Source organism: Fringilla coelebs, assembly GCF_963513975.1.
Source record: "Fringilla coelebs genome assembly, chromosome: 9".
Classification (NCBI taxonomy): Eukaryota; Metazoa; Chordata; class Aves; order Passeriformes; family Fringillidae; genus Fringilla; species Fringilla coelebs.
In genome coordinates this window covers 29,881,635-30,014,108 of record NC_140067.1, presented here as the reverse complement: position 1 = coordinate 30,014,108, position 132,474 = coordinate 29,881,635, and the positions used below count along the sequence as shown (strand labels likewise).

Below are 132,474 nucleotides of genomic sequence, written 5' to 3'. Positions count from 1 at the left end.
ACAGCGCCCGGTACCGGCCGGGATCCTCCCGACACACAGCGCCCGGTACAAGCCGGGATCCTCCCGGGACACAGCGCCCGGTACCGGCCGGGATCCGCCCGGGACACGATGTCCGGTACAAGCCCGGACGGAGCCGGTGTCAGCCGGGCCCCTCCCGGGACGCGGTGCCGGGCTCCCAGGGTGACGCTGCCCTGCCGTGCCGTGCCGGGGGTCCCAGCCAAGAGCCATCCCAAAGGCGGTTTATATTTATCCCGGGATCTGTGCGGGCGGAAAGTTTCGCTCCGCCGGGCACAGCTGTCGAGTCCCGTCTCCCTCCTTCCTCCACCCCCGGGCGCGGCCAATGGCAGCCCCGAGTGCCCCCGGCCCGCTCCGTGCTCCGGGGCTCTCGGTTTTGGGGTCCCCGTGTCACCCAGAGTGATGGGTGAGGGTGAAGGTGCATCCCGCACATGCCGTGGTCCCTCCGTGTAGCGTCTCCCAGCCACACCCGACTCACGCCCAGGATAGAAAATATCCTGGATCGGAGGGACACACAAGGATCATCGAGCGCCCCTCCCGGCCCTGCGCAGCCCCAGGAGTCACACCGTGTGCCTGAGAGTGCTGTGCAAATGTTTCTTGAGCTCTGTCAGCTTTGATGCTGTGGCCGCTTCCCTGGGGAGCCTGTTCAGTGCACGACCACCCTCTGGGGGAAAAACCTTCCTCTAAAATCCAGCCTCATCCTCCCCTGACGGAGCTCCGTGCCATTCCCCCAGGGCTGTCGCTGCGATCCTCCAGCTTGCTGCCTCGGCTCTGCCGGGGCTTTTTCCACCTCTAAGAAAAGCCTCTGGCACCCAGTGAGGCTGTGAAGAGGCTCAGAGGAAAAAAAGCCAACCTTTTCCATTCAGCAGCCTGTGAGCTATGCAGGCACCCACTTTTCCATCCATTTTCCAGAGGAAAATGCACGAGCTGTAGGAAAAAAACCCCCAACATTCCATGAGCGTCAGGAATTGTCTGGCTTTTATGCTCTTGCTGTCTTAACAACCTCAGTATATCTATAATAAATAGTATATTAATATAAAATATATACAATGTATATACATATCTAATATAGCGAATATATCTAATAAATATAGTATATATTAGATATTAGGTATGTTATTTAATATAATATATATTATTTAATATAAAATATATATTATTTAATAGAAATATATTATATTAAAATATAAGAACGTTATAATAGATCGTATAAATATATATCTATGATAAAAGCAATTATTTATAATAAAAAATAATATATTTTTATTATAATAAAATTATTATAAGATATTAAATATTTTAAAAGTTAAGATATTATAAAATAGAAAAAATATTGTTAAATATTACTATATTATTATAGAAATTTTAATTTTAATTTTTTTTTTTTTTTTTTTTTTTATTTCTCGTCCTCCCACGGCTCCCTAGCAGCCCCGTTCGGCTCCGTGCAGCGGTGCCGGCCCCGCTCCGGGCTGGCAGCGCGGAATCCGCTTCGAGCAGCCTGAAAAGTACAAAGCCCCGGCAGGAGCTAAAGCGGAGCGCACAGCCTCCGCCCGCTCTCCGCAGCGTCTGCACGGTGAGATTGGCCTCCCTGCCTCGCCGGTTCCTTCTCTAGAGCACTGACAGCTCCTCTCTCTTTCACTTTTTCCTTGCCTTATTATTATTTTTTTTTTTTTTTAAGCGGGACTGCACAGAGGGTCTGATGCTTCCTCCCACCCCCTCGCTCTGGCAGGCGTGGGAGCAGCTTCGGTGCGAGGCACCCGTGGAGAGCCTGGTGTGGAAATGCTGATTTTGGGGATGCTGGGCTCAGACTGCTGCTGCTGCTCTGCTGGATGATGTCGGTGTCACTGCTGGTTCCCAGCAGCCCGGGACAGAGCAGGATGGGAGCCCAGCCCTTCTGCTGGATGCACCAAGTCCCCCTCCAAACTTGAGGTGGTGCAGGGCTGGCAGAGCCCCCAGTCACCCCAGTATGGGACTGGTGAAATTCAGCCCACTCCCCCAGCCCTGGCTGCAGAGCACACAAAACCAGAAGCATCACAAACACGAAGTAGTAAAAAAAATTCCTGCAGGGCCCTTGCACAGGCTGTGTGTGTGTGGGTCTGCCCCAGGTCCCACGCTGGGATGGCAAAAGCACAATAACAGGCTGTGACCAGCAGTGCCAAGCAGGGAAAAAATATCCCTGCATAATTATCATATCCATCCTGCTGGTCAGCCTGGGGACCTGTCATTGTCCCTGTGCAGAGGGCAGAGGCCACCACACACACCAAGCCTGAAAGCAACATCTGAAAGGATCCCTGTGAGCTAAGCTATGATTACTTTTTTTTTTTTCCACAACAAAAGGAGAATGAGGCAATTAGGAGCTGGTTCGTTTGTAGACATGCCTTTTACTGCGGGAGACACCTGCCTTGGGAGGAGGAGCAGGCTGGGCACGTGTGTGGCTCCCCAGGGTGAGTGGCACGGGGAGCCAGTGGCACTCCCCTCCTGTGGCACAGCCCCCAGCACATGTCTGATGCCTTGAGAAGGCTGAGCCAGAGCAGAGGCTGGACAGAGCTAAAGAACAAAGTAGGGATTTATTAAAAGGCCTCAATGGATCCACCTTGGGCAGCACCAGAGCCCAGACAGGGCTGCACCCAAGATGGACCAAAATGGTCACAAAATGCACAACAGGTCACAGGGTCTGACACTTTGATCAGTTCTGCTCCATTTGCATCTTGCAGTTCATTGTCCCATCCCAGCTTTAGCCCCTGCAGTCCCATCCTTGTTTTTCTCTCTCCAGCCCACGCTGTTTGTGCTCTTGGGCTGAGATTTGGATCATTTGTCCCTGGTGCCCAGCTGGAGCAGGAATTGTTTTGTCTCCCTGCTCTGTGCACAGAGCTCACCATCCCGTCATGTGAAGCTCAGACCCACACGCTAAGGCAGCACAGAACCTGAAAAACACAAAAGCTCAAACCTGAGGCATCATGTCAGCTTGGCAGAGCTGCTCCTCTGCTTAATAAATGTCCCCTCCTGTCCCCGGGCTCCTCCAGGCTGCCCATTGCACATGTTCTCATCCTGCCGCTCTCCTTTTCTTTCTCCCTCATCACTTTTTGGGTGATTTGGTCCCTGCACCATTGTCCTGGGAGGAGAATCCTCCTCTCCATCATGCCTCCCACCATCCTCCTGCCAGGGCACGGGAGGGACTCACTCCTGACTGAGCCTTTGCCAAGCATCCCTCTGGGGCACCACCAAGCCCTGCCACAGCCGAGCAGCCCCACGCCCTGCCTGCGTACGGAGCCCAGAGCTGCGTGGGTGGCAGCTGCCTGCCAAAGCCATTTCTTGGCAGAACACGAGGTTAGTGGCTGAGAACTTTTTCCCTGGCCCCCAAGCTGGCAAAGCCCTGACTGTGAAAACCCAAGCTGTGCCAGTTTTGGGCAGGCAGGGCTCGGGTGTGATGCTGGGGGCTCCGTGCTTTACCCCACCTTCTGTTCCATGCTGCTACCACCTCGTGTTCCTGCTCCATGTCCTGCACACAGAAGGTCCTTTTCCTGCCCTGGGGGCTCCCCAAATCCCACATGTCTCATGCAGAAAGCAGACCCCAGAGCACAGAGCTCTGCACTGAGCCGAGCCACCCTCCTTTGCTGGTTGGAACACTGGTGTGGAGCTCAGGCTGACAGGGCACCGTGCCTGTGATTTCCTTTAGGAATATTGATTTTTTACATGTGTTGCTACACAAATCACAGCACCTGGCTCACCTTCACCCCTGCAGGGGGAGAGGGAGGAGGGGAGACAACCACTGCTCCTCTCCTCTGCATGCAGAGAGATAAAAAACCCCGCTCCTTCTTCCCCCTGTGCATCCCCTCTCAGCAAGGCACAGCAAATGCACGCCCTGATCAGTGTTTTTGGGAACCAACACCTGCTGGAGCAGCCAGGACCCCACAGCATGGCCCTGATTTCCATGAAATGGAAATGGAGTCGCAGGAAACCAAAATTCAATGCTGGCTAGGGAAGGGGTTAAACAAAGAGCTGAGGTCTCTGCCCTGGCATGAGCCAGGCCCCCCTCTCACACATCACCTCAGTGGGGTCTGGCTCCGTTGCACATTTTCCCTGCATTTGTTAAAGCAGCAGGGCCATTTGTTTGTGTATAATAAGGGGAGTCTGGGAGAAAAAATGTGCAATTAGCACATCCATCATATGGGTTTTTTTAGATATCAATAAAACATCGATCCCCTCCTTCCATAAATTCCTGCGCCGTGCTGAATACAAATCAGGAGCAATGCATAACCCCCCTCAGAGGTGCATAAATCTGCCTTCTTCTGGCATATCATTAAACCTCTGAAACACTGATGGAAAAACTCCTCTGGCAGGTGCTGAGCACTGATCCCCAAGCATGCCCCAAGCCCTGCTGGGCTGACATCAGCACCGGTGTGGTTGCAACACAGGAACAGGCCAGAGGTTCAAAGGTTGCAGCTGGAGCTGTGCAAATAGTGAGTCTTTCTGTGGAGAGAGATATCTCAGCACTGAGTCTTTTTGGCTGGGGGCAGCCAGGTGAAATGTTGTGTGTATTCTGTTTTCTAAATGGAAATGAAAAGGAGAAATTTTGGTTTGGTTGACCTAGAGTGTTTTGTTTTGTGTGAAGCAAACACAAAAACATTTCTTTTTTTTTTCATTTTATTCAACCTCGTGCTTCTTCTATCCTATTTCCCATCTTTTTTTCTTTTTCTTTTTTTTTTTTTTTCAGCAGGAAAGTCTGGCTGTTTGACCCAAAGAAAAGGAGGGTCAGAGAGAACTTATTGCTCTCTATAACTCCCTAAGAGGAGGTTGTGGCCAGGTGGAGATCAATCTCTACTCCGAAGTTGCAAGAGACAGGACGAGAGGAAATGGCCTCAAGCTGCACTAGGAGAGGTTCAGGTTGGATATTAGGAAAAATTTCTTCAGGAAAAGGGTTGTCAAATGCTGGAACAGGCTGCTCAGGGATGTGGTGGGGTCACCACACAACAACCACAGCCGAGCCCTTAGCTGGGGAACCAACACCATGGTGTTATTCACTGAAAAGAGCAAAAGAAAAAGTCACTTCTTATGTGTGGGGCTTTTTACCAGGATAATGATGAAATTTAGCTCAATTTGGAGGTTTCAGTTGCCCAGAAACTGCGTGGAGAAGACAGAGCTGAGGCGTTCAGCAGGAAAGCCCAGCTGAGTTTGGGCTGTCGCTTCCACACTGCTCTGCCTCTTGCCCGCTCCCCCTTGGCTCACATTGTCAATTTGTCACTGCCCTGTCACTGCAAGACCATGGATGTCCCTCATTTCCCTCTCCATCTCCCCAGGCAGGGTTCTGTGCATCCCTCTGCTCCCAGATTCCCTGGCAGCTCTCTGCCCAGCGTGGCTGCTGGCACTGCAGGGCTGACCTGCCTGGAGCACACCAAACACCAAACACTCCCCAGGCAGGAGATCTGCCCTGTGCTGTTGGAAAGAAGTGCCCAGCAGCGATCCTGCCCTCTCCTACATCCCACCTGGGGCTCATCTGGGGGCACCAGGAGGGTTTCTCTCCAGTGAGGGCTTGGACATGCTGTTCATCCCTGCAGAGCCCCTGGGTAATCCCTACTGTAAATGTAGGCATCCCAAACGAGGGGAGAGAATGATGTATTTGACTTTATTAGAAGGTTAATTTATAAGTCTATTATACTTTATTATGTTAAAGAATACTATACTATATTATACTAAAGAATACAGAAAAGATACTTATTGAATGTTAAAAAGATAATAATGAAAACTTGAGACTCTTTCCAGAGTCCTGACACAGCTTGGCCCCAGTTGGCCAATGAGTTAAAACAACTCACACTGGAGTTTACTTAAGCAATCACCTGTGGGTAAAACAACCTTTAAACACATTCCACACGAGCACAGCACAGGAGAAGCAAATGAGATAAGAATTGTTTTCCTTTTCTCTGAAGCTTCTCACTGCCGTTCAGCTTCCCAGGAGAAAAACCCTGGGCGAAGAAATTATGTTCAGGGAATGTGAATGCCACAAATCCCCTGCCCTCTGTCTTCTCCATGGAGATGAACACCACCTGGTGAGCTCTCCTTACCCCCTGCATCCCTCCTCAAACCCTCCTTGCTGGGGGTTACTCCCATCCTACGTTCTTCCCTGGAGCCCTCCCTGAGTCAGCGCTGCCTGGGGCTGACAAGGTCCCCTGGGGCAGGGATGCAGCTCTGGAAAAGCTGCTTCTGCTGCTTGCTCTGCTCTCCCCCAGCGTGCAGAGATGGAAGGGAGTGCCTGTAATTGCAGCTGTCAGGAGTAACAATCACAGTGCTGCTGTTATAAATGGCTCCAGCCTGACTTTTACTTACAGATTTCCCTCACGTGATGCCACGAGTCACACAAGATAAAACCTGCACCACAGAAAAACAATTGCACCTTCCAGCTCTGTGGAGGGGGATTTATGGCTTGTTTTGGCTGTAAAATAGAGCAGGCATAGTGTGTTGGGGAGTTTTCCCTTCATGAACAGGATGGGACTGCTGGGGTATGTTCTTTGAGTTTTTATTTGCAGCATCAGCCTCATTACATGGTTGAGACAATAGAAACATGGCAAAAGCTCATGTGCAGCCAGCAGCAGCTAAAGATTTCTTTCTTACAGAGCATTTTAAAAACATTCTAGCCAACAGCATATTGCTAAAGCTTTCAGACAATTGTTTTAGCCAATTACTAAAAGCACACCTACACCTGCTTCACACAATGCTTGCTTGTCTGCTCTCTCTGAACAATACACAATACCCCAGTTCTGAGTTTTCTATTCTTTCTATTTCTAAAGCCCACTTTTCCCAACTTTCTCAAAATCTCCTTGCCTTTACTATTTCCCACAGCATGGCTCGGGCTGCAGGTCAGCATGCCCTGGTGGAGCGGGCTGGGGTGGCTCAGGGGGACACCCAGTGTCCCCTCCATGTCACCCTGCAGGCTGAGCCCAGCTGTCAGAGCTCCTGCCCATTCAGTGGTCCCTGTTAGCCAGGGAAGGGTTTTAGGCTAATTCCTGCCTAAAATTGTGATGATGTCTGGAGACAGAGAGGATCTGCAGGGCATGGGGGTCTCAGGCTGTGAGGATGACCCTTGCCAAACCTGCTGGCATTGCTTGGAGGCCCTGAGGAATGCCAGGGTGTTCCACATACATGTGGTTGGTTCCAGGGCTAATTCCTATAGTGAGGACAAAGCCAGGCTGCCATCAGAGCTCAGAGATCCCAGCAGAGCACAGAGCTCCCAGCATGGACTCATCCAGAGCTGGGATGGGAGCCCAGCTGATGTGCTGCCTTCTCTCTCTGCCCTGGTGGCACAAGGACCTCTGGGACATGTCCCCACTTGCTTCAAATGATTCTTTCTGATCTGACATCTGTCCTGAGGCTGCAGGACCTGGAGCTGCATGTTTTGGCACCTGTGGATAGTTCACACTCAGCCCTGGTGCGTAAGGGAATGATCCTGAGACATGGGATTCCTTCTCTGGGCCAAAGGAGACCCTCCAGGGAGGAACAGCCAACCTAATGCTGTCCCAGGAGATGTCCCAGCAGACTGGAGCACAATGTCTGGCACCTGCAACCCCCTGGGGACACCAGCAGGAACTGAGACCCTAAGGATGCTCACAACTCAAGCTAGGCAGGGTCCAGCCAGGTTTGGCAGGAGCAGCTGTGCTTTCACTAAAACCACAGGGTCACTAAGGATGGAAAAACCTCTAGGACCGCTGAGTCCAGCCATTAACTCAGGACTGCCTTGTTCACCACTGAATATGTTCCTAAGCATCACATCCACACTTTTTTGGAACAGTTCTAGGGACCATGATTCTACCACTGCCCTGGTTGGCCTGTTTCAGTGCTTGGCCACTGTTCCAGTGAAGAATTGTTTCCTAATATCCAATCTAAACCTCCTCTGGAGCAACCTGAGGCCATATCCTCCAGTCCTGTCACAGGGGAGAAGGGATTTACTCCCACCTGGCTATAACCTCTGATCACAGCCCTTGCAAATAGGAAGCCTTTCACGCACTTTGATAAAGCCCAGAGGTTGTTTAAAAACCCACAAAGCTATGTTGGGACTTCTAAAAACTCCTGGGAAGTCCAGCCAGCTTCAGGAGGCTCTGCCACAGCTATTACCACACACCTCAAGCTCACTGGCACTCAACTTTTTGTTGCCATGAGTGGCACGCTGGATGAAGGACCCAAGTTTAGTGCAGAAAATTGCAGTGACCCTGCAGCAGGTACCAGCTCCTGGTGTCACACATGGCCACGGGCTGCTCCTCCCAGCAGGACCCAGTCCTTGTCTGTGTCACAGGGGTGGCACAGCAAAGAGGGGCTCCCCCAGCTTTTAATTGAGCTTGTGGCAGCTGGGTGCCTGCAGCAGTGCTGCACCAAGTGCCAATATCTCCTGTTTCTAACACAGCCTGCTGTGACTCTGCTGTGACAGTGGCGTTGGCTGTGTCACCCAGCAGCAGCTCCACGGGTGCTGTTTCTTGTCCCAGGTCACCTCCTTTCCTGCTGCTTGGTGGCTTTTCCTTCACTCCCCTCGTGTGGTGTATTCCCCTGGGAAAGGGCCAGCAGTCAGGATGGCGAGGCAGGGTGAGGTTGGTGCAAACAGGACAGGAACGGTCCCAAGGCCACCTGGCACTTTACCAGCCCCTGTCCCCTGGAAAACATCCCAAAGGGATAAGGGTCTGTGCTGTCCCAGAGCACGGTGGGGCAATCTGTGGACACGGTGAGGTGCAGCAGGCGCAGGCTCCCTTCAGCTTCAGCAGGGGGATTTGGTACTGCAGCACTCCCAGGGCTGCATCAGGGAGGTTGGAGGCACTTCCCAGGCTCTCCTGGAAGCAGCCCAGGCAGCCCTGGGGCTTGGAGCAAGCAGCTCTTACTCCTTCTCTAATTTTAGACCTTTTCAGCGCGTTCAGTTTTCTTAACCGCTGGTCAGCTGCTGTCTTCTCACACAAAGCAAGCGTGCATCAATTAAAGCAGGCACGTATATGTGGGTTGGAAACCATCCAGGAGCAATCACTTCCACACCAGGGAAGGGCGTGAAACCCCCCATCTGCTCCGGGGCTGAGGAGCGCCCAGCCCAGGCAGCGCTGGCGCGGCTCCCGGGGCTCATCCCTCCGCGGCTCCGGGGCACGCTGCCCTGCTGGAAACGTCCGGCTAGGGGCACTGATCCGCGGGGCAGATGGGTGATTTCACATTCCCCGGCCGGGTTTCCAGGCAGGATGCTGCTGTGACCTCAGCAAAGAGGAGGGGACACGTGTGAGCCACCAGGAGCTGCTGCCTGCCCGTGAGTCAGCCCGGCAAAGGTCACCCAGGGCAGGGGTAGCTCAGCTCCCAGCACAGGGCACGCTCCTGGGAAAGGCAGCTGCTGCTTTCCCCCTCTAGCTGCATCCCCAGCCAAACCCACAGATGGGCTTCCAGTCGGGGTGATGTCGTTGGGATTTTAACATCAGGTGTGTGGATGCTGGATGAGCCACGCATGGGACAAATCCTGCCTTGAGGAGAGCAGGGTGGGTGATATGCAAGCTCAGCAGGGCGTGGTTACTGCCCACAGACCCACATCTGCAAAAGCTGCCCCATCTGTGTTGGGAATTTCGAGTCCATATCCACCTCTGGGATGGACTCAAGTTAAAGCAGGAAGTTGTAACGGGGTGGGAAATGTTTAATTTGCACATATGCCTGCAAAGGGGTCACTATCTGAACATGAAGAGATGGTATTTTTCACAGCATCAGATTTATGGTAAAAAGCCATAAATAGTAGTTTTTATATTATGCTTTCCCCACCCTGGCAGAGAATAACTTGTAGTTAGTAGATAGCACAGTAGAAGTGAAAAACAAAGAGAAGAGATAGAAAGCAGCAGAGAAAGACAGAAAAGGTGAATACAGAGCTACAGAAGTGTTAATGTGTCAAATTCAGCCAGTGGGTAAATTTACCCTTGTGAAAAATGCATATTTTATGGTTGGCTTTTCGCAAATATTCAAATGAATATTACATGTGTTGTGTTAGAAAGTAATGCTGTATTAATTGTCCTAAGTAGTGTGTTAAATATAGTTTTGGGTTATAACAAAATGTTAAAATAGAAACTATGCTATGTAAGATTTTTTTTTAAAGAAAGGACTTGCAGCAAGCTAGCAGCCACAGGACACCTGAATCTTCCAGAGAAAAAGAATTTATTGCCCTCTTATCAGAAGAAACAACTTCTTCCCGCCTCGAAGCCGCTGTTAGGATTAGGAGGAAGAAGTTGAGGATGACCAGACAGAATTCTTTGTTTGAATGGAATTTATGCATCATGTATGAGGTGTATGAATATGCAACAGGCTGTTGTTTTTAAGGGTTAATCCTCTGTTAACGTGTGTCCTTTTTCAGGATTGTGCTGCCCAGAAAAAGGTACCCTTACCTCCCTAACTCTTTGTTTTTGTTGTCTCATATTGTCCTAATTCAAGTTGTCCAAATTATTATTACTCTAACTGTATTGCTATTTCTATAACCATTTTATTACTATTAAACCTTTAAAATTTTAAAAATAATTGATTGCCGTTTTTCACACCCTGCTGCATCCAAAGTGGAGAAGGCACAGCCCCTCCCAGCAGGTCTCATCCTGAAACAGGGATGAAAGCATCATCCTGCCCACCATGGAAAATCTGCAGGAGCTGCCAGGGAAGTGTGTGGAAGAGGATGGATGGATACCAACATCTCTGCCACTGGAATCAGATCAATCCACTGCATTATTATGTCCTGGAAGCCACTGTTCCTCCTGGCTTTAAAGATCTTCATACAGCTAACCTGGCTGTGTGAACACCTGACATGTCCCAATGGATTGGGCTGCTCCCAGTCTGACCTTGTGCACTGGGGTCTGGGACCCCCCAGCTCCTGGTGCTCATCATCACACCCTCATCCTCCTCCAGCAGGGAGAGGAAATGTGAGAAAAATCAATAGCTCCAGCTCAGGCTGCCGGGGGATTTGTGCATTTTTGCACTGGGAAATCTGATATATCGACCCCGTTCCTCAAGAGTGCCACTGATGGAGCTGATGATGGGAGGGCTCGGGGCTGGGGGTGTCCAGCCCAGGGCTGCTGCTCCATTGATCCTGGAAGTCAGGGCAGCCTCTCTTGCTGTGATTTACTCAATTCCCTTGTTGTTCCACATCAAGCTCGCTCCCAACCTGCTTTTACTTCTTTATTTATTTACTCCCTGCCTTCCTTGCCAGTCAGTGGCAGTGAAGGCTCTGGGTTGTCCCTCTGGAGCAGGAATCACCGCATGGGTAGGGCAGTGAAGGATGCAAAGAGCAGCCTTTGCCCCTGCTGATGCCTCCCCACCAAGGCTGGGACATGCTGCTGCTCCCAACACCCTGGGATCTGGCATCATTTCTCCTGTTTTTAGTGGAGACTTGACTTTATCTTCCAAAATCCCACTGATGTTGAACGACAAGGGAATTTAGGAAATCACACCAGTGCCCCTGACCCCACGGTCCAAGCTCAGCAAACCCTGCTCTGCTCATGGGGCCAGGCTCCTAAAGCATTTCCTCCCATGCCAAACTGAGCCCCTAAATATCCAGGCATATTAAAATTCTTTTGCCTGAGGAGAAGGTGGGAGGAGGTCCATGGGTTTCCTGCATTGTCTCCTGCAATGGAAAACCCTCCTCTTTGTGATTTTATGAATGCCAGTAAAGCAAATTTTCCCTCGGCAAGACTCTTTTTTCTAAAGCCTTTTTTGAAGACTCCTTTTCCCCAGCGATGCAGAAGCTTTAAAAGTATAATTATATATTTTAAAAAAATCCCACCATGCTATTTATAAATTATTCTATATGCTCCCAACAAAGCAAGTGCCAGACTGCACTGGCGGAAAGCCCACTCTGGCTTCTCCTTGCTTGGTTTCAAAATGCAAATAACATTGCTTCTATGGTTTTTTTTCCCCCTAACTACAACAGCACGGGGGAAATCACAATGCAAACTCTTTCCTAGAAAAAAGAGAGAGAGAAATGAGGAAAATGTGGCAGCCTTGTGCAAGGGAGGTATGGGGAGTGAGATCCAGACCTAAGGTACAGAGACTGGGATCCAAACTTGAGCTGTGGGGACAGAGATCCAGACCCAAGACTAGGATTTTTTGGGACCAGCCTCCCTCCTCAGTGTTGCCTGGATTCCCCCTGCCTGCCCTCCACCCAGCTGTAGGCAGCAGGCAGTAGAGGGAATGAATAGTGGTGGCCTTTCCTCTTTCATTTAAGGCTTCTCCTTGCCCTCTCTCCTTTCCTGCATTCCTCCCCCAAGCCTGGATATGCTGAGCTGAGAGTTTTGAAACCTTTAGAGGAGTTGGAAAGCCCCAGGTCCCAGCAGAGCAGTGAAACATGAGGATGCTCAGTGTAGTCCCAAGGGGTGTCTGATAACGGGAGGCAGGGATTTGCCAATCAGATATTTGAATGGAGCTGCTTCTACGGGGCAATGGTGAGCAAAGAACCCAGCCTCTGCTCTGCCTCCCCTGTTACCATCTGTCTTCGTTTAATGACAAAAAAATAGCATTTATTGATATAAAATAAATAAAGAGAAGCGGGTGGGTGGGGGGGGAATCAACTGTTATTTTCCATTACAAAATTTGCCAGCTGTCGTATCAGAAGACATTAATTTATTATACACCCCAGCACGTATTCCAGGCAATGCCTCCCGCAAATAACAAAGAGAATATTTATCTCTTAATCCCTTTTTCTGCCCCCCTGCTGCAAGTTATCTCCGGGAGCCCGCCAGCATCCAAAGGCTCGGGGCTGTAACACCGCAGCTCTCCTCCGGGCTGGAGCAGGCTCAGCGCCGGGGCGATGCTATCGGGCACGGCGATAACAATGTCAAGGTGAGGCATTGAAAAGCCGCTGACCCGAGAGATGTAAAGTCAAGTTGCGGCACCGCGGCGGGCCCGTGGCGGGGCCAGCGCCGGGCAGGCTCGCTGCGAAGTGTCGCAGCAAGGGCACGAAAGCTCTGCTCGTTAAAGGCTCGGCTGCAAACGTAATTAAGAGATGGTATCGGCGAGAGCCAGGCGAATCTCAGCCCTCGCAAATCACGGGTTCCCGGGATCCTGCGACAGGAGCCCCGTAAATCTCCGCAGCAAACGAGCTCTGCGGGGCTCAGGGGAGGGATGCTCCGGCGGCTGCTGCCGAGGAGGGACCTTGTGGGGCCGAGGGGAGGGTGGGAAAAAGCTGAAAACTGTCACACCAAAGGTTGGGAGGCTTCAAGGAAACCAAAATTGATCCCAAACCCCAAAACCAAGGAACTGGGGAGGGCTACTGAGAAACCTTGGGATAACCAAGCAGCCCCGTTCAGAGCGGCTCCAGTTTGGTCCCTCGGGCCATGATCCAGTGGGTACCAAATCCCCAGCCCCAGGGGTGTCTCTAAGGGGCAGACACGGCCCTGGGCAGGTGGGTTTGCTCCAAGAGCTGCCCTGAAGTCCCTGCTCCCCCTGTCCCAGCCCAGCATTGGTGGGCAGCACAAGGGCAAAGGCTGTGGAGCTCATTAAACTTTTGGAAAATTTTCCTGTTCTCCTTCTCCCCCTTTAATTTCCCCTCTTATCTTTCTTTCCCTTTTCTCCTTGTGTTTTGAGGCCTGTCAGACCAGCTTTCCTCCTCCCTCAATCCTGCACTTTCTCCTACTCTTTCCCCCATCTTCACCCCTGTTCTCTCCTTGATCTTTCCTTTCCTTGATCCCTCCCCATCCTGCCACTTCTTTTCCCCCATGTGCACCACTCTCCCTGCTACACTTCTCCCCTTCCCATTTCACCTCATCTTTCAATCACATCCCTTCCACATCCCATGATATGCTAATCTCATCCCATCCTACTCCTTTCCCAATCCCATTCCCTTCCCATCCCATTCCCATCCCATCTCATCCCCATCTCATCACCATCCCCTTCCCATCCCATCCCACTGCCATCCTATTCCCATCCCATCTCATCTCATCCCCATCACATTCCTGTCTCACCTGCATTCCCATTCCCACTCCCATTCCCGTCCCTGTTCCTGTTCCCATTCCCGTTCTCATTCCCAACCCGACCCCATCCCCATTTTCATTCCCTTCCCATTTCATCCCCATCCCATTCCTGTCTCATCCCCATTCCTCATTCCTATTCCCATCCCCATCCCCATCCCTATCCGTGTTCCCATCCCTATCCCTGTTCCCATCCCCATCCCCGTTCCCATTCCCATTTTTGTTCCCGTTCTCATTCCCATCCCCACCCCATCCCCATTCTCATTCCCTTCCCATTCCCATCCCCATCCCATTCCCATCCCCATCCCATTCCCATCCCCATCCCCATTCCATTCCTGTCTCATCCCCATTCCTCATTCCTATTCCCATCCCCGTCCCCATCCCTATCCCTGTTCCCATCCCCATCCCCGTTCCCATCCCCATCCCCATCCCCGTTCCCATTCCCATTTTTGTTCCCGTTCTCATTCCCATCCCCACCCCATCCCCATTCTCATCCCCATCCCATTCCCATCCCCATCCCATTCCCATCCCCATCCCCATCCCATTCCCATTCCCATTCCCATTCCCATCCCCATCCCTATCCCTGTTCCCATCCCCATCCCCGTTCCCATTCCCATTCCCATCCCCATCCCCATTCTTATTCCATTCCCATCCCCATCCCCGTTCCCATTCCCATTCCCATCCCCATTCTCATTCCATTCCCATCCCCATCCCCGTTCCCATTCCCATCCACATCCCCATCCCCATCCCCATCCCCATCCCCATCCCCGTCCCCATTCCCATCCCTGTTCCCATCCCCATCCCCGTTCCCATCCCCATCCCCGTTCCCATCCCCATCCCCATCCCCCTTCCCATCCCCATCCCCGTTCCCATCCCCATCCACATCCCCATCCCTGTTCCCATCCCCATCCCCGTTCCCATTCCCATTCCCATCCCCATTCTCATTCCATTCCCATCCCCATCCCCGTTCCCATTCCCATCCACATCCCCATCCCCATCCCCATCCCCATCCCCATCCCCATCCCCATCCCCGTTCCCATTCCCATCCCCGTTCCCATTCCCATCCCTGTTCCCGTCCGTATCCCTGTTCCCATCCCTATCCCTGTTCCCCTCCCCGTCCCCATCCCCGTCCCCATCCCCGTTCCCATCCCCATTCCCATTCCCATTCCCATTCCCATCCCCATCCCCATCCCCATCCCCATCCCCATCCCCGTTCCCATCCCCATCCCCATCCCCGTTCCCATCCCTCCCCCGCATTCCCGGGGCTGTCCCGCCCATCCCGGGGGTCTCGGGTGCCGCTCCCGCGCCCCAAACCCGCGCGAGCCGCGGCGCCCCCCGGCGGCGAGCTCGGGAACGGCGCCTTCCCGCGGGGCGGTCCCGGGGCGGTCCCGGGGCGGTGCCGGGAGGGAACCCCTCCCCGGGGCGGCCGTGCGGCGGTGCCGAGGGCGGGCGGGCCCGGGGCGGTGCCGGGCGCAGGCCCCGCCCCGCGGCGGTGGGCGGGCGGCGGTGCCGGGGACGCGCGGTGCCGGTGCCGGTTGGCTGCGGGCGGTGACGGCGGGAGGCGGTGGCGAACATGGCGGCGGCGGCGGCCGAGGAGGCGGCGGCAGCGGCGGGGCGGCGCTGAGGAGGCCCGAGGCGGGCTGAGGAGTGGCGGGGCGGGCGGGCGGGGGCCCATGTGCGGTGGCGGCGGACCCCCCCCGCCCCCCACTACCGACGCCCGTTCGCAGCCAGGCGCCGCCGAGGCGGCTCTGCGGGCGCGGAGCGAGCGCGGCCCCGGCCCGCCGGCGGCGGCGGCGGCAGGATGAAGTTCGCCGAGCACCTCGCGGCGCACATCACCCCCGAGTGGCGGAAGCAGTACATCCAGTATGAGGTACGGCCCCGGGCAGCGCTGCGGGCACCGGCCCCGGCCCCCGCGCCTCCCGGTGCCCGCCGTGCCGCGGGGCGGTGCTGATGGAGAGGCGGCGTGTGTGCGTGTCCGCCGCGGCGGGGAGGCTGCGGCGCCGGGCACCCCTCGGCCGTCCGGCTCGTTAATTAGTGCATTAATTACCGCCTGTAACCTCTTGCCGGCGGACAGAGGTCGGGGCACACGCTCGGCGCCGCGCACCCGCAGCCCCGGCGGGGGCTCAGCACCAGCGCCGGTTCCCGGAGGAGCGGTGACTTTGAGAGCTCCCGGCCTCCCAAGGGCGATCCCGCCGCGCTGGGCAGCTCCCGGCGCCCTCCCTGCCCTGCCGGGGGCCGCCGGCACCGCTCTGGGCTCCCCCGAGCCCCCCAAACCAGGGCTCCAAACCCCCATCAACTCCCCCGAGCCCCCCAAACCAGGGCTCCAAACCCCCATCAACTCCCCCGAGCCCCCCAAACCGGGGCTCCAAACCCCCATCAACTCCCCCGAGCCCCCCAAACCGGGGCTCCAAACCCCCATCAACTCCCCCGAGCCCCCCAAAACAAGGCAGCAAATCCCCATCAAGTCCCGTTTTATGATGGTTTTTAAGTAAGGCTCTGCAGCTCGCGGTTTCACACTCCAGTCGGGGCGTTTATGAGCACTGTTTGCAGCAAGTTCTGCTGCGTTAATCGTGAATTATCTGCAGAACACAGCTTTTTTTGGGCTTTATCGCGCCAGCCTGCTAAAGGTCATGCTGATTGCTTCGTTTCAGATTTATCACACCGATTCTGGGCTTGGTTGGAACTGGACGGAGCTGGGGGCGGTAATTTGTAGTAAAACCATTTCCTATTTCAGTGTCAGCAGTAAAAGTGGCAGGTGCCAGCGATGCCTTTTCCACAAGTAATAATTAAATCTAGACAACGGAAAGCTGATTATAGGACGGCCGTGATCAGCAAAACTTCTTGACTGATTGACTCAGTTAAAACCACGCAACATTTGTTATTGTTTGAGGGTCTGTATTTTCTCCCTAGGACTGTAACAGCAATTTATTTATGCTATCCATATTAATCTGTCTGCATTTGCAAGGAAAACCACATTTATCTTAGCTTGCTTTGTTATAATGTCGAGCTTGAGAAGTTTATATCTACCCTTTTCACTCTTCCTTTGTTCCCCTTTACCTGACTGCAGAGGAACGGATGTTTAAATAAAAACCGCGCTTGGGTTTGGCTTTACAACAATATTGTGATCTCCTTGAATTATGTGGAGAGCTAGAGGGCCAAATAATGCCATCAGTCTTTGAGAAGGAGGAAAACCATTGTCTTGATAAAATAAAGGGCCAGCTTCGTTCTGCATCGTGTCTCTAATGGGTTATCCCTGTGAGAGTTGTCTTCTGCTCCTGAAAAAAGAAAACTTGGATATCTTCCTAAGAGCAGCTTTGGAGGTGTGTTGGAGGGGAAGGCAAGGGGGAAATAAAAGGGTGAAAGATCTGGCTGCGTGCTGAGCAAACAGCTGTGGAGAGAGGGGAAGGAGACCCAGTGAACTACGACACCTTGATTAATGTGTGAAGAGCTCTGCTGCTCCTCAGCCGCTGTTTTCATTATGGCAGGTTAATTTTCAGCTGTTTTAACTAGGGCACTATCATTATGTCATTCTCCCTTCCTGCAGCCCAGTTTAAAATGTATATTTCAGTAAAAGCAATTCCTTCAAGTTGTTACTCTTCTAATCACAAGTAAGCTCCTCCTTGGATAGACAGCTTAACGTGGAGTGAGGGAAAACACAAACCTCACCTTCCCTTTCAGTAATAACTTTCAAACTCTTTGTTTGCCTTGTTGCAGCTGGCTGGATGTGAGTCAGCCTCCTGCTCATGCATATTACAGTGGTGGAATAGCCTGGCATTTATTATTCAGTGACTGGTGGTCGTGTGGGTGCAGTGCACAAAAGCCCAGCGCTACCTCCATTTACTTGTTGATTATACCTGAGGCAAAAAGCACCCAGCCTTCCTTTGTCCAGAAAAATTCCCGTTGTTGATTAGCAAATGTGAGGTTAAACTTTGACTTGTGTGCAGTGTTTGTATATTTAATAGTGTTATATTGTGTCTTCACCTCACAGTTTATATCTTTTTAATTAATGCAGGAAACACCCTCTCCGAGTGAGAGATCTTCTGGGGTAGATTTTTAATCTCTGGAAAGATTCTTCCTGTTTCCAGGATGTCACGTTCGAGATCACAGAATTCTGGAGTGGTTTGGGTTGGAAGGGACCTTAAAAATCATCTTGTCCTGTCCCCTGCCACGGGAAGGGACAGCTTCCACTGTTCCAGGTGGCTCCAAGCCCCAACCAGCCTGGCCTTGGACACTCCCAGGGATGGGGCAGCCACAGCTTCTCTGGGCAACCTTTGCCAGGGCCTCCCTACCCTCAGGGAAGATTTTTTGCCCAACATCTGATCTAACCCTGCTCTCTTTCAGTTTGAAGCTGTTCCCCATGAAAGGACTGAAAGATGATACAGAAATTGCTTTCTCTAAGTTGCTCTGTATCGTAAAGCTTACATGTCCTCATCTTAATTTCCTGCTGTGATATTTGTAGTTATTTCCACCAGAGAGCAGGTGATTCCTGCAGCACCCAGGTAACCTGTGAGATCCTTTGAAGGGATTTTGAGCCAGCTTTGCCTGTCAGACCAGGTGTAATCTGTTGGTGATAACCTCAGAAATGGGAATGGGATTGTTGTGTTTTCAGTACCTAGAAATGTAGTTTCACTTTCAGGTGGTCTTGAACAATTGATAGTCCTCAAAACTTCTTACCATCCACATGCTCTTTCCTTCCAAAAATAATCAGTTTAAGTATTCTATGTGTGCTTGTAGGAAGTATGGCAGTTGCCTGGGCTTAGGGCTGGTAGGCAGGGTGAGAGCTTTAGGGAGAGAAAAAAACATTCATTTTCTTTAAACAGGCAAAAGTAAGATATATTTTGATAGGTGTGACTTAGATTTATATTTTCTTTCAGCAAAACCTCTGCAGTGACCATTACATCTAAACTTTTGGAGAAGGAGCACTTGGCTTACAGAAGAGAGGGGAAATGGCAGTGAATGCTCTTCTGTTTCATTCAGCTTTTCCCAAAGACATTTACCATGAGTGAGCCAACAGTAATGTGGAGCTTTCAACCGTGATGGCCCTGATTTGGCTTTCCATTCCACATTTCCATTCTAAAGATTGCATGAAATGATGTGGATGTGCCTCACTGCAGCAGCAGCAGTGCAAGGCTTTGCTCACCTTGTTTTAGGGGCTCTGGCAGTGCATTTTATTCTGTAAAGTGAGTCACATTTTCCTAGCCTGTTAAACTACAGCACTGCTTCAGTGTTCATTTTGCCTTAAAAGTTTTGGGCCATTCATTTACCCTTCAGTTCCTTTGGAAAAATATGAAAATGGCAAAAATGGAAAACAGGAAAAACATGAAAGCAAACACAATCCCAACTTTTTGTGTCAGACTGAATTCTCCTTTCCACACAGTACTGAACAAATTCAGGTAACTTGCATGAATTTCAACTGATGCTTTTTTTTTTTTTTTTTTTTGGCTGAGAGTGTGCTCTGCTGCATATAACGCTCATTTTTGATGCAGGGAAATATTTGGGTTGTTAGTCCTCTGTTTATCCACAAACCCTCCTGGGTTCCTTTGCTTTCATGTCCCTCTCTGGATTTCTTTCAGGAGGGGAGCATTGCTCAGACTTCTAAATGTAAATGTGGATCTGCACATCCAGCTGATGGAACTGTGCAAGCCACTTGTACAGTTGCCAGATGGCTGTTTGGTTGCAGTTAATCTGGCCTGAATTTGTTTCTCTGCAGAAACCTGGTGGTATTTTTATAGAAAAAGTACATAATACCTTTGACATCTCAACAACTGGGGAGGGAGGAGGAGCAGAACAGCAATTACAGGTGCAAAGTTCATGGGAGAGGTGGGTAAAGGTGTGTGCAGGTGACCTCCCTTCACCTTTTTTAAGATTTTAAGTCCTTAAAACCCCAGGTTTTAAGTCCTTTTGCTGTTGCAGAAGAGAAACAGGTTGCTAAGTTTTAGGCATCATTTCTCCCAGACACCACCTGCAGCAGGAAGTGGATGGGGGGAGAGGATAGCTGAGGTTGCCTGCTTGCCTTCAGAGTGTCTCTTGCAGAAACAGGCTTTCAGTTTTTGGGAGGTGGCCAATTCTGCTGTCAAACCCAGCTTCATGATAGGCAGTTCACACCCAGGCTTGCCACCTCCTGACACAAATCTGTTGTGCTATTTCACTATTTGTCCTTCGGGCTGTTAGCAGAGGAGCTTAGAGGAGCTTAAGTGGTTTGAAAGACTCCTTTAAAACAGTGGGTTGGGGTTTTTTTTTTTTTTGAGTGTGTTAAGGTTTTTGTCCTTAATTTTGTTCACTATTAAGGTCTGATAGTTGCATTTTCAATTGTTTTCTTTTTTTTTTTTCTTGTTCTCACATATGTATTTACACAAGTTGACTGATGGTGCAAGGTGTAGCACTGGCACAGCCTAAAGCAGGGAAATAACCCACTTTGTTTAGTTCGAGGGCAGAAAGAGTAATTCTCAAGTGTTTCACATTGACAGTGATGGATAACTTTTGTAAACGATTGGTTCTAAAATTCTGTAATCTAGAGGACTAAATAGTTTAGGTGTGAAGGAGCACTGAGTCTTTCACTTTGAGGTTATTGGTTTACTTATTTAGGTCAGGAAAGCAGTAACAAAATCTGCTGCCCTGCAGCTGCCAGATTGCACTATGTCAGTCTGCATGGGGAGAGGTCTGTGGGACGACTGACACCTTCAGCTTTCAAGATTGTTTAGTGCAGGACTGTCAATGTTGTCCTTTTTGTTTTTTTTTTTTTTTTTTAATGACTGATAAAACCAGAGATAGGAATCACACTGGGTTTACCTCTGGGTGGGTTAAGAGATGAGTTGTTACTACAGTGACTTTCAATGTGCTGTCTCCTCTGGTTTGTTTATCCTGTGTCACATGTTGGTTGTGGTTCATGGAAAAAGTTACAGGTAGGTGAGGATGATGACTGGGATGGAAAAGGAGGAAGATTTTTTGACTGCTTGGTGTGCAGAAGCAGATCATGTGCTGCTGAGCAGTGAGTCATGGGGGGAAAGGACTGAAGTGGCCCGTGCTCCTGAGGAATTTTAGAGAAGCACCAAGAGCAGAGGAGAGCTGTGCTGTTGGCATGAGGATCATCCAGCAGTGGCTCAGTTGGGAAAACAATTATGCAAGTGACCTTTGCTGAGACCTCTGACTCAGGAGCCAGACCTTTGAGAGATGCCAGAGCTGCTGGTGCAGGCAGCCACCTTGGGTATCTTGTGATAAACAGACTTGTCCTTTAGACCTTGTATTTACCCAGTGTGTTACAACAGCACTCAGCTCCCAGCTGCTGAGCTGATGGTTTTTACCTCCAGGCTGTTGGGGGATTTCTCATTTAACCTGGGAGGTTTTCTCCTGGGGCACTGTGACACGCACCTCTGCTTGTGCTGCCTTTCAGGATCATGGAAATATGGGATATGTTGAGAATCATGCAGAATAGATGGGAACTAAGAAGACCTGAATTAGTTCTTTATGTTAGATTTCTGTGGGCTCAAGAATGAGGGAATAAGGTCAGTTTTTTGTGGTGGTGGTGGAGGAGGGTACTCACGTTCAGTATCAGCATTAAGATGTGAGGTGTGTATAAGCAAATCACTGTGCAGTAGGAATGGGTCCCTCCCTGTGGCTTTCAGTTCCAAAATTATAGCTCAGGTTATTCATAAAGTCCTAGAATGTTTTAGGTTGGAAGGAACATTTTAAGATCATCTCGTTCCCACTCCTTGCCATGGGCAGGGACACTTTCCACTAGACCAGGCTGTTCCAAGCTGTGTCCAACCTGGCCTTGAACCCTTCCAGGGATGGGCCAACCACAGCTTCTCTGGACAACCTGTAAAGATTTTTTCCCTGCCCTCTGTGAGTTTGAATCCATTCCCTCTTGTCCTGTCACTCCTGGCCACTGTCCCAAGTTCCTCCCCAGTTCTCTTGGAGCCCCTTTAGGCACTGGAAGGGGCTCTAAAGTCTCCCTGGTGCTTTCTCTTCTCCAGCTGAACACCCCCAGCTCTCTCAGCCTCTGATCCTCACTGTGACCCTCCTCTGAGCTCCCTCATTCCTTCAGTCATTGATCTGAATTCAGTTCATGTGGATGTGAGTGAGCAAATCTTTAAGCTGTGCCTGGAGTAATACCAGCAGCTCAACAACTGCCTGGGAAGAGCCTTCCAGAGAGGAGCTGCAGGGCAGCTCATGGTGCCTCCAGCACCTGAAACCTGATTGCTGCATCAATTCTGGCTGCTGTTAATATTGCCCTTCAGTTCCCACTTGTAGAGAAGGCCATCACCCTTGGTTCCCTAATCTCCTTTAGCATGTATGTGAATTTTTGTGATCCTGTATAACAGTCATGAGAAATCCCTGAGGCCGCTTCTCCTCCATTTGCCTTGACAAACTCCTCTGTGTCACGCAACACTTCAGGTTTTGTTGTTTCTTCATTTTTTTTAATGTAAAGCCTTTAGCATCCTACCAACTGGGAAACATTTTTCTGAAGGAAGATGTTGAAATGTACAGTTGGAATAAATTTTATAGATTATTAAGATAACAGGCTTGAGATAAAGCAGTCAGTAAACATGAACCTGTTTCACTTGTGAACAGAAATATGTGTGATAGCCTTGACATCACGTACCACAGCTTTCTGTGCCAGTCTGCAGGATAAAAGGGCTTTAATTGCTTTTGTTTTCAAACAGGCATATCAAAACAGTGTAATTTTTTTTTTCCTCTTTTAATACTAACTGTGTTCCTTGTTCTCTGCCTCTCCCTTGCAGGCTTTGAAAGAGATGCTATATGCAGCTGTGGACCAGGCCCCTTCTATAGAAGGTAAGCAAATTGTAACCCACAGTTGTGTTTTTCTTGGCACTGCGTGCTGGACACGTAGTCCTGCTACTTTTCTGTCCTTAGTCCTCCTAAATTGGTAAACTTAATATCCTGATGGGCAAATGCCTGGCATTTCCCAGCCTGCATGCTATATTTGATTGTTAGAACTCTCTGTCCTCTTTTGTTGGGACAATAAATGTCTTTGTATAGTTTGAGACAGCAACAGCTGGATTCCTCTTGCTTATAAGGTCATTCAGTGGTGGAAGTGTTTTCTTCATTGCTTGAGAATAGAGCTTTGTTTTCCTGTGAGAGCCTGCCACTCTGGGAGATAGCTGTGCTGGAGAGACACCGGTTCCTGGTTTGTCACTGGGGATTTGAGCTGGAAGAGTCTCATCCTTTTGTTCTGTGTCCTCCCTGAAGGCTGTGCTGCCTCTCCCATGTGGACATGAGTATATCTTCTTCTTTGCATGTGTTTATTGCCTTCTGACTGCTCTAGATTACTGAAGGAAGGTGTTTGGTTTTAAGCTGGCTGAATTTTAAATGGTTTGTTTAATTAAGTGATGATCTGTGTAAAATTTGTTAATAGAGCCTTTCACTCTCTGTATCTTCCTTTTGTTGTCTTTAAAGTACTGAAGCCTCTGTGTTGCTTCACTCCTTGCTTTCTTGCCCTTCATGTGGATTTCTGACTGCTTTATAACCTCCTTACCTTTATTATTTTTGCTTTCATTGCAGAGTTAATTTTACTAATTTCTGAACATGGCTCTGGGCTTCTTGAATATTTATAGAGCAGGAGAACAAGTGCTGCTCCCGGTGTAGGCAGTTGTCTAACATCAGTAATGCTGTTCACTCTAAATGTTAGGCCATTAATTACTTTCCTTTTGTTGATTAGAACTGGGAAATGAGGTGTGATGTAGTTCATATATTGTGATTTTTTTTTCTTTAAATTCAACTCAACTCCACGTGTTCTTTGATTAGAATTTTAAAGCCACAGCTGCAATAATTAATAGTTGAAGAGAGTGTGTGTGGGATGGGGCAGTCTGTCCTTAAACTCTTCAGAGGTGCATTCCAAGCTGAAAACTTTGTGAAGGCAATGCTCAGGCAGGTTAAATTTTTAAATTTAACCTGACACTTAGTAGCTCACTCAACTCATCGTGCTGATTTTGTTAAAAGAATCACACTTTTCTCTACATACAGGTCCTTGAACTAGGTTTCTAAAAGTTATGGTCCTAGAATTCAAAAATCTATGGGTTATCTTTGGAAAACTCGACATACATTGGCAAAGAGGAAAGTCTTGCTTTATTATTTTAAAGTAGCAAAATTCCATAAAACCCAGCCACAAACCTCTCTCCCCAACAGCATAAAACTAAGAGTTTTCTGTGTAGGCCAAACTGACTATAATAAGTTTCAAAGACAACTTACTAATTTATTGAAAATCAACTTACTAATGTTTATTAGGAAACTGAAGCTATTATAAGACTTTTTCTTTTTTCCTCTCTTCTGTCTACTGGTTTATTATTGACAGTGTGAGCAAATGGTGTCTGTGCTAATGAAACTTTTTAGTCTGATGTTGGAATGTGACTTCCTGGGCTTGGCCAGGGTTATCTGGAATTTCAAGGTGGGCTTGAGTTGCTCGTTGTAAGATGTTATAATTCAGCATTTGGATTCCTTTCTTTTCGGTGCTTGTGGTACAGTGGTGTTCTGTAATGTGCTGTGATGTTTGTGTGTAAACATATTTGGCAAAGCAGGAGGTGGTGAAGAATGAAATGATATTGTATTTGTGCTCTTTTAAACACTGTTAGAGTTTTAATCTGTGCTTCTGCCTCCTTTGATGCTTTAAAAACCTCAACAAAAGGGAAGCAATGACTTACGACAGTTTCCATCAGTAGAACAATGTTCTGTTCATTTTTGGAGGGGCTGAGTCTTTTCCTCTGTACTGTAGAGAATATAATCCAAACAGTTTTGAACCACTCCTATTTAAATCTGTCTGCCTGACCTGCCCTTAAGTGCAGAGCAGTTCCACTAATTCCTTCACCTTTTGTGCTGGAAATAAATCAACACCATTTTCCCATCCCTGTTGCTTGCATCCTTCTCTTTTTTAAGCCCTTCTGCCTTTGTTCATAGAAACTTTAGGCCAGGTTTAGTACTTGACTGCACACAAAGCATGCCCAGAACACTGCTCTAGTCCCTGTCCCAGGATTTGGAGCAAGTTCCTTGCATTTTGGGAGGGAATGGAGTAGCTATTGTCAGGGGCTGGCTGTTGGCCTGCATGTTTCCAGTTTAATATGGATTTTGCAATGGATACTTCTGTGTTGTTTTGAGCTCAGCACAGAGACTACAGGGCTGTGCTGCTGAAACCCAGCCTCCCAGTATGAGCCTAATGTAATCTCATTTTAGACTGGTCTAACTAAAATCCATTTGCTAATTGATCTCCTTGATCACAGACACGCTGCAGAGCTCCAGAGCTGGCTTTGATTTACCTTGCAAGAATTGTAAGCTAATCTTTGGATAATATATTGGATTGTGAAGACAAGGGAGTTTTGTACAGCAAAGCTGAGGCTGTTCCTGGTTCTTATTCTGCTTGGCTGGATGTGTGATCTGGCATTTGTGAATGAATTTCTTAGATTTCTGCTGCAGGCTGCTTACTATGTCAGTCAGTAAAATTTGTGTAGAGGCAGAAATGCTTCCTGTTGCTCAGTAGAATGCTGAAAGCGCTTTGGGAATTCTTTAAAACAACAAAAAAAGGTGCTACCCAACCAAGGCATGTTGTAAATAATAAGCAAGGCAGGTAAAAGGTGAGCCATCCATCATGAGCAGCTTTCTTTGGGTTTGTATTTAGGCATTTTCTGTGTGTGGATTAGTAAACCAATGTAACTTCAGGATGACTCTTAAGGTTTTGCAAGGGATAGTTGCTTGTGCTGCTTTAGTGGACAAAGTGCTGCTGGGAAGAGGGTCTTGGCTCTAAATTGTGCAGTTTATTCTGTGATTATTTATTATGGTGACCCTTCTCCCTGTGCTACATGGAATCCACACCTATGTCTACCTGCTTTTTCCTATTTTTGGGTAATAAATGGACTGTGATTTTAACAAAAAACCTCGTAGAGGTGGATAAGTAAAACCTGTCAGGGCTGTGTGGTAGGAGGAGGTTGTTTATAGCTGTCCCCACACACAATTGCAAGGTGCTGTGGCTCCCTGTGTTTCATGAGAGTTATTCCAGACTGCAGCATGTCTTTTCTGGCAGTTCCTCGCTGTACACATAGATTTCTTTAATCTGTTCAAAGATTTTTTTCATCCATCTGTCTCCTTTGTAATGACAGTTTTTTATACAAGTGTTACTCCTCCAGATGCTCCTCATCTTTTTACAAGGCAATCCCCTGATGAAACCTGCACCATCCTTCCACCTGAGCAACATCTGTACTAAATTAGTGTTCAGTCTGTTAATTCAATCCCAGCACATCACTGGGAGAGGTATCAAATGATGCTGGCTTCCCAGCTGTACCATGAGCCTTGCTTGGCTTTCTGGAGAGTTCTTTGGAGCGTGTTTGCTTCGTTAGCTGTTTGTTGCCTTCTGCTCACTGTTAGCAGAACAAGGGGGATGAGTGGATGCTGCTCCCAGGATGTCATTCCCGGCTCCCTGTGGCACAGCAGGAAGGCCTGAATGCAAGTGTGCCAAACCAGGCATCCTTTTTTGACCCTGAGATACCTTTAGCAAGAATTAGTGATGATTTAGAGGCTAAACCTGAGCATAGCTCTGCTCTCCTCTGAGGCAGAATGTGCAAGATGGCAAAAGTACAAAATACTGATCTCACTGGGAGCACGCTGGGTTTTTAGGTGTTTTTTTTTTTTTTTGTTGTTGATTCCTTGTCCTCCCACTGCTTCCTGTTCCATTTGTCACCTAAGTAAAGCAGGTTAGTGGACCACTCTTGCTGGGAGTGCTGCTGATTATTCCACTCGGTGAGCAGCTGTGTCGGCATCTCCCCGAGCTCCTGGCGGTGCTGCAGCGGCCACCAAAGTGCAGCTGTAAATTATTCATCCTCATTTTCTGCTCCAGTGGACAGGGGCCACTCTAAATGTTGTTTCCTAGAATATTTGCCTTTCAGATATTTAAATTTATCCTCTCTTTGATACTTGTGTAGACAAATATCGTTGTTGTAATATCAGATGGTGCAGGAGCATCCTCCTGTTATGGAAATTACTTCACCCCGATCCTGAATTCCAGTGGCACCTTTCAGACAAGGGTTCTGTGGGGATGGAAGGGTGTATCAGGGTAGGGCTGGGGAGTACAGGTGCTCTAGGGTAGAATTCAAACCCAAAAACAAGAGGTGGTGTTAAAGCAAGATGAATGGGTAGGAGAAAAGCTTTAGTGGTGACAGATATCCTCTGCTGGTGCCTGTAATCTTTGTGGTCTCCTGTTTGCTCATGATTAGAGATGCAAGTTTGGGAGATTCTGAGAGTGGCATATGCCATGTTATCCCACCCTTGTTTCTGCTTTCATTTGTAAAGCACTTGCCCTGTTAACTGACAGCTACAGATCTTTGGTTTGGATTTATTTCTGTTGCTGAATAAACAAAACATAGGGACATAAATAATCTTGGTGAATAAGTAGGGTGTAGGACATCACATTCTTTCCAGAGAAAGTTATGAGCCTGGCAGTTTTTGTTATATGCAGATATGCTTTGTAGGGTTGATCAAAGACTTATGATTTGTCTGTATATATGCAGATGCCTTCTTTTTATTTCAAAATAAACATTTATTTCCAGTTGCACAAGCTTACTTTGTAGCAGCTTGAGGTTTTGTTTACATGGGAATGCTTAAGGCTTTAAAAGAGTCTTCAACACGAGTGCTGCACATCAGAAGCAATCACAAAGAGATTAATGCTTTGTCTTTATTTCAGCATGTTGTCACACACCCATGAGGACATGGGGGTTGGTGTCCCACACCCCAGATGCAGGTCCTTGATTTTGTCTAGGCTGTAATTCAGCCTCTGTATTTATAATTAGTATGTAAACTAACAAAAAAAAAAATATAATCCCATGACAATCCTCTTCTCAGTTGGAGACCTGATGCCAGGTATTGGATTAGCTGTAAAAAAATAGGTTATTGGGCTTGTGGAAAATGTTATCTGCCAGAGTGTGCAAACGGTGGACAGGAGGAGAGCTTGGCAGCACACCAGCATTTGGAGAAGGAGATGATGTCTGGTTCCTCTTCCCCTGGAGCAATAAAATTTGAAAGGTAAACAGTGCATATGGTTGGAGTAGGGTCCAGAGAGAACAGCTGGATGCTCACTAAAATATTTGGAGCACAGATGCCTGTGTGGAAATGTGGAGTACCGTGTGTTCATGTCAAAGTCGTTTTGCTGTCAGCAGCGGTTCAGTGCTCACAGCACGTCAGCTCAGAGACTGCTTTGTACCCAGCCCTGCCACTTTCTGTGCCTTCAGGGCAGCCCACGCTGCTGTACTGTGCTGTACACCTCTGAGGTGATGAGCACCAAGAGGCTGAATTGTGCTCAGCCAGTCGGGAGTGAGGGGATGTGGAGGAAAGATCAGGTGAGGCACAGAGCTGGAGTCACAGAACGGCATCAGAGAGGGGTTTGGGCTGGAAGGGACCTACTAAGGTCATCTGGTCCAGCCCTGTGCCATGGGCAGGGACACCTTCCACTATTCCAGATTGCTCCAAGCTGTGTCCAGCCTGGCCTTGAACACTTTCAGGGATGGAGCAGCCACAGCTCACTGGGCACCGTGTGCCACCCTCACTGTGAAAACAGCCATCTTCCTTGTGTGTGATCTAAACTGACTCTTTCAGATTGAAACCATTACCTCTGTCCTAACACAACAGGCTCTGCTAGAAGTCTGTCCCCAGGCTAACTGGGTGATTGAAAGGGATTTGTTGATTGTGGAGACCAGCAGCCAATACAAGGTTTGATGTCATTTCTGTCCCACAGACCTTCAAGGTGTGATCTGAGAGTACATTCAGGACCTGTTGGTGTGCTCAGGGTCCTGTCCTGCCTCCTTAAAAACCAGAGAGTCTCCAGGAGGCAGTAGGAACCTCCCTGGGGCACTTGGGGTGGTGTGGGACCACACAGGGTAACCAAGAAGCTCACGGGGGTAGTGCTTTAGCAGGTTGATCACCATTTCTTTATGAAGGAAGCTTGTGATTGCAGTCACTGGAAATGCTGGACTTCCTCACCCTTTCCATTTGTCCCGTGGCCAGCTCATGGCTGATTCTCTGCTTCATCTGTGTGGACAATCCTGGAAAATTGTGTTGCTGCTGAGCGAGCCTTCAGCCTCTTGCTGTGCTCTGTGGTGAGCTGTGTGCAGCTGCAGCAGCAGCTCAGGTTGCTCTGACACCTTCATGTGGCATGAAGGACTCGAGTCCTGGGTGTACCAAAGAACAGGCTCCAGGCTTAGGAAGAGGCACTTAATTCAGTCCTGGAAGGTTCTTGTGGGGGTTCCAGTTGTGGGTGTCTCTGGGTCTGGGTTGAAGGCACTTGAGATGGTATTTCATGTTCTGACTCAGGTGTTTATTATTTCTTATCAGTAAAACATCTCACTGCTGGGAGTTGGGCAGCTTTTCATCAGAAGGCACAAAATGGCCAACAGTCTCTTGGTACAAGGGCTTTTAAGACTGAACTGTCCAATTAAGAGCTGACACCTGGATTATTTTCCCTTTTAACCCAACAACTGATCCCAATGGGGACTTTTCTGCCCAATTACAAAATGCCACCCAAACCCATGGAGAAGGAGGAAGAAGCAGCATGAAGAAGAAGCCCAGGATGACACCCTTGCCCTCCATCCTGCTCCCATCCACAGCACACTAAAAACCCCAAACCCTCAATTTCTCACCCAGTGACACACCTGCACTGCTCTCTATAATCTATTTCACACTTTTGTGGGTTCCAGTCTATCTTGAAGTCTGGGAAACTTTCTCCATGAGTGAGGGTCAGAGTCAGTGCTGCCCTGGGGGTCAGGGCACCCCAGAGCAGACAGGGAAATATTCCCAGTGCCCTGGCTTCCCAGAGGTTCTGGGTTGGAAGGGTTCTGGAGTCCTAACTCTTGTTATCCCTGCACAGGACCATCCCCAAAAGTCACACCATGTGCCTGAGAGCTCTGTCCAAATGCTCCTTGGGCTCTGTCAGGCTGAGTGCTGTGACCACTTCTCTGGGGAGCCTGTTCAGTGTCCAGCCACCCTCTGGATGAGGAACCTTTTCCTAATTTCCAACCTAACCCTCCCCTACCACAGCTCCAGGCCGTTCCCTCCCTGTCACTGGGCACAGGAGGGCAGAGATCAGTGCCTGCCCCTCTCCTTCCCCTCCTGAGCAAGCTGAACACTCTGCTGAGTCTCCTTTTCTCCAGGCTGAACAAACCCTCAGCCTCTCCTCAGATGGTTTCCCCTTTATACCATTCCCCATTTGGCTCTGTAATTTTGTCCTGTGTCCTTTTTTCCTTTCCTTCAGCATCCTTTGGTGCTGAGTGCTCAGAGGTGTTAAAGCCAGGATAATCCAGGAGCTGGGGAGGTGCAGGAGGTCACGGGGGGAGCTGGACCTGGCAGTCCAGGCTGGACCTAGAGCCAGGTTTCCCTGGCAGGTCTGCAAACCTGCTGCTGCAGAAGGGGTGTAGGTGATTCCTTAATAATGTAGAATAACAGCAACATCAGAAATGCTCAGCTCTGCCTTTTTCTTTTTCTTTTTTTTTTTTTTCCCCCTTCCTGCATTTGCTTTCCCATACACTAAGATGCCAGTCTGTGCTTAGAGGAATTAACAGTGCTTGTAATTTAGCTGGAACGTGCCAGGTTTCACGTTAATGGTCAGAACTCAAGGGCTGGAAAGCAGATTTGCAATGCTGCAAGACTGACAGGCAGCACTCCTGAGACAGCAGTGAGATATCAGGCAGCACAGTGGCTGTACACATGAGAGCACTGCACATGTTTATGCAAGAGGCCAGTATTTATTGCTTTGTTTCAAGGAAAAAAGCTTCTCTAGACATCTTAACAGCAAGATTTAGTGTGTGTGTGAGGCAGCTTCTGGCTTTCTTGTCATTCCTTTGGCGCTGTGTTTGATATAGGTGACTTGAATTATTAGACAATTAGGATTTTTGGATGAGGCTGTAGCTACTCAGTGAATAATGCAACGTGAATTAAGGTTGATTGGATTCCCTCTCTTTAAAAATGCATGCTGTGGGCAAGGGAATGAGCAGAGTGTCCCTGGAAGGAGGGAGAGCTCATTCTTCTCCATCATAGCTGCCTGTGAGATGCTTCAGAAAAATGGCCCATGTGCCAGTGGCCATGGAGTGGGGACATCCCTGTGGGATGTGGTGGAGGACCAAAGGCTGTCCCTCCTCCTGGAGTGGTCCTTTGTGTTCTCTTCATCTGCCCTAAGGCCACAGCAGGCAGAGAGTGTTGCACAATTGGTCTCTCAACATGAGAAGGTCAGACTCTTGGATTTGGCAATTTTACAACTAGCAACACGTGGCAAAAAGTCAACCCAGTCCTGGTGACTTCTCATTTCTGAAGTGAAAATGAAAGCTGGTTGCATATTTCACCTGTGCTGGGTTTTTTTAAAAACAATGTATCTGTAGCCTTACAGCTTGCCATCAAGCAGAAAAAGAATTCATTTAAAATGTGCTTTTTGTAAATACATAATCTTTACCTTTAGTTACAGCTTAAAACTGCAGAACTACAGCATCTTGATTTTTACAAAGCCACTGTTAAAAAAATCACTCAAAAATGTATATATGATTCTATTTATTACACGACCATGTAGTTAAGATATTTGAGATTGTTTTATGCTGCCTTTGTTGAGTGGGGAAACCTTTTTTCCCAGATTTAGTACAGCCTAAGTGTGAAAGCCTGATCCTATAGTCCAGTTCTTTTGGGAACTGAGAAGGGGAAACCATGGAGAGGTATAAAGCATATTTTACTAACCTCTGGTATGACAAGAGTACATAAAATTCCTTAGTTGTAAGGCAGCAGCACCATGAGTCAGAGTTGTCTATGTTTAACTAAAAATCACAAAGAAAACTGCCTGAAAAGACATAAATTTACTTTTTAAAGTGGTTTTTCTCTGTCCAGGGTGGTGACTGGGATCACAGAGGGCACAGACATCCCTGGGATGGTGCAAAGCCTTTCTGGGCACTGACTGTTCTCAAATTGTGCACTCAGCAGCTCGGCTTCCCCTCTGCAAGGGGGAAACCTTGTTTATCTCCTAGGAGATGGAAAACCAATTTCTACTTCTTGATGAGAAGCTGGCAGGCTATTTGACTAAACAAGAGAGGCAAGGCAGTGTGGCCAAGAAGAGGGGAATATAAATACCAATATAAATGCAATTTATTTTGCATGTGCTATATAGCCCCAAGCACACGTTTTAGAGGGGGAGTGAGAATTTTCTGCATGCTGAAATGCCAGCTCTAAATAGAAAAAAGGCAAATTTGACATCCAGACTGTGTTTATAACCTTGGTTTTATTTTTACTGTAATTGCTTTTGCATTCTTTTCTAAATGCTCCTAATGTCTTTGTGGGGCAAAGTGCAGAGGAGCTGCAGAGATCAGTGTGGGTGAGCTGATAACTTGGGATCTGTCTTGTCCCAGGGTTGCAGGCTTGTTCTGACATGTGGCCAAGGCTGCTATTCTGGAACCTCCTTGCTGGGATCCCATCCCTGCAGGCTCTGAGAGTCACAGGCTTCAGTGGCAGCCTCTCTGCCAAGGGTCAGCTGTAGAGGAAAAATGGGCACTGCTGGTCTAAGCACCCATTTTTAATTTTCATCCTCTCCTGTTCCAGCTGATTGATCATTTGTATGAGTTTGTTATGAATTTCTTTGGTTGGAATGCTGTGTGTCAGGGCATTGGTGTGGTTGCTGAGAGTGAACCCAGGTCCTTTATGGGCTCAGCTGCAGGAGTGAGTCGCAGGAGAGGCAGTAAAATGGGGTAATAATGAGCAGAATTGGCTGATGGACCTATAAAGTGAATTCTATAAAGAGCTTAATGGGATTTGGCTTTTGCTTCACTATTTTGGTGTGGCTTTGTCTTCCTTAATCAGAAGTAGCAATCAGAAAGCAAGGAGAGAAATAATCTGAGAGCCTGATGTGGCATTCCATGTTATTTCATGGTCCTTGAGCTCTGCAGCAGTCCAAGGCAAAAGTGTCCCAGCCACAGGAGAACACATTTCTCCATTAGAAGCCTTGGTTCTGCCTGCACCTTGGTGAACAAAAGTGCAGGAAAACAACTTTTGGAAGTTTCATGTGCTTCTGAAGCCTTTGGGAGGCTGCAGTTCACTATCAGCCAGAGACAAGAAAGCTTCCCAGGGAGGTTGAAGGAAAGGAAAAATCACAATACCTTTTGCTTTTCTGTGATCAAACTAGATTAAAACATGCTCACAGGTGGTATTTGTGTATATAGAGATTGCATTTTAGATGCTGGAGGTGATGATTTTGACAGTCATTTATGGTGTGGATTTAATTATTACTACATCAATAAGATTAGTTTATTAAAGCTTCATGTTTCAAAGGACAAGCCAGTAAAATACAGATTGTAAATGGGATTTTGAGCAGTTGGAGGCAGAGAGGATAGAGACAGGATTCTGAGCTCGAAGGGCTGGCCACACCTGATCAGCCCCATCTGCCATCCTGATCCTGCTGAAAAGTGTCTGCTGGTTCTGGTCAGCTCTGCAGATCCTGCACAAATCCCCCTGGGCACGTGTGAGTTTTGGCAATATCTCGGCAGCAGGGAGCCTGACACAGCTTTATTGCTGTTCCCTTCAGCAGATGTCCTGTCCTTTTTGTGGGGAGGCCTTGGGAAGGGAAGGAGTGAGGAGGGAGATGGTTCATGTGTGCTGCTCAGGGCTGCAGTCCTGCTGCCAGCCTCACATTTCCATGGGCTGAGGGCTCTGTCTCTGCCTTTGCTGCATTCAAGGTCTCAAATCAAATCCTGTATTTAAATCTAAGCTTTGGCTTACAGGCCCAAAGTTCTGAGGGTTCCCTGCATTTTGGATTGCACCACTTTTGGTGGGTTTGTCAGTCATCTTTCTTATGCATTACAGCAGGCAAGGCACAGCTAGAAATCCTAAAATCTTTCCACCACGGTGCAAGGCTCGATTTATCAAGTAGATCATCCAACTCTGGTGGATCATTTTGCCTCTGGTGTCATCTGCACCCGTGTCCTCTTGGAGGGGAAAATCAGTTTGCTACCAGTGGTGTTAAATAGGACTTTAAACTCAAGCCTCAAAGGCTCCAAAAGTCCTGACAAAAGAGTTTTCAAACCTTCCCCTCCTGTTTTAGAGCTTCACATGCAGCTCAGCTAGAATTGATCTGTGCCAGTTTCACTTTCAGTTTCTTCTGCTTTCAGGCAGCTCCTCCAGGTTCAGTCCCAGGCGCTGTTCTCAGGGTGGGTGCGGTGGTAGCACCTGAGATGGAGCAGATGTTCATCCAGCTCAGGAGGAATCCAGCCTTGGAAGGAGCCTGATCCGGGCTTGGACTTGCCTAAGCACAAATAATGGAATGAATTAATCATCAGGCAGAGAATTCACTTCCCTGGGGACACGGAGAGGGAGCTGGTGCAGCCCAGCTGTCAGTCAGGAATTGCTGAGGCAGGAACTCTCCTCCAGCTGAGAAGGTTCCCCCCACTGCTGGTAATATAACCCATGGAGGCTCAGTTGCCAAATCTTTTGGTTTGGTATTTCAGGAGCAACACGAGGCCTTTCTGGCAAGTTTAAGGTCTTTTTACCTAACCTGCAGAGATAATTAACTGCAAACCTTAATTGGAGCAACTCTGCTGTCTCCTCCCCGTGAGGCAATTTTATTGGGTCCTTTTTGTGTGGTCAGCCAGAGGGTTTTTCCATCTCCATCTGTTTTGGGAGTGATTTCATGGTTACTGAGGTATATGGGTCACAATGGGCTGAGTCTGGGATGAGGTGTTTCTGCTCTGTCACCCTCATACCACCTTGGCCACAATTCTCATTTTGTTTTGGTTTATTTTTCCTCTCTTGTTTTGCATTCAGCAGTAGCACGTGGCTCACGGTGGCTGTTCTCATGTGTGATAATTATTTTCTGAGATGTTTGGAAGCTTTATCAAGTGAGGAAGGGGAATTACAGCTGTAATTGTGTGCTGTTCTCGACATAATTAGCTCAATGTCTTTTGGAGATTTTCACTTACACTCACTGTTTCTGTCTTTAGAGTGGTTAAAAAGGCTTCTGTCATTATTCTTTTCTTGCCTTCTGAATTTCCCCAGCATTACTCCCAGCTATGCCAGTCCTTAGGGGAGTTGCCATTGTGGCTCTTGGCCAAACTCTCAATTTTTCTGTTACCTTTGCTGGACAAGCACCACATGCAGTAGCAGATAAATGAGGGATTCTCTGCTGTAGCAAGGGGAAGTGGCACAAGAACTTCAAGATAATGGTTGTTACTGTGGGCTTTCAAATTTTATTTTTTTTTTAATAGTGAATAGTACCTTCCAAATTTTAGCTTCAAGTTTGCCTTAACTTTCTGGTACCTAAAGGGCTTTATTTTTTTTAAGACCTATACTGAACTGTGTTGGAAGTGAAAAATAAAAATATTGCAGGGGGATTTATTCCATGCACCACAGAGGAGATTTCTGTGCAACTTTTTACTTGCACTCTTTGCTCTGAATATTTTGCTGTTACTTCAGCCAAGATCATGTTGGAGTTTGAAAATGGTCTTGTGTGAGCACAATCTAGAGAATGAAGTGTTCAGTTTCTGTCATGTTGCTGTAATGTTACTTTATAGTAATTGCAGGAGATCCACTTGAAATAATCTAGATTAAAAAAAAAAGAGGGGGAAGAAGTTTAGACATAGTGCTAAATTCACAACTTCCTTAAGTTCTTTTGCAAATGTCTATCAGACCTTGCAGTCCTCGTGTGATTCTGCTGTTGGGAGATTTTTAAAAAGAGGAAGTAAAACCAAACCTGTCAGAATAGTATGTGAGGTCAGTGCAGGTTTTTGTCTTTTAAGAGTTCCTTGTAACTGTAACTCAAAGAGGTGGCATTATTTTAATTAATGATTTTTTGTCAGATGAAAATAGTTAGCTGTAACAGAATGGAGAAAACTGCCACTGTGACTTCTCTTCCCATTCCTATCTTTACATTTTCCAGTCCATAGGCTAAGCTAAGGCAATACATCTCGGGCTGCTTGGGAACTGGTGTTTTGTCATTCTTCATTTTTCAATTTGAAGTTTATTTACAGAAATCAGCAAAAATAAGGAAGTGCTTCATGTGCAATGCTCAGTCGCTGGAGTGTTATGTATGGTCAGAGTTGACAACTTCTCTTTTTAAGGGGCTGGATACAGATTTGTGTTGAGTCATCATTCAGTTTTTAACCTTTCAAGACTTTCATTATTGATATTTTTTTAATACTGGGTCCTATTTCTGGATTTTGAGTTTGACTCCAGTTCTGCTGTGTTGGGAGTGAGTGCAGCTGCCTCGCACTGGGCTCGTGCAGCACTGATTCTTTCTGCTCTGCACAGCATTGCCATGAACCTCCTTGGAAAGCTGATGGATCTAGACCTTCAGTTTCCCCCGTTGGAGGGTGACAGGAGGTTATTTGAACTAAAAACAAAGGCTCAAAGAGCTATTTGAAATCTAAACAGAGCAGGGAGTGTGCCATCTGAGAGCCAGTTCTCTCTGCTTTATCCAGTGCTGCTCTTGCACACCACACTTGGGGGAATTTTTTGTTGGTGGGGAGGAAAGTTCCCAGCTGGGTTGCAAAGCCTGTGGCTGTTTCTGAGGAGAGGAAAAGAGGAGGCAGAATCCACCCACCTCTGCCCAATGCCCTTAAATTCATCTCCTGGGCTTCCCTTCAGTGCGTGGGAGAAGAACTATCTGCTCAGATCCTACCAAGAAATGGCCTATTTAATAAGCATTCTGTGGATTTATTTATTTACAAATATTCCTGGTCTGTAATTAAGGAAGGCAGCTCTTTTCTGTGCTGCCTGGTGCTCACTTCCAGGCTGGGAGCTGCACGGGATGAGTGACTGCATCCGTCTGTTGCAGACAGGCAGCTCTGCAGCTGATCAAAGCAGCAGGACCAGGAATGTGGAATTCAGCTGGTGAGGAGGGGATAAATCAATAGCAGCTCTGAAGCAGACCTACCTGAACTGACAGGCTTGGTTGTCAGCAGGATAATGGGAATAATTTGGTGTTTTGGTTTGGTTTGGTTTGGTTTGAAGAGAGGTGCTGTTCTTGCTGGTGGAATATTTGCTCTTCAAAGCCCAAACAGCTGGGTTACTCCTGATGGAAAGCTGCACTGCACACAGTTCCATGTGCAGGGCAAAATTTATCTTCACCAAGCTGTAAGAAATGCAGGGCATCCTTTCTGTGTCCGGGTTTTCCACACTTTTTTTTTTTATAAAGAGGGTTTTTGCTTCACACACATGTATTATATTAAAACCTGCATGGATACTCTTACGTCTGTCTTAAAAAGCAGCATATTTATCTCAGACGTGGAGAAGAACAGAAAACCAGCAATATGTCATGGATTACACTTGCCTTCTGTGCCCTAGATGATGAGTCAGGTTCTCTTTCCCCCCACCACATTTCTGCTTTTATAATTCACCAGACAGTCTCACCTAAACTGCATTTATTTAGTAGCTGTGTTCAAAGGCAGTCCTTTTGTTTTCTCTTTAATACTGCTTTTTATTCATCCAAAGTGCACCTCTGTGCATAGTAAGTACTTGATATGAGCCCATATAATCATCTTCATGTAAAAAGAAATAGCTTTTAGAACACATAAATTTGTTCACGTTCTGCACTTAAGCATTAAAAATTATTTCCAAAAATCTAGATTTCATAGGTTGAATTGAAGTTTATGCACATTTTAGTGACCCATTAAATAATAAAATAAACAAATGAACAGCACAAACTTTGATCTAGTGTTTTTGGAACTGTGGAAATGCCACTGTCCCTGTCTAGAAAGAGCCAGTGGGAGAACTAAACCAGCTGCTATCAGCTGTGGACTCTTTTTGGTACACAGTGAGGTTCTTGTCTCTTCTCTTTCATTGTTGCTTTATTTCAGGTTAGAAACCAGTAAAAAGTCAGAGTTCCCTGTTAAATGAAGAGTAGAAATACGTCAGTGTGTCTACTACAATCTGTTTCCACTTACTGCTCCTGTCAAATTGGTTACATTCACAAAGCACAAGTAGCATTTGTGGTACAGGATCATTTTAAAAGGCAGATTTTTGTGTAATAGCTTTTCCTTGTCATTTCATTTTTATTACAGCTTTCTTCTTACTGTATGGTGAGGAATTTTCAGTCTGGAATAGGGCTCAGTGTCTGATTCTTTGACAAGCTCATTTTGAGTCTGGCTGTGTCTTATTTTTATCGATTACAGGATTTCTTTTATATTTTTTGGGGACCTAATTTAGTAGCTGGTAACTGAAGACACTTGTGTATTCTGTGAAATTTCAGTGTGAGCATTTGAACTTGGATTATATGCTGCTGTTGGGGAGTGGAGGAGGAAGAAGAAGCAGCAGAAAAGTGTGGTTTGCTTTCTGGGCAAGGAGTGAATTCCTGCAGAAGGCAAGGGGGAAAACCTACACTCTGATGGTCCTGAGCTGTTTGCACTCCTTGTGTTGGCTAAATCTTGTAAAATTGTTGGAGCTGTGACTCACCTTCTTACAGAGGAGAGTAAGATAATGTGAGTAAGCTCAGAGCCTTTTCTCCACTACATTTGTTGATGCAGGACATTTTTTCCTTGTTATTGTTAAAACAGGCATGCCAGACTGCCTTAAATGTAGCTTGCTTATCTCCTGTGGAAAACTCTCAGTTCTGGAGGTCAGGTCTGTCCTGCCTTGCCCCTGAACTTAAATGAGCTGATTTGGTTTATGGGCTATTGCTTGTAACATTTTTTGTGGAATTTTATGGAAGTGTTGCTGTAGGGTTCTCAAGGCAGGCTTTGATGTGAGCCCTGTTAGACATCATCATCCTTATTGCCTGGAAATGGAGGCCACTGAAAGAGCCCAGGAACATTCTCCTGGAAACCATGGACCAGTGTAGAAAAATGCCTTGTGCTGTTTGTCACCACTGAGTAGCACAAAGAGATTTGGTGATGGGTCCTGAGCAACTTGGAGCTTGTTCCCCAATGATTTTTGCTTCCAAATCACCTTCTCTGGCATTTGTTCAGTTAAGCCCCTGGGTGTTTTCTGTTTTCCACGAGCTTTCCCCTTTGTGTCTCTTCCCTCAAAATGATCCTTTCAGTGTAGTGATCGGACTAATTTAGTTTTGTGGGCATCTTATGCCAGTTATTCCTGTTCTGGCTGTGAGCAGGAGCTCTTCCATAACAGCACCTCATCCCATGACCCACTGCTGTGGCTGGTTCTGGTGTCAAAATCTGCTTAAAATGAACTTATTTTAATTTCCCCTAGCAGTTGGTGCTGGCAGAGAGCAAGGATCTGATGTTCTGATTAGAGAGAGCAGGAGGGAATTTGTTCTCTGCTGCTTTATGCCCCTCACCAGAGGTGTGAGACCTGCAGGTTTTGCATCTCCTGCTCTGCCATGGGTCTGGTGGAATTTCAGCCCTTGTGCTGTGCATTAGCATTTTAATTTTTTATATTTAACCCATTTAACATTCTACTTTACATCTTTCAAGCATTTCCTGTTGGAGGAGAAGTGGCATTTGTTTGATTTGGAATCAGTGTTTAGCTTTAATCAGCAGTGTGGCATTAAGAACTTTATCACAGTAGAAGCCTGAGGGTTTAAAAAAAAAAAATCTGTGACTTCTCTCTGTTCTTGCTGTTTGTGTATGGAAGTGTGTTGGAACATTCCCTGGTGATGCTGGTACTTCATTTGAATAACTTGGAAGCTTGGAAGTGTGGTTTTTTATAATGAGTAAATTTATCCTGTGGAAGGAACTTTAATAATCTAGAATTTTTTTTTTTTTGCATTACTTCCTCACACCTAGTTGGAAATTGATGAAACCTGGTGGAGTTTCCAGGACCCTTAAGGACTTGCAATGTTGAAATCATTCATTAACTGTTCTAATTATATGACTTCTAAGGCATGCCTGTGTGCTTCAGGGCAAGCAGATATCATGACAAATACATGACACCTGGCCTAAACTGCAGAAACACAGAATCATTAAGGTTGGAAAAGACCTCTGAGATCCCTGAGTCCAGCTGTGAATCGTGTTCACCGCTAAACCACGTCCCCAGGTGCCACATCCACACATTTTTTGAACACTTCCAATGATGGTGGTTCCAGCACTTCCTTGGGCAGCCTGTTCCAAAGCCTGACCAGCCTTTCAGTACAGAAGTATTTTGTAATATCCAATGTAAACCTCCTCTGGCTGAGCCTTTTTCCTCTGTCCTGTCATGTCTTACCTGGGAGAAGAGGCTGACTGAGAAAAGAAATGAAGGCTTCTCCTTAAATGCATCTGGACAGATGATGTGACTGTTAAAAAACTTTATGGAAAGAATGAAAGGAACAAAATATAGGGGTAGGTAAGATGTGATAGATGAACAGTGTACATGGATATTTTTATTTGTCAGATATTTATTTGCAGGACCAAAAAACTTGGCCTCAGGATTTTCTCCCAAGTGTTAATGAAGGATTTGGTTTGTTTGTGTTCTGTTTTTAAAATCGATAGAGACAGTTTTTAAGACATTTTCTTTTACACCTACAAAGGCAAAAATCTTTTCCCAGTCACGCAAACAGATCTATATTTTCCTGTGATTGATGTAGGCTGATATGGGTGGCATTTGAAATTCAAACTGCAGGCAGCTTCTGACATCTCTGCTGCAGGTGGCTTCTCTGAGGTAAACCTGTAGATAAAGCTGCTGTGTAGGCCTCTTCCAACATTTAATGTCAGAAAGGTGAGCTAAAAGGAGTTAATTTTATTAACAGGGGCAAGTTTGGGAAATGATAAAAGGAGGTGGTAATTTGTTAAAGTGTTTTTTAAAGAGCAGAGTCTTTGCATTCAGGAGGGGTAAAATATCAACCTGAGTCTTTGCATTCAGGAGGGGTAAAATATCAACCTGAGTCTTTGCATTCAGGAGGGGTAAAATATCAGTAGCTGGAAACAAGAATAACAAAAGTTTAAGGTTTTCAAGGTAGAAGAGAAGCAGTTCATCTAACAAAAGCCATAATGTCAGGAGCAGAGAAAAACCAGCTTCTTGAGAGAAGTTGTATCTGCTGATTTTCTTGTAATCCTGCAGGAGTTTGGCTGCTTGTGGATTTTCACTGAGCAGTGGAGTAAATTCCCTTGGACTTGGCTGGTAATTGGCTTCACCTGTGCTTTATCACTGGCTGCTGAAAGGAAGGCGTGCTGGCACCACGGAGTTTGTTTAGATTTGCCCAAATGGAGTTCCAGTGTCTGTTATAAATGAATTGTAGCACCGAGCTTGTCTCTTGAAAGTGCTTTTTGGAAGGTTGCCCTTTGTGCCAGAACGAGGAGTTATCTTGTCGATACAGCTGTAAACTGAAAATAAACCTCAAATTGAACCCAAAAGTAATTTTCTGTTCCTGTTGTCTGGAAGGGATCATTTGGAGCCTGGAATGCTCCACGGGGAGTAACAGAAGCAGTCCCAGTGGAGTTAGTAGGAAATGAGAGCTGTGCAGGCAGATCAGATCTGAGAACCAAACACTGAGCCACCAGCACCAGCACTCGTGCCTTTCTTTCTGCTGCTTTCTTTCCTCTTGTCATGCTGGGATGGGAAGTCCCCAGTGCCATTTCTCACAAAGGCAGAGTGTTCCTAGGAAAAACAGGGCTGCAGGATTCTGGAGCCAGCCATGGCTTGTGGTGGCTCAGTAACCACGGGATACTTGAACAATACAGAGAGCTATGTGGAGGACAGCACACATTGTCCAGCTGTAGGCAAGAACTGGTTTTCTTGCATTTCCTTTAGAGAAACAATCAGGCTTGTTAAGATTATTAATTAACGGAGTTTTCAGCCATTAATCACTCCAAAGACCAATATGGGTAGCCTGCAGTAAAATCCATTAACATGCCATGACCCTGTGCTAATTGTTTAACTCTTGCTCTGTGAGCAGCTCAGTGCTGAGATGTGGATGGCAATGGGGTAAAAAAGGCTCTCTGACCTAAAAAAATACTGAATTATTGATAAAACTTGTAATAATGCTGGCTCTCTTGTTGTTGGCTGACTTAAGTAGAGTGTGTCATTAATGCTATTAAAGTTATTAAGTAGGAGGGAGGAAGACATGATATGGAAAGGGGAAAATGGGTGCATCATCATCTGGTATAACCTTGGCTTTGTGTCAGGTTGATCCATATGAGAACTCATTTAAAACTTGTTTATTTAAACTATTTGACATATGGCTCACTGGGTTTGGAAAATAAAGATGAGGGAAAAACGAGCACAGTCAATGTTTCAGATGAACCATGGGTTTCATGTGACTGTGACTGGAGTGACTCCAGTCCAGTGGAAATAAGTGCCCAAGGGGACTTGCTAACTGAAGGCAGTCTTTCAAAACCTGGGCAAAATGTCAGTGACAGCTACAGACAAACTTTGCAGAACTTCTTTTCCACCACTCTTTTACAGGAGTAACGTGAATTCGTACTTAAAGTAAAAATATAATGGGCTTAAAAGGATAGACAGTGCTTGAACTTAATTGAGAATAATACTGAAGGTTAAGATGACTGCAGTGACCAAACAATTGATGTAAGGCAATGGTGATGTCCAAAATGATGGATAAGATCCCATGCATTTTGGTTAGAGAGGTATGTGATTATCTTCGTGTTCCTAATTGTATCGAAAGTGCTTGTTTACATCTTGTAAATTGATGTTTCAGGTTTGAGTCTGCAGGGTATTCTTGATGCTGTTCAGTTGATTGTGGAAACTAATCAGGGGAGAAAGACTTCTGGCGACATTTACTCTCAGTCTCAGTAGGTTTTCATTTGAGTCAATTGAGAGCAAGACATTGACCTTCTTTTATAAAAAATACACCTGAACTCAAGATTGAGCTTAAAAAAAACAAACAACAAAACAACCAACAGACCAAACAAAAAACCCCCACCAAACACAAACCCTCACTGTTAGAACATGTCAGGCTTAGACAAAAAGATTTGTAAATGAACTTTTTAAAATCCTTTACAGCAGGAGGACTTGGTTTTATAGGAGATGTTACTTAGCAGTGGTGGTGAATTCTTAGCAGTAGTGGTGAATTCTCTTTAGGGTAATGGCAAAGCTCTGATTTACTTCAGGACCCAGTAAATCTCTCCTGGAAGTGCTGCTGGTGCTGTCAGTAAATGCTTGGACACCCACGAGGACACAGGTCTGCTCTTGCCATGGCAGCAAGCCTGATGCTGCTTTGCAATCCTCTGCTTGAAACTCTCTGATGTTCCTGGGCTGCTTTTGGTCTCTCAACTCCCAGGAAACTTTTTGAAACTTCCTTATAGAGCTCCAGCTTCAATGGATATTAAATATCACTTGTCCAATGCAAGCCATCTGTTATCTGTTCCAGCAGCCTTCAGATAGCAGCATTCAAAGACAGAAAAATGCTTCCCTCAGTCCTGTGGTTTTTTGCTTTACTGTCTTCAAACAAGTTAATTTTGTGATGTTCATCCATTTGCCCAAGTTTCTTATCTCTGCAATCCAGGCTTGAGGATTCACTTGCAGACCTGATGTTTTGGGATGTGGAGGGGAGAGGTTTGAGGGTTCGAAGTTCTGTTATCTCAATTATTGGTTACTTTTGCATTTCTTCTGTTAATCTTTGTTACTACTATAGAACTGCTTAAAACTATGCATTTTAAGGGACTGAATGGTGAGAAATGGAGCTTTGTGCTGTCACAGATGCTGGCATTCCTGTGCCACTTGAATCTAGCTGAAGAGTGGGGCTGTGGTTTTGTGACACAGCCCATGAGCAAGTCTGGAGGTTCAGTTCTCTCTCTACAACTGCAGCTTGGCTCATCTGGTCCCAGTTTCACCCTGTGCTGGTATTTCTCCACTCCTAGAATGTGTGCACACAGAATTCTGAGATTACTCCTAGGAGAATAAATTCCTGTTTGTGCCCCCAGAACACGTTACTCAGTCGCAGGAGGGAACTGCATGTTCATGAAATATATTTAATCATATAAATATCATAATTCCACAGTTTCCTTTCCTCAAAGCACTGATTTCCCATGGCTTTTAGGCAAGCTGGTGATAAACTGGGGCTGGTGGAAAGGAAGCTGATCTCTCCAGGGTTCCACCAGCTTCATATGGGTGAGGTGGGCCAGCAAATGGTGAGATTTTTGTCTTATGACCACTCTTGCAGCCAAATGGAGATTTTTGGAGCTCATGTTACCATTGAGAAGAGGATGTCAGGACTTTTAAGATGCTTTCAGATTGACATGGAACAATTGAGGTTTCTGTTAGAGTTGTGGGCAGTTTTTTGGCAAAAGCCCTCCAAGGTACTTCTGTACTACATTTGCAGAACTCCTTGCTTGTCATGTAAGTCAGGAAAGTGGAGTGGATGGCAGCCTGAAAGGTTTTGTGTGGCATTAAAAAAAATTGTTTGGCTTCCATAAAAATGTCATTTGAGGAATGCATAGACTCCTTCCCAGCCCAGAAAAATATGGGATTTTTTTCTGTACTCTGCACAATTACAACTGAAGGGACTTTGTTCTTGCTTCAAAAACATGACTTGTACTGGCAACAGAGCCCAGGAGTCTCTAACTTTCTGAAAGTTGGGATCATGTGAGAATTCTCTGTGATAAAACAGTAAAACTGTTAATTTTCTACTAGCAATTAGGTCATCTTTCACTGAAAGATGAGTTTAAAATAACCAAAAACCTTGCTCAAAGAGGAATGTTTGGTAATAGGTCTGGTGCAGGCAGATCCACAGGCTTTTCATCACATGAGAGTTTGGGACTTATTATTTAGTGCAGTTTCAAACACAAGGAACTTTAAATCTAAATTTGATTCCTACATAGAAATTAGACATCTTTAGAAGCTGGAATGTATTCTCACAACAACTTTCATCTTATTTTAGATGAACATCTCCTGAGGTCACTCCTCTTTCTGTTTTGAAGCTCACACTGCCACAACATCATAATTAAATGGGATGCTTTTTCTAACTTTAACATGTATTGTTTGATGGGTTTTTTTTGAGACATCAGAAACTGGAATAGCTTAAATTAGAATGGTGAGAGAAAAACAGCTTGCTATTCATTGAAAAATAGATGGAATCGAGCCAGTATTTATTTTGCATTTATAGCTGGTGATTTATTTCAGGTCCATGGCAGTGAGCAATCAGCTGTTTTATCTATCTGTAGTCAAGTTAAGGAAAGCTGCTGACATGATCTCCAGTTAATCTCTGTGCTCATCTGAGACTTAAGAGCTGCTGAAATAATGAGAACATATCTTCTCTCTTATAGCATTTGAATTGATGGCTTTTTAGCATCCATACAATACTGCACAAGCTGGTGAAACCTCATAATTCTTTTTAAACAAAACCTCTCCACTTGGTTGATCATTTGGATTGGGTGGGTAATGCAAGATAGCTTGAAATGGATTTCTGTCAGAAAGCATGATTTGAAAAATGGTCTTTTCTAGCCTACAATTCTGGTGCTTGAAGTGTCTTCTCTGGTGATCAGCAAAGCACATTTTTTCAGTAACTTCCAGAGAATGAAGAAATAATTGTGCCAAATACTTTTCAAGTGTCTTTGCCTTAGCTATCCTTCTTGGAGAGAAAATTCCTATTCTAGGTAGGAAATACTGATGTTAACTGGAGTGAAAGGGAAGAGGGGAAGACCTGTGCTGTGGTGTGAAGATCCACCCTAAATTTCACCTCTGTTGCCATTTTAGAGATGATTTGATAGCACTAAGACCCCATGTATATGGAAGGAAATAGACAAGAATTTCTCTCTTGGCACTCCTTTGTTCAGATATCCTAAAAAGCTTTGGATTGTTTTGCTGGAGGTTCAGCACTTCATATTTCTCAGGTGCTAAGAGGTAAGGAGCTGAAATCTGTTTTGGATTGGTGTCTTATTTTAGTGTAGTGGCTTGGTCACCACCCCTGCTATGTGCTAGCCTTAATCCATCATGGAAACCTTCCTGGCTCATGGCTTTCAGCTCTGCTGTCTTGTCATGAATGATTATTTCCACTTGCTTATGCCTTTGGATGTGGTGCCTTGTGCTGCCTTTCCTGAGCTGGAGTCACTCTGGGTGTCTCATTAGCAAAACCCAGTAGCTGCCTAGGCTGGTGATGCTGAATTGGTGATGGAGTTGAGACTCAGCTGTTGCTGTCTCAGTGGGGTTTGGGTGGCCTTCATATTGATGGATTACTACATAACTCATAAATAAAATTAAAAAAAAAAAAACCAAAAACCTCCCTGTTTTGGGAGTGAGCTGCTTCCTGAGCTCTGGAACTGATTTTTTTTTTTTCCCCCCCTCACATTTTTCTCAAGTGGTGATTTTGGTGTCTGACACCAGTACAAGCTCACACCCAAGTTTTTTCTTTACAAGTGCCTTTAAGGCAGAAACATGTCTGAACAGGCTTCCAGGGAGTTTCATTCTCTCCTGTTTACCTACTTCCTTGTCTGACTTGGGGAAGGTGCTGATAAAACTAAGGGGTGGGAGAGGTATCACTGGAAGGCAGATGTGCAGAAACTGGGCTGAGATGGTCACACATTCTGGGCCTAAACTGATGGAGATTGATGAAGAGATGGGGTCTCCATGATTTACATGCATGAAGCTGTTTATTGATACACATTTATTGATACACACAGCTGAGTTTATGCACCTTTTCAGCTATAGCTCAAAATAGCACAACCATAACATTTATGTGACTTGATGCCTTGTGCAGGCTGAGCTAGAGCAGAGGCTGGACAGAGCTGAAGAATAAAGCAGGGATTTATTAAAAGGCCTCCATGGATCCACTTTGGGCAGCACAAGAGCCCAACCAGGGCTGCACCAAGGATGGACCAAAATGGTCACAAAATGCACAACAGGTCACAGGGTCTGACACTTTGATCAGTTCTGCTCCATTTGCACCTTGGAGTTCATTGTCCCATCCCAGCTTTAGCCCCTGCAGTCCCATCCTTGTTTTTCTCTCTCCAGCCCACGCTGTTTGTGCTCCTGGGCTGAGATTTGGATCCTTTGTCCCTGGTCCCCAGCTGGAGCAGGAATTGTTTTGTCTCCCTGCTCTGTGAAAGAGCTCACTGTCCCCTCATGTGAAGCTCAGAACTACACACTAAGGCAGCCCAGAACCTGAAAAATAGAAAAGCTCAAACCTGAGACATCAAACCAAATAACATTTCTTAATCAAAGCTTTGTACAGACCTGCCCAGGCAGGTTCAGCCTTGCAGAGTTTCTGCCTTCCAAGCACAGCCAGGTGCACCCAGGCACCCCGTTATCTTCCTCAGGGTTCTGCTCTCTGCTACCAGGGCTTGCAGCCCCCTAAAGCCACCACATCCACTTCTGTCATGAGCTGAGCAGTGCTCCCAGCTCTGCTCTCTGCCTGAATTCCCACCCCAAACCCTGCCTCCTTACGACCCCTGAACAACTGATCTGTTCAGCATCCACACAGTGCCTTATCCTCAGGTGTGTCTGCCTGCCTGCTGCCCACGCCCGACTTGCTAATTGCTGCACTGATTGATTTCCAGCAGCACAGATAGCTGCAGCAGCTTCATTAGCAAGGAAATGGGTTATTGAAATTGAGACTTGCTGAAGGGTTAAGCATTGCTACGTGCTCACCACTTGTAGATTCCTACATTTCCCTAAGGAGATGTCACTGCTGTGTTGTAACTTGGTGACAATTGCTCCTTAGTCAAAAAGAGACCTCATTTGGAGAAATCTACTCAGTGAGGATTTTTTCAGGAAGATCCCATTTTTTTTTTTAACACAGCAGATAATTCTCTAACATTTTTGCAAGCATTTCTTTATCAGGTCTAGCACAAGTAACATAATAAACAACTTTAAGCTTAATGAAGTGGAGGATGGATTATTCTGCAAAGTTGATTTTCTTGTGGTTAAGAGGAAGTAGAGAATCAAACATTTTGTGGGAGGCCTGTTAGGGTCATCTGAAGTTTTCCATCTTCCCCCATTTATTTCCTCTTCAGGGTTTTTCTTTATTCTTTATTTTTCTTGTACCCACCTGGCAAATGCTCTCACAGAATAAAAGTAGCTGTGTTTTACAAGGGGAATTCTTTCTTTAAAGGACTGACACAGATGAGTGAGCCTCACCCAGATTTGTCTCCTGCTTTCATGTGCTTTCCTGATGGGTCACTGGAGCCTGACCTCACTTATGCTGGCCACACGTGCTTTGAAAACACCAGACAGGGGAATCTGAGGCAGCAGAGCATTCTGCAGGAAACTGCTGGGACTTGGAGGATGAACTGGGATTTATTTGGGTACCAGGCTGGGGCTTACCTTCAAAACTACATCTAGGCATAAAATAGTGCTAGCAGTCAGGATTTAACAACAATTCACTCTGGAGAAGAGTACAAATAACTTGTAGAGACTTGGCTTCAGCAGGTTAGTCAAACATTTTGTAGACATTCCTCCCTTTTTCAAGCGCTGGCTGTTAATTCTGCCATGACTCCTTTATGTATCTCCCCAAGCCAGACCTGTATCTGATGCATCTGCCTCAGATGATGGTGAGAAAACATTCCCACTTACTCAGATGTGCATTTTCAAGGTGATGGCCCTGACCCATGCAATGAAAGGTCAGTGGATGCTACATGCACTAAAGCAACAAAGTGACGTTCATGTGATGGACATCCATGATGAAAACTCAAAAATTTTTTATTAAGTTGTGGTTTTGTGTATAGTACAGCACAATGCTGAATTATTGTGCAGCATATTAAGAAAATTTAAAGCTTTTTTCCCCAATTTTGCTGAGGTTTCTGACACGGCATTTCTGAACCGTGAGACCAGATGCTGTCAGAAAGTTGGTGATGTGGAGCAGCCTCTCCTGGCTTAGTGAAGTTTTTGTTCTTACTGCCTGAGGACATCTGGCTGGTGCTGCAAAACTCTGTGGGGTATTTTGTAATTGTTGCCCCTTAGAAGTTGGTGCCCTTCAAGATCCACGCACACACTTCTGTTTTTTTCTTAAGATCCTCTAGGAACCAGGTTACCATGAATAATAATAAATGCAATATTCCAACCAGGAACTCTTTGTTGGTCAGTATTTCACTGTCTTGTCTTGATAGTCTCCTTATAAATGTTAGAGGATTTTTCTTAAATAGTTGTGAAATAAAAGGGGAAAAGAAGGTAATTTTCCTTTTGCTTATGATGATGTAGTGTGAGCTGAGCTACTTTAGGAAATCTGTGTTCATCTTTCTGAGAAGCAGCTGGTAGAATTCCAGGCTGAGTGAGTGAATAGAGAGCAGAGATCCCTGCTAGTGTATTTATTGCAAAGTTGTTTCCCTGGACTGATGTGGTCTTTAACTTCTGAACATCTCTGGCCCTGTAATGTTGTCTTGTCTCTGGTGCCAGCTTCAAAACTGTAACTGCCCAGTTTGTCCACCTAAGCCTCCCACCTAGTAATTTGGCTTCTCTTAATTGATGGAACAGAGTAAAAGTTCTCTATATTTGACTCCTATTTACTTTAATTATAGTAAATTTTGTCAGCAATAAAATATCACTGTGCTTTATTCGTTACAAAGCTCATCTCAAGGAGCTTTGTGTTCTCCCATGGATGGAAGTTGTTGTTCTCCCTATCAGCTGTCAAGCTAGATGGAAACTGCACCTGTGTTCATGCTGGAGCCAGGAACCAAGGTGTTGCCTTGAGACTTGGCAGCACAGTGTGTTTTTCAGCCACAAAAACCTGCATGCAGCAAGTGTGAAAGCTGTTGGTGAGATTTGGTTCTGAATCACCATCACCCAGATCTGTTCCCTTTAACCAAGCAGTGCTGTACTTTGAGTTTACCTGCTCTGTTTTTATCTTTGTGTCTTGAGCCCTTGGTGTTTATGACACAGGAATTTCTTTAGGGCATCCTTAACCATCAGGTGTTGTGGGCATGGGTAAAAACATTTGTGGAAATGTAAAATACACGTTGGTAGAGGATGGGTGCTGCTGCCTTAATTTCTGTTGTTTAATGTTTCTTTGCTCACAGCTACAATGGGTTAGTTGCTCTACTTGTACTTTTCATGGTAGATTCAGTAATGAATGCCATTTGCAGCCTTGTTTTGGGGTGTTTTTTATCATCCTCGTGCTTTTGGTCTCCAGAAGTGCTGGCACAGCCAGCCAGGGAGGCACTGCTTCTCCAGAATACCATTACCCTGAGTTACTCTTTCATGTAGTAACTGGAGGGATAATATTCCCAAGTTCCACACACAATAATAGGAGTGTGCAGCAGGTATAAGCATGCCTTTTATGAGCCACTAAATGTGAAGAGCTCCAGGCAGGCTGTTTGTCTTGTAGCCCTCAGCTCTGACACAGCTATTAGTGAGACTGGCTTTGGCTAGTTGTGTAATTCTGTAATGCTGTTGTGGCTGCCTGGCTCACCTCCATAACCAAAATGAAGGTAAATTACAACATTCAGCACAGAAATGGATCAGAAGTTAACAATGCTTGTGTTTATGAAGCAGTTGGAAATTGATATTTGAGATGTCCTGGTAATGGTGTGTGTCTTATTGTTCTAGCTTGCTGGTGCCTATCCTGTGATCTTGGATTCAGGAATACCTGAGCCCATCTTTGGTACTGTGCTAGAAGAAAAGAGAGGCAGGAGGCTTTGAAAGTAAAGATATTTAAGTCATTGGGTCTTAGAAAGAATTCTTCCCTGTGAGGTTGCTGAGGCCCTAGCACAGGTTGCCCAAAGAAGCTGTGGCTGCCCCTGGATCCCTGGAAGTGTCCAAGGCCAGGTTGGACAGGGCTTGGAGCAGCCTGGGACCGTGGAAGGTGTCCCTACCTTGGAACAAGATGATCTTTAAGGTCCCTTCCATTCCCAAACCATTCTTGGATTCTCTGATTAACTGCTGGAGCGGGGATGGGCTGTGGCTGTAGTGGGAATGCTGTTGGTTCTTTTGTACATCATTACCCTGATCATGGGTACAGCTCCTTGGGGAGACAGCAGTTTTTTAAAATTTCTATAATTTTTGTCCTCCATGGCGAGTTAGGAATAGCTGTGTCCTTGAAGCACATCTTGACTCTTTGTGGCTGTGGAAAAAGATTTCCCTAAAAGCCTTTACTTTAGCAACCAGAGAAAATAGCTGCTAAAAGGAACTCCCTGAGTTTGAGTTTATTATATCTGTGAGACTGGAGGGATGGAGATGATGAGATTTGTCTGTAATGAGGCCCTGGCAGCAGATTTTGCTGTCCTTCAGCTGTCCTTTGTGGACAGATGAGGGGCATGGATGGAAAAGCCATGTCTCACTTCTTGTTCCATTCCCCCATGACTGCTGAACCAAGCGCTGCTCAGCCTTGAGTCACCGCGTGTTATTCACGGGGGAATTTCCCCAGGCCAGCAGAGCTGTTGCTTACATCATCTCAGGGTCCCTGGGCTGCATGAAGCCATTGGTGGTGTGAGGACTGGAAGGTGTAGGGAGACCCTGCAGAGTGTGCAGTGTTTCAAAACTTGGTGTTTATTCTTCCAGAATAACATCAGGCCCAGTTGCCTTGCACATCGTGCCTGGCACACAGGTTGGATGGGTGGGCAGTGAGGAAGTGACTTGGAGGATCTTCAAGTGATTTTTGTCAAGGCTGAGATACCAATATCTTGACATAAAAAGACTTTTTACTCTCAAAACTGGGGAGGAAAGGTTAAGGGGATGTCCGGAAACAATGTTAGATTGTGACCTTTGGAGGCAGACCTTCACCAGGCATTTCTGCATAAATATCTTTTAGTAAAGTGTAAGGTGGAGGGGCTCAGGTGTAGCTCACAGTACCAAGCTCCTGAGGGCTTCCCCAGGGCATAGAAGAGGATCCTCAAAATTTCCTAGTCTTTTTTCCTTTGAAATCACCTTTGGGAGTATCATGATGGACTTCCATCATTTAAAAATGTCCCCAGAGACCCAGGATGGAGTGATGTTGGAGATGGGATCTGCACAGATACTGTCAGATGAATCCCGAGAACAAGCGTGTGTTTTCCCTCTTGCTTTAGGACTTCATTTAGATAAGAGCTTCTTCCAGCTTCCCCTCCCTCTGCTCTGGCTGATGTAATTCAAGCCAGAAATGAGTATCCACACTTATGTCCAGAACTTCAGGCTTTGCTTGTTCAAGATGCATCAGATTTTCTGTGTTTCATCAGTGGGCAGCAAAACAAGTGTTGTGTTCAGCATTTGTGGGAAGCATCCTACACGTTTGGCCGCAAATGAACAATGCACAAATGAATCTTCACTCTACTTGGACAGGTTTTCTGGGGTAGAGGGGAGAATGCTCTGGGAAACATGTTTGTTGTGGAGAGTTCCTGAAACATCCTACTGGTGATTGATGGCCTTTGGAATAACTTCTTTTCAGGCAGCCTGAACTCGACACAAGGAATTTTTAAGTAAAAACTGTCAGCCCTCCTCTCAACCTGGGAAAGTGAAGTTCTCAGAAAAATGTGTTAGATGTAATTGTAAATATGTGCATGGCCAGGATATCCCATCACTGTTGATACAGCTGCTACCCAAAGCTCCTGTAGAAGCAGATGTGAAATCAATACCTACACGATGCCTCCCAGTCATGAGCAAACAAAGCTTATTTCTGGAGCACATTCTTTTAGCTCCAGAATTCCGGAAGGGGCTGGGAGTGGGGAATTCCCAAAGGAGTGACTAACTTTCACTGGGAAAAGAAACAGAGGAAATACCTTAAGAAACCAGTCTGCCCAATGCTAGCAAGCATCTCCATTAATTTTTATTTCAGGGTGATAGTGTTTTCCTAATATTTGTCCAAAAAAAGCCCCAGTTACAATGGAAGAGCTTTTGTGGAAGGAACAAACACCTTTCTAAGAACTATTGGGAAACAGTGAAAGAACATATCCTTCTGTTTGGCTGTGTTCCTAGAAAATGCAGGCTTTGTTGGTTGACCTTAGCAGTGGGTTTACATGTTTAAATATTTAACCCACTGCATTCTTTGTAAGAAAGTGTGTTCATGTCTGTATGGATGGATGTGATCTATGTTCTTGGTGTATAAACCCTCTGAGACTGTCAGAGAGCAGAAGGATAGCCAAGGATAAACCCAAATAACAGGAAAACCTGGATTTGTAAGGAAATAGTCCCTTTCTTTCAGTAAGATGCCTGGCATGGGAATTTGAGACCCTTAATTAACAACAACAATAATAATAATAATAATGATAATGATGTTGCATTCCTCCATGCTTTGTGGGTGTGCTAGCTGAAAGGTTCAGAATAGCTGGAGAAGGAGGTGTTTAAAAGAAATAAAATGGATCTAATATTGTTGTTGCTTTCCTGTCACTTCATAGTTTTCATGTTTTTCTGTTTGGAAGCTGGGAATGCTGAATGCCTTATTCTGAGTCTTTCTCCCAGCTGGGAGGTAGGAAGCCAGATCACATTTGATGACTGCTCAGGGCCACAGAGATTCCTATTTATTTTATTACTGGTTGTAGAAGAGAGTTACTGCATCTAACTGCTCCAGCAATCAAAAGCAGTTAATGCTGTAAAGTGAAGAGACTTCCACTCTGACTTCAGATGTTGTAAAATTTCACAGCTGATAACCCAAGAGAGGGAATGAGGGAAATAAATAAATAAATCCGTGGTGTTACAGACTGGCATGTGAGCCCTGTGTCATTGACAGGGAAAGCACATCTGGGGGCAGGCTGGGAGAGCTGGGGGTGTTCAGCTGGAGAGGAGAAGGCTCAGGGAGACCTCAGAGCCTCTTCCAGTGCCTGAAGTCCCAAGAGGAACATGGGACAAGGGCCTGGAGTGACAGGACAAGGGGGAATGGTTTCACACTGACACATGCCAGGGTTACATGGTGTCTTGGTTTGGAAAGACAGGTGCCTGCTAAAGGAGACAGGAGCCTCCCCTGAAATGGAGGATGCAAACCCTCCCCACCCTTCTGAACTGCTATAAATTTTAAATTAAGGGGCTCTCAGGCAAAAAATATGGGAGCAGGAAATAACAGTTCTTTAATAGGGAAGAAAATAAAAGGATAAAATAAAACAATGCAATACACTAGAACAACACTGACAGAGTCAGAACTCAGCCTGACACCCTGTGGGTCAGGGTGTTGGTAGCAGTCCAGTTGGAAAAGGGGCTGCAGCCCTCCTGGAGTGTCAGGCGTGGTTCTGTTGGAGCAGGGCAGTCCTGTAGGAAAGGGGTGAATTCTTCCTCCACAGATCCAGTGGAAGAAGAGGCAGCTGCTGTTCCTCTGGGGAATCCAGTGGGAAGCCATGCTGGTGTGTCAGAATCTCCAGATTATATCTGGGTAGGAATGCTTGGCTCCTCCCTCTGGGCTCACATCTCACAGTGGGATGCTGTGGTTCTTATCAGCCCTGCAGTGACATCCAATAGCCTCTTATCAGCAGATGTTCCCTGCCAAGGGGGGGATTATGATCACTCAGGGAGAGAGATGAGGAGAAATTGCCCACTTGACACCAGACACTGCCATACAGATGGTGACAGAAAACATCTTGCCTTGCAGTCTGGAACACATGGGATGTTGGGAAGAAATTCTTCCCTGTGAGGGTGCTGAGGCCCTGGCTGAGGTGTCCCTGCCCATGGCAGGAGGTTGAAACCCAATGGTCTTGACCAACCCAAACCACTCTAGGATTCTTTGGTATTGGCAGACACAAGACAGATGATGGACTTTGGACCTGGCTAGAGATTTGATTACAGGATCCCTTGGCAAGAGCAAGCAGAACTTTGAGGATTAAATCAAGATTGCAAGAAGATTCAATCAGACGAGCTCACAGGGAAAAAAGTTACATCAAGACTTCTGCAAGCAAGAGAAGTTTAAAATGTATAAGTTTGTTTATGTGATGATTAACCCAATCATTGTAGTAAAATATTGTTAGTCTTCCTAAAACAGTATATAAACATATGTAGCCCACAGTAAAATCGGATTCTTTGACCACCTCAAAGTCTTCCCTGTCTCTCCAATCACCAATACTTTGGTTCTGTGAGTCTCATAATTCCAAGAACTGGTCATAATACTGAGATAATTTTATTAAATGAATTAGGCAGTGGTGTGAGTAGTCTTGTCCTTTGCAGCCACAAATGCCTTTCAGAGAGTCTTTCCACATGAATGCTTGCAGGAAAATGATCTGCAAGGACAGCAGTCTTGTAAGAATTGACATAGGAGCAAAAATCTCTTTACCATTAAGTGTGCTAAGTGTTTGGATTTCCTGTTTTGCAGCAAAGAATTGACTTAGTGTCTTGGCTTTCTCCATTCAGTTTTGTTCTTGCAAGCAAAATGTGAGAGGAATTCACTGCACTCTTCTTGTTATCAATCCTTAAGAAAGAGGAGCTAGGGAATCTTTTCATGGCAGCTGGATTCCAGGCACAGGTAGATGGTGAGGATGACGTTTGTGTGGGCTGAAATTGGAGTTTATTTTTCTTTTTGATGTGTCTTTTGTTATAGATCTGCTCTCATCTCCCTGGAAACTGAGGAATTGGAACAGCAGTCACAGAAGTAACAGAGGAGCAGGTTTTAGGAAAAGGAAAAGCTTTTTAGAGACTGGGAGATTTACCTGACTGCACAGCTAGTAAACACCTGAAAAGGAATATACTTTCCTTATACTAACCATGCATTCAATGAAGCAGTTGTTGCTGCATTTTTTTGGTCTTTGAGATTATTGTGTTTTTATATATATTTTTTTTTTCCCTATTCCTTGAGCTTTACCTTGAGCTGACTGCAGACTTCTGCATTGCCTCCCACCCTGAGCCTGCCTCTGTCCTTGAATTCTCCTTGCTTTCTGAATGCACCAGCAGCCCTTCATGGAAAGATCCAGGCTTTTTGCACTTGAGGCGTGGAGATTTCAGTGGAGTCACTTCATGTTGTGCTGTGCCAGTTACTTGAATACATATTTTCTTTAATAATTCTGAATGTTGTTCATTTTATATGCCAGACTAAACTGTTTCAGGAAAGACAAGAATTCCACTTGGAAGTGTAATGGTAGATTTGGGAGGGTGCTGCAGCTTTGTAATGCCTTAGTGCTTTGTGCTGAATGTTAAAGGTGCGTGTATGGGGAGTCTGTGAATAATTAACAAAATGTCTGTGCTTCATTTTCTTTTGATTGACTGAACAGGAGGACCCAAAGTGGGTTCAGCATTCTGTCTTCTTGCTCAGTGTTGATTTATCACTTGGATTATTAATCTTCCTGAGCTGAATTTTATGCAAGTTGTCTCTCGCATCCCCATGAAGGGACAAAATGTTGCTATAATAGTTGCCCAACTGTGGAAATGAAGATCAAGAAACTATAGCAACTTTTTTGCATATTATTTTCACAGTTTTGGCTGATGTTTTATCGAGGACAGCACGCTCAAGTGATTGAGACCCCTAGAGATTCATAACATGACAAGAATGGGTACCTAATAAGTCCTTCCTGGTTTTATCTATAGTTGGTCTTATTTTTTTGTCTGTCAGCATTTTGTGTCATTGTCAAGATTTCTGGAAAACTCCCTTTGCCAGGATTTCTTCTCTTGGGAAGCTGAGAAGCCTCAGAGAAAAATGAAAACAATAATTATCTGATTTGCTTCTCCTGTGTTTTGCTGCTTTGGAGATTGTTTATCCAACAGCTGCATCTTTGATTGGTTTCATGTGAATTGTTTTTACTTAATGACCAATCACCATCAGCTGTGTCAGACTCTGGAAGAGAGAGTCACAAGTTTTCATCATCATTTTTGTTAAGCTTTCAGTCTGTATCCTTTCTCTATTCTTTAGTATGTTTTTAGTATAGCATTCTTTAATATAATATAATATCATAATATAATAAATTAGCCTTCTAAGAACATGGAGTCAGATTCATCAACTCTCCCCTCACTGGGGTTGCCTGCAAATTCAACATTTTTGTGTTGAATGTGTTTGTGTTTCTTCTTGGGCATGCAGGGTTGCAGTGCAGTGTGTAAATGCACTGTGGTGGGTGAAGGTGTGTGTAAATGCACCTGAACTCTTGAGCAGGAGCTGGCCTTGATGCACAATCCTTTACTTTGGACCTGAGAGAGACACAGCTGGTTGAGGGGCTGGAAAAATGAAAATGTGCTGGGAAAAGAGGGTCTTTTTTTAGCAGATCAGTTTTGTGTAGTTCTGGTGTTGCTCTTCTTTCCTCACCTGCATATCTCACTTGGAGAGGTTTGGACAAAGCTGGGAGAGGTGCAAAGGGGGGCAGAAAGGATGAATGAAGAGTGGCTTTGGTGTGATTGTGTTCATTAGCACTATTCAGCCTTGAGTAACAGAGGTCTGTGTGATTAAAAACATGAGAGGTTTGCTCTTTCTGCTGGAACAAGAACTAGGGGGACATCAAAGGGAAGGAGCAGCTGCCAGATGCAGAGCAAAAGGAGTAACTCATTCTGCAGGTGTAGAGGATGTTAGGAGGAGTCTGTGATATCAAAAAGGGATTCAGCAAATTCTATTGGACACAAATATATTTAAGCTCTGGAAGGCCCTTGACCATAAATAGCTACTTCTGCAAAGGTTATTTAGAGGGAACTTCATTTACACAGGTTTTTTTTTGTCTTTCTCAAGTCAATGCATAAAGGTTGCAAGAAGACTTTATTAATTATTGTGAGATAACTTGCAGCAATCTTTGAGCATTTATTCTGGTGTTTTGGTTACTTCATTAGTGCTCCTGTTGCTGTATGAGAGCACGTAGGATCTGTAAAATTTGCTTTTTCCTGGAGTGTCCTGGCAATGCAGGCCTCTGAATGTGTCCCTTTTTGCACATTTTAATGGGTGTGCAGGCTTCCTTTCTCATCTCTAAAAGGGGTTTAACTGCATCTGTTTGTATAAAACAGGAGAAATAAATAACTGTGCAGGCAGATGTCTGTTGGAGCTGCTGGAAGTTATTAATGAAAAGGGTGGGACTGTTACACCCCTCTGCTTGCTCTGAATTGCAGAGGGATGTGGTGGGGCAGATGTCAGTGCCTGTGGCTGGGAATGGTGCATCCATTTTACTCTGGCTCTTGCAAAGCAGCCAAGTGCTATAAAGGAATGGGATTTATCTGCAGGCACTCTGGGCCTTGCATTTATCGTGTCTTCTGCAATCAGAAACAAGAAATGACATCTTTAAAAAGGTGTGTTAAACACTGTAAAAACTCTGTCACTTGACATGGCAAGCTTTCCTGCCTGTGGACACAGGGAATTTGGCAGCCATGTCCTCAAATAAATCCCAGTATTTTAGGAGTTTAATAAGTGCTGTCGGAAGTTCTTTCTTTCTGGAGAAAGGTGAATTATTATATTAGTACAATAGATTATTTTATATTTGTATATACAGATATGTGGGTGTGTGTATAAAATAGATACAAATATAAAATAATCTATTGTACTATATAAATATATAAAAGTTATATAAATATATATACAAATAGAAAATAATATAGTAATATAAAATATATGTAAATAAATATATAAAGATATATAAATATACAAATATATAAATATACAAATATATTTAAATATAAATATAATAGATTTATATATAAATAAATATATAAAAATAGAATAATAATATATGAAACGTGCTGTTTTGTAATATTGACTCCATGTGGCAGTTCTGATCAAAATAAACACAGCTCACCCTGGGAACTGGATGCTTGCCTTGAAAATCTGTAAAAATAAATATATTAAATATATAAAAATAAATAGATAGAAATTTATAAAGTAATGAATGTATTTATGTATATTATATATAAAATATATATTATAGAATAATAAAATATAATATAGTAAATGGTGATGATGATAATAATAATAATAATAGTAATAATAGTAATGTTGTAATGAGGCATTGTCCATCACTGATGTTATCACTGTTATCCCCAGGGGCTCTCCAGCTCCATCCCATGCCCAAAGCAGCTTTTACCAGCCAGTTGCTCCTCTGGGTGAGGTGCTGAACACCCAAGGGCTGCCCACAGTCCTTGTCTGCTCTGATTACAGCCATCTGATGATACAAAAGCTCTCTCTTAATGTGTTGGGCATAATGCAGGTGAGATGGGATGCCTGGTTTAAATATTCAGCTTTGTCCTGAAGAGCCTGCTGATTGTTTTAATGCTGCCTTGTCTGATCAGGCCCTTGTTCAGGGGCTGGCAGCAATCAGGGGATGCTGCTGCCTTTGGGGAGAGCCTGTTGTGCTGCAGACTGATAGAAATGAGGTGTTTCTGATTCAGCAGGGGGACGGATGGCAGCTGTGCTCGGAGGGGATGCAGCGCACCTGTGTGTCCGTGGGGATCGCCACGCTGTCTTGCTGTTTAAAAGCTCATTAAAGTTGCATCTCCCATTCCCAGCTCCCTCCTTGCCCCCTCTGGCTAGCTGTCCAGGCTTTTGTGAGCAAACTAGAATTGATCATAGCAATTAGCTAAGCCCAGGGGACATTTTGAAATGTTAATGTATATGGTTTTTTCCTCGCACTCAGATAGCTCTTTGCTACTGCCAGTGATTTGTGCTTTCTGGCTTTGATGCGTTTGCTCTTCTTCCCTTTTAGAGTTCTCAGTAGATTGGTATTTAGGTAACATGGTGCCCTCAAGATGTTTGTTTAGCCTTAAATTTCCAAGTCAGTATTAAACTGGTGATATTTCCAGCAGCTGTTAAAATTCTGCTTGTGTTTTTCCCCCTGAAATGTGTGCTCCTACACGGAAGATGCAGAGCAAGTGACATTTAATTCATCTAAAAGATGAATGGCACAAGTCAAGATTTTGTATACTCAGAAATAACCCAAGATCCAAGCTGCTGTATGCTTTTAGAGGAGCTGGGTTGTTGGAGCTGTTTCTTGCTTGTAACTTCCTTACCTTGAAACAAATCCAGTAAAAAAGAAAAATGTGTAAATATTTGGTTAAGAGGTGATGGAGAGCTACTGTCTGAACCTTAAAGCTATGAGTGTTGTGTGTGCCCTGACAAGCATGTAGCTTGCCTCTTCTTGGAAAATATTTGTCTTTTTCCTACAGAAGCAGCATTCAGTGTCCTTTTCTGCCTGGTCTCCTTCTTTTTTTTTGGCCCAAGTTCAGCATTAGCTTTGGTTCTGAAGTGGAAACTCATCAGAAAGTTGTGGCTTGCCAATTGAGAATCTCAACTGAGGTGGTGGTTTTGTAGTATTGACTCCATGTGGCAGTTCTGATCAAAATAAACCCAGCTCACCCTGGATGCTTGCCTTGGAAAATAGGATTGAAGAAATCAAAGCTGTAGTATTTTAGTCTTTAGGATGTAATTGTAAACACTTAAACAGCAATGTTGTGTATTCAGTTTCCTCTCCTTAGTATCACAAGTAAGCCCATCTTCTTTTAGGCTAATCTAAATTTTTCCTTCAAGATTATTAGTTATTAAAGCTCTTATCCATTTCTGGGGCTGGTAGAAGTCCCCACGTGGGAACATCTTGTAGCAATACCCTTCTTAAACTCTTTTTGTTTGTTTTAGAAAAATGCCAGACTAGCTTGGTATATTTCCCATTTCACACCATTATGGTGCTCTGTTAGTTTGCTCAATTATTATAAGTGTTTGTAATGTTTGTTGACACTGAGTGTTTAATTATTTCTGCCTTGATAACCAGGCCCAGTTTTACATTCTATACTTTTATAACAAAGTGTGAAGTGAGGTGTTTCTGCTCACTCTCAGTATAGCATTAATTCTGGAATAACCTCTGTACCCAGCCATTTGATGCTCTTTTTCTTGGGTTGCACCTTTTTGATGTGAGAGCAGGGATTTTAGCTGGTGAAGTTGTCTCTTATCACTCAGGTGATGGCTTGTATAACTTCAATTTTCAAGGCTCTCCCAGTCTTGTACTCTCTTCTCAGTATTAGGGAGAATTCTTGGAGATTAACAGGGTGCCCAGAGGAGCTGTGGCTGTCCCTGGATCCCTGGAAGTGCCCAAGGCCAGGCTGGACAGGGCTTGGAGCAGCCTGGGAGGGTGGAAGGCGTCCCTGCCCATGGCAGGGGGTGGAATGAGATGAGCTTTAAGGTCCCTCCCAACCCAAACCAGTCTGATTCTGTAATTAACAGAGCAGCAGTGCTAAGTGAAATTATTGCAGGTGTGAGTCCAAGGCCAGACCAGTGGCAGGTGAGGAGCTGGTGTCACACTCCTAGGAGGATCCCAGCCTTCCTCTTGCTTCTTGTGTCTATGTGGGGATTTTTTTTTCTCTCTTTGAATTCCTTCTCCTGTTTTGACTCCTAACTAGGGTCATCCTGTAGTTCTAACTCACACACTGAATTTGTAATATCACAAAAAGTCACTTCCTGTCTTGTCAGCAGCATTAGGACTATAAAAAGTGCTCTGGAAACCTCAGAAACATCCTCCATTAATATATTTCATTAAACCCATAGTTTCCAGTATGCCTCAAACACATATATTGTTCCAACTCATGACATAGTGATAATAAGATGACAGCTTTAAAATGTGCTGCTTTGGCTAAGGCCTCTCCTTCCCATCTTCCTTTGTGGTTTTTAGAGGCTATTGATGGTGCAGCCTTCCTATGGCACATGAATTCTTTGGCAGAGTTCCCTCTGCTTGCAGTCCAGACCTTTACTGCTGCTCTTCTCACACATTAAAATGTTGGGGGGTTTATATTCCGTTTTTGTAGCCTTGTTGTGCCTTGCTAACCACAAAGGATAAAAAGTTCTTGCTTTAGGAATTCACAAGAAATGCAATTCTTGCATTTCTACTTGCCTGGTCATGGGTTTTTTTTCCTCCTTCAGCAATCTGTGGAGATGTCTTCACCATGAGAGAGGCCCTCAACTCAACTCTGCTTCTTTCCTTCTACCTCACCTTTCTGTAAAGGTGCAATTTTTTTTCCTGCAATTTTTTTTCCCCCTGCAATTTTCCCCCTGCAATTTTCCCCTGCAATTTTTCCCCTGCAATTTTTCCCCTGCAATTTTTTCCCCCTGCAATTTTTTCCCCCTGCAATTTTTTCCCCCTGCAATTTTTTCCCCCTGCCATTTTTTTCCCCCTGCCATTTTTTTCCCCCTGCCATTTTTTTCCCCCTGCCATTTTTTTCCCCCTGCCATTTTTTTCCCCCTGCCATTTTTTTCCCCCTGCCATTTTTTTCCCCCTGCCATTTTTTTCCCCCTGCCATTTTTTTCCCCCTGCAATTTTTTTCCCCCTGCAATTTTTTTCCCCCTGCAATTTTTTCCCCTGCAAATTTTTTTTTGGTGCCTTGCTGCACTCTGCAGTGTGGAAATGCCACCAGCAGAGCAGTTCATCACCAGGGAGTAACAAATCCATTGAATTGCCCAACATATGGATTGCTTTGGGAATGGGAAATGTCAAGGAACTTGCAGAAGACTCATCAGGTTTGGGACCAATAAATGTGAAGTTGATTTATAGGTTTTTAATCAAACATGCTGCTACTCAGATTTGCTTTTGCCAAAAGGAGAAGCGAGGTCAGAGACTAGATTTCCTGCTTTTCCTGGCTTTCAGCAATGACTCTGTAGCTTGAAAAAAAGGAGTTTTCATTGCCCTCAGTGGCAGCAGCTCCAGGGCTGTTCTCGTGCCACCCACACTGCTGGAACAGTGCTGACACCCAGCTTCAAATCCTGCCAGGCAGGTGGCTCTGCCTGCTCCCAAAATGTGGAGTCACCTGCTGCTCTCAGCTGTAGGTGGATGTGGTGAGGTTTTTTGGAGACACCCCTCACCTTTGGGAGCCCCAAGGTAAAGGGAGGGAGAGATACTCCTCACACTCTCCCCTGTCCATGGGACTTCATGCAGCACTTCAATTCATAAATCAGATTATTCCTAGTCACCCTCATTTTCTAATGGAAAAAATCACTTGGAGAAGGAGGTTTGGGATGGAGATGGGTGTGATGTGCTGAGCTGCATCAGAGCTCTCTCTGCAGCTGTGGGTTCACATTTATCCAAGCACTCACTCTGGATTGTGTGCTGCAGCCCTGGGCAAAGACAGGGCTCTAATTTTGGGGTTTGAGAGATGGGCTTAGCCAGGACTGCCACACATACTGTCTTAGGAGGTACTATAAATGCTGGCCTGAGGAAAATAATGTGTTTCATGATCATTTCCCTAGGTAATTATTTTAAAATACACAGGGGGAGTTTATTTCTGCAAATTAAAGCAATTAGATTGTGACTCTCTGCACAGCCTTGCAAGGAGGCTGGTGAAGTGTCCAGTTCCACACACACTCATCTCAGCACATTTCAGTGTCATGGCAAAGCTTTTCTGGCCTGGAGATCCCTGGGCTGGGAATTCAGGGGCAATTTCTCTGCTCTCAGCTCTGGCTAACATTGGCTTTTTTCTTGATGATGTAGATCAACATCTTCATCATTCTGATTGTCATTTTAAACCTTCAGCTTAGATTTCGGAGCTACAATTTCTGATCCTAAATGAATGGATTTTTCATCCCCTGCACTATTCCCATAAAGCATTTTTGAAGTCAAGGAAAGGCAATTTAGCTTTGAAAAGAACAAGATATTGTTTATGAGTCCAGCAGTATTCCAGATCCTTTTCTGGATAAGCAGAAGGGCATTTGGAAGGTGGTTTCCTGCTTTTCTTCCTGCAGGTTCTACAGGATGTAGAGACTCTACCATGGAGGGGAGACTGGGGAAAAGAGAAGTAGATGGTTTTCCTTTTTGCTTTAAGTGTCTTTGAGACCTCTCCAATGACGCCTTTCCTTCTTGCTCTGGAGGTCTTTGGTCCAAGATGATGCTCAAGCTGGATGAGGTGGGTGAGGGTCTCATCTAACAGAGCCTTGGTGAGTCTGGCTCCATCTTCTCTGTGCTCTCTGATTACAAAGCTGCTTGCTCATTGATCATCTCAGTGCTGTAAACCTGGTCTTCTTAGGTTGTCTCAGTGTGGCTATATTGGATGTTTCTGTAAGAGATAACCTAGAGGTCTTTGGGCCTTTCAGCTGCTTCCTTGCTTTTTGAGATGAAAGGAAACATTCACTGGAAAAGCACCAATTATTTGTGAAAGACTGCTGGGACTTCCCTTTCTTATTCCACATTGCAAATCTCAACAGCTTTTATCTGCAGACATTAGTTACCTTGGCTTGTTTCATTTCTGAATAAATCCAACTCAAGAGGAACTCAGTGACCTCCCAGACAGGTTGTTTGTGTCCAAAATAACTGAGTATTGCCACTGCATTCAGTCTGTACAGTTAGAAATAAAGCTCTGCTGTTCTTTGTATGTTCAGGAAGATTTTTTAAAGACTTTTAAGACACTTTTTCTTTTAGACCTGTATGGTTTTGAGTGTATATTAATGTGTCTTTCAGATGCAGAGTCACAATAAGGAAAGGTGTAGAACGTCCAAAATACCTTCTCTATTTTCTCCTGGCCTGGCACATGCAGTATAGTTAGTTAGTTAGTTAGTTAGTTAGTTAGTTAGTTAGTTAGTTAGTTAGTTAGTTAGTTTGTTAGTTCTTAGGGAACAGGGCAAAACTTCTCCTATTCAGAGCTCAGCCTTGCAAATAGTGGGGCTGAAATAACACAGGCAGATGTTGGACTGGAAGGAGTAGGACTGGGGCAAAGAGCTGGGGCACAGAGGCAGGAAGGTCAAAAAGGTGGTTTGAACAGGTTCCTTGTAGTGGTTGTACTCTCAGAACTAACCCAGAGCTCCTTGCCAGTTCTGCTGTTAATTATATTTGCCTAGACTTTTTATAGCACAAGTTTATTTGCAAACAAGGTGTGGGAATTCTGATATTTGCTCGTGGTATGTTTAAGAGCTGAGAGCGCTTGATCTTTTTTTGTTCTTTTTCATTTTTAAGCTAGATTTTAATTTCTTTGAGCACCTCACCTTAAATAATATTGGTTTAAGAAAACAAAAACAACCCCCCCAGGCCAAATCTCATTAAATTTCATAACTGAATCAATTGGATGCTGGTTCTTCATAATTTTTTCCATTTATAGTGCTGCCATGGAAAAGACCTGCTCTAACATAAATGCCTTCCTAAACAAGCTTTTCTGTGCCTATGCCCATTTTTCTCCATTGCTTAATATTCAAGAAACTGCTGTTGCTTCCTAGGGGGTCCTGGTTTTGCTTCAGCCTGCCTTGCAGCATGCTTTGTTCTTGTTGCAAAAGCATCATAATTGGTTAATCCTGCCCTTACACTCCTGTAGTTTAATGTCTTGGTTTTTTACTGTTTAATGTGCTTAGTAATGTCAACTTAGCCTTGAACCTATTAAAAGATTGTGTTGCTTTGTTTTTAACCTTTTCTCCCCTCACTGTGATGTCAGTATATGCTCAGGATCCACAATGATGTTTCACAGCCCTGTTGCCTCTCCCTCTCCTATAGATTGGCCTTAAGGGTTTTCAGAGTTTTTAATTTAAAAAAAAAAAGTTTGATGTCTGTGTGTGTATCTGTCTGTCTTCAGGGATTTATTCAAAGTGGTCTTTTACTCCTTGTAAGTTTTCCTGTTTGGGATACCAAAAGGATTTTGAAGGGTATTGAGAAGATTATTTGGCTTATTTTGAAAGAAAACCATTTAACTGGAGAACTGCCTGTTTCCTCTGGGACCCTTGCTCTTGCATCTGTAATTTAGGAGTACAAGTGTCAAAGATAGAGGCAACTGGCTTAAGTACTTATCTAGGAACATGGATAACAAGACTGTTGTAGAGTTTTCCTTATGTTTTCTGGCAGGAGAAATTCTGTATGTACTTACTGGAGATAAACCAGGCTTTTTAGTCATAGCTGTAGGTTTGGTTTGTCAGTTTGGATGGCTGAACTACATTGCACTATCATCAGTCTGCTTTCTTCCCAGCTTTGAGAACGCATGGGATAAATGCTCCTTATAGCAGAGGAGGCTGTCACTTCCATTTTTGAGGTGCTCTGGTATCCTGTGATATGCAGCAAAACATGATCAGGATGTCAGAGGGGATTTTCACCTTTCCAACCCTTTTCCAATCCCCATTTTTTTCTCCTCTCGCTGCTTTGTTTCCAGCTTGTGGTGGAATCGAACAGCTTCTCTTCCAGCTTTCTGCAGGCAGCTTGAAATCTGAAATTCAAAGTGAAAAGGGGTCTCTGGAGTTAGTACAGAATGTTGCTTCTTTTCTCATCCCCCTAGGTTTAAATTTCTGCCATGAAGTGTTTTGCAGAATAAACAAGCAGTACCGGCCTCATCTGCTGTCGTTGGTTTTGCAAAGCTTTGTTGGAACGACTCTTTGAAGAAAGAACAATTCTGCAATTAGTAGGATTTTGCTTGGTGTTAAAGGTTAAAAATCTTGCTGGCAAGGAAACTGGGCCTGTGCCAGAACATGCTTTTAAATATCTGTATTCTGATCCCGTTTCCAAAGGCAATAGTAAGAAAGCCCAACCCCTTTACTTGGCTGCTGGGGAGAAAACGCCGCGCTGGAAGGAATCCATCTTATCAGCTTGTGCCCTTTTCCTTTGAAGAGGAGCTCTTTGTCCTTTGCCTTTCTGAGAGCCTCCTACGAGCACAGCCAGCTTCCTTGGTATTGTGTCCCTCCCTGAGCTGCCTCATTAGTGCTGGGCTGGGGTGGCCTTTCCCCAGGGGTGACACCTGGCCCAGGACAGCGTCCCCTGCTCCTGCCTGCTCTCCATCCCTGCTGTTCAGGGTCCAGAGCTTCCTCATCCACAGGCTGGGGCATCTTGGCCGTCATCACCATGTCCCTGAATTTCTTTTGTCAGCCCTGACTCTCACCAGTGATTTTGGGTGTGATCACCAGGTTGGGACCCTTATGACAAGAAGGGCTTTGAGGGGCTGGAGTGTGTCCAGAGAAGGGTCTGGAGCACAAGACTGAGCATTTTCTCAGCCTTGAGAAAATGAGGCTGGGGGGAGAGCTTTTTGCTCTCTAGACAGATGAGGGAAGGCCTCTTCTCCCAGCTAGTAAGTGACAAGATGAGAGGAAACTACCTCAGGTTGATCCTTTGTGTGGATATTAGGAAAAAACCCACTGGAAGGGTTGTCAAGTACTGGAAGAGAGTGCCCAGAGAAGTGAAGAATCACCAGCCCTGAAGGGATTTAAAAGCCACATAGATGTGGCACTTGGGAACGTGCTTTAGTAGTGGCCTTGGCACTGCTGGGCTGGGCTCAATGGTTTTGCAGGGCTTTTCCAACCTAAAAAAATCTAGGATTCCATGAGAAACAGCCCTGTGAATTCCCAGCCTCCCCCAGTAGATACTGACGGTTCATGTGAGCATGTCCAGCCATCTCCAGCTCCTCAGAAACAGATGGGCACAAAATGGCATCATGGGACTGGAATTTCATTAGTTATCATTGTTCTTGTGCTTTGGAAAATTAATTTAATTTCAGATAACTAATGAAAAAGTCGTAGGGGAGCCTTTCCCGCGGCGGCTTTGCTGCCACCGCGCCTCTGCCATTTGCTGGGCAGGTTGCTCTTAATACATCCATTAACTCCTCTTGGATGGGGTGAGCTGCTGGCTGCTCTGCCTGCTGCTGTCAGTTCCCAACGTGGAGCATGAATCTGTGAGCCATTATGCCACTAATAACCAAAAAGGCCTCTTTGAGTGCTTTTTGCTGGTGTGCAGCTACTGTTTCTGCAGGCTTGGAGGATGGAAGGGATGGGTGAGCCAGGTGGGTCGTGCTTGCAGGAGGTGTTTTTCCCTGCTCTGTAGGACAAATGTGGGAATATGTAGTCTGGGCATGTTTATTTTCAAGCACACAGCAGCAATTCTTGCCGTGTTTTAAAAACTGACTCACTCCTGAGTTGCTATATATGACAATATTGATGTCTTTCAAAGAAAGCTACCAGAGAGAGAGCTGATCAAAGCAGAGCAAAGACAAAACACAAGCTCAGAGCATTCGAGTTTACTGACCTCATTACCTTGTCTCCAGCACTTTAAATTAAGCTGTTTAGATGACAAAATTCCATCTTCCTGCAACTGAGAATTGGCTTTGACAGCACACTGAAATTGTAGTGTCTGCTACCTCTGGCCCCAACTGCATCATTCATAACATCTTCTTTACCTAAGCCTTAATTAAGCCTCCAGATAAGTTGGGTTTTAGTGCTATTTACACATTCTGACCAGAAGAGCCTTACTTTTGTGCCAATGTCACCGTTTCCCAGGGATTTTTGAGCAGGGAGCAAAGGGATCAGCTCGTGTCCTTTCATGTCTCTATTTGCCGTATGATTTTTTCGTTGTTACCAAGGCAACCCTTCTACCCACCCACCCCCCCGACAGGCAAGCACTCAATACAATGTAAGTTATTGTCTGGAGCAATTATTAGGCTATTATTAAAGCCCTGTTGAGATATGTCAGTATCCCATAGGAATTTTAAACAAGTGGGAGCAGAGACAATAGCGAGCATCGGAGGATTGCGAACTCGTGCCGCTGGTAGCGCGGGGAGGGTGCCCGTAGCCCTCCTAACAACATCTCATAAAAACTCTGAGCGGTCTCCCCGAACTGACAGAAGTCAGGATGTGCCAGTGTGGATTAAGATGGAAAGGGGAAAGAGGGGAAAGAGCTCTGCCAGGGCTTTTGGGCTGCCGTGCGTGCCGAGCGTCTTCGCGTGAGTTGGGTGCAGCCCACGGGGACGTGCTGTAGCACTGAGCGTGTTGTTGTGATGGAGATGATAGTGAAATACCCCCATGGCACGTGGATGGCAGAGTGTTCTTTGTTAGAAAGTCTTCTGCAGTCGTGAGCCCTGTTTGTGTGCCCTGGTTTTAAAAGGGAATTCTTCATCAGCAGCGGCAGGATGTGTGGGAGCTGGGCAGCGAGCAGCTAAAATAGGAGAGGAAAGTGGCTCTTGACATGGTATGTTTATTTGTTTATAGATTACAGCGTGATGTTTCTTTTCCAAAGGAAGGTTTTCCAGTTTCCCAGCAGTAGATATTCAAGAGACCCAGGAGCAGAACTTGCCTTGCAGTCTCCTCTTGCCATACCTTCCCTGCTGGTGCCACTGGGGTTGTATTCCTGAAGCCACCACAGCTCATGCAGCCATAAGAGCCCAGCCTTTTCCATCCCACCCCCTATCCTGGGACTGCATTTTCTGTCGCCTTTGTCTTGCTGATGCAGTCCTTCTGTTGAGCAATAGCAGAACTGACAGGGTTTTATAGCACTGTATCGATTTCTTCCAGGAATTTCCTTCCAAGAAGCTGCAGTGTTGTCATGGGTCAAAGATGTCACCAGACTGATTTGGCGTTTCATTTGTGACAGTTGTCAGAAGAGGCTGTGGCTTGCCCAGAACATCTTTGTCTTGGGCTGTGCAAATGTTAAGAGCAGTTGTGAGTGCAGATGGAGAGCCCATTAATGAGCTGCATATGCAAAGGAAGGAAAAAAAACAAACTAGGAGAGTTTGCAAGAACCTTTTTTCTGGCTGTTGGAAAGTGAGCTTCTTTCTGGTTATTTAAAAGCTCATTTCTCTGGGAAGCTTACTTTTAACTCCTGTAAGTAAAAGATCCACCTCCACAACTTCTCCTTCCCACTGCTTGGGAAAGGTGTCCCAAGGTCTCTCAATCCTCCACTTAGCACAGAAGTGATGGGGTTTGCCTCATCCCTCTGCACAGCAGTTTTATTTATTTATTGTCAATAATATTGTGACAATATTTTTTCTCACAATAAATACTTGGGGACGTGTCTGTATGTCTCTTGTTTGCTGTTCCTCTCAGACTAGGGCACAGCATTGTGAGGTGTAATGCTCAGTCTGATGCAGAACACATTTCTTGGTTCTCATTTCTGGTTTTTCTGTGGTTTAGTGCTCACATAGATTTTGTGGAGAGCAGCAGTGAGGACTTCCCAGCTAGCAGAGAGATCCAAGTGCATCTGAATCCGTCTGCTGCCGGCATCTGGCAGCTGTCTGTCAGGTGAAGCCAGCAGTGGGCTCCTTTTTCCGGCTCCTGCATCATTTCAGTGCCTGCTCTGCTCCTCTGGCTGTTGTCCTGACCTCTGCTGAAATGAGGGCTGGGGGTTGTGTGAGCTCTGTGGTTACCCATAGGTTTGTGGGCAGCAGCACAAACGGATGCAAACGCTCCCAGCACAGCTGCTCAGAGCTTTTTGTGTTTCAGCATCGGAGGCAGCTCAGCCCAGCTCATTAATGAGCACTGCAGCCAGGCAGGAGTTGCTTCATAGAGACTTTGGTAAAGGAAATCAGGTTTCATTGCTAATGGCACTGGAATATCTATCAGCATATGGCTTTTGACAGCATTACCATTTCAGGCTCTGAAAATGATGTAACTATTTTACTATAATAAAATAATTACAATTTTCAGAGAGGAATCTAGGGCAGTAGGCTATGGTTCATAAAAACACTTGCTTTGGCAAACATTTTACCACTCAAAATAAAAAGCAATTATTTAAAACTATAAAATCTCTTTTGCACAATGTTGCAAACCTTATTTTAAGTACTGGCATCGTTCCTGAACGTGTCTGAGCACACCATCACCTCTATGGAACACAGTTTAAGTCTTGTCAGATTTGCCCACTCAAAACTTTGCTGTGAATATTTTAAACATAGGCTGTTGCTGTTGAGCCTTTGCTGCTAGTTGTAGAGGTGGCATGTATTTATACTACATTTGCAGGGAAAGAGTTTGATTTTCCTCTTTCAGTGCCAATGAGGCTGCTGATGAGGAGAGATACACAGTTTGAGGATACCCAAAGAACAATTCAAAGGTCATTTCTTAAGTAGTATTAAACAACATGCTAATAAGTCATGCTAGGTGGTTGTGCTGGTGGCTCATTAATTGCAAACAGCAGAAGCAAACCCAAAATAATAAAATTCTTTGCTGTTAGCTGCAAAAATGCTTTTGCATAAAATGTCACTTGCTATAAATTCCCTAAATTTGCTCTTTTACAATAAGCACAAATGATACCCGTTAGCTCAGCAGCAGCCACTTGCTCAGCTCGGTCTTTTCAAGCTTGTTCTCAAGAAGCAAGGCTGATTTAATATTCAGTGACTTTTGTTTGGAGGCTGCCTGTGTGCCGTAGTGTTCTGTGCCTTGTGGGTGTCCTCGTGTCCCTCCCAAAAATCCCCTGTAACTGATAGCTGAGCCCAATGTGCTGGGGCTGCTCCAGGTATCTACACATCCCTGAGAGAGGGAGACCTGCTTTTCTCCCAAGAAATGATGACACTTCCTTCAAATGTGTTTGCCTTTCATTGTGTACCAGTTTTCCTTGGTGCCTCGTGTTGATGTGTCCTCTTGTGCTATACAAACCCCCTAGGTTGGGCATGCTAACCCCAAATGGACCTTTCAGACCTCAGGGTGATTATAACAAATGCTCAGCTCAGTCCTACTTACAAATTTCTGATGTTATTTAGACTCCCTGTCTGTATGAAGGATGAGAGAGGTTTTTTTCAGGCTTGCTCCTGCTGTGCCCATTCTTACCTGTGTGTGTGTGACAGCCTGCCAGTGCTTGTCAGGGGAGCTCCAAAGTTCAAAACTCTTTCCCCAGAATGAGCTGTGTGTTCATTCTGCCCGAGTCTGTCCCTTACAGAAAACACTCTGTCTTGGCCTCTGGTGCAGGTAACTTGCTTTGTGCCAGCAGTTCTTCTTGGAATGGTCTCTAAATTCAGGATGACTTCTTGCAGTGTCTCAGAGTTTAATGCAGACACATCAACAGATACTTGGTTAAGTTTACATCCTAATCCCAGGGATCTCCTTTGGTGTTAAATGCAATTTTCCTTCATCCAGCTGAATTTGAGATGACAATAGTGGAAGTTCTCACCTCTGAGAGCAGAGATGTGACAAAGCTTTTGGTAGAGCACCTATCAGTATGGTTTGGGGCTTGCTTTTTTTTTTTTTTTTGACAAAGAGTGGTTGGAATCCTTCTGGCAACCCCATCTTGTATTTCTGCTGAATTCTGACTGTTTTGTCATCTGCATGCTACCTGCCATGTGGCACATTTCATATCCTTGTTTGGCAAAGGAGAGGAAAATACATCCATGTTCTGCTTTAAAAATAGTGCTGCCGTCTGTAAGACCACTTGTGTTGTGTGGGGGGGACTGCCGTGCTAACACTGTCTCTGGAGGCACACTGATAGCTACACAATTGCAGTTTTGGGCTCTGTGTGTGTGAATCGAGTGATAAAACAGCCAGGAAACCTGAAAATTAATTCATATGTTCTGTGTAAGTTTGCTGGGTGGGGGGTGCTTTAATCTTTTGGACTACTTTTTGGTTAAAATTACTATTTTTGCAGAGGAAGGGCAAGAAGCTTCATGAGAAGTTGACTCCAGTGGGTCAAAAGAGGTGGCTGGGACCTTGTTTAGCAGGAGCAGAGGCTGTGGAGACCAAACCAGAAGCAAGAAACTCTTGTTGGCAGCATCAGCAGCTTCCCTCCAGAGAGCCTCAGAGGGCAGGCACATGAGTAGCATTACTATCAGGAATATAAATAAATATACATTTGTCTGTGTATTGGAACCAGGGTGGTTTAGTGTTGGTAAACATGAAGGTTTTTCAGTTTGAGACGTTTCTTTGAGCTCAGTTGTGAGCTTTGTCCTTCAGGAGGCTCTGTGGACATTTTGCTCGTGTCTCTGGCTCATATTTCCACTTCATTCATTCCATCCCATCCCTCCTAATCCATCCCTGTGTTCTTTCATGACTGTAATGAATTAATGATTTTATGTAAATGTGGTGTTTGATGGACTGAGGAGGTGTGCCTTGGGACTTGTTTAAGCTATCACATAGGAAATGCATCATCTGCTTCATGTTTTCTGCAATTGCACTCGGTTTCATTTTTCCTTTATTGCTTTTTCTTCTTCTCTAATTCTTTTCCCCCCTCAAAGCAGTTCTTCAAGCGTGTTTAGACCTCTTGCCTGGATTGGAGGATTTAATTCTATTTTTCCACCCCCTTCTTTTCCACCCTAAATGTGAAGGGGGGAAAGCAACCCTCCCTGCATTACATACCTGATTGCTATTCAGTTCCCAGGGGAGAGGCACTGAGAGCTAAATGCAAGGGCTGGAGCTCTGGGCTCTCTGCTTGGAGTCACTGAATGTCACTAATTAGAGCAGAGTGGTCACTTACATATTTATTCATGTTTCAGAACAGTTAGTGAATCAATTGAGTGAATGAACTGGGGCAGCTTCAGTTCTTCTTGTGTTGAATTTGCTGAAGGACCAACCCCCAAACCTTACATGCTTAACCTCCAAATCTGTTGAGGTGGGTTCTTTGTGCTTTGCTGGTGCAGACCAGTATGGATGTAACAAAACTTCATTTCTGGGTGACTTTTACACGAGGCTTTTCCCCCTCCCTCATGGAAAAGGAGCTGATTCCCACCTCTGAAATACTTGCCAAAAATAAAAATAATTTATTCCGGTGAGAAGAAAATAACATCACCTTTAAGGCCATCCTCGCTGTTCTTGATGGATTAATTTGCCTAAAGCTTAAATTAAAATCCTGGCAGGACTTGAAACCAGGACAACAACCACTTGTGCTGGTGCACGAACAAACCACCCAGAACAACCTTGGTCGATTTTTTTAGCCGGTGCAGATGGATTTTCCCCCGTAAACACCTTGAAGTGTTGCCTTTCACCAAAATCCTGTCTGAATTTAGCTCCTAACTGATAATAGCTCATTTCCAGGGTGGGAGCAGGCTGGTGACAGCCTCCTGGTCCCCCCTCCCTGGGAGATTTGCATTCCATCTGCTCTGGCTGTTGATTAGCAGCATGCCGGCTACATGAGCAGTGCTTCTGGATGCTGCGGTCATCTGTTGTGATAAAATTCTTCTGTGAGGACACAACCACAGAGCTCAGAGCATGGCCTGGCCAGTGAGGATATCCATTTTGGGCCTTGCTGCTCTGGGGAGTTTGGCTGCAACGTGCATGGCTGGCTCCAGGTTTCCCAGAACATGGCAAAAGCTTTGGTGGACAAAACTCTGAGCTGCTCCTCCTGCTTCTTGCAGCTGCACTTTGGGATGTTTGTCTCTCCCATTCCAGTTGTATCCCCCCTGCTTCAAATAAAGATCAGCCTTTAATTTTACAGGTTTTGCAAAGAAGAAGGTTTCAAGTAAACCAGAGCTTCAAAGAGGGCAGTGTCTCGTTAAGTGCTGCCTGGCAAAGTTGCTGTGTACAGCACACAGGTTTCTTTGGGGAGATATCCCATGTTTTTGCAGTTGTTTTTTTGTTCAAGTTTATTGAAACTCCTGTTATTCTGTTCTTTTGCACAGCTGATGCTGCAACTGGGACTTTAAATTTAGGCTTTTTGCCACTGTCAGGAATAGGGGTAAAATAGAATTAAATGTGGTGGCTCTGTAACACGTCCTTTGAAATGTAAATAAAAAGTGACTTAGGAAGTTGGGCCATTGAGTTTTTTACCCTCAGGATACTTTGAGTTTGTGTTTGGATGCAAAACCTTTCTGCTGGCAGTTACTTCTGCAGTTAGTGTATTCCCTTCCCACCAGGTTTTGTTTGGGAAGTAATAGAAATTACTGAATGGTTCCTTTTGCCTTTTTATTTAGCAAGTGCCAGCAGTGCTGTGCATTGAGCCTGGGAGGGGGTGGAAATCGCATGCCTCTCAATCTTTCTTCTCATTTGGGGTATAAAAATCCTTTTCAGAAGGATTCATTCCAGTTCCAGTTTGGCAGGGATGCTCCAAGAGGAGATACCCAGCCCGTGTGGTTTCTGGCTAGGGACTTGTGCTGAGCAAAATGAAAGAGATTAACTTGGAAAACAGACAAACAAACAAGTCCTGATCTCTGCTGCATTTTAATCTTAAACTAAAATTACCCCTGGAACACAGTAGCTCTGTTGGGGAGTTGAAGTGGGCATTTCAAATCAATCCCTTGGAAAGACTATTTTTTCTCCCCTTGAAGGAAGGACATTTGAACTGGAGCTTATTCCTTCCATGTACTTAAATCATAGCAAAGTGGCATCTGAGGAATGCTGCTTTTGCTTGAATTGGATTGAAACAAACCCTTTAAGTGCAGGGTTGAGAAGAAGGGAAGGCAAGGGATGCTACCTGAGCATAGGAAGAAAACAACTCCAAACTTGTGGGGACCTGCACTGGAGAGCTTCTGCTTATCTTGAATTTACCACAGTGTCTGCAGGCATGCTTCAATCCATGTGGTTTAATTAATCCAGCAGGGTAGGGCTCAGCTGGGTGGCTGTGCACTGCATGAACAAGGGGGAATATAACCTTGGGTAGGCTTTGTAGTGTTGTGGAGAGGATCCTCCAACATCTGTTGCTGTAATAATGGAAGAATTAAAGCAGAAGAATTGCTGCCCTGAGTGGAGAAGCAGCTACCTTAATGTTAATTTGCTGGTGTTTTAGCTAGAATGATATAATTTTAAAAGAAAAAATATTGGTTTAAATTGTGCAAAATGCTTAGGAGGATGTTGTTGTAAACATTTATGAGAACTAACAATCTGTTCTGTTCCTGAACATGAACTGACTGTAAGGCCCTCTGGTAAAATCTTGCACAGAGTCAGTCTCAAGCCCTGTGTCATTGCTCCGAGATACCTCAAAAATATATTTTTTTTTCATCTGATAACTGCTTGCTTATTATCTTCTTGCCAACTGTTTGCCTTTACTAGCTAGTAAAATAAAAAAGGAAAAATGAATTTGAGTAGTGTTGACTTCCTGGGGGGAAATGAAGCCATTGAGAGCACGTTTGAAGTAGGTTTGTCTTTGTACCATGTGCTCACCATACAGGGAGCCTGTTGTTGTTTCTGCATCATTTGTTTTGTCTTTCTGGTTGTTCTTTATATTAATTGAAGTCTTTCCCAAGACAGTTCTGTTAATCTTCCTTTTGTCATTTCTCTCCTACTCCTGCCCTCAGTATCTCCAGTGAACATGTTCTCCTGTGTCTGAAAAGCTCTAAAAGCAGCATTGTTGTTGCTTTTTAAATGGTGATGGTTCATTTATTCACCTGTTTGTTTTTTTCCCCACCAATGCTAATGTTTCTAATTGTTTGCTTAGCATCTGAATTTTATATGTGCTGTAATTGTTATAAGGATGCAAACAGTTTCCTGGAGTGATGGGTATATGTCTCTTATCAGCTCCAATTATGCAAAATGTTTTCAATTAGCTGTAATTCCCTTCCCTGCCTCCCCTCCAACACGGGGAGCTGAGCAGGGTCTCTCCAGGGACACCAGTGTGCTTTTCTGGAGCAGCCTTTCCCCTTCCACATCCCATCCTGTCCTGGCAGCCTGAGGATCAGCAAACACGCTCTGCTACTCCTTGTGTTTTACAAAAGTTAAAATACTCTTAACCACAGCATTTCCCTGAAAGTTTCCAGTGTTTTAAAGGAGGAGATATCCACTCCATCTTTATACTCCCACAATTCAGCCATCAGCAATGGAAACACCCTGAAATATGAAGCTCTTCCTTGAGCTTATCCCTTGCTGTGCAGAGCCATAGCAGGTGCTAAAATGCTTTTTACAGTTCTGCTACCCACCAAAGGGGGATGCTTTGGTGGATGGACTGATGGCCAAATGTGGAAGGGCAATTTCTGTGGTGTCTTGGCACAGATCAGTTGCTGAGCACTCACCAAAATGTTCCTGTAAGCCTTGAGGTGGTTCTGGCTCTGAGGTGACCACCTCTGTGTCTGGTGGAAGGTGTCCCTGCCCATGGCAACGGGGCTGGAACCAGAGGCTCTTTAAGGTCCTTTCCAACCCAAAAACCATTCCATGATGATCCTGTACAGTGGCAGAGGACAGCAAGGACAAAGCAGAGGAGTTTCCTGACAGAAAGAGTTGTTGTTTGGAGGCTTTATGGCAAAAGAATTGTGGATGTGGATGGTGTTTGCTTCGGTAAGGCAGAGAAGAGGTCCATGCCTTCTGCCTAGAGTGGAAAAGATTGCTGTGTTCAAAACAGGATGAAGTAACTGTGCTTAAATAGCTTCATCTCTCAAAAGAAATATTTTGAAGCCCTCTAAACACTTCCTCTGTATTTGGAACATACTTTCTTCCTATTCTGCCTCCAAGTGACCTTGCTGCTTGTTTTAGGCTTTATCTTGGCCCCTAATTCATTGCTCCCTGCCTGACAGAATCCAGCAGGGAACTGAGCAGGTTGAGGCTCACCTTTTCCAGCACGTGTGTTTGCTGGGTGCCAGGACTCAAAGAAGTGCTGGAGGCCAGAGCAGGGTTTTGTAAAGCCTAATTTGATGCCTCTCCTTCTGTGTTACTCATCAATCAGGAAGGGTGGGTCCAGTGTGTGCAGCTGTTGCCAAGAAAAGTGAGCAGGGCTTGGTCCTCCAGCGTGCACACAGGGCTTGGACAGGCCATATTTAATGCTGAAATATGGCATTTCTTAAAAGTGGGTACCACACACTCTCAGAGTGTGTATGCTGCTGGTGATTGTGGAAAATGTGTACTTTATGCTTGGCTTTTTGCAAATATTAAAATGAATATTATATGTGTCATGTTAGAAAGTGATGCTGTATTAATTCTCTTAAGTAGTGTGTTAAATGCAGTTTTAGGTTATAACATAATGTTAAAATAGAAACTATGCTATGTAAGATACTTTTTTTAAAGAGAGGACTCTCACTGAGATAGAAGGACACCTCAATCTTTCAGAGAAAGAGAATTTATTGCTCCATTATCAGAAATGAACTTCTTCCCACCTTGCTCAGCCATAGAGACACAGGATTCAGAGGAAGAAGCTGACACTGCCCAGACAGAATCCTGTGTGTGAATGGAACTGAAGCATCATGTTTGAGGTGTATGAATATGCAACAGGCTGTTGTTTTTAAGGGTTAATCCTCTGTTCATGTGGGTCCTTTTTTTTGGGCTTATTTTGCCCAGAAAAAGGCACCCAGACTGTCTGTAACTCTTTGTTTTTATTGCCTCATATTGTTCTAATCCAAATTGTCCAAATTATTATTACTCTAATTATATTACTATTTTCATAACCATTTTATTACTATTAAACTTTTAAAATTTTAAAAACAAGTGACTGGCGTCTTTCACACTGATGAAGAGCAGAGCTCCTGGAATTCCCAGTCTCAGTTTGGATGAGTGTGGTCAGGGGCAGTGGCTGGTGGTGCAGCACAGGTGATCTGCTTGTCAGGCTGCATTTGCAGGGATGCCTTTATCACTGGGAAAGTGCTGATAGGATCTGGGCCTCTTGGTTGGGCATAAATTACCACTTTTCCTGTTGCATTCGCTTGTGCACAACCTGATTTTTGCCGGCAATTTAAAAAGAAAAATCAAATGTGCATGTACTCTGCAGAGTATATTTAGCAGAAGGAGAGAGGGAAAGAAAGTGGGGAGAAAGCACTGAAAGAACAAGACTAAAACTCTGATTTCAAGATGATTCTGCCCTGCATTTACCTTGTTCATCAGATGTGTGGGTGACAGTTCAAGTCTGTCATCAGACACAGCAGAAGACACACCTGAAGGATATCTGTGGAGGGGACAGTGGCCATCCTGTCCAAGAGTACTTTGATCAAGGCATTGCCCATTTCAAACATCCAGCTTGCATAACAAAATGTTGCTGCAATTACTTGTGCAATGCCACATCACAGCAAATTCTCAGTTTATTTCATTTTCCAGCTTATTTCTTCTTTTCAGTATTTTACATTTTTGCACCACAAGTGTTTGAAGGGGCTCTGAGCAGCCTGGTCTGGTTGAAGGTGCCACTGTTTCATTGCAGGGGTTGGCCTTTAAAGGTCCTCTCCAACCCAAATCGTTCTGCAATTCTGTGATTTTTATTTCTATGCAAAATAGCTTAAAGCAGACTGAAATATCTCCAAAATATCAGTTGTGCTGGAGGGCACAGAAGCAGCCAGTTTGCATCCAAGACAGGGATGGCTTTTCCCCATGAAGGTGTCATGGGAGAGTTGGAGAAGGCAGGGCTGGAGGCACATGGAGTGTTGGCAGGAGGGGAGATGCTGCTGAGACAGAGACACCAAAGCTTGGATGAGTTCACCCTGTTTTAATTCAATAACCCAGACATTTCCTGTGCTTGTATCAAGGGAATGGGCATGTGAATCCAACTCCTGTGAGTTTTGTTGGCTTCTCCAACATCTCCTTGTCAGCTGAGCTGTGGGGTGGTGCCTGGAGTCATCTCCCATCTCAGGAGTCCAGGCAGGTGATGTGATATTCCATTTAAATCAGTCCAACTCTGCTGCCAGAGGAGGAATCTCCCTCCCTGCATGCAGGGAGTTCTTTCAGAGGGCTAAACCACAGGAAAGGATTTTATTGATCAGTTTGGTTTTGAATGCCTTTCAGTTTTAATGCTGGCTAGTTCTTTAAATACCAGATTAACTTCCTGAACTGGTTCACTGTGGATAAGCAGCAGCACCAGGGCAAGGAAAAGGGCATCATGTGTGTGTGGAAGGGAGGGCATAAAGGACAGCCATAACTGCTGCTAAAATTCCTCATAATTCCTTCTCCATGTGGTTTTCCTAGGAAAAACTCAATACATACATACATAAAAAGTACACTGTATCAGCTGGCTGTAATCTGAGTTTTGTTTCAATTCTTTTCTTCTTTTTGGTTATGTCAGATGCTCTGATGGTTTTTTTGTGCAGTTTTAATGAGAAGGAAATTGTTACTGCTCAGTAAAATTCTGGAAGTAAAACTAGGAAAGCTGGAGGCATAAATAGCCATTTTATTATGAAGCTTTATTTCCTGACAGAAACATTTTTGGCTTGATTAAAATATTCACAATATCAAACTAAACTTTCTTGATAAATAAGAACACACATTAAAGATTAGAAAGTTTCCTTTTATATTTCTTTCCATGCCACCTTCCACCTTCATTCAGGAGATGGGGCAGAGAAAGAATATTTGTGGATTTTAGGGTGATGGATCTCTGCTGTAATCAGCACTGTTTGATTTTCCTTTGATTTCCTTTTGCTCTGCTGCGTTTCCAGTCCCCAAGGTCTTCTCCCCATGCAAGTCCCCAGTGTTCCATCACTGTTTTGGAGGCTGGCCCAGAATTCTACAGCTTGGGGTGATCTTGCCTTGCCTTTCCTACATTTATATTTATTTAATTGTTACTTGCCTGAAAGGTTGGGACATTTGTCCTGATAATCAGCAGAGGGTTTGCTGAATGCACTGAGTTTTGCCAGGCTGAAGGGAGGGGTGGGGAAGGTGACTGTATAGAAAAATTCAAGTTTGAACTCTGAGCTGACTTTTGGTATCAACAATTCTGGTCTTGGTTTTCCATGCTGCTGTGTGCTTTTCTTCTATATTTATCTTCTTGATTTAAGGAACAAACTGGGCAACTTAGGGAAGTGTCCTTATTTCCATCCTTCTTTCCATCCATGTGTTTTAGCAGAAGGAAAGTTTTCCAGACAGGTTTGTAGTTTCATAGAACACAGCTGTGCTATTTACTCGAGGTGCATTCAGTGGACCTTAAAAGCATGAACAAGTGCTGCTAAGATTTTCATTTGGTGGCCCTGTCACTCATGAAAAGGGGAAAAATATCACCTTGGATGCAACATTGCAGATGAAAGGCTGATTAAGGGGGAATGTAATAGTTTTTTTTTTTCTTTTTTTTCTTGTTTTTTTTTTTCTTCTTTCCTCCCTGGGGGTTTTTCTAGCTTCTAGTTCCTTCTTTAACTCTGTTTCCTTTCATAGGTGTCCCCCTCATGCAGGACACCACTAAATGTTGAGTTTTATCTTTTTTTTTTGTTGTTGTTAAGGTTGAGATTAAATGTGTGAGATGGTATTTTTTGTTTGGACTTAGATGTTTATTAATTCTTATCTATATTACAGTCTCACAAGTCCTGAGTTTTATAGCATTTCATTCTAATAAGCTAAAAATGGATATGTATTTCTCTTTCTACAAGGTTTTTTAAGGATAAACTGTCTAATTGAGAAATGATACTTAAATTATTTTTAACTTAATAACTAACTACTCGTGGCTTAAATAATTTTTTATTTAATTACACAATACTGCTTGAACTCATGAAGGAGAAGGTGAAGACGAAGGTAAAGATGGTTTCTGCCCTTAAACTTCTATCTTGCTGTGTTATTACTACATTCTAAAACCTTCAACTAAGCTTTCCACCATGTGATATTGCACACTTCTATTGTACCCATAATCCCAGTTCTGTTATTCAGTTTTGGAAGCCTTCTCCATGGCCTCAGGTCAATGCAGTGTTCTCTTGGGAGTCAGAGCCTGTCAGCACAGAAAGTCTGAAATTCTCAAGATGTAGCATGGACCAGAGATGCAGGGACCAGTTCAGATCTCGTCCAGAAGAGGCTGGAATGCCTCTGCTTTCCTTCACCTCTGGTGTGCAAGCTGTGCTGTGGGCTTTTTGTGCAACCACAATTGCTGCTCTCTTGTCTTGCTTGAATAAAAGCAGAGCTGGAGGCAGCAGGTGAGCCCCTGGAGGAAGGTGTAGGTGTGTTATGCAAGCTGGGAATGTCCCAGTGTGACCCTGGGAATGCCACAAAGCTGTGGGATCTCTGTTTGCATCTCTGGCTGCTTGGCACCACCCAGAGCTGGGCAGGTTCTAGTGTGTACCAGCTGAGTAACTCAACCCTGGTGTTCTCCATTCTTTGTCCTGGAGTAAAGGTCAGTGTGAAATTGGACTCTCAGTTCCTGTTGACTGTCTTTCCTTCACCCTGGGGTGTGTGGCAGTGCTTCTGGTCTGGTTTATTGGGAGGCTTCTGCAAAAACACGTGGGAATCTTCACTTTTTTTCTTGAAAAGAGAGAAATTTCAGGGTGGCTATTAGCCAGGGAAAGTGGGGATTAATTTCCTGGCATCCAGGTCTGTCATCCTTTATTATTGGTATTTTTATGGTAGGTTTTGAAATATTGCTGGGCATTTGTGCTGCTTTTCTTTAATTATTTTTTTAAAACACAAGTTTCTGCCTAGCTGCCCTTCAAATCTGAGCTCTACCACACAGGCTCAGTTTTATAATTCTCCTGGGAGTAGTGAATCTCTTAATGGTACAGAAGTGAAGCCTGAGTGACTCTCCTGGAGTAGCTGACAAAGACTGGCACTGCCCTCCTTGCTTGCAGAAGGAGTTATGAGAGCTGGGTGCTTCTTTAAAGAGCACCTGGAAACTGCAAAAAACCCTGGAATTGTCTTCTCACACGTGGCTGCTTTGTGGCCTGGTTTTTCTGCACCTGAAGTTCATACCAGGGCGCATTCCCAAGTGGAATTTGTGTTTACAGAGTCACTACTATAATTTCTAGTAGACACTTGGTTGGATTGTTTAGCTTGTAGGCATGTTGTGGAGCTTGCTTTTTCTTTCCAGCTAAACAAACCAGCTATAAGAATCTGGTTGGTTTCCTTGTAAGATTTCAGTGATAGAGTCTAAAAACTAAGAAAGCAAGATTTTTATCAATCTGAAAATTGTCCTTTCTCAAGGTATTTTGGAATAGGTTTTGTTCACTCTGGGATAATTGGGAAAAACAACAAAATGGTGAAACAAAACCTTGGAGAGCTTGTGTTGGTGACTGGCAGCAGTTCTTGTCCCCTCCTTCCCCTGCATGTGCAGGCAATGCCAGCCTCATTTGCTACCTGAGTGGTCACTTTTTATTGCTAGGTTTAAGGCAATCATTTAATAACCAGATCTAATTTGGGCTAAAGGATTTGTTCAGTGGGGAGCTGAGCAGCTCATCTGTGCTGGCTCACAAAAGCAGGTATAGCCTGCTTTGAATTTTCTTGACATTATTTTTAATATCAACTAGCTCAAGAAGCTTCTTCCATGATGATTTGGCAGTATTTTAATTCGAGGTCCACTTTTGGTAGATGGAATAAAGAGGTGCACACCATTACCTGTGCAGCTTGCAGCTCAGATGTTAGGGTGGAATAACATGAACACAAATTGTCCTTTATTTGCAAGCAGAATTTTTTTTCTTTATTTATTTGGCTTCCTTCTTCTTCCTACAGCAAGAATAAGTCCTAGGAAGAAATTTTTACAGCTGTACTTAAGGCATGTAAAAGTCTGTACAAGCAAACTTTTGTTTGCCCTAAAATGAGACATAAAAGTTCACGGTGAGTAATTAATTTACTGAATGTTTCAGTAAATCATCCAATTTGCAGCTGACCCAAGTGAGAAAGGGAGTTGCCTTATGGAAAAACTTTTCCTTTGGAAAAATACCCCGCTAAACACCAGAGTTTAAGAACCCTGTAAAGGGTTTTGTAAATATAATATTCTCAGTCTTTGCATTAAGGGCCTTCACAGTCTGATTTTTTTTACCTGCAGAATTTCACTGTGCTGTGTAAAAAGGTTGGGGAAATGAGAATTTTGGTGCTGCAGATCTGCCAAGGGTATGAGAGAATTGTGATGGTTGAGTAGACAGACAAAGCTGATGGGATTTTGGAGACAGATACATGTTTTCATTATAGTGACCCACTTTTTAGCATTTTCAGTACCAATAAAAGTGGCTTTTTCTTCTTTTTTTCCCTAGTGTGTCACTGGGCCTAGAAGTATAAGCAGTTCCAGTCTTTACAGAAACAAGAAAACTGCCTTTTAAATACTGTTAATTTTTCATAACACAGATCTGTTGCTGTACTCCTAGTTCTAGGAGTGCTGGGTACAGGGTAGGAAAAATTTAAAAAATTAGTGCATTCAAAGTGGTGCTGTTGTTAAACTTGTGATCACCTGTTCAGTATTATTTGATGTGTTTAATGCCAATATTGAGCTTGATTTTTATTTTTATTTCACTGATAGATTTCAGATCCCCCCTCATAAATCAAATTGCCTCCTCTGTAGCTAAAGTGTTGAAATAATATTACTCAGATAGAGCTCTTTTTTGGCAAACAGGTGATTCAGAGAACTACACCTGTGCTGATCTCATAACAAAGCTAATTAATCTTTTTAAATTAAATGCTCTTTAAAATTCAGCATGATAAAGAGTAGAGGGCTTATCAAAAATGATTATTTTAAAGGGCACTGCTCTAACAAAGAAAACTTTTACTGGTGTGTTCTTGCAAGGGAGTGAGTGAGCAGAGCTCCCTGGGATGCTGATCATTTGTTTATAGACTACAGCTGCAGAAAATGAGAAATTAAATGAAAGGTTGAGAGGAGCACTGAGAAAGGAGTGCTTGGGACAACTTAGGGATGTAATTTGGATGTTATTTTTTCAACTTCAGGTTCTATTTTAGGCGTGCCAACATCTGAGCTCTCTGCAAACCTGAAAATGTGGTGGGGGGGACTACATCCAGATTGCTGCTGCTTTGGGCTTTGCAAGTAAAAGCAAGAGATTTGCAGGCTTCCTGTGGGTTTTTATTTAATTCAGGACAGGGAGGATGAGGTCTGGAAGGTGCAGTATTGATCAGACAGTCTGCTTGGAGCTGAGGGTAAATGGAGTATGAATGCTATAGAAAAAGAACAAAAGGAAGGTTAGGCCAGCCCTCCTTGGCAGCTAGAGCTGGATGCCTTTTAGAAACAGCCCCTGTTGTCATGGAGCTCCTGAAGCCAAGGCCAGGGGTCTGGCACTGTGATTTTCTCATGGCAAAACAGCCTTGTCCTGTCCTAGCCTTGGGGGGAAATAAATAAATGAATAAATAAATAAATAAATAAATAAATAAAGGCAGTAGCCTTGGCAGCACTTGTCTGTCATTGTAGCTCAATGACTGAACTGCAGTGGGACCAGCACCAAAGAGAAACCTTTTTTCACAGAGATTCCTGACATTTATTTATTTATTTATTTATCTATTTATTTATTTTAAAGTCTGGCATCTGCCCCGGTCTGCAAAATATCTTTTGTAAGGCAGCATTTGACATTTGGAGAAGGATTTTCAATAGTTTATGTAGATCTTGGTTTTCTCTGAGTCAGCAGTGTTTTGAGGTTGAGATAGAGGCCTGAATTCCTAATCTCAAGGGTTTTGGGAGGGCTTCCAGTAGGAGTTGGTTTGTGTTGAAAGCCCACTTTCCTGTTCTAAACTTTAGATTATGGTCAAACTGTTCAAAATACTTATTTGTAAGTTCTTGAACTGGTCAATAATGTACAAGACAAGACATTGATTGTGTTATTTGGCATTAATTATGTTAGTTTGCCTTTTTGTTGTTTTACTAAACCTTTTGGCCACTTAGAAAGTGCTGTTTTGTTTGCACAGAAATATTCATGCTTGACTTTATGGACAAAAAGCATATTCCATTAAAGGCATTTTCCTTTTTTTTTAAATCCTTTGGTAGTTACAGTCACAGAAGTTTACAAACTTGCTTGGTCTTACTATTATTTTGTGAATGTACTGAAACATAAAAGCAAGCTATGGTGGAAGAGGTTTGGAAGAGGAAAGCAGTGAGCCTGTGTGCTTTTATTTCTTTATGACTTATTTTTTAGGTGCAGGAAATGATGGTTCCCCCATGTCAGAAAGCACTTGGGTAAACTCTTTGTGCTGAAGAATTTGCCTTTCAGGTCCATCCTTCAAGAGTCAGCTCTGGTTTGGTACCTCCTGATTAGGATTATTTGCAAAGTTTCAGGCATCTAGTGAATAAAATCTCTGCATTTTTAGTATTGCATAGTAACTTCTGCTGCTTCACCCCCTCCCCTGTTTGTGCTTTGCTGTCAGGTCAAAGATTTGGAAGTCTTGGAGGCAAGTTCAGATCAGCTTTACTGGGAGGGCCCCAGGTTGGGATGTTGTAACTGCTGTGACTCTGCTGTTAGGAAAAAAAGTTATTTTCTTCTTTTCTGTGCCTGTGGTGCTCAGGCTGCCCACGAGGAGGGATCCATGTGGGAGCTCCCTGTGGAATGGGATTGCTCATCCTTGGTCCAGAGCCCAAGTGACGCTCCAGTGGTTCTCCTGCAGCAAAGAGGAGCCCAAGCCCTGTCATCCCAGGGTTTGTTTGCTCCAGGGAGGGAGTCCTCATCCTCAGGAGTAGCCACAGAGCTGCAAGTATAATGACTGGATAAGAAAATAACCCTGGGAGCCAAAGCTTGGAGTTTGGAACAGGCTTCAGAGAATTCTTGAGAATTCTTCTCTACAAGCCCTTGGGTGGTGGAGTTGTAAACACCAGGCAGAACTGGTTATTTTCTCTCTGTTTACTCTTTAAAGCATCATCAGACTCCAAAAGAAAACAGACTTCTTCCACAGTTGCCCCAGCACTGCAGTTTTGTGTCGTTCTCTTTGCTCTTTCCATACCATCCCTTAAAAATGGCACTGATGTGTGTGGAGGTTTGTGGGGCTTAACATCAGAGCCAAACCAGAAGAATCTAAATGTTGAAATTTTGTATTTAAATATTCTCTTGAGGTTGGTTTTACCTAGAAATTAATGCTAAAAGAAAGAGATTTCTTGGTTATGACAGTCCAATATGTGTGTGTGCTAGTGAATGAAACTTCAATGTAGTCATTTGTCTTCTCAATTTAATAACATTTATTTCAACATCTGTTTGAATCTGGGAGAATCAGCATCCCTGGAAGTGTTCCAAAAACATGTGGATGTGTCACTTGGAGACATGGTTTAGTGGTGGGCTTGGCAATGATCGGATTCACTCATCTTAATCCAACCTGAAGCAATTCTGTGGTTCTTTGGTCCGTTTCTCAACATTGTTGAGACCATAATAAAATCTTAATTTTCCTGTTTGTGTTAACACTAACCCTTGCAATCTGTGAAGATTCAGGGCCTGTAGCTATGGGAGGGTATGAAGAGTCTGCTCTGCTTCAGCATTAGAACATTTGGTTTTTGACTGTACTGAAATTGGTAATTATAGCCTGTCTTGATTTTTTTTTTTAACTCATTAAACTAATTTCTTAATTACTAGAAAACGCATTCTGTCTTTGAGATTCTGCACTGTATTTTTTATTACAACAAAGTGACTGAATAGCTGCTTTAATTTCAAGTTTTGATTTTAATTATGGAATTGTATGTAGTTCTTGCAAAAGAATTAAAGCTGCTCCAGAGCAGTGGGGTGAAGGAGAGCTGTGGATCTGATCCCAATCACCATAATTTATGCCTTTCCCTTTCAACTTTGCTTATGAGAAAAGCTTTTATTTTCCAGGAGGGAAGCTTCCACACAGTTTTCTGTATGGATTTCTCTATGGATTTTAGTTTGCTGTGGTGCTATGTTTGTATTTGAGGGATTACCCTGATGAGAAGGTGGGAATGGTGGCTGAAGTCAGTGAGTCCTCCTGGAAGATCAGGTGAAGGTTTCAGTTAAAAACTTGGTGTTTCCCTTCTGAACACAAATGTTTGCCAAGCTGGAGTGAACACTTAGGGTCAGCTTCAGTCTTTGAAGCAAAAATGGAGTTGTGAGGTCTGAAATAGCGCTTGGAGGATCAAAAAAGGTGATGAGAACTTTGGTCAGGGTGCTGTTATAAGCGTGTCCCTCTCTGTCTTGGATTTTACAAGATTCCTTTTACAAGCAAATATGTGTTCCCTCCAGCCCTTTGGACTTGGTTGTTCTTCTTCCTCTGCATGACAAAGATGGTGGATTTGCTCTGCAGAACTATTTCCAAAGGACTTGTAAAATTGTCCCTATGTCCTTCTGTTACAAATTCTTTGTTTTTCTGTTTTGTTTTGTAGACACAGATGAGGACACAGTGAAAAGATGTTTTGCCACGTTTGAAGAGAAATTCTTCCAAACCTGTGAGAAAGAACTTGCCAAAATCAACATTTTCTATTCAGGTAAGGTGCTTATTTTGCGTGTATTTGTGGAAAATCCAACAACAGAAAAAGGGCCAGAAGGTCCCAAACTTTCAGGATAACCACAGTGGTGATGCAGGTCTACCATCAGGTAATTAGAGGATGAGTTTGTGTGGAAAACTGCTCTGGTTTAATCACAGATCTGGAGCTCAACCCTGGTATTAACCTGGCTAACCCTGCCTGGAGGGAGAATGAATGGCAGGTGATTTCATTTCTTTGAACTTTCAAGGTATCCTGCTGAACTTTATGGAGATGCTCTTCAAACTAAAGGGCACAGTCTTTCAGTTTTTGGGGTTTTATTTTTTTTTTGACAATCTCCTGGTGTGCTGAGCCTCCTAGCTGGTGTTTCCTGAGCTTCTGCAGAAGCAGCTCTCGTGGGCTTGCTTGTGTATGGTAGCTTGATCATCTTGATGGGTCCAACAAGTTTTTAAACACTGAACTCTCACTGAAACCCTTGCAGCTTCCTGGAGTGCAAGATCCAGCTGCAATTGGGTTGTGCCAATTGGGCTGTGTATTTTGAGTAAAAAAGTTGTGTAGATAAGAGTGGGGATTTTTAGGTGTCATATACCAAGTGCTGGTTTTTGTTTCCTCTGAAAAAGTTGCCTTCCCATCCTGTGTTTTGAAATCAACTTTAGAACAGGTTAATTGGAAATTCACCCTGTAAAATTGCTACAAAAGGCTTGGTGTGCTCTGGCTCCTCCTGCCATTACACTTCAGATGATTTTCAGCCTCTTTTGGTGAGGTTTAAAATGGGGTTTCAACTAGAAAAGCATTTAAATGTAGATACAGCAGTGCATTGGCTTCCTCTTAACATGTTGATTTATTAACTTAGTGCTATAAACAGGATTTGCACCACAATATGGTAGCCTTTTATAGTTCTGATTTTAATTTGATAACAAAGGCACAGCTGAATTGTGCAAAAATATTTTCATAACCATTGGGTGCTGACTTTATTGCTGGCTCTTTTACTGCCAGCCAGGATCTGGGTTGTGAACTTGAGGAGAGCTGAAAGCATGATGGATGCAGTGGCTGAGCACTGCAGCTTCCCTCTGTTCAGCTTCCATCTAGGGAAGTAAATCTCCTTGGGGCTGTCTGTGCCTGCTCTCCCAGCTCCCTGGAGCACAGTGGGTGTCAGGACAAGAGGCAGTTTTTAGGTAAAACTGATAGTTTTTATTAGGTCAGCTGGGTTTTAGACTTTGTAGGCATTTTTTTGCACGCAGTTCATACGTACCTAACTCAGAGCGCTGCTCTGTGTTGTTTCCCTGGGAGATCTTGTGCTTCTATCCCAGATCTGAGCTTTTTATGCTCAGAAACTTCCTTTCTGAGCCATATCAGATCCTGTGCACTGGGAGCTAGACTCTGTGCAGGAAGTTCTGTCAATTTAGATGCACAATACAGATTATAATTTCCCCTAATGAGGACCTGCTGCCACACGTGCACCCACATATCCACACCCATTCCAGTATTGTTTAAAATGGCATTAATAACATAGGGTAGGGTTGTTTTTTGGTTTTTTTTTTCCCAGCTAGCTGTCATTTCAAAAAGTTCCAGGAGAGAATACATGTAATTTGAAAATCTCCTGTGATAAGATTAAAATAAGTCTTTTACTTGCAGAAGAGCGACGTGACTTTCATAGAATGGAAACCCTGTTATTAGGGTTATTAGCATGGAGCTGCAGCAAGAAATGTTCCATCAGTGCTTCCTACCCTTGATCCTGTCAGAAATGTGTCATGTTGGACCCTATTGTAACTCCAGGCATGTGTTGGCTTGGATTATGACCTGGCACATCCTATTTATTATAGGTTTGTTACACAGCTTATTACACCCCTGTCTTTACTACAGTAAATATTGTTCATTTTTCAAGAAAATCAAATTTTCTGTTGATCTCTGCTTCATTTTCTCATCATCTTTCCCTAGGCTGAAGGCTCCTCAGTGAGCATCACCCACAGCACAAATAACTTCATCCCCTTGGGGTGGCCTGGTCCTGAACCCAAATTCCTCCATGGAACACTCAGAGGCTGCTGCAAAAGCCTTTCTTTGCCCTTCCTTGTGTGCTCCCCCCAAACATTCTCTTAATTCCCCAGGCCATCATCCCAGCTCAGTGGAAAGGAAAACTGCCATTAAATAAATCAGATTTGATAAACGTTTTGCAAGTTTTTTACTGTCCTTAAGAAGATTCATCCCCAGCTGAAAGACAGAAGAATTGCAGTAAAATTTGCAGATGGTTCTAGCAGAGGAATGCCTATAAATGCCTGCACTCTTTTTACTAATAGTTCTAATTCATTAGAATTATTTTACTAATAGAAATAAAACAAAAGTAGAAAAAAACTGGATAAAACCCTACACAACAATTTACAAAAGGTTCAGAGCTGGCCTGAGCCACATTTACAGCACTGAAGAGACTGATAAGAGACTAAATAAGCCAAACTACAACCCACAAAAAAAAGACTTTCTAAGTTCATTATCTCTTTTAGAACAACAAGAGGTTTTATTGTTTAATATTATTATTTTTTTTAGACTGGTAAATACTTCACCTATAAAATAAACAATTTTTCTCCAAAGAAGTATTTTTCCTGAACCAATTAAGAAAAAACCTGATTAAATCTACTTTTGAAAAAAACCCCTTCAGAGGTTCTCTCCCAGATTTACCCTAGACCAAAACACTATCCAAAGTGCTAAAGTTTTATCTGTGGCTGTTTTGGTTTGTGTTTGGGATTTTCTAGATGACAGGTTTGTTATATTTTAAATCTCCATCATCAGGACTTGGCTAAACAGTAGCCAGCAACATTTCAGTGGTTAATTTAGGAATTGTTATTTGTAGGAAACCCTGGCTTTAAATTGGAAAGCAAAATATTGAACATGAAATGTACAAGTAGGGAAGGGGAGGAATACTAAAACTAAAATGTGTAGCTGGCAGAAGGTTCAGGCTGCTGATTCCCTCCTGTCTGGTGGAGCAGGCTTCAATCACACCCATGCCCATGTAAATGGAATCTGGGGGAAATTTTTCTGGTTCTTTGGTGCAACAGTCTTTTTTCCATCATCCTCATGTGTGAACTTTCATTTAAACTTGGAAAATGAAGTCAAAAACCAGCTTGGAGCTGCGTAGTTGAGGTGATAACACTTTAGGCTCTTTTAGTCAGGATTTTAGCAGCATTTTTTGGGCCAAGCTGCTGCTTTATGGCAAGCACTTTTGTTGAAGTCTGCCACTATTGGTTTTGGATTTCTTGTTAGTCTTGGCCATGAAATTACACTTGAGCTGAGGGCTCTGTGGGCATCAGGTCATGCAAAATGCTGCAACACAAGACTGGTTCCCGTTTCTAAGCTTTTTTTTAGCTCTCTTGTGTGACATTTTTTTAAAGTCGCTTTTCAGAATGTTAAATTAGTGATAGACAGTGCTAAATTAGTGGCAGGGGTATATGACACTTCAGTGATTTTGGAGTACACTGCAAACTGAGAAATTAATTTCTACTCTGCTTTGCTGTTTCCCTGGGCAATTCCCTAGGAGGTTTTCAGAACAGCAGCACACTTTGTTTTGTTTTGTTCTGCTTCTGCATTGAGTCTCGATGGTAAAAAAAATCATACTTTAATAAGAAGAAATGATTTATGGATGGGATAACTAGAGTCAATGCAGGAGAGAGAAGGTGGTGACAGGATGGCTGTTTCTCAGGAGGGGCATTTTTTATGGATAGCTGCAGTCATATATATTTCAAGGCATCGTATTTTCTTTAAATGTTGTGTTATTAGGCTGATGGATGTTAGGATTTTTCTGGACATAGAGACAATGGAACATGCTTTCAATTGAAAATATTAATTTAAACTCTTCCATATCTACTGATTTGATTTAAAGGAAATTTCAGTGTATCACAGCTGGTTTAATAAATGTTTTCAATATAGAGAGTGAACTTCTGAGCTTTATTTATATGAAGGCTTTTGATTTGAAGAGATATCTGTTCCTTCTTCCCGAGGGAGTTCCCAAAGTGGGGAGGGATTATTGTTTTGGCAGTCTGATCTTGTTGTGATAAATATTATGTGGTTGTAGGCTGTGGGCAGGCAATTCTCACTGTGGGCTGCATTGCCTCTGTTTGCTGGAGTCCTTGCAGCTGTGGAAGTTGTCAGAGAGGAGTTGCCCTTTCCTGCTTTTTAAATCTTCTTCCTTTATTGAAGTTCATAAGCAAAAAGTTTAGAGTTTCAGGCTGCTCTGTACTTGATTTCCTATATTGATCCCCATTTTCTGTTTGGAAAGGCGTTCTCCTTCGGGCAAATACCTTATGCACAAATGTAAAATTATTTACAGAATAGTTTTGCTGTAAAAAAAAAAAAAGCAGAATTGAGTTAGACAAAGGAGAAGGGAGAGTAAATCTGAGTGGGGAGCAATTGAGAATCATCATTGAGTTATGTAAGATACTAATGAAGAGAATTCTATTGACATCCAGGAGGCTGTTGGGGCAGAGCTTTGTGTAGTAGAGGGGCCTCGTGGTCTCTTGTGCAGTCTTGGGTGCCCTGCTGGGTGGAGGTGGCTCCAACACTGTGAACCTGGTCAGAATCTTCTGGCCAGCACCAACACCCCTGGTCTGTGACCCTGCTGATCAACAGAGATGCCAAAGCTGTGGCTGAAGCTCAGCAGGGGAAAAAAAGCCTGGAAGGAACCAGTTGTACAGAACAAAGGGAACGATAATGGTCTTAACTGTGCTGGTTTTAGCTTTAAAAGATTGTTATTTAGCAAAAAATATTGTTTTCTGAGAGTACATAAAAAGCAGCATGTTTAAAGGAGCACCTTCTTCATACTTGAGGTGTGAGGAAGAGAGACAGACTGGTTCTGAAAACACATCAAAATGGCATTTAAGTGCAGGCTGATGGCCTCTTTAATCAGTAAATAACGAGGCAGTGCTTCTAAAGTGAGGAAAAGAGGGATAAATGATTGCAGTGGATCATGTTCAGCAGCCAGCAGTGTTGTAACTCCTGATCAAAGCAGAGCTGTGTTTGTCTGTCACTGGGAGCTTGGCAGAGGGGCCGTGCTGCTCTCTGAGCAACAAAATTCAGTGTCACATTTGAAGTGTGGGGTTTGTCTTCTTTGATTTCCCTACTGTCACATGAAAAGATAGTAAACACAAAGTCAGTAGTGGGTGCACAGATCTGAAAAACGCTTTGCTTACTCACTGTCATGTTTCATAATATTGTCTAACAGGATTTTTCTCTAATGCTCCTGGTGCACTTGATTTATGTGGGAAAGAGGAACAGCTTTTCTGTTGTGCTCAGAGTAGCTGTGTGGTCAGTGCTTTGGTATTTGGATGAGACCCTAAATGAAGCAGAATTAATTTAGGGTCCAGCCAGTGTGGGGAAGCCTGCCCCACTGTCCTTGTGCTGGTTTGCAGTCCCCAGGTTTAGGCTGGGCCTCTTCCATCCCTGACAGGTATTTGTGTGGTGCTGGACTGGGCATCCTCTAGAAATCAAAGCTGGGATGGAAGTTGAGACGTCTCAGTTCCTGGTTAATACTGCTTTAGTCTGTGCTGAAGGGACAGCCCCTTGGTTTTGACCCTATTAATTTTTTTTTTTTTTTCTTGGGAACTTAGGTGTTTTATGTAGGTGCAATGAGGAAAGCTTCCTCTTTTTCTCTGCCCCTGTGAGACCACATCTGGAGTTCTGCATCCAGGTCTGGGGCTCACAGCACAGGAAGGACATGGACCCAAGGAGAACACAGACCCATTAGAGTGGGTCCAGAGGACTGGAGCACCTCTGCTCAGCCAGGCTGGGAGAGCTGGGGCTGTTCAGCTGGAGAAGAGAAGGCTCCAGAGATCCCTTACAGCCCCCTCCTCTGCCTAAAGGGTCCAAGAGAGCTGGAGAGGGACTTGTCACAAGGGCTTGGAGTGCCAGGATGGGGGTGAATGGCTTCACACTGACAGAGGGCAGGTTGGAATTAGACATCAGGAAGAAATTCTTCCCTCTGAGGGTGCTGAGACCCTGGCACAGATTTGCCCAGAGAAACCGTGGCTGCACAATCCCTCCAGGGATTAAATGGCATCTTTTTGCACCTCCACTCTCCTCATATGTACATAGATATGATCTCTGGTAATATATTGATTATTCCCAGGGCTGGGCATTCAAGCTGCAGCCTTCTGGTATCTTGGCATCTCTGTGTTTATGGGTCTCACCCTTTTTCCTTGGCCCCCAACAGCAATAAAGTCAGCCAAGAGCATTGCCACTCTCCTAAAAAGAGGCAGGGAAGGATGAGAGCAGCTCCAGCACAGAAAATACCCTGGGTGCTCCTCTGAATGATTTTTTGGAGAAATATGAATCCTGAACTGACACATGGCAGCAGCCCAGGGCTTGAGGTGTTCAAGGCCAGGTTGGACAAGGAACACATGGGAGGTGTCCCTGCTGATGGCAGGGGGTGGGATGAGATGGTCTTTAACCCCAGGCAGTCTGTGATTCCATCCTGTGACAAGAGAAATACGCAGAGCAGGGACAGAGGGCAAGTTTGAATTAAACATTAGGAAGAAATTCTTCCCTCTGAGGGTGCTGAGACCCTGGCACAGATTTGCCTAGAGAATCCATGGCTGCACAATCCCTGGAGGTGTTCAAGGCCAGGTTGGACAAGGAACACATGGGAGGTGTCCCTGCCGATGGCAGGGGGTGGGATGAGATGGCCTTTAACCCAGGGCAGTCTGTGATTCCATCCTGTAACGAGAGAAATAGAGCGCTTGAGTTACCTCACGACGGAGGAAGGCCGTGCCGCACGGCCCGTTTCACCCGCAGGCACCTGGGGGATTTTTGGGGCGTTTTTGATTTTTTGGGGTTGTTTTTGGGGCTGGCAGGTGACGTTTCCCCTCTCGCTGCCCACAGAGAAGCTGGCGGAAGCGCAGCGCAGGTTCACCACGCTCCGCACCGAGCTGCAATCCACGCTGGACGCGCAGAAGGAGGCCAGCGGGGCCTCCACGCTGCAGCGGCGCCGCAAACCCGTCTTCCACCTGTCCCACGAGGAGCGGGTCCAGCACAGGAACATCCGAGACCTGAAATTGGCCTTCAGCGAGCTCTACCTCAGCCTCATCCTGCTGCAGAACTATCAGGTACCCGCCGAGGGCCGCGCTTCCGCGGGGCCTTGCGCGTAAATGACTCCGGGCCTTGTGCGTCCTTCGGCGCCTCAGGTTGGAGCTTTTGTGTTTTTCAGGTTCTGGGCTGCTTTAGTGTGTGGGTCTGAGCTTCACATGAGGGGATGGTGAGCTCTGTGCACAGAGCAGGGAGACAAAACAATTCCTGCTCCAGCTGGGGACCAGGGACAAATGATCCAAATCTCAGGCCAGGAGCACAAACACCGTGGGCTGGAGAGAGAAAAACAAGGATGGGACTGCAGGGGCTAAAGCTGGAATGGGACAATGAACTCCAGTGGAGTTAACTGGACCAGAACTTATAAAAGTGTCAGACCCCGTGACTGATCATCCATTTTGGTCCATCCTGGGTGCAGCCCTGGCTGGGCTCTTGTGCTGCCCAGGGTGGATCTAATTAATACCTCCTAATAAATCTCTATTTATTCTTTAGCTCTGTCCAGCCCCTGCTCTAGCTCAGCCTTCAGAGTTGCCTCACTCAGTTTTTCATTTATTTCTTCCTTTCTGGGGGGGCCCTAAGCACCTCTAAAGAAAAGGCAGGTAGCAGTGTACAGCTGGTTGCTTTTAACTGAGCTAGAAATGCTGAGCTGACCTGCTGAAGGACTTTTCCTTCTTCCTTTTCTGGGCTGGCTGACCCCAGCACCTTTGTCCAGGCAGGACCTCTTCCTTCTCTAGTGTGTTGTTCTATGCAGGGCAGGTTGGGGAAGAAGCTCTTTTATCTTGTATTTGTCCTGAAACTTGAAATCCCAATGTTCTGTTTGCTCTTGGCGTTACCATGGTAGTGGCTGTGACCTTGCTGTATCAGAATTTCTTGCTAAAACATCAATTTAAAAAAACATATATTTTGATTTCTGCAGGGTACAGGCTCATTTGCCTTGAGGTATGAAAACAAACCAATCTTTAGTTGTACTTGGATTTTTGGCTTGGTTGCAGATGCTGATCTTGTTCCAAAAATCTTGAAATAAAAATCTGAAACTGTTAATATATTTTTGGCTGGGCTACCTCTTCTGGAGTTAAATGCTCTGAAATGCTTTTAAGTGTTTTACTGTGAGGGACTCTAGCTTGTTAATTAAGAATGTTGGAGCTTAAATTGACTACATGTTTATTTTCAGATCTTTGACAGATCTTTACTGCAGAATTTTACTAAACAAAATTCAGTCAGAATGAATTGAATACCAATCTGCTCTATGGACAGAACTTAGTCTCCCAAAATTTTGAGTATTTGTACCTCTCCTACAGTGATGTTATCTTTGAGCATGTGTCTGGAAACTCTTGAGTTTCTTAATAAAATGTTTTAACTATTAGTGGTAGTTCCTAGTTCAAATTCCTGGGAAAGGTGGAGTATCTGTATCTTCTTAGGAATGGAGTGAAGCAGCATCACCTGCTGTGATTTCTTCCCTTACATTTATTTTCTCTTTTAACGGAAGGCAGCTATACTTTTAATTACAAAAAATCAATTCTGAGGCTTTATGAAGAATTTAAATAGGGGCTGACATTGATCATTCTCTTGGGAAATTTTTTCCTACTATTCCTCAGTGTAGAAAGGCAGGTTGCACACTGATGCTTTTGCTTTTTGCTGCCATGAGTCCAGACCCACTGTAAGTCTACTAAATATTGGTCTAAACCCCATCTGGTTTTTCACACTTTGCAGAGGCAGCAGAGCTGCTTTCTACAACATAACTCCAGAGAGAGAATAAGAAAAATTCCCTCAAATTGGTATTGAAGTTGAGGACAAGGAATGCAAACACAAAAACAGACATGGAACTAAATCCCAGAGTACTACTGTTGTTAATCACTCTTGAGCTTAGAGTGTGACAATGAGGAATAGTCAAGCTCTTGCAGTTTTGGAGAGAAGAAAAAACAATAACTTGATGGGAGGATGATGTACCTGAGCCCTTCATGTAGAGATAAAAAATGAAATCAACAGCAGCATTATAAATATCAAACTGGCTTTGATGAAATGCTGATGCCTTGATTTGGGTTACAGAGGCAGGAAAATCCACCTGAAGCAAATTCCTCAGTCTCTTAGGGGTGAACAAATGCATTCATTCCTGAGGTACATAAACCAACTGTCAAATGCAGCTACAAGCAGTCTCCAGGGCAGCTCTTGCATGTTTAAATGATTAAACTTCTGATAAAATGAATTTATACTTGCCAGCAATATATTCTTCTAGACTGTGTATATACATAAAGAAACCTATCTATTTAAAATGCTCTGTTTTAGGACAAACAAATTAAGCATATAAGATTTAGTTAATTATTCTGTATATAATATAATGCATTTATTGGGTGAATAATAGAGGCTGAACCAGTTTTATTAAATTACCTTGCTGGTGCATTTCCTGATATATATGAGCAAAGATTTTTTGAGCCCTCTGTTTGATTCTACTTGATGTTGCATTATGTTATTGCCTAAGTTGCACTGTTTGTTGTTTGTGGAGGGTTTTTTTGGTTGCTTTTTGTTTGTTTGTGGTTGCTTTTTGGGTTTTTTCTCCACAAAATGCAGCAGAAATGGAGGTCAGGCTTGGAGAAGGCTCCTTGCCAAATAAAAGCAGCAAGAATAGCAAAATATCAGACTGCATAAATGATGTTTGTTCTGTTCCACTGTCCCATCACTGTGTGTTCCTTGTCAGAAGCATCACTGTGACCAGCAATGCTTTTATCATGCACTTTGAGGTTGCAGAATTTTTGCAGCCAGAGGATGAAATGCCGCTGGAGAGGTTTTAGGGTGTCTGGTATAAACATATCCCAGCCAGCCAGGGCACCCCAGATTTAGGGATTGTAACCATGGCAGATGAAGGGATGTTACTTCAAGCTCCAGAAAGGTCCCTGACCAAAAATCATCCTTTTGTTGCAGTTTTTCATGTGGAACTTCTGCTCTCCTTGGGGTGGAATGCTGTTTTTTCCAATAGAAAGTAATTAAAGTCTCTTGTCTGCAATGAGGCAGGTCATTATTGCTTTGGCTTCCTGCTCCTGTCTCCCCAGCCTCATTTCCCACCTAGATGGGAGGGTCTGGCATTAAATCACTTTAAGCATAATTACATTGAAAATAATTTCACTGAGAAGTTGGTGCCTCTCCCTAGGGCATTAGATTTTGCTGTTTTCTCTGGTTTTCTTTCCAAGCTGCTCTCTGAGCTTTTTTCAGAAGCGAGTCTTGCCATGGTCTCTCTGTGTTTCTACTGTTCTTTGAGTGAAACACAGAGTTTTTTAGGCAGCACTTCCTGCACAATGAAATGCAGGATTGCAAATACATCATGCCACAGAAATTGCTGCTGTGTGATGAGCTTTCCCTGTCTTAGGTACTGTGCATGGGTGTTGTCATCTATAACTTGGAAATCAACAGTTGCTTCTTGTTTTAAGCGTTGTGTGCTTGTTTCTACAGACTGGAGAATTACATCTCCCACATCTGCAAGCCTAAGCTGGTTTTGCAGTCATTGTGCAACATACTCTGTGAAAAAACATGCTGCTGTGGGGATGCACTTGTCTGGATTTAATCTGCAGCACTGACAACTTGCATACCAAGATTTCCCTTCTGTAATGAATTTAACTGGAGGACTTGATTTGAAACCATTGTCAAGTTTAAAGAAGTCAGTAGCTCAGATTTTTCAGGAGTGGAAACCCCTTAAGGGTTATTTGTCTTCAAGGTAGCATCAGGTCACTTCTTGAATAAAGGAGGAAGGTGGAAGTGATCTGGCTTTTCAGGAAATAAAAAGCTTTAGGTAGCTCCCTTTTTATGCCTCATTTTTAATTTTATATGCTAGGATTAATATTCCTTATAATAAAGTAAGAACTCAGAAACTTCCTGACAAGGAATGCAATAATTTTGATTCTCATTAACGATCGATTCTCATTTTGATTCTCATTAACGATTCCTTTCTCACTAGCACTGGGGAGAGAACCATTTCTCTTTCTTGGGAGATGGCAGGGGTTTAAGAGATGGCTGGGGTTTAAAAGCCAGCATGTTCTTTCCCTTGCCTGCAGAACCTGAACTTCACCGGCTTCCGCAAGATCCTGAAGAAGCATGACAAGAACCTGGAGACGGCGCGGGGGGCGGAGTGGAGGGTGGCCGAGGTGGAGGTGGCTCCCTTCTACACCTGCAAGAAGATCAACCAGCTTATCTCCGAAACAGAGGTGAAGAGGCTGGCCTGGGCACTGCCAAAAATCCCCCCCAAAACAGGGTTTTGGTCACTGCTGGTTTCTGGAAGTGTTCAAGCATGGGTTGGATGGAGCTCTGAGCAAACCTGTTCTAGTGGAAAGCACCCATGGCAGAGGGTTGGAACAAGATCTTTAGGTCCCTTCCTACCCAAACTGTTCTATGGCACTGTAATTCCCATAGTGTTTTGCCCTCTCTATAGCTTGTATTTACCCCCAAGATGGGTAATAATTGATTTTGAAATGCCACTGACTTCTGGCACTGCTTACATCAGTATGGGTATGTTCTCTTCAGCTGGGAACTTCTCCCTTGGCAAAGCCTAGTGCAGCTTTAACTTATGAAGAAACTTGGTACAGCATGCTGAGCTTTTCCTATCTTTGTATGAGAAGAATAGTGGGCCAGGGCTCACCTCTAGCTTGGAAACCAACATTTAGTTTTGGTTTGACCACGTGCTGATCATCCAGGTGACCTTCAGTGGTGTGTATCTTTGTCTCCTCAGGAAGTGGTGACCAACGAGTTGGAAGATGGAGACAGACAGAAGGCAATGAAACGTCTGCGTGTTCCACCCTTAGGAGCAGCTCAGGTGAGACATGGGGGTTGTGGAGCAAAGCTGCTCCTCCAACTTGTCAAGGTGCCAAATCAGATTCAACATCTGAAGGAAACAATGGAAATAATTGATGTGAGTGTGCATGGGGCAGGGCCAGATAATCTGCTTTAGTTCCGGAAGGTTTGGAAATAGGTTACTGCTCCTGATGCATGCAGACAAGGTAATGAAGGGAGGAGATAAATGGTAAAAGGAAATTTGTACTAATAAAAGCATATGCTTAGTGTTTGTGTGGTCTGGAATATTTTTCAGGGGCCACTGAGACTCCCAAACTCCATTTCAATATGGCAAGACTATTACACAGCATTTTCAATTTAAAAAAAGCTCACTTCAAAAGCGAGAGTGCAATAAGGGATCAGGAGCTTGTGTTTGTGATTTTAAGTTGGCTCTGCAAACTAATCTGACTCTGCTGATAACCTGTTTACCTCACCTTAATTCTGCTGTGGCTTTGTTCACAGCCTGTACCAGCCTGGACTACATTCAGGGTTGGATTGTTCTGCGGGTTGTTCATTGCACTGAACGTCACTGTCATACTTTCAGGTAGGTGTCCTGCCATGCCTGGGTTTGGGTGGATTTTCCTCACTTAGGGAGGGCCTGGACCTGCATGTTCTGGATTAAATCAAAGCCATATCACATTGGTGTGAGCTACTGGTTCTGCTCAGCAGTAGGTTGTGGTTTTTCTCATGTTGTATTGTGAGTGTTGAAGACAAAAATCCTTTTCTTCTATTTTCCTCCTTATTTTTGGAGGGATATTCTGAGGGTGCAACATCTATGTGTAAAAGCAGATTTTTGTTATCATTCTGGGAACACGCAGCCTGTGCCAATTTTGAGACAGGTGCTTGTAGAACTTGAGCTCTGCATGGTGTTGACTCCCTAAAGAAACAGAGCCATGTGACCAGATGCCAGTTGGGATGGAAATCAGGAACTCATGTGGAAATTCCTAGGATTTCAATGCCTGGAGTCTGCTAATGGAATTAATTGACTTTTTCTTATTGGCAGTAGTTGGCAAGATTGTTTAAAAGCTACAATTAATGGGTGCATCTCTCAGGCCCTGGCTTTATTCTGCTTTATGCCTTCTGAGTTTGGCCCCTGATTAGAGTCGTACTGCAGATCCAGACACAGAGCTTAATCACAAGCAGCTTTACTAATTGTGTGTGTGATTTCTGGAGTGTTGTAACTTGCTTAAGCAGTACAAAGGAAAAGGCTTAACAAATCAACTTACCAGCTCTTGCATTAGGGAAAGCCCATGTCTGTGTTTTTATGACTTAAAAGAATTTTTAATCGGATGTTTCTGTAATTGCATCCAGCCATCTCTGGGGATAAAATGCCTCTGTTTGAGGAGCTGTTTGCAGTGCTTCTCGTTTGGTCTTCCCATGGCAGAGGCATGAAACTTACCCATCTGCATGAAGGCACTGTTTAATGTGTAGAAACTGTTCTTTATTCATAATTTCTGTTACTTAAACATTTGATCTCTGTGTAAGATGCAAAATGATTGAAGCCGGTTGTGTTTGCTCTCCCTCTCGGTGCTGAGAATGAAAAAGTGAGGCAGCTGTGAGAAGGAATTCATAAAAATGATTATATCTCCAGAGGAGGTGTTACTAAGCCAGTGTGGGTAATAGGTGTGTTGTATCAGCAGGCATGATCTGATAGCTGAGCATTACTGCAGATATTGGGCAAAATCCTGGATTCCAAGTGCAGAGTGGGTGTTTTTAATTGTCCCATACTTTGCTAACCTCTCAGCTGCTTTTGCCAAATTGTGTGATTTGATGATCTAAGATAGGATTTTAGTGTTCTGTGTGGTGAATTTGTGAAACAGTTCAGAACGTGGCTTCTGCCAGTAACCTGGTGCTGTACTGCCTGATTTGAAAAGTACAGAGATGAGTTCATCACCACTTGGGGTCTGTTAAAGGCTGCAAAGCTACAAGTGGATCCCAGGAGGATGCCACCCTAAGGAAGACAAATTCTGAGGTTTCACTGTTTCTATGTGGGCTTCCCTAGGTGCCAAGCTAGTGAGGTTGGAATTTCACAGAAATGTGCATTCATTTTGTTAACCAGAAACCTGAAAGGTTTCATGCAAAATCTCAAGCCCTTACAGTGATCCTGCTCTCCTTCGAGAATTAGGCTGCCATTAGACTTGTCACCAGGGATATTTTCACTTCTTAGTCAGTATTTTTGGGGCTGCTCTGCCCTGTTTGGAGTTTTGACCAGATGACCCATTGGGGTTCCTTCCAACCTTACCCATTTTGTAATTTCGTTTGGTTTTCAGGTAAAAATCTGAAAATCTTTCTTTGCAATTCCACCTTTAAGACTTAATTTCACATTTAAGACATGTAATTTCTTTCGGCTTTTTTGGGGGGGGGTGTGATTTCTGTCCAAAAGTTGACTCTTTTTTGCCTGAATCCAAGAGTCTGAAGTTTTAAATTTAAAGCAGCAGTTCTGGAGCCATTTCTTCTTGCACAGCTTTTTCTCTGTAAGTTATGTTGTATAAAGTGTAGATGCTGAGCACATTAAATTCCCTATGGATTTGCTTTCTCTGAGAAAACAGTTTGAAAAACTTGGCTATAATTCAGGCAGGTCTGTGGGAATAAATTCTCAGCCTCAGTTCTGTGAAGTGCAGGTTCTTTCTTTTATCCCTCTTAGAAAGCACGTGGGTGAGAAACTCTCCATGAAACTAAAACTGAGGATTTTGAATAACTGTATTTTATTTATGCTTTTCTTATCAAACCTGTGCCTAGTGACCAGTCCTTTACAAAGAGGTTTATGCTGGAGAAAGCTGCTGCTGTATAAGGCTACACATTGTTTGAAACGAAGCACATTTGTTTCCCACCCCCTGAAAACTGAACAAAGGAAGCAACAGGCTTTCCAGCACTGCTGCCTTGTGCTGAGATTTCTCTTTGGGTGGGGCTGGGTGTTGTAATGCTGGCTATGAATATGTATTGCATTACCATTGTACTGAGTCTGGTCATTAGGAGGTTTTAGCATTGTTTTAAATGCTGTAAATGGTTCCTCTTGGTTTTGTGGGGAGCTGAAGTGTTTGTGTATCTGTCTGTTGGGATTTCATCTCTATTAAAGCAGAATATTTAAGTGTCTCTAGTCAGATTTATGCTGGTGCTGTCCCTTGTGCCTGTAGTGTGAGGCAGGGACGCTGCTAATGACTCGATTACAGCAGCTGGAAAGGGAATTTTCCCCAAAATGCTCCTAAATCCTCTGACAGGCTAGGCAAAAAGTCCTCCACTTGCTGGAACATGCAGTGGTGTACACATGTACCCTGTTTTCTCAGGGTACAGCCAAACATCTGAGATCCAGGATAAAGCCTTGCTTTGTGACACGACCTCTGTTAGCCCTAAAATCCGTCCTTTTTTTTTTTTTCTGTCTTTGCCAGGTGTGGCTTTTATAGATGGACCAAATGTGTGGCCACTGGTGAGAATCTATCGAGGTGGCTTTCTCCTGATAGAATTCCTCTTTCTCCTGGGTATCAACACATATGGCTGGAGACAGGCTGGAGTCAACCACGTCCTCATCTTCGAGCTCAACCCCCGCAGCAACTTGTCCCATCAACATCTCTTTGAGGTGAGCAGGAGGGATTTTAGAGTGGCTGAGCCATGCTGAGGATCAGCAGGATAAATCCTGCACCATTTCCTGGCAAGGACTCCTAATACAATTAGAAGAGGAAGTTGCTGAAGTCTGATTAGATTACGGGATTGAGCACTGCTCTCCCTTTTCTTCAGATGAGAACACATTGCAGGTTTCTGGGCTGTGTCTTCATGATTGTTTGTTTTTGTTTGTTTTTTTTTTCCATGCAGATTGCTGGTTTCCTGGGTGTTTTGTGGTGCCTGAGCCTGCTGGCATGTATATATGGTCAATTCACCTACATCCCCATGCAGGTGAACCCACTCATCTTGTATGGCTTCATGTTGCTTTTTCTCATCAACCCTACCAAAACCTTATATTACAAGTCCCGTTTTTGGCTGCTCAAACTATTGGTAAGTGTCAAAGCTGGTTGAAATAAGTAATATTTCGTTTAAATGCTGTGGCTGAGCAGTAGCTGTGAAGTATACAGGTGTCACTAACCTTCAGGAAAGAGGGATGCTGGGGGGTGCTTATACCACTGTGATTTATAGAGCAGACCTGATCAGGTGTTGACTGTAGACTGTTTTTGAGGATGGGTTTGCAGAAGCATATTCTCCTTCCTGTACCAGTTGACTTGTTACCCTTCCTGTTGACAGCTGCTTACAAACTTTTGCACGTATGGAAACCCTTGGATGTCTTGGTTGTTTATTCCTTAACCTAGTGAAAGAGATTGATTAGAGGTCCAGTGCTCTAAGGCAAGGCTGCATGGATGCTGCTTAGCCCAAACTGGGATAGTGCCAACTTTGAGAGGGTTCACTGATGGAGAGAGAACCTTTGGAAAAGTTACTACCTATAAAATTATGTTCATGGGTGGGTTTTTTTTCTATTTGTGCTCTTAAACAAACACTTTCTTTGAGACTGAGCTCTTTATTTTCCTGTAAGATAAGTCTGGTAAATTCAATATCAATATATGTGCTGCTTGAGTGTTCCAGTCATAGGTGGGAGCTCTGAAAGAACAGTTTTCAGACTTGCTGGGTGACTCATGAGTTTCTTCTCAAATGGCTGTTTCACATGCTCTTCCCCACCCTCTGCACCCTTTTAAATTGGCTTTAATCAAGCTGGTTCCCTTGACACCTTCTTCTTGCTAGCACTGCTCTGAGAGCTTTGGGCAGAAGAGGGTTTGGCTGGCTGGTTTTCTTCACTGAATCATTTCAATGCCAATTAAAACAATTAACTTTATCTGGAACACGGCAAAGATGAGCAGCATCATGCTTTGAGGACGTGTGTGCAGGTATACACACAGTGAATTAACCTCTCTGAGCTCACCTCTGTTATTTGATTTGCTGCCTTGCTGCTATGCCAGCTTCTTCCTTTGTGCCTTCCAGCTCTCAGCCATCCCTCACAGAGCTACCTTCAGTCCCAAGCCTCATTAGTCTGACTGCTGTCCCCTGGTGTGAGGGGAAGCACTGGATGTGCTTTAACCACATGAGCAATCTCTGCTAATTTACCTTCATATCTTACCAGGGTGAGATTCTCAGTCTCCACAGAGCTGTTAGGCTGTTTGCAGCTCCTGCCCTGTCCCAGTGATCTCCAGACTGTGCTGCAGTCTGAGATAGAGTTATAAGATCATAGAATAGCCTAACTTGGAAGGGACCTTAAAGATCACTGAGTTCCAACCCCTCTGCCACAGACAGGGACGTTTTCCACAATCTCAGGTTGCTCTGACCCTCATCCAGCCTGGCCTTGGACACTTCCAGGGATGGGGCAGCCACAGCTTCTCTGGGCAACCTGTGCCAGGGCCTCACCACCCTCACAGGGAAGAATTTCTTCCTTGTATCTAATCTAAACCTACACTCTATCAGTTTTAAGCCATTCCCCCTTGCCCTGTCACTAAAAGCCCTTGCAAACAGTCTCTGTCCACCAAACCTGAAGCATGAAATATCTCAAGCTGGAAGGGATCCATAAGGTTCATTGAGTACCTTGAGTGTGCAGAGCCCAGTTCATCCCAAGGTCTCCTAGGGGAAAAAGGCTTCATCAAAATGCAAGATCACATTAATGGTGGGAGATGACATGGTACTTGAGTGCATTATGTGGAAGGAGGAAGGGGAAAAAAGAGGCCAGACCACATAAAGAGCAGCTTTTATTGTGTGTACTTGACCAGCTGGGTGTATTTGATTTCTCCATGCAGCTGCCAGCAGCTCTCTGGGTGAAAGGAGGTTTAAATAGTGCAAGTCTTAGAACTGTTCTGCTCACACAAAATTATGTTTGGTGAGCTTTTGCCTTCACATGCTTCATATGTTTCATTTCCAGGTAAAACAAAATCTTATAAATCAGATGTAGCAGAGCATTACTGGCACTTTCAATTTTTCTGGAACCAAATCAGGGGCATGCTTGAGTGTGTTGTAGCATTTCCTCATGGATCTAGGAGTCCTCCTGCCTCCCCCTGTGACCAGCATCAACTGCTGGTTGAGGGTGGGATCTCTTGTGCTAAGCCCTGAGGGATGGCAAAACGTCAGAATTGATCTTCCTCTGAGTGAAAAAAGTTATTTAGCCTGTAGTAAAGTCTAATTCCCCTGCCAGGCTCTTCTTTCTTGCCCGAGTGCTTAGGTGAGCATTCTTGGTGCCTTTGCTGCCAGTGAGAAGCTCCTGAGTGCCCTGGTGTGGGCTGGGGAGAGCAGCTCAGCAGGAGAATTGGATCTGAGCCCAGGGAATGTCCCTGTGCCCACGCTCTCTGCAGGAGCTCCATGGCCACACCAGCGCAGGCAGCCTGTCTGTGAGAGGTGAAAAGCTAGCAAGTGTTCAGCTCAGCTCAGATATCTGGCATCTCAGCACCAATTAAAAGTGCAGGGATCAGCACCAGGAAGTCTGTGCTCAGGCTGTGGAATTGTTGGTAGAGAATTGCAACTGGTTATTGAAACTGAGGTGCAGCTCTGGTGTTTTATGACTTTATCCTTGTCTGGAGGATGTTGCAGACACTTCTCAGCTGGGAAGCAAGGAGCTGGCTGTGGTACCTCCACTGGAATTGGGGCTGCAGCTCCAGCTGTGCCTGGGCAGCAGGCAGAAGCCAGAGTGCCTGGCACATGGCATTGGGAGGGTTCAGATGGCAGCTCAGGGTCTGAAGGAGGGTTGACTCAGATGCCAGTGCCAGATATGTCATGGATCTATCTGTTGACTCCTCCTCAGCTGTAACCTGTAGGTGGAAAACCTTTACTCTCTTAGAAGTTTTATGCTGTCACCTGGCAGTGCTGAAGTATTTCCCCCTAAATTAAATAACAATAATATTATTATTTATTGGGGATTTTTTTTCTCCCCCAGGGAGATCTGTGTGTAAAGCTATTTTCACATTTCATTTGCTTAGCTAGTCTTTGTTCATGGACAAAACAATGATCTGTGATGAAACAGATAAAGAGAGTATCAGGGAGTGTTGGGAAAAGGGAGGAAAGAGTTTTTGTAAGGGAAGGCTGGTGTGGTCTTTGACCTCTGTTCTGCAGCTGGGCACCTTTGAAGATAGTCTTCCCTGAAGGTTGGCCTCGTTTGACCTTGGGGAATAGGTGCCATCCAACATGAGCACAGAGCTTTCTGGGTCAAGATCCATATCTGCTTTATGCCACTAACTCTTAATCCCTATTGGCTTTGAAATTTTAGGAGCAGAGCCTTAAATCTGCATTACAGGCTGATGGGGATGTGTCAGTCCTTTCCTGGCTTTCTGCAGCTGTGCACTCTTCAGGTTAATAAGGAGAGCAGTATAAAAGATCAGTGTTAGCCTGTACTTTCATTAATTTAAAGGTTCATAAATCCCAGAATGACCGGATGGTGCTGGTGCCTTCTCTGTGAGAAATTGGCCATTAGTAACTACAACTAACTGGGCAGGGAGAGGGGTAATCAAAGGTAATGGAGCAGAAAACTGTCTGCTTTGGAAGGAGCAAAACTGCTCTTCAGGATTAGAGGGAAGGTGGACTGGGATTGAGGGGGAGTCCAACTGACAGGCAATAGGATTTCCTCTGCCTTTCCTTTCACCCTTTCCCTGCTGGAGGCGTTGGCAGACCCAGTAACAATTCTCACTGTCACAACTTCTAACACCAAAGAACAACTCACGAGTTAAGTAGACCAAGGCATGACCAGACTAATGGCAGTGCTGAGGGTCTAAATCCAACTGACATTAAGTGTGAGGGGGAAGGTAAACGGGGAAGATGTCAATGGACACAATATAAGTGCCTGAAAGAAAGTGCTGATCAAAGTGAGGGGCAGTGAGAGAAATGGAGTTGTGTAGAGCTCTTAAATGGAGACTGGGAGTTTCTGGGAAAGAGCTTGGTTAGGAGGAGACTGGGCTGTTCTGCCAGTAAAAAACAAAAGGCTGGGGGGGGCACAGGCATAGATGCATACAAGAGGAGGAAAGCAGGAATGTTCTTTGTACCGAAAGCGAGGAGGCAGTTATCCTTTTTTGTCAGCAGGAGCAAAAGGCCGGCAATAAATCTTCAAGCATTTCTGTTATTTCCATATTTGTTCAGTTCTGTGTTGTCCTGCCACTACATTTGGATGCCTTTGACACAGCCATGAATTATTCCTGCTTTGTTTTTCCTGACAGTTTCGAGTGTTCACTGCTCCCTTCCACAAGGTAGGCTTCGCAGATTTCTGGCTGGCTGATCAGCTCAACAGCCTGGTGGTGATACTTATGGATTTGGAATACATGATCTGCTTCTACAGCTTTGAGGTTCAGTGGGAGGACAATGCTGGACTTCTGGCAGATACAGGTAATGCTGATGAGCCCTGGAAATGGTGTCAAAATGACCTGAGAAACACTGAGCCAGGCAACTTCCTAATTGTCTGTTTTAAAGAGGGTTATTAATAGTACAGGAAACCAAAATAATTGGCATTTCTTGTAAATGTGGCATCAGAGAGATTCTCCCCTTTCTTACTTCCATCCAGAGAAATGATATTTCACATCAGTGTTCATCGCCTAATCCAGTCATTTGGCCCGATGTCTATATCCATCAAAGAATTTAGACACAGTGCTCCTGATTGGAAAGAGAAATCCATTCTCCTGGCATTGTTGTTTTATTTCATAGCAATTTAACCATGTATTTACCTTTAGCCTCTTCCTGTTGCTCATCATGAGAATCCTGAGCTTGTTGAGCACAGCTTTTTGTGCTGTAGCCCGGCTCTGACGGGCTCCATTCCGAAGCAAGAGAGGATGGAGAAGCTCCTTGGTGCCACCTCTTCCTTGATTTGAGTTGATGCTTCTCTGCCAGGGCTGTCCACGCTCTGTCTTCCCTTATTTTCTAGCCAGGAGGAGCACAGAGCTGGAATGTGAATTTTGACTTTGGCCTTCCCAGTGGCAAAACTGTACCTGTCTCCTCACTGCTGACTTTCCATTTTAAGCACTGCTGGCAAATCATATTGTCTGATGGTTTTGACACTTGCTGAGAGAATTTACTGTATGCTTCAATAAGCATCAGTGTTCACTTTGTTCTTCCAATCTGTGTGATCTTTCCCTTCATTTTAAGAGACAGCGTGGTGAGCAGCTAAATATTTACTTATTAAAAATAAAATTAAAATACATAAAGCAACTGTGTGCATAACAATTTGTCCTCTTCCAATCTGAGCAGTGGAATGATAGCACAGTGTTTTGGGATAAATATCAGCTAATAATGTGTCTCTCTTAGTGTGAATAAGAAACAAATGAATGTTAGGCAGCAGGGTGTTTGGTTTAGATGTGCTGAGACAGCAGAAGAATATGGAGTTCTTGGGAAGTTCCAGGAAAAGCTGAGGGTTTCCTGGTCATTGCCTTAATGAAAAGAAGGCTTTCAAACATGGAGGATGGGACACAATGGCATTGTGGTGTGGTTGCTTCTCATCTCAGTTTTTGAAACCAGACTATGCCTTGGCTTTGCTTTTTGAAAAACAAAGTGAAAAACGCTAAACCCGGTCCCATACTGAAATGCGTTTTTCCTATTACAATGTACAAGGAAAACAGGTCAAGGACATCTTTGGCAAAGTCGCCTTTTAGAGCTGTCCTGCAGAGTTTCTAAGTGCTCTCCCATTTATGCACAAAAATCCAGTGTCAAAGGCCTTTTGTAATTCCACCCTTAATTTGATTATTCGCAGTCCCGCCAACAGCGCTGAGCGCATTTAAAAATAGATGATTTCTAATCTAGCATGTTGGTTATAGTGGCAGGATGAGGGAGTTGGATGGTGATCTGTCTGGGTGTGTTATTGATGTCACCTGAACACCTCCAAGATGGAATATTGAACTACTTTGGGCTTCTTGCAGTTTGTGTGCCTCGGTACCAGCAGCTGATGGGGAATCACTGCCATAAAGTGATATTGCAGACAGGAAGACAAAAACAGTTCTTAAACATACTAACTCTTTGCCTTAACAGCTTCAACTCCTATTTTTCTTGCAGATAATCAGATTTGTAACAGCTACTCCTACGGAGTGAGAGCAGTTGTCCAGTGCATCCCTGCTTGGTTGCGATTCATCCAGTGCCTGCGCCGTTACCGCGATAACAAACGGGCCTTTCATCTGGTTAACGCTGGAAAATATTCCACCACCTTCTTCGTGGTGACATTTGCAGCCCTCTACAGCACTCACAAAGGTATTGGTGATTTTGGAGAACCCTGTGCAGCTCCTGGGGTTTGCTTTTTTTTACACAAGAGAAGCTCAGAGTCTGGCATGCCATTGAAACGCCAGCTTCTTGTGTTTTGGCACCTGTGAAACATCTCTGGGGAAAGGCAGGGGCCTGGCCAGCTTGTCAAGAGTGTTTTAAGATCTTATTTTAGGTGTTTTTCACATCCCTGGTCTGCTTAGAATTGCACTTAGGGAGCGGGGGAGGGAACTTACAGGTTTGATTTTTGAAAGCTGAAATACCTGTCAGGTTCTGCTGTGAAGGGAGGTGAATGGGAGGGAGATAGATGAGAAAAGGGATAGCACAGCAAATACTTCTCTCTTAACATTCATGAATATTTAACCTGGATCATCTAAATAATCGGTCCATCATTCCTAAATGTGAAGGCATGTGCACAGTGCCAGGAAAAAATGCTCTCTCTGATTTTCCTGTGTGATTCTATCCATGTTTTTTCAGCAGCTGGTAAGGAGTTGTTTCCAATCCATTTAACTGCAGATTGAGCTCTGATCCCTGAAGTTCCTCATCTCCCTGGAAACGACAATTACTCGATTCTACTCTTGTTCTGAAGGAAAAAGCTTTTCGTTTCTGCACTTCAGGCAGTCGCCCTGCCCTGCCTTTCATTGTTCTGAAGCCCTAAAAGCTGTACTCTTTCATTTGAGAATATCTCCCTTCTATATATGCAGAAATTAGCAACCACACACAGTCGTGAGCAATTATTGAGCCTGGAATATTCCTGTGGTGAGGCAGGGAGAAGTGTTAAAGGCATGATTATAGTTAACATGCTGGGTTTTTTGGGAGGGTGGCAGGGTTGTTAGAAACCTTCCCATGGCCAAGAAATGTCTGCTTTGACATGGCTGGGCCAAGAGTCACACTGATGATGTTTGTCAGTGTATTTTAGTGGCAGGGAGGGGCAGTGGCCTAAGCTGGCTGAAGGCTGGGAGTTGGGCTCTGTATCCAGAGCTGGTGTGGGAGCATCCTCTGGGAGCATCCCCTGTGCATTTCCTCCCTGCTGCCTTGTCCCTGAAGCTTGTTCCTGTTTTAACTTGTTTGCTCAGTGACATTCTGCAGCCCTGCGGTCCAGTTAGTCACCACTGCCAGAGCCTGGGATGAGGCACTGGCAGATTCCCTGGCTGCAGAATCAGTGCTTACATCCTCTGTAGCCAGAGCTGCTCTGGGGAGCCTGACTAATGCTTCTGCCTCCCTCAGGGGGGACACATTGCCAGAGCCTTCATTTGGGATGGGCTTGTGTCTTGGTTTGAAAAGCCAGGTGTCTGCTGAGGAAGGCAGGAGCCTCCCTTGAAATGGAAAATGTAAACCCCCTCCTCTGAATTATTGTAATTTTGAAATTAAAAGGCTCTCAGGCAAAGATAAGGGAGTAGAAAATAACAGTTCTTTACTAGGAAAATTAAAATACAAATGCAATAGTACAAACAAAACCCACTGCCAGAGTCAGAGCAGGCCCTGTGCCCCTGTGTGTCAGGGTGGTGGCACAGTCCCATCCCAGGGTGGTGGCACAGCCCCATCCCAGGGTGGTGGCACAGTCCCAGGGTGGTGGCACAGTCCCATCCCAGGGGGTGGCACGGTCCCATCCCATCCCATGGGGTGGCACAGTCCCATCCCAGGGTGGTGGCACAGTCCCTTCCCATGGTGGTGGCACAGTCCCATCCCATGGGGTGGCACAGTCCCATCCCATCCCATGGGGTGGCACAGTCCCATCCCAGGGTGGTGGCTCAGCCCCATCCCATGGTGGTGGCACAGTCCCATCCCATGGTGGTGGCACAGTCCCATCCCATGGTGGTGGCACAGTCCCATCCCAGGGTGGTGGCACAGTCCCATCCCATGGGGTGGCACAGTCCCATCCCATCCCATGGTGGTGGCGCAGTCCCATCCCATGGGGGCTCAGCCCTCCTGCAGTGCCAGCTGTGGCTCTGCTGCAGCAGGATCCTGCACAAGGGGGGAGTTTTCCTCTGCAGCTCCAGGGCTGCTGGAGCTGGGCCTGCTCTCCCTCGGGGAATGCAGGGCAGGAGAAAGCTGCTCCTCTGGGAATGCAGGGGGCAAAGGCTGCTGTGCTGTTCCAGGGCAGATTGTATCCAGGTAGGAATGCTTGGCTCCTGCCCTGGGCACAGCATCTCCCCATGGGATGGTGGAATTGGATCAGCCCTGCAGGGACACTCACTGGCCATGGACAGGAGATAATCAATAATGAATGGCCCATGAACAGCAGAGATCTCCTGGAGGGAGGATTGGCTGTGGGAGAGATAAAGAAAACTGCCCAGTGAACAGCAGAGAACTGCCCCAGCTCTGACAGATGGCAAATAGAATACACACATATCCCACAGCCCAGGACAGGTTGGAACCAGGAGGAGAACCAGTCTCTGCCAAAAGCTCCTGTTGAAGAGTTTGACCTCCTTCCACCGCCCTTGAAGTTTTTCATCCGTGCCAGTGTTGCTACCCCAATTCTGGTTGCTGCCACACATAACTGGTGTTCCCTCTCCCAGTCTGGCAGGGAGTGGGCTGTAATGAGGTGTTTATGAGCCTTGTTCCAGTTGCTGTGAGACATTCCTGACTCCCAGCTTTTGTCTGTCCAGTTTTGTCAGTAGCACGTTGTTGTTGGCGTTGTACAAAAAAAATTTGGAAGCTTCGTGGCCTTTGGAAATTACACATTAGCAGAGATTTGTAAATGTCACTGTGCTGGCTTTTCAGAGAGCTGCCTAAAGCCCTGGTCGTGTCTCCTCAGGCCTGTAGGCCTGTTCCCATCCTGCCATAAGCACACTTTCTAGTGTGCTGTACCTGTTAAGAAATTTTATCTAAGTGCTTTACATAGATCACCAGTTTGTTTGGAACTTGGAATCAGATTGTTTATCATCAAGTTGTTATGATGCTACTGTTGAAAATAGATGTGCTGCTCGCCCACACCTTCCCTGTGTCTGCCCAAGGATAGCAAACACCTCTCTCTTACCTCCTAAACATCTGTTGGGAGGAGAGCTGTGTGTTCTGAAGAAAGTACTGCCCAAAACAGGTGTCAAATTAGTGAAGATCATTGCTCCTCAGACCTGCTCTAAATTTCAGTAACAAACCTATTCGTTTCAGTGGTATCAAGAGTTTTATTTTAACAGTCTTCCATGCCTGTGCTTGCAAGCCTGTGACTTACACCTCTGGAATGACAGCTTTTGGCTGCCAGGAGGAGAGGGCAATCCCTGCCCTTTCCTTGGGAGGTCAGGTAATGGACACCAGTGCCTGTTGTCCAGTTGGGAGGCCTGGGGACATCACAGCCCTCTGAGAGGTCTCATCTTCCTCCCTTCATTTGAGCACTGGATAGTTTGTAGCTGCTCTGTGGGTTTTAGTCAGTGCCTGCCAGCCATGTGAAGATGGGCTGTGTGGTTGGGAGGGTTTGCTGCTGTGGATAGCAGCTAATTCATACACAGTGCTGACAGCACTCTGTGTTTTCCTGGGTTTGCTGTTGGAAAAGAACTCCAACTAAACAAATGTCACCTTATTAAGTGATGTTTCTGTTCTAGTCCTGTGTGGTATTCCCTACTCCAAACCTCCTCTAGTGAAGGATCCCCTCAGTAGCAGCATGTACTGTGGGCTCTGACAAGTATCTGTTTCCCCAAAATATCCCTGTTTAATAATTCATATTGCTCAGGCAGTGCATAATTCTGATTCTTTCTTCCTTGGGAGAAGCCATTCCTTTCCTTTCCTTGGATTCAGATGCAGGGTGCAATTTCTTCTGCTAAGTGCAGTTTGGATGTCAGACCGTTAAGAGAGCAAAGTGAATTCTGTTAGGTTTCTGCTCTGAAACTTGCAATGCTGTTGGTCTGGGACCAGACCAGCTTTACAGGGGTAACTCCAAGCTGTCATCTTGATATTCAGGTATCATTTGGATTAGTGAAGCAAGTGGGAGAGGAGCTACCACAGAACATAATTCTGGAGCAAGCAGTGGTGGCGTAGACGAGCGCAGCCTCCAGTACGGCTCACAAGCACAGCCACATTTCAGGGACAACAGCAACAGCACGAGGACAACTGTTGCTGAGTTCCCAGAGGAGGAATTCTCAGTATTTTTATCTCTCCCAAAGGAATGGGAAGCAAAGGCCGTGTTCTGTAAATATAATGCTGCAGGGTGTGTTTGCTCAGGCAAATGAGGCATGGCTGTAACTTGAAGCTACCTGGCAACCGGGGAGCCGCCAGTCCCTGCCCGCTCCGTCCCCTTCTTTCCCACCCTTGCTTTGCACTAAGGAGCTCAGTGCTGGCATTAAGTTCCCTGCCAGTGCTGAGTAGCTTTCCCCAGAGCCAGCCAACAGAGTATTACATTGCCTTATTTAATCCCTAGGGAAACCTACGTGCTGCTGGGGAAGCAGATGATTAAGCCCAAGCCTGCGGCGGAATATTCAGCCCGAGCGCGGCGTTGTTTTGACACGCAACTGCTTTCTGCTGTGTTTTCACTCTGCCAAAAGCAGATGTGCTCTGCTTGACAAGTGCACCACTAAAGAGGCTCCCACTTCAGTCCACATTATCACAGCGTTTGTAGAACCATAGAATGGTTTGGCTTGGAAGGGACTTTAAAGATCATGGGGTTCCAACCCACATACTTTACACTATCCCAGGTTGCTCCAAGCCCTGTCCAACCTGACCTTTGAATACTTCCAGGGATGCTTTCCACAGCTTCTGTGGACAGCCTGTTCCAGGGCCTCACTAGCCTCACAGGGGAGAATTTCTTCATCACATCTAATCTAACCCTGCCCTCTGTCGGTTTGTAGCCGTTCCCCTTTGTCCTGTCACTCCAGACCCTTGTCCAAAGTCCCTCTCCAGCCGTCTTTGAGCCCCTTTAGGCACTGGAAGGGGCTCTAAGGTTTCACCAGAGCCATCTGGTCACCTCTCCAGGCTGAACACTCCCAGCTCCCTCAGCATGAGGTGCTTCATCCCTCTGAGCATCTTTATGGCCTCTTCTGGACTCACTCCAGCAGGTGCATGTCCTCCTTACACCTAGGGGATTCCAAAGAGGGACATCCATGGGCCTCCCTTCTTGTATACATTGTGCTTGCATTAAAGAAGGCACACTGACATATCTGGAATAGCCAGCTTTGGTTTCACTCCTCACTCAGACCTGACTCAGGCTGTGTAGGATAGGGTTGTTATATTTAGGTGTTCAGCTCTTCTAAGAAACAGTTGTGTTGTACTGCTCAAGGAGTGCTGGTCACTTCTGAAGCTTTAGTCATGATTTATGCTCCAACTTTATTCCTTTTAAAATGAGACATCGTGGTTTTGCTGCTGACAGTTTTCTCTCACCTTGATGCAGCTTGCTCACATGGTGTCATTGGAAATACCAAAATATAGGTTTGGCTTCTGTGCTTGAAGAACTGAGCTTCTTGAGTGCCTCTCTTTTATAATTTTCTTGTTTTGTGGGATTTACTGGTTGGGTGTGACCATTTTTTGTTTACCTTGCTATTGGCTGTGTGGGATTTTATCCTTTTACTGAAAGGCAGGATGGTTTGTGGACATTGTCAGTTTGATTCACACACTTTATTCAATGAAATCCTTGTGGTCTAAGTAGAATCCTGCTATTTATTAACCTCTGAATTATTCCAAAGTTAATCCACATGGCCTGGAAACTTGAGTAATCATCTCTTCTTCCATCCTGCTCCCACAGTTTTTTCAGGTACTCCACATGAGCCTGCTGAACACCAGTTGCCATTGACTTGGGGTGCCCTGGAGAGCCCTAGGTCGGTCTAAGATAATGGAACTGCCATGCACTTTCTCATTAAACAGCCCAGGAAATTGGCAGTAATTAAAAATACGGAAGTTAACTAAATAGGGCTGTCTCTGAAGGGCAGTGCTTCTGTCTGTGCTCTCCCCATCACTTCAGAAAGAGGTTTCTCTGCAGTAATGCCTAATTTATGATTTTTAAAGGCAGCCCTAAGAGAAAAGGGCCACGGAATAGAGATGTGGAGTGTCAAGGCAAAAGCCATCCTACGATTAATGGAAGGTGTTGGACCGTCCCTTATTAATAGAGAGCTTCAAGCAGGTCTGACCAGAGCAAGACAAATGGGAAATGTGCAGCTTTTGGAAAATGCAGTGGAAGATTCCCAGGTCTCTCCCTGCTGCTCACTCCTCATTAATCAGGATGGCTTTGGCCATTCCCAGTGGTGACACTGTGTCACACTGAGACAGGTCACTGCTTCTGCAGGGACAGATCTCTGATTCTGCAGGGACAGGTCACTGATTCTGCCAGGGACAGGTCACTGCTTCTGCAGGGACAGGTCACTGATTCTGCAGGGACAGGTCCCTAATTCTGCAGGGACAGGTCACTGCTTCTGCCAGGGACAGGTGCCTGATTCTGCAGGGACAGGTGCCTGATTCTGCAGGGACAGGTCACTGGTTCTGCAGGGACAGGTCACTGGTTCTGCAGGGACAGGTCACTGATTTTGCAGGGACAGGTCACTGATTCTGCCAGGGACAGGTGCCTGCTTCTGCCAGGGACAGGTCACTGCTTGTGCCATGCTCTGTCCCCATGAGGGCCCTGAGGAGGGCTCTCACTTCTCTACAAATGCAGACTCTTTGCTAAAAGAAGATGTGAGACGTTGCCTCTTGACAGTTCTTTGCTGCTGCTTTGCTTAAATTGTGCCCGGAGGCGACTGCAGAGGTTTCTGGTCACCATCATCTGATGGTGATGCACAGCAGGCAGGGGTGACATGCAGCTGTGCCCCTGGGGGCTGCAGGAGGTACCTGGCTGCACCTGAGCTCTGTGGGTGGTTAGGGTTGTGTCACTTAGCCCTTGTCATTGCTGTGTTAGAAGCTGCAGGTGGCAGCCCCCATGGAGTGAGGCCGCTGGTAGGTGGGACAATAAAGCACTGTGATCCTACATGCTTACAGCAGGAGACAGTGAGGTGATGTGAGAACTGGGACTGAAATGACAACAGTGCATAGTCCCCCAGCTGAGATAGATAAGTTCATTTTTAGGGGGTGGGGCAGAGCAATATAAGTGAACATGTAGAATTTTTGTAAGCACAAAGCTTTTAAAATCACAAAATAGTGAAGCAAGTAGCATTTGGGAGATCCTGTTCCCTCACTTGTGTGTTGGTACAAGATCTCCCATCTCTTCCCCTTTTCCTCAGCACTGAAAGAGCTGTCAGCATTTGATTTAGGTGTCACAAGAGCCTTATAGAGTGCTTGGATTGACCTCTTGAAGTAAAACAAACTTTGTAATGGGATTAACTGGCTTCTTTCTTAATACTTGCCGTTTTCGCACGCCTTCCCTTAGCACAGCACACTGGCAGCTCCACCAGGATGATTATTTGGAGCCAAAACATGCACAGTCTGTCACATTGCTGGGAGCTAGGATGAATTTTTGTCTGCAACCCTGTCATCCCGTGCCCAGGAGGCCTCCAGTAATGAGTTGTGTTCATTAGGCAGTCTTTCTGATCCTTTCCATCAGAGAGGCAGCAGTGTCATTAGTGAGGAATTGGGAGGCATTGCCATGGGCAAACATTTCTCATCCTGGCCTCTGACCTCCTCAGGGCTCTGTGGTACCCTGGTTTCTCCTGGTTTCCTGTTAGCTCAGCTGATTGCTGACACCCAGCCCAGTATCCCAGTGATGGTGGAGCTGGGAGGAGCCAGGAGCATCCCTGGAATGCTGCAGCAGGAGCAGCCACATTTTGTTTTTAATTTTGGTTTTACTAATTGTTAATATTAGGTTTAGTATGTTTGACATATTGTTGGTCTTTTACTTTTAAAATAATTTCTTTATTTTTAAATGTGATCTTTACTTTTAGTTGTTTTAATGAGTTCTTACCCAACAGTGCCTTTGGAGAGTCGAGTGTATACAAAAACTTATGAATTTTCACTTGTTTTCTAAGTTTATATTTTGATGGTTTGTTAAAATATGCTTTTTTAGATTGGCTAGTTGCCCCCTGACTATAGCATAATTATTAGTTACAGGTATTAAGGTTTTATTTAATATTGACTATGTTGCCTCTGTGTCTACTAAAATTTTATTTTCTTAGTCTTTATTTTTTTACTTTAACTTTTCCCTTAATTTTAAAGTCTTAAAAATTGGTTGAGTATACTCAGTTTTAGTTATTTTTGTTGGGTTTCTTAAATTATTGGAAACTTTCTTTTTTGATAATTTAAATACTTTTTTTGCTGTTTATGACTGGTCGTTACTAAAATTTTTATAGCTCTCTGAGTAGCTTTTGTTCTTTAGAATAACACAAATGTCACTTATTATGCCTTTGTGTTAAAGGTGGCTGGGGAAATGGGAATGCTAATGAATGAGGTGTAAGTTAAAAGGGTGACCTACTGATTCTTAATTTCACAGGCACTTAAGGTGAGAAGCCTGACCCTTTTTTTAATGGAACATTTTAAGAAAAGCAAGTGGCTGCATTACAAGCAATCTTCCTGTCAGATACACACAGGTCTGGAGTTTGTGGTGGTGCAGAAATTTAGGAGATGCAGTCATCTAACAATTTTTATCTTTTGCTTTTAAAAGAAGTAAATTTTGAAAGAATCTGCTGTTGGATGTCAAAGGACTCCAGAGGTAGCAGATGACATTGTGTCCCCATCCCCATGCTATTCATTTCTGATCATGAATCCAGATATTCTTACTAGTGAGGCTTCTGGCAAATGCTCTGACTGGAAACCCCATCCTTCTCAAGGTAGGGATTAACCTTTCCCTAAGAGCACTTCTCAAAAGCTAAAGGAGGCACCAAAAAAGAACCAGCTCCAATCTCAGCCACGGCTGAGATGCTTCCTCCTGTTTGCAGTTAAATCACATTTGTCACTTGGTGAGCTACAAGCCAGGAGTTTGCTGCCATGTCTTGAAATTAGGCACAAACCAACGCAAACCTGCAGAGGGTTTTTAATCCAAACACGATTTTGGGATTTCCCTGCTCTGCACATGTAGACTCTTGGCTAAAAGAAGATGTGAGATGTTGCCTCTTGACAGTTCTTTGCTGCTGCTTTGCTTAAATTGTGCCCGGAGGCGACTGCAGAGGTTTGCACAATCCAAGGGAAGGTTCTTTGGGAAGAGTCAGTGTTTGGCAGGGCCCATCAGCTCTCCACAGCCAGCCTTGCCTGTGCTCCTGTGGGTTATTTTTGCCTTTTAACTGCATCAAGTCCCCTGTCATGTCCTGCTCCTGCCATTGATCAGTGCTAAACAGCAGGACGTGCTGGCCGGGCAGAAAGGCAGCTACCCGCTCATTAAGATATCTAATTACTGAGGGGAGAGGTAATGCTGTGCTTTGAGCACTGAGATGTTAGACAAATGCTTGGGGATGTCACTCTGATGGCAGCTCTTCTGTAGATAAGTCACTTCTGGCTGTCACCCTGCTCTGTGGTGTGCTGGGATGGAGATAATGGGCACACACCATTCCTAGGCCTGCTCAGAGCTGTGCTTGCCTTGCACACTAAATCCATCTGTGCTTTGCTTCTGTTTAAATCTGTGATTGAGGCTGGCTTTGGCAGGCCTGGACTGGGAGTTGTTTAGTTGGCAGAGTTGCTGTGGCTGGGTTGGTGTTCTGTATAGCAGGGCTTACCTGGCTGTGTTCCCTGATAACCTCCAGCTGTTATCAGAGCCCTCCCCATCAGCACAACTCACGGTGGGTGACAAGCCAGGAATGCTTATCAGGGGCCATTGTGCTCTTATCCAGCCCTTCAATAATACATGGCATTGATTTTTGCTGTGTTGAATACTATATAGTGTTTACATTCCCCAGAATAATTCAGCAGGGTAAACAGCTGAATTCTTTGGAGGTAAAGTCAATATTAACAGCATTCAGGAGAGAACTGGCTGTCTCTCTTTGATGGAAAGCAGCCTTTTCTCTTGCCTGTGCTTCGAAGGGGCTGTGATTTCTGCAGAGCAGTGCTCCCTCAGAATGCCAGTCAGATTCTGTGGCCCCTGGGGCTGGTCTGGGCATCCAGGATATTGCCTATCAGCAGTTTTTGCAGGCAGTAAATTCTGCTGCTGCAAGTGCCTTTGGCTGTTTCTGGGACTGTGGCCATTCACAGCTTCAGTTCAAAGGTGGAAGCCATCCATTATTTATCTAGTTGACCTTCTGGAGCAATTTGAGGTGTATTTGTGCTGAGGATCTGCTGGAATTGCATGTTACAGGGTAAACTGAGGATGCTAATGGAAATTCTGTGGTGAAGGCTGCGTGGCATGCTGCTTCCCACAGGCTTTGTGGCAAGTGGAAGAGCATTGTGGACTCAGATAGCCTCTGACATAACTGCCCACCTCCAGGCTGCAGACATGGCAATGTGAGCTCTGAAATCAGCCCATCCTCAGGCTCTGAGCTGCACCTGCAGCTTCAGAGGTTTTGTGCTGCTGCTGTTTTGTCCTGCACGTGCTGCTTTGAATAACAGCAGCTCAGGAGGTTGCTCTGTGGTGGTGCCCTTTGGAGCATGGAGCAGGAAGGTCCTTCATGCCTCTCTTGGGGGGAGATGTCACTGGTGCCATGGGGTACTGAAAACTTCCTCTTTTTTCCTTCCTGGGGAGGCTGAGGTCTGCCAGAGTGCTTCTCTCATCCAGAGCCTCCCTCTCATGGTTTTTGGTGTTTTCTAGCACCTCATTAAACAAAGAAAAAACACACAGGATGAAACAGTTCCTGCTTAAATAGACCCTGACATCATCATAAATATGCAGAGCTCTGTATTGCTCCTGGAAAACCGGCAGGCCAGGAGTTGATGGAGCCTCTGGGCAGAATATGAATGCCTTGATTTTCTCTCCCCCTGAGCAGCAGTGGAGAGGGCTGCTAGGACCAGCCAGCAGAGACCCAGCTATAATTGCTTGCCTGGAGCAGTAACATATTTCTGCACACCAGCTGAATACCAATGAGGACAGAAGGAAGGAAGGTATCAAACAGAACTGCAGGCAGGAGGAAAAGGAGGATAAGTGATTAAAGGAAGGGACTGGAGGCCAAGACTGAAGACAATGGGCTAGTTCTGATTAGGGCTTTTACCAGGGAGTGATTTGGGTTTTTAATGAATTTTTTTTCAGGAGCTGAATGCATTATAGAGCTGGTTGGTGAGAAAGGGAGCAGGAGCAAGGGGCCAAGCAGTGTGACCCCAGGTGCCACTGAAAAGGCTGCTGCAGAAAGAGGCAGGGAGAGGGGAACTGAGCCCAGGATAACTTGAATGAAAACAAGCACATCCTTTTGAGATTGGTGAGATTAGATTTCTCACTTGGTCCTTTTCCTTCCCAGTTCTCCTCTCTGTGATTGCTCACAAGAGTCTGTGCCACGTGCTCTGGGATGACCCTGCTTGAGCAGACAGGTTGGACCAGGTGACCCACTGTCCCTTCCATCCTGAGCCATTCTGGGATTTAGGTTTAAGCAGCAAGAATCTTTGAAATCTCCTTCCTCTGTAACTGCCAGCTTAGGATAGAGTTTTCCTCACCCCTTGTGTGCTTGGAGATGAGAATCAGGGGGCAGACTGGCCTCTCCATGACTACAGAGCTCCAAAAGAGCTGCCCAGCAATGCTTCCCTGCTCTTCTGCCTGCTCCTGCAGGGCATGGCTCAGGATGATCCTTGCTGCACTGCCTTCTCCATGGCTGCTCCATGAAGGAGTGGAATAAGACTCCGTTTATTTGAATTCTATCCTTAAGGGGGGAAAAAAAAGCCCAAAAAAGAACCCAACCCAAAGCAGCATGATGTAACTTCCAAGCCTGAGGTGAGAGGAAGCACTGCAGCATCACAGGGTGTTTTGGAGCATTTTAGGTGCTTTGAAAGCACATACAACCCATGAACTGCCTCTGAATTATCCTTTAGGGTCTGATAATGGGAACTAAACATGGAGATCTAATGAGCTAAAAATAAGGCTGGAAAGAACAGGCTTAGTGTCTCATGAGTCACCGAATGTCAGCGTCTGCCTTTTCTTCCTGAAATAATGTTGTGGAGGCTTTGGAGGAGCTATGGGGGGAGAGGAATCAAAGCAGGCAGTGCAGCCCTCATTGCTAAGCTCCAAAATCCTCACCTGTGTCCCTTTCTGTGGGCAGCTGCACGTTAAAAATAGCCTGGGAGAGGCTGTTTCCAGGCAGCAGCAGCAGCAGCAGCGTGTGAGGTACCTGGGCATCCGTGAGCGCTGCTCCTGGGTGACGTCAGCGCTCTGCAGGGACCAGGAATGCGATGCTGGACCCGTGTCTTGGCCAAACTGAGGATGTGGGGAGTGCTTAAAGGCTTCCAGCCTTGCCCCAAAGCAGGGAAGCTGCTCAGGGCTAGGAGCTGCAGCTCTCCTGTGCCCTTTTCCCGTGCAAAACGGGCTTTGCTGTATAAGTGGCATTCAGAGGTTTGCCTTAGGGGGGTGTTTTGAGAGGGGAAGGAGCGTGTGGGTTTGACCTATATCCTGCACATCATGTCCAGGAAGCCTGAAAGGTGTAATGGGAGGAATGTACTCTCATTTTCACCTCCATTAATTTTATCGGATCGCCGCTTTGCATCTAATCGTAATTGCTGGAAATACAGAGGGAAAATTGTCTTGTTTCTCTCTGGCTGATCAGCTGCAGGGATTCTGTTGTTTTAAAGCCACATAAATAGAAAAAGGTGTTGTTGTTTAACGTGACGTTGGGCTCGGGCTGAAAACATTTTTTTTTTGTACTGAAAATGTTGTTTGCTTTGTTAGAGGGAAATCAGTGAAAGAGCAATTGCTGAGGCTGCACAGAAAGGAGAGATTCCTGCTAGCAGCCAGGTGCAAAATGTCTCAGCCTTCCAAAGCATCATAATGGGGTTTATTTGCATGAAATTTTGGAGCCAGCTTTCCAAAAGCAAACAGAAATACCAGCTCTGTTTGGTTTTCCCCAGCCAGCTGATGTAGGGAATTGTAGCCAAATTGAGATAACCTTTTCAGGGGGGAGTGGGAAACAACGTTGGAGAAACTATCCCCAGCTGAGCAGATGGTGGGCCCACAGTCTCCTGTTTCTGAAGAGGAGCTCTGTATGGGTATTTAAAACTCCATGCAGAGCCTACTTTAGGATTTGTACATTTTAATGTACTGCTGCCTTTTCCCTTGCCACCACAAGCTCTGAAATGGCTGGGGGTGATTCCTGTACTGCTCATGCTCTTCCGGCTTTTAGTGGAGAGAAAATGGGGGAATTACCAACTGATTCACAGTTGTTGATGTTAATACAAACTCAAATATTTTCTTACCAAACCCTCCTCGCTGAGCTCTGCGTCAGTGCTGTATCCTTTGTACGAGCCCGTGTCCTTTGTGAAACGTGGCCCTCAGCTTCCACCTGCTGTTCAGAGCCAGAACGGCAGCTCTGCCATGAATCCAGGAAAATAAAAATCCTGGAATATCCTGAGTTGGAAGCCACAAGGATCTTCGAGTCCAGCTCCTGGCCCTGCATGAATCCCACCATGTGCCTTGGGGTGTTCCCCAAACATTTCCTGAATTCTGGCAGGCTTGGGACTGTGACCACTTCCCTGGGAACTTGTTCCAGATATTAATGTAAATTTCAGTCCCAAGTGCTGAAAGGTGAACGAGATGAAAGTGGAATTTGAATAACAATATAAAGCAGGTCCTGCTAAGGGTGTTGGTTTGGCTCAGATTAGTATTTAATGTATTTTCCCAGAACTTGGATAGAAGAGGTGATTTCCACTGTACAAGTGAGGCAGTTTGTAGCTGTTTTAAGAAGGAATGTGCTCTCAGTTCTACAGAAGTGTGTTGTTCTTCTCTTTTCCAGCTAAAAACCACAGTGACACCCAAGTGTTCTTCTACCTGTGGATTATCTTCTGTTTCATCAGCTCTTGCTATACCCTCATTTGGGACCTGAAGATGGACTGGGGTCTCTTTGACAAAAATGCTGGTGAAAATACCTTTCTCCGAGAAGGAATTGTCTACCCACAGAAAGTGCGTATGCAGCCTGCTCCTACCTTAGGACAGGCTTGTAACACTTTAACCTTGCTGAGTTTAGAGCATGTTGCAGTTGCTTACTGGAGCATTTCAATGCTACAGCCTGGGATTTTCCAGCAGTAGAGCTGATTTGTTTCCAAGAGATCATTTCTCGTTGAAATGCTCAACAAATGAAATTTATTTCCAAGAGATCATTGCCCTCGCTTTGTTTGAGTTTGAGCAGCAGATTCTGTAGCATCCCGAAGACCTGATGAGGTCTTTTGGATGCAGAAGGTGTTTGTTGAGCTGTTTTGTTCTTGTTGCTCCTCAGGCATACTACTATTGTGCCATTGTAGAAGATGTCATCCTGCGTTTTGCGTGGACCATCCAGATCTCCCTCACTTCCATGCAAATCTTTCCCTACGCTGCAGACATCATTTCTACTGTGTTTGCCCCACTCGAGGTGTTCCGGTAAGGCTGCTGGGCTCAGCAGCTCATTTCTCTTGTTTTTGTGTTCACTTTGTGGAATATACTAGTTTTTATTTCCAGGAGACCAGGATTAGCAGGAGTATTTAATCCAAACAGGGTGTTGAGTGAAGAAAAGGGTAGGAGGCTCTGCCATTGTGTGGAGCTGAATCCTTCACACTGTGTTTGCAGTTCCTTCTGAACCATGACATAACCTTGAGGGGTTAGTTTTACCAAATTTCTCCTTGAAATTTCCAATTGAAACTTCACTTGATTCTCAAGTTTCCAATCTTCAAACCTCTTTGTATTCTGTGTCATCAATTTGGATCCTGCAAGCTTCCAGGTCTTTTAAACACCTTTCCTTTAGCTGGAAACCCACCCCTACAGCTTCCTGGGAAGAACTTGATGCTCACCCTCTCTCATGTAGGGGCTGGAGGTGGCCTTTTGTAGGAATGTCCTCCCCTTTGATGGGGTGACAAAACTATCCTTTGTCCCCTCAAAAAGGAAAGAAACCCAGAAGTTTCTCTCCTCTATTAGGTGAAAAAGCCACCTCATAGGCCTAGGGGACTTTACCTTAAATGTAAGGATAGCCAATTGGACAGAAGCCAAAAAGTCCCACCTGGGCAATTTACTAGAAAAAGAAGTGAACAAAGAAACTAATTGCTTTTGTGAGGTGTTTTACCAGGAGCAAGAACCTCTGGCACCTGGCTTGGTTTTGTTTCCAACCCTGCAACAGTGTTGGATTTCCTATAACAGCCTTTGGTTTGTAATGCTTGAACAAGGTACCTCCATGCTGTCCATATTAGGAGAGGGAATAAGCCTGACAGGTTCTGTTGTTCTCCAGAGGAAAAATGTTGCTGTTAGCCACTGGATTTTCCTCCAGTGCTTTGCCAAACACAGGAAACGCCTGTAGAAGAGGAACTCAGTTGGTAATTCCCCATTTTTCTCCCTATCCATCCACCCACCCATCCATCCATCCATCCATCCATCCACCCACCCATCCACACAGGCGGTTTGTGTGGAACTTCTTCCGCCTGGAGAACGAGCACCTGAACAACTGCGGGGAGTTCCGTGCCGTCAGGGACATCTCGGTGGCGCCGCTCAACGCCGACGACCTGACGCTCCTGGACCAGATGATGGACCAGGAGGACGGCGTCCGCAACCGCCGCAAGAACAAGCAGTGGAAGCGCAGCCTGAGCGTGTCCCTGCCCCTGCGCCGGCCTCGCCTCGCCTCACAGTACGTTCAGCTCTGCACTGCCACACAGCCCTGCCCTGCTGGGTGTTCGTGGCCTGGGGATCCTGCCCTGGGAACGGCACAAAGGTTTCAGAGGGAGGGCAGGTCCAGTTAGTAAACGAGCCTTTCTCTCTCTGCCAGGGAATGAATCCATCCTTTAGGCATTTGGGGTTCTGGTAAAGCATCAAGAAAGGGAGTTCCCTTTTTGCTTTTCCTTTTAAGGCTCCCCTCCTGCAGAAATAGTCTGCCAGAGGTTATAAATGCAAACTGGAGGAGAGGTTCTCCTCAAGCAGACATTTATGAGAAAGAGGGAGAGGGGCTCTTTATACCTCGTGGTGATGGAAGGGGCAATGGTTTTAAACTGACAGATTAGATATTAACTGTTAGATTAGATATTAAGAAAAAATTCTTCTCTGTGAGGATGGCGAGGCCCTGGCATGGGTTGTCCAGAGTAGCTGTGGATGCCCCATCCCTGGAAGTGTCCAAGGCCAGGCTGGATTTGGCCCTGAGCAATATGGTCTATGGATGTCACTCACATCCCTGCCTCTGGCAGTGGGGTTGGAACCAGATGATCTTTAAGGTCCTTTCCAGCCCAAACCATTCCATGTCTCTGTATGATTCCAGTTATTCTTTGGTTAAGGTTCATATGTAAGATCTCAGACTCCTTCCTATCTCAAATCCAAACGCATACATTTTTTTCTTCCCACCCATCATTCTTACATCCCAGACATTTCCCCACCCTGCAGCCCAGTCCCTGAACCTGCCCACTGTGTGTTTTCCCTGCAGTGTTGCTCCAGTGTCCTGTGTCCCTCCTGCCCTGGCAGCACAGCTGTGCAGCCCTGCGGGTCAGGAGTGTTGTGCAATCCCTGCAGCGCTGCATGGGAGGGGTGGGAGGAGGAGGAGGGTGTGCTCTGGCCTCAGGGCCGTGCTTGGCTCTTATCCCTGCACGGATGGGACCAATACCAACAGCCTTGGGGTGGCTGCTAGAGACTGAAAAATGTTATGCAAAGGGAATGTGAGCCAAAGGCTGCTGGGATTCCCTCCGGCCGTGCCCATGACATGCAGTGAGTGGGGATGTGCCAGGCATATCCCTAAGGAACTTCCTGCTCCTTCCTGCAGCCCAGCAGGAGCACTCCTCTGGATCCTGCAAGGGTTTGGTGGAGTTCTGTGGGGAGGGCTGGGCAGGTGGCCACATCCAGCAGTGCAGTGTCCCCAGCCATGTCACAGCTCGGCAGGTGACACTGGCCATGGGCAGAGTGGGCAGTGCCACAGGAGGAGGGTGCTGAGGGACAGCTGGGGATCTTTACAAGGCTCTGCTATTCCCAGGGTGAGTGGGAGGGTGTGAAACAGTGAAACAGTAGATTGTTTATTCCCTTCTGCATAAGAAAGACATTTTTTTCCCTTTTTTTATTCCCCCGAGTGTACTGTGGGTTTGCTGTCTGCACGTCATTCCAGGAATTCCTTCTCCCCAGTGAGTGTTTTGTGTTTTGTTCTTTTCCAGGTCCAAGGCTTCTGACACAAAGGTATTGATAGAGGACCTAGCAAACGAAGTGAACACTTGAGATGCCACGTTCTCTTATTCCACATCCTTTGTTTTCTCATTCTGTTTCCCTCTTCCCCAAGTGACCCGAGCTCTGGTATAGATCCAGCTGAAAACAGGAGAAAACACTGAACACGTTTTCTGAGCTCTTCCAGACCAGATCCTACGGACTCCAACAAGCTCACTGTGTTTCGTTTCTTTTCTTCTGGGTTAATTTTAATGTTCTATTTTAAACAAACAAACAAACAAAAAAAATAAAATATTTTACTTTGTTTTGCCAATAAAGAGGACAGTTCAGGAAAGAAGGATTGTTTACAGTCTCAACAAGGACATACAAACCTTATCTGGATAATGAAGCATCATAGGGACTCCCTCATGGGACAGTGCCAAGAGCACACTCAGTTTCTGCTTGGCCCGGTTTTGACTGGTTGAAACCGGACTTTTTAAATCTGATTTTTTGTTGTTGTTGGTTTTCTTTTTCAGTTGTTTGGTTTTTTTCCTTCATATCCAGCGCTGAGGCACTGGCTGCACTTGCAGGGAAAGTGCACTTAGAGCAGTATCTTCATTCATGAAGCTACTTTTTAATTTGATGTAACTTTTCTTATAATTTTTTGGAAATATGATGTATCTGTTGCATATAGTTTTCACATTATTTATGAAACTTAACAACCATATGAGAGTGATTTTGAGTCCTGTGCAATGAAGGTTGTAACAGTAAAACAAAGTGGGGAATGTAGATCTCCATCTCCAGGGTTATGGGGTGAGGCCCTTGCAAATACCCCTTCAGTGAGACAACTTGCACTTGTGTGTACCTTCTCTCTCTTTTATTTCTTTTCAATTTTATTTTAAACCAAAGTTTCTCTTTCTGATATTTTTTTAGTTGCTGCTACTGCTTCTGGGCATGTCTCTCATGCCAGTTCAAAGCCAACTTCTCCCTGTGTGAAAGTAGTGCAGATGATCCTAAGGAAAGGAGAGTTGGTTCCCACCAACAGCACAAACCACTGAGCGAGCAAAGGCTTTGGAACTTCATTCTCCAGATCCAAAAGTACTTTTCCAAGCCTTAGGTGTGTCATGAGGGCATCTCAGTCCGAGCAGGGAGCTTTTCAGGAGTTCTCCAGCAGCCCAGCAAGGTGGGACAAGGTGAAGAGGTGACAGTTCTCATGGGACAGAGGGGGTTCATCAGGCTTAGGAGTGGTGGTGTGTTTCAGGGAGCATGGAAAGAACTGTGGTGTGCCCACCTGAGGGGGAAGGTGAGGTGGAAAACAGCTCTTCTGTGGCTTCTGGTTTATAAAAAGCCTCTGTTGGGCACTGTCCCGGTCATCTGCCCCTTGACTCATCTCATTCTCCCAGTTTGGGAAGTGGGATACTTGAGCAGATTTGGGTAATGGACAGCTGAGCAAATCATGTTGGAAGAGAGATGTGAACTCGATGGTCTCGTTGGTCTCCCCTCCTCCTGGGAGGGAGCCATGGAGGCCTCAGAGTCCTGTGGTCCTTCCCTCCCCTTGTTCTCCCTGGGTCTACAGGGGAAAGGTGAAACTCCTGAAGGAGGTTCCTGCCCTGGCTGGTGACAGTTTGGGCAGTGGACTGGCAGGAATCTCTGCTCAGTTGCTGTTTGGTGGTTGTGTCCTTAATCAGCACCGTGTCCCCCACGGCCGGAATGTTGCATTTCCTCAGTTTGCCTGCTGTGCCTCTTGCCCAGAGGAACTGAAGAAGGAAACTTGCTCCTCTTCATTGAGTTGGAAATAGATTAAAACCCTTTAAATAGATTAAAACCCCGTTGTGGTGCTGCTCCTCTCATCTCCCTCCGTGTGGGGCTGCTCTGCTGGGAGCAGAGCTGGATGAGCTGGGGCTGTGCTGTCCATCTCCCCTGGATTCCTGCCTTTACCTCCCTTAGGTCAGCTCATACTTTAAACAGAGCATTCCCATTCCCATGGAAGTGGAGTCTGGGATATAAAGCCCCTTAAAATATTTCAGGTTCCTAATTAGCACTGGTGCCATGTCCAAACCACATGTGGGTACTTCCAGCAGTGGGGAATGGAGCCATCCCTGCCTGGGGAGCTTAGGGGAGGGCAGCTGCACTGGGAGGGAAGTAATCCAAAATTATTTGGATTCATTCAAATCAAGTAACACCACTGGGTGTTACTTAAGCAAAGTGGGGCTTTTTTTTATACAAAGAGTCTGAGCTTTACTGGTAAAGGAAATTAAAAATACAGAGAGACATTGTGAGCAGTTTGGTCTAGTGGAGGGTGTCCCTGCCCTAGGCAGGGGTTGGAATTATGTGGTCCTAAAGGTCACTTCCAACCCAAACCATTCCATGGTTCTGTGATTTGGAAGTGATGCCAGTCCCCTGGGAGCACCCTGCCTTCCTCAGCTGGGCTGGGGAGGGCAGGGCATGGCTGGGTGGCTGGTGTCCATCTGTCCATCCTGCAGTTGCACTGTCCCACCCTCTGCTTCCCAGCATGCTGGGGTGGGTCAGGTTGCAAGTGATTAAATTCTTACTCTGTAGTTTACCCAAATCCTTATGGGAAGCAAGAATTCAGTGTGTCCATCTGCTCTGCTCCTTGCTCTGCTCTTTCTCTTCCCTTTTTCTGTCTTTGCTGGCAGGAGAAGTAAGGAGAAAAAAAAAGAAAAAAGAAAAAAAGGGAGGTGGCCTGCTATGAAGAGCAAACATGATCTCCTAAAATAAAACACGGTCCCTTTTGGCAGTGAAGATGCTGTCTCGGGGGAAAGCAGCCTGAATTCCCAGAAGTGTGGCTTTTAAAGGCTCCTAGCTCCCAGCCCTGCATCTGCCTGTTCCCTCCCTCCCAGAGATTTCTGAGAAATCAGGCGTGCAGATTCCTCCTGAGAGAGAGCACTAAAGCCAGGATAGCTCCACGTCTACAGGAACATCTGGCCAATAAAGGGAGACCTAATGAAGCAGAACAGATGGTGAGAGAAAATAGCCCTGTCCCTCCTTGGGAGCAGCAGGAGCCAGGGCAGTGGGGACATTCCCAGGGTGGCTGCATTTCCTGAGCTGGGCTTTGCTCATGGGGGCTTGAGAACACTCCTGCAGGGAGAGCAGCAGGGTGGCAGTCCAGAAGGACAGAGCAACGTTAAAAGGAGCTGGGGCTGAGGGGTTTTTCCACTGCTTTAGGTGTTGGGATGCAGCTGGGTGGGAGGTGGAAGCTGAGGAAGTCTTTAAGCCGTGGATTTCGGGTGCTGGGCTGTGCCTCGTGATTCAGTGGAGGTTGGATTGTACAGCTCTGAGGATGGTGTGGAGCTGCTTTGGTCTGGTGAAACCCACGGAGCTGCCACACTGTGGCATTTGTGACTTTTGGAGATTCCCTTTGGACTTGCTTCTCCATGCTGATTCCCTCCAGCTTTCCATCCTGCCGCTCCTCTGGGGATTTTGGGCTTGCAGGGGGTGAGGTGTTGCAGCATCCAGAGTTTATTTGCTGGCTGGGGTTCCCTGTGTGGCTTTGGGACAGTGTCACCAGAAACACCAGCTCCCTGTGCTTGGGCAGGGCAATGCCACGTGCCATGGGTGTGCTCCTGACAGGACAGCAGGGCAGGATTGGGATCTTTGGGCTCAGCAAGCAGGAGTGGTTGTTCTCCAATGAGAACTGATGCTGTCCCACCACATTTCAAAAGAAATGCATTTGCAGCACTCCTGGCTGCAGTCTTTATGTATCTAGTAAGCTCCTACCTCTCTCATCCAGGTGCATTCCCAAATGGTGTTCATCCTGCACCTTTCCCAGCCCTGCTCCTGGCCCTCCTCATTCTCTCAGTGTCTTTGCTGTTTGATTCCAATGAATCAAGGAGGCAGCAGCCTTCAGCATGAACATCTTGGAATGGGAGAGATCTCTGGTGGAAATCTCAGCAGAGCTGGATCCTGCTGCTCCTACTCCCCTAAAAATGCTTTTGCTGCTCGTTCTGCCTCTGTACCGATGCTGAGCTCCAAGGCCAGTGTGGCAGACAGGGAGGGAGAGCAGTTCATGCTTCAGGAGATAACAATCCCTGGGGATTTCACTTCCAGCGAGCGGTGGGGACAGCGTGAAGCCTTGGCTGTGTTTTGAACGGAGACTTGGCCTCGTCCTGCAGGGATGCTGCCCTGCTCTGCTCACGGGGCTTCAGGGGCTGTGTCCCCAGCGTCAGGCCACGTGCTGGGAAGTGTCCTGGGGCTGGGACGTGGCTTGGCAAGCTGGGGACACAAAAGCCACTTTGCTCACATGCTGCATCCCAGCTCCGTGTCCTCCGTCCTCTCCTCCGCCCTTCTGCTTTGCACTCGCAGGGGGAAGGTGATCTTCTGCCTTAAACTTCTTTTTTTTTAAATTTAATTTTTTATTCCAGAAGGCAATCGGATTGTTTTGTCTCCTTGGAAAAGAGGGGCTGGGGCTCCTGGGGGAAGAGTGGGAAATCCCTAGGGTACCTCTGCAGCAGTCACGGCTGGGCTCAGTGGCTGTCACCTCATCAAACCTTGTCTCCTTTTCATTACCCCAATCCCAAACTCTGCACCTTGGGGCGAGTGTCCCCTGCTGCCACCGTGGGCTAAACTGCTGTGTCACCATCCCTGGGGGCTTCGATCCCTGCTGCAACAGCCTGGAGAAGGAGAGGGAAGGCACACAGCGCTGGAAGCTCCCCGATGCTGACACCCCAGCCCCGCTCCGGTGGGAGCCCAAGGCTGCCCTGGCCCGGGCGAGAGGCGCCACCCTGCCTGGCACGCTGCCCCGCGGCCCGACAGTCCCTCGAGCTCTGTAAACCAAATTGCAAACTCTTCACTCCAGAGGAGAAATTGGGCATCCTGGTAGAAGTTACCGTGACCTCTCCATCCCGTAGGTCCTCGTGGCCAAGGGTCGGCGCTCGGGAGGGGCCCGGAGTGGAAATGCCAAAGTTCCCCCCGGGCCCCGCTGCCGCCTTCCTCTCCCCCTCCCCGCTGTGTTGGTCTAAATGATCTTTCTATGAAGCCCTGTAGATGTCAAAAGTAATTATGGAGTGTGATTAGTCCTCTGTGGGTGCTTTCTTTCTTCCCCTCTCCTTTCTCTTTTGCTATCCCCTTCTCCACTCTTCTGTTTTGGCTCAGTGGAAAAGGTGAGGACAAAGAATTGCCGCTTGCTTGGACTCATGATGTATCTGTGACTGCGCTATTAGCTGTCTCCTCCTCCTTCCTCCCCAAATGGATATAATTTTTGAAGTGTGGAATTCCCTTCTTGATAAGTAGGTTTAAAAAAAAAAAATACTGCACAATGTGATACTGTTTCATAGTTTCTAGGTGGTTGTATACAGCAAAGTTACTGTGATTGTGTTTTTTCAAAGGAAAAAGTGATTGGTTACGAAATCTGTCCTTTTTTCATTATTACAAGCTCTTTGTTTTCCAATGATCTGATGGCTCTTTTGTCCCTGGTCTGTGTGTGTGTCTTCCCAATCCCACCCCTGTGCTGCATCCACGCACGGAGCATTGGCTCCTGCTGCTCCTGCTCTCTTGGGAGCTGTGGGATGTCGCTGGAGGTGGAGGACATCCATGTGCTGGGAGGAGGTGGAGGTGCCTGGAGGAGGGAGATGTCTGCAGAGGGGTTGGAGGGGCTCACAGGAGGCAGCCCAGGTTTCCCCCAGCACCAGCCCAGCTCACACCCGACATGCCAGGGGCTGGTGCTGGAGGAAGGCTCCTGCCCAGACTGTGCCGTGCTGGCCAAAGGCTCGTGGTCCTTTGGGGAGCCTTTGGTTGCCTCTCCCCAGCTGATCCCCACTCCAAGGTGGTGTCCAGCCAGCACAGCGCATGACCAGAGGCTGAGCAGCCCGGGTTGTTTGGGGTCTGTGCTTTTATTTTGCTCTTTAAATCTCTTCATTGCCTCTTGCAATCAATCTCCCTCCAGAAGAGAGCCCAGAGCCTTGAAATCACTCTAAGCCTGTTGCTGCTCTCAGCAGCCTCTTCCCGGAGGTTTAATCCCAGCCACGGCTCCCTGCTGGCATTCCTGGCTGGTGGCAGGAGCCTGGCTGGTGGCAGGAGCCCTCCTGCTGCCCTTGCCTTGGCACCTCACCCCAGCTCCATGGGGACGTCTCCCGGGCGTGTGTCACCTCCAGAGCCCAGGCAAAGGAGCCAGGATCCCTTTCTGGAATGGCCTGCAGGTAAGGATGGGTCCTGGTGTCCCAGGGGAGGTTGGATACAATGCTGGGGGACAGGGTGAGGATGGTTCCTCTGCCCTGGGCTCTTCCACACAGAGCTGTCAGCTGGCCCTTCCTGCCTGCAAGCAGCCAAGTGAGGATGCTCAGTCTGTCCCCCACGAGCCACCCGTGGGGAAGGAAGCCCTTGGGCTCAGGTTTGGCTGTGA

General features: G+C 45.3%; 1 protein-coding gene across 2 annotated transcripts; it reads left to right on the top strand.

The window, feature by feature from the left end:
* The first annotated feature begins 15,452 nt into the window (after positions 1-15,452).
* On the top strand, positions 15,453-131,422 carry XPR1 (xenotropic and polytropic retrovirus receptor 1). 2 transcript variants are annotated; one of them, XM_084211104.1, is made up of 16 exons: positions 15,453-15,822; positions 22,694-22,745; positions 86,939-87,040; positions 93,899-94,122; positions 98,140-98,289; positions 98,811-98,894; positions 99,374-99,455; positions 102,298-102,485; positions 102,719-102,898; positions 107,071-107,236; positions 108,890-109,081; positions 122,782-122,948; positions 123,262-123,401; positions 124,405-124,632; positions 126,131-126,152; positions 126,253-131,422. In XM_084211104.1, exons 1-16 carry the CDS (start codon positions 15,754-15,756, stop codon positions 126,253-126,255), a joined length of 2,049 nt encoding a protein of 682 aa, XP_084067230.1. In that variant the 5' UTR covers positions 15,453-15,753; the 3' UTR covers positions 126,256-131,422. The 2 variants fall into 2 exon arrangements, with proteins under 2 accessions (XP_084067230.1, XP_084067229.1); XM_084211103.1 differs by having other exon boundaries at positions 126,131-131,422.
* Positions 131,423-132,474: the final 1,052 nt, after the last annotated feature.

Coding starts and splice junctions, on each gene's coding strand:
- XPR1 (XM_084211103.1), top strand. CDS start 15,754: ATGAAGTTCGCCGAGCACCTCGCGGCGCACATCACCCCCGAGTGGCGG. Junction 99,456..102,297: donor CGTCACTGTCATACTTTCAG/GTAGGTGTCCTG, acceptor TGTCTTTGCCAG/GTGTGGCTTTTATAGATGGA. Junction 109,082..122,781: donor CCTCTACAGCACTCACAAAG/GTATTGGTGATT, acceptor TCTCTTTTCCAG/CTAAAAACCACAGTGACACC.